Consider the following 127242-nt stretch of genomic DNA (forward strand, 5'->3'; position numbering starts at 1 on the left):
GTAATCAGAGGGAACACTTTCTTAAATAATTTGGTTGGGATTGGGTCTAACATGCAAGTCAAGTTGAAGGTTTAGATGAAGCTAATATTTCTGATAACTCAGGAAGCTCCACAGGATCAAAACAGTCCAAACACAAATCAGGTTCTACAGTTATTTTAAATGTTGTCTCACTTGCTGAGGATGAAGTACCGTAAATTTTGGACTATAAGCCGCTACTTTTTTCCCACACTTTGAACACTAGGGTCTATACAATGGTACGGCTAATGCATGTTTTTTTTTCATGCCGCCAAAAACATTTTGCCTGGTAACAGTGGACCAATCAAATTGATGAGTAGTTCAAAGAGGTCCAATGAACTTGTGCGATAAATCAAGAGCACTTTCACAATTCACTTACCAGTTTGTAAATCAGATATTTCTATTCACCCTTATCAACATAGAAAATCGCCGACGGGTTTCGATGCCTGGACTGCTGCGTGATTAAGGGGACCAGATGCGCTCAAGTGAGAGCGACAACGAAGAGGCTGAAGTGAGTGACGAGATCCTGAGGCTGTTCAATTCAGACACTGAAGAACAGGACTTTGATGGTTTCAGTGCGCAGGAAGAAGATAAAGAAGGCGACTTTTGACCTGGTAGGCTGCAGTGTATATCAGTTAGGAGATATTGGAATGTTTGTGCACTGTTCCAAAAAAAGTATTTGCAATATGCATTTGTTTATATTACCATACGGATTAAGTTAAAAATGCTCACGTGTAAATATCTCATATTACAAAGTGGGACACCCGCAGCTTTTAATCAGGTGCGTTCTGTAGTCCGGAATTTACGGTAATCATCTTCGGGAGTATGTCAAAGATCTTCTTTTTAATAGAATCAATTTTATTTAAGAAGAATCCCATAAAGTCATGGCTGCTAAGAGCTAAGGGAATGGATGGCTCAACAGAGCTATGACTCTGTGTAAGTTTAGCAACTGTACTAAAGAGAAACCTAGGATTATTCTTGTTCTCTTCTATTAATGATGAGAAATAAACTGTTCTAACTTGGCGAAGTGTCTTTTTATACAACAGTAGGCTTTTTTTCCAGATTAAGTAGGAATCCTCTAGGTGTGTAGAGCGCCATTTTCTCTCCAATTTTCTAACATTGTGCTTTAAAGTAATTAGATCTAAATCAAACCAAGGAGCTAGTCTCCTATGAATAATTACCTTCTTTTTCAAGGGAGCTGCATTGTCTAATGCATCATGCAATGATGAAGTAACACTATGAACAAGAGAATTAATTTGTGAAGGGGCAGAAACAGAATTATTGCCCTCCACTTTGCTTTTCAGTGATAATGAAGAGATTAAAGATGGAACAGATTATTTAAAGGTTGTTACAGCATTGTCTGATAATGATCTACTCTAATGACATTTTCTTTCAGGTGTGGAGTACTCGGTTAAATTAAACTCAAAGGTTATTAAGAAATGGTCAGACAGGACAGGGTTATGAGGAAATATTGTTATGTCTTTACACTCAATGCCATATGTCAGCACAAGGTTCAGAGAATGAAGACAAAGGTGGGTAGGTTTGTTTTGAGCAAAGCCAATTGAGTCTAAGATAGCATTAAACGCTATATTTAGCCTATCACTTTCAGTGTCAACATGAATGTTAAAATCCCCCACTATAATAACTTTATCTGTATTTAACACTAAATCAGATAAAAGGTCTGAAAACTGATCTAAAAATTGAGAGTAAGAGCCTGGTGGACGGTACAAAACAACAAACAAAAGTGGTTTTAGTGCTTTGATATTTGAATGAGGAAAACTAAGGATTAAATATTCAAAAGAGTTGTAGCTATTGATTGGTCTGGGACTAATCAATAAATTGGACTGAAAGATGGTTGCTACTCCTCCTCCTCGCCCAGTATTTCGAGGAATGTGAAAATTTAAATAATTAGTAGGAGTTGACTCATTTATAGTAACATAATCCTCTTGCTGCAGCCAGGTTTCTGTGAGGCAAAATAAATCAGAAATCAGGTCACTAACTAGCAATGTCTTTGAAGAGAGATCTTATGTTCAGTAAGCCACATTTAATTGTTTTATTTTTATTTTTAGTCTGAGTTATGTTTATTTTTATGAGATTTTCCTGATTTCCTCCTTTTAGATTATTTTTTAATCTATTCAATTTTGGCCGTGGGCGAGACACTGTCTTAATAGGGTAATGGCTGGGTAGCAGTATAGAAGCTGCAGAGAGGAGTGTTAAACTACGACCCTGATTTTAATTTGAAATTAAACGCGTTGGTTTGAAAATTTATTTCACTAAACAAAAACTGAATATAATGGTTTAAAACTGAATGTATTTGCTTTGGAAATTGCTTTGCTTTGTATTAAAAATTCAGTTTGATTACTTTCAATTTCAGGTCTGAAATTCAATTTCAGTTCCAAAATTCAGTTTTTTTGTGTCACACATCCGGGTCCTTGAAGCCAGAAATTAATCAAACCCAGATTTACTGATTCACGGATGTCCTTCACTATTGCTGTGTCCAAATTCAGGTCTGCATTCTTTGAAGGATGCATTTGTAGGCTGATAACGTCCTGGATGAGGCGACAAATGCTGTCCAATCTCCAAGGTTCCAACAAATGCGTCCTTCTTATCCCCAGATTTGAAGGATGGGTCCGGTGTATCCTCCGCGTCCCACCCTATCCCATGATTCATTGTGTCAGAAAGTAGATTGTTCAAATGGAAGTAGTGAATAAAATTGGATATACAGGTCCTTCTAAAAATATTAGCATATTGTGATAAAGTTCATTATTTTCCATAATGTCATGATGAAAATTTAACATTCATATATTTTAGATTCATTGCACACTAACTGAAATATTTCAGGTCTTTTATTGTCTTAATACGGATGATTTTGGCATACAGCTCATGAAAACCCAAAATTCCTATTTCACAAAATGAACCTAATCATCTGAATCAACGAGTTAACTCTAAACACCTGCAAAAGATTCCTGAGGCCTTTAAAACTCCCAGCCTGGTTCATCACTCAAAACCCCAATCATGGGTAAGACTGCCGACCTGACTGCTGTCCAGAAGGCCACTATTGACACCCTCAAGCAAGAGGGTAAGACATAGAAAGACATTTCTGAACGAATAGGCTGTTCCCAGAGTGCTGTATCAAGGCACCTCAGTGGGAAGTCTGTGGGAAGAAAAAGGTGTGACTGAAAACGCTGCACAACGAGAAGAGGTGACCGGACCCTGAGGAAGATTGTGGAGAAGGGCCGATTCCAGACCTTGGGGGACCTGCGGAAGCAGTGGACTGAGTCTGGAGTAGAAACATCCAGAGCCACCGTGCACAGGCGTGTGCAGGAAATGGGCTACAGGTGCCGCATTCCCCAGGTCAAGCCACTTTTGAACCAGAAACAGCGGCAGAAGCGCCTGACCTGGGCTACAGAGAAGCAGCACTGGACTGTTGCTCAGTGGTCCAAAGTACTTTTTTCGGATGAAAGCAAATTCTGCATGTCATTTGGAAATCAAGGTGCCAGAGTCTGGAGGAAGACTGGGGAGAAGGAAATGCCAAAATGCCAGAAGTCCGGTGTCAAGTACCCACAGTCAGTGATGGTCTGGGGTGCCGTGTCAGCTGCTGGTGTTGGTCCACTGTGTTTTATCAAGGGCAGGGTCAATGCAGCTAGCTATCAGGAGATTTTGGAGCACTTCATGCTTCCATCTGCTGAAAAGCTTTATGGAGATGAAGATTTCATTTTTCAGCACGACCTGGCACCTGCTCACAGTGCCAAAACCACTGGTAAATGGTTTACTGACCATGGTATCACTGTGCTCAATTGGCCTGCCAACTCTCCTGACCTGAACCCCATAGAGAATCTGTGGGATATTGTGAAGAGAACGTTGAGAGACTCAAGACCCAACACTCTGGATGAGCTAAAGGCCGCTATCGAAGCATCCTGGGCCTCCATAAGACCTCAGCAATGCCACAGGCTGATTGCCTCCATGCCACGCCACATTGAAGCAGTCATTTCTGCAAAAGAATTCCCGACCAAGTATTGAGTGCATAACTGTACATGATTATTTGAAGGTTGATGTTTTTTGTATTAAAAACACTTTTCTTTTATTGGTCGGATGAAATATGCTAATCTTGTGAGATAGGAATTTTGGGTTTTCATGAGCTGTATGCCAAAATCATCCGTATTAAGACAATAAAAGACCTGAAATATTTCAGTTAGTGTGCAATGAATCTAAAATATATGAATGTAAAATTTTTATCGTGACATTATGGAAAATAATGAACTTTATCACAATATGCTAATATTTTGAGAAGGACCTGTATTGCGCATTCTGTGAAACAACTGAACTTTTACAAGGTTTTTAGACGAGAATGTTGTTAGGGTTTTTAAAACTTTTATATTGTTTATCACTCATGTCTGCTCTAAGTACTTTTCCTTCCTTTCATGTCACAGGAAGGGAGACGGGGACAAGAGTGAGTTATGCTTTTATGTTTTTATACTTTTATGCTTTTATTAGCAGCATCTGGGGGCTATTTGTACCAGGTCCCCACTTCCCACTTCCTCTGTTTGTTTATAATCAAGACAAATGAACCCTAACCTTTCTGACCCCACATACACACACACACACGCACCCACACACACACCCACCTTGAATGTTGTTTGAACTGTGTGTGACCCAGCATGTATAAATAAAGAGAGAGGGGGCTAATACTTCGTAGTCTGTACTGCAGAGCTACCCTTGCAAGTAAATTGACTGTATCGTTCTTGCCTGTGAGTTGACTAAATAATACCTAACAATGTAGTTGTGTAAACTTAAAATATCTGATCAGTTTATCAAGATATTGCTTAATTACACAAATGCACCGATGTGTTCCTCCGCTGCCCCAGCAGCCGCTCGCCTCGCCAGCTGTCAGCTGACCGGGTGGTTGAGGTGCGCTAAACCCCCAGAGAACAGTTGACTCCCGGCACATTGTTTTCATAATCCCGCTGGGTTTCCCCAATGGGTGGAAGTTAAACAGATATAATTCAGTCAGATGAAATCTAATATTAATATTTTTGGTTTATTTATTATAATAATTCTTATTATGCTCTGCAAATAAACTGATTTAAACTTTGTTCCTTAAGTTAATATGTTAGTGTTTAAGTTGTTGAAAGCTTTACAAATAAATTAAAGAAATGGTATTTGTCATCAATGTGTTTTATCTAGTGTTAGATTTTTATATCTATGAATACAAATAATATTTTCAACATTTTAAATGACTGAATAATGAACAAGGTCATAAAACAATAACATTTTAAAACAAAACAGCATTATAAGCCATCAGCAATATGTAAAAGGTTAAATAAAAACCATGTAGTCATTTACAGTAGAGACAGCGGTATTAAATATTTGTTCGGTTTCACAGCTCTGCACTTCATGCTAACATGGTTGCTAGGCAACATAAGTTACGCTGAGGTAAGGGCAAGAGAAATGCAGACCGACGTAACACCGGCAGCACACTATGCTAATCTGCTGTCTGTCCAACTCATCTTGTCCTTTGTTGTTCTCTCAGTCCAACAGGTGGAGGTGGATTTAGGGGTGGAGTCTGTCCTGCTGCCCTGCAGAACCACGGTTCACCTGCCTGAAGATGCTACAGTGGAGTGGAGGGAGCATGGCACTGATGGTGTAGGGGTGAAGCACGCCACCATATGCAGAGGCTATAGTCCTCGAAGCGGCTGTCCTGGGTTCGATTCCTGGACCCAGTGGAATTTACTCTACCCCTTTCCTGTCTACCTACTGTCAAAAAATACAAAATTAAAGGCCACTAGTGCAGAAAAACATATCTTTAGAGTGGAGTGGAGGGATGGATACAACATGAAGGTCCATGTGTATGAGAACGGTTCTGATCATCCTGAAGAACAGGACGAGTTCTACAGATGCAGAACCAAGATGAATAAACACCTGCTGAGAACTGAAGACCTCAGTCTGACTCTGAAACATCCCACAGATAAAGACAGTAACATCTACACCTGCATCGTCTCCGGCAGGGAGGGAAACATCCTGATGAAGAAACAAGTTGATCTCTGGGTCAAAGGTCAGTGGTTTAAAACTGATGTTGTATTTTTCCAATCAGCTGATTAGTTGTGATCAATAGTGATCAGAGGCTCATTAGAAGGTGGTAGAGTCAAAGTAAATGTGATGTAAAGAGAAGCGCACAAAAAATGTACATTATAAATGCAAAAGTACAGGGGTTGGACAATGAAACTGAAACACCTGGTTTTAGACCACAATAATTTATTAGTATGGTGTAGGGCCTCCTTTTGCGGCCAATACAGCGTCGAGATGTAGAGATGATCTGAGTAGATCCTGCTGCTGCTGCAGGAACAAGGAGGCTGTGATGTGATGAAGGTGTGTGTGTCATGAAGCAGCTGCACACTGCCCTGAAGCTGCTGCACACTGCCGTGCAGCAGCACATGGATTAAACATCTCAACAGCATCCGGACTCTGATTATCTGCAGCACCTTTCTGTAACCTTCTGCTCTCATCTTCTTCTGGCCTTCAGCTTTCTACACAATCAGTCAATAAAGTGATGAAGAGCTGCTGCTGCTGTCTCTACAGCTCATCTTCCTCTTTTGTTGTTCTCTCAGTCTGTCAGGTGGAGGTGGAGGAGGGGGCGGAGTCTGTCCTGCTGCCGTTCACAACAACACCTGAGCTGCCAGGAGATCCTAGAGTGGTGTGGAGGGACATCAGAGACAGGAAGGTCCATGTGTATAAGAACGGTTCTGACAAGCCTGAAAAACAGGACCAGTTCTACAGAAACAGAACAAAGATGAATGAAGACCTGCTGAGAACTGGAGACCTCAGTCTGACTCTGAAACGTCCCACAGAGAGAGACAGTGGAGTGTACAGATGTGTAGTCTCCAGCGAGAACATCTGGAGACGGAAAACAGTTCAGCTGAAAATCAAAGGTTTGTCTCTTGGTCCACCTGTCTTTTGTCCATCTATCTTCTGTCCATCTATCTTCTGTCCATCTGTTTCCGGTCCATCTGTCTTCTGTCCATCTATCTTCTGTCCATCTGTCTTCTGTCCATCTGTCTTCTGTCCATCTATCTTCTGTCCATCTGTTTCCGGTCCATCTGTCTTCTGTCCATCTATCTTCTGTCCATCTGTCTTCTGTCCATCTGTCTTCTGTCCATCTATCTTCTGTCCATCTGTCTTCTGTCCATCTATCTTCTGACCATCTGTCTTCTGTCCATCTATCTTCTGTCCATCTGTCTTCTGACTGACTGTCTTCTGTCTCCTCAGCAGCAATAGTTCAGGTCCAGAACCAACCAGAGGACATCAGGACCAGAACCAGCTCCACTGATCTCACTCCTCTGATGGCTGAACAATCAGTCTGATCGGTTTGTTGATCCATCTTTGATTACTGATCCAATCTGACTTCGGATCAGAGAGAAGATCTCAGTGAAGGTTCTGATGGATCATCAGAGGAACCTTGATCCAGTCTGCAGACTCTGTATTGATCAGTATTGATTGTATATGTATATGTCCTGTGAATGTTCTGATCCATATTTGATCTTCTACGGAGCTCTGTTACTGTGTGAGAAGCAGATTGTATCTCCAGGATTTCTGTGGAGTCAACCTGGATGTTTCAGTATTTTTCTAAGTTCCTCTTCACTCTGCTGCTCTTCCTCCTCTCTTCTATATATCCAATCATTGTAAAGTTGTCACATGTATCTATTGCACTGACATGTTTGCTCTGTATGAAACGAGACCTTCTCTCCAGGAGGTCTGGTGCTCTTCATCAGGAGCAGCAGGCTGAATGGAGAGGAGGTCTCCTGCAACCAAAGCTTCATTAAATCTTCATCATGGAGACGTAGTTTGTGTCTTTCTGAGTTTTAAACTCGACACTGAATCTGCAGAATGAACTTTGAACCATTTTAATTATTCAACCATTCCCACTTTCATGCAGTTGATAAACTGGTTTTTACAGCAGATTAAAGCAGATTTCCTTCAAACCATAAAAATAACTCAGATTTAATAGCTGCTGATGTTTGTTGATTGTTTCTGGCAGGTCTTCTGAACACTGTTCCTAATAAAGTGTCCAATTTAGATGCTGAACATGAACATTGTGACGATGAAACAACGTCTAGTGATGATCTAACAACATGGATGACGAAGAAATCAGAGTATTTGCTTCCAACGTTGTGAACAGAGAACATTACTTCTGTCCTGCAGCTCAGACATAGTGTCTTCTAGGAGGTCCAGAAAACATCCGTCTGCTTTGTGGTTCAATCATCTCCAACTAACGAGACTCAAATCGTCTCTTCTCAGTCGGGTTCTTGAAGAACTTTTCCTTCATTTTCTTTACTTTTTATCACATATTTCAAACTAGAGCAAATATATCATCTGGAAAGTTCCTCCTTCTATGAAACCCGACTTTATTAGTTCTGGTGATTTTAGGAGGAGCTTTGCTTCCAGATGGACTTCAGAACAACACCAACTGGAGCCAGATGATGCAGCTCCTCCTCTTAGGTCAGAATTTATCCAACAAACTGGTTTTACTCTGATCAGAACCAGATCATCTCCAGGATTTCCATCAAGTTCTCCTTCATGATTGTTAGAGTCATCTGGGACGAGGACTGTTTGATGGAGGTCCAGAACCATCCAGAACCAAAGCCTGGTTCATCAGTTCAGTGTTTGATCTGAGACCCTGAAGAACCTCCTCAGAGGAGCTCATGTTGGTTTGAAGTGAAGGTCAGTCTAGAGTAGGACCACATGTCTTCAGGGTCTGAGGTGTTCTCCACCATGGACCTCAGGAGAACCTCAGCAGATCTTCATCACAGCTCTTTACTTCATCTTCCTCAGCATCTCAGCAGGGATGAAGGTCCAACAGCTGCTGTTAGTCCTGGAATAGTATGGAGGTCATCAGCAGTGCTGAGATGTTCTTACTTTGGTTTCATTGATGACCTTCAAGTAAATCATTGTTGCTCCAGATTTCTGGTTAAAATTTCCTTTTTCTGCCCTGAAGCCTGAATAATTATTACAGTTGGATCATTTCTCCTCATGAATCTCTGATCTTCACTTATTCTCGCCCACGCCCACACGTTTCATGTATCAAAAAGCTTTTGATACCGTTTGATCCCCAATGCCTTAAGAGTATACTGAGTGATTTTCAAGTCTTTAAGTCAAAAGCTGTAGGAGGAGTTCGCTCAGATATGCGGGCTAGAAACGCCCAAAACCGTGTCAAAATAGCAACTTCAATCCAAAATGGCCGACTTCCTGTTGGGTTTGGACCAATGCTCCAAGAGACTTTTTTGTAGGTCCTGAGAAGATACACTCAAAAAAGCCAGATTGGGTGTTTGCTAAATTAATCTAAGTGTAACATGTTGCTTCAACCATATGTAATCATGTTTTGTGGTTGAACATCATTAAGTAATGTTATTTTAGCATGATGTGGAATAATTTACTAAATTCAGTTATGCTGACAGAACCTAATGCTTTTTGGGTAAGGTATCAAATGGCGTGTAGAACTCCAGAACACAAGGTGGCAGTAGTGTGCGAGCAGGGAGTGCATTTACAAACTTTACTTCCGAAAGGTGCAGAAGAAGGAAGAGCAACACACAAAGACGCGGGAAGACGGACAAGTTGGGGATGGCGGTAAGGTAAGTCATTTAATTTACCGTCCATCGACTTAAAAAATAAGTAACTGCACAGAAATTTCCCATAACTTTTTATTGTCCGCTCTATGATTTTGAACGATTAATTTCGTCACCGAGTCTTTTTGTTGTGCAATATATTCCACGTGTGCTTAGCGTCATATTAGCATTAGCTAGTCCGGTTAAACACACACACACACACACACACACCTATCAGTTTTGTCGGTAACAGGGTTAACAAAATGATGTAGATGTTTGTTTTCATTTAAATATCTAAAAAAAAAACAGAGCGTAAGCATGCCAATGAATGAATTTAGCACAATCTATGAGTAGATACTATTGAAACATAGAATTTCAAGCGAAACAACCCTGTGATTTTTTTCCTCTTCATTATCTGAAATGTTTTATAGAATCACTCGAATCTTCTTGTTTCCACAAATCTCTGAAACAACCTCACTCTGTATTTTAAAGTCAGGAATATGGTTTAATTTGTTGACATCTATTTTTTGTTTTCAATGTGATATTATTTGGTTTATTTAAATACATTTTGACTGGTGGTCACAACTTCATCCACCGTGTTGCTTAATCTATAATTTAACTTTAAACTTTAATTTAATAGTAGGAATTAAAAAGAGCATGTGTCCACGCTCAAATTAATGGAGTATTGTTGATTTGGAAAAATTCCACTGTAAGGTATGTTTGGAGCAGATAAAGATGTGCGATTAATTTGTGATTAATTATGACCCCGAGATACTTGAACTCCTCCACTTGAGGCAGGAACTCCCCTCCAACCTGAAGAGGACAAGACACCCTTTTCCGGTCGAGAACCATGGACTCTGACTTGGAGGAGCTGATCTTCATCGCAGCCGCTTCACACTCGGCTGCGAACCGGCCCAGCGCATGCTGTAGGTCTTGGCTAGAGGGGGCCTGCAGGACCTCGTCATCTGCAAAAAGAAGAGACAAAATCCTCTGGTCCCCAAACCAGACCCCCTCCGGCCCTTGGCTGCGTCTAGAAATCCTGTCCATGAAAGTTATGAACAGGACCGGTGACAAAGGGCAGCCCTGCCGGAGTCCAAAATGCACCGGGAACAGGTCCGACTTAGTGCCGGCAATGCGAACCAAACTCCTGCTCCGCTCGTACAGGGACCGGATGGCCCCTAATAAAGGGCCTCCGATTCCATACTCCTGGAGCACCCCCCACAGGGCACCACGAGGGACACAGTTGAATGCTTTCTCCAGGTCCACAAAACACATGTGGACCGGTTGGGCAAACTCCCATGAACCCTCGAGTACCCTGTAGAGGGTATAGAGCTGGTCCAGTGTTCTACGGCCGTGACGAAAACCACACTGCTCCTCCTGAAGCCAAGGTTCGAGTATTGGCCGGACTCTCCTCTCCAATACCATGGCGTAGGCCTTACCAGGGAGGTAATCGCCTGGGTAAAATTTTGTTTCCTTGTCAATATTTTCATATTTCTACTGTACATTGTCTTAGACTATATCTGACATATAGCTTAAGTTCACTGGATAAGTAATAATGGGGACAGTAATGCCCAGTTTGATCACAATTCACTGTGTAAGGAAGCCTTTAAAAAATAAAAAATACACTACTCAAAAAAATAAAGGGAACACTCAAATAACACATCCTAGATCTGAATGAATGAAATATTCTCATTGAATACTTTGTTCTGTACAAAGTTGAATGTGCTGACAACAAAATCACACAAAAATCATCAATGGAAATCAAATTTATTAACCAATGGAGGCCTGGATTTAGAGTCACACACAAAATTTAAGTGGAAAAACACACTACAGACTGATCCAACTTTGAGGTACTTGTAGTCGTCATCTTCCGCTTTATCCAGGACCGGGTCGCGGGGGCAGCAGACACAGCAGAGACGCCCAGACATCCCTCTCCCCAGACACCTCCTCCAGCTCCTCCTGGGGGAGCCCAAGGCGTTCCTAGGCCAGCCGAGAGACATAGTCCCTCCAGCGTGTCCTGGGCCGTCCCCTGGGCCTCCTCCCGGTGGGATGTGCCTGGAACACCTCCCGAGGAAGGCGTCCAGGAGGCATCCGGTATAGATGCCCGAGCCACCTCAACTGGCTCCTCTTGATGTCGAGGAGCAGCGGCTCTACTCCGAGCCCATCCCGAATGACCAAGCTCCTCACCCTATCTCTAAGGGAGTACCCGGCCACCCTACGGAAGAAGCTCATTTCAGCCGCTTGTATCCGGGATCTCGTTCTTTCGGTCATGACCCAAAGTTCATGGCCAAAGGTGAGGGTAGGAACGTAGACCGACTGGTAAATCAAGAGCTTCGCTTTTTGGCTCAGCTCTCTCTTCACCACAACGGACCAGCACAGTGTCACTATTACTGCAGTAAATTCAGGGTAAAAGCAATTCAGGTACACAATTTCAATGCATTAATATTCACTGGTAACAATTCTACTTCATTTTTAATTCAAAATCAGATGAAACAGATTTACGCCATAAATAGAGGGCTCTGTAGTATACAGATTCATTTTGAGAATTTTATTATTTATTTTTTTATTTCAAATTCATTGATGCACAAGAATGCACTTTTATTTTTATTGTATTTAAATTTTTTGTAGAGTCAGATGTTTTTCTATGTTTGCCTCTTCATGGGCAATAAAGTTCAATCTCAAGAAATCCTGTTTGCTTTAAGGTGTTTTTTTCCTAACTTGATATCAACTGTCATAAACTAGGATGACAAATTTTTACATTGTTTAAAACAAATATTGATGTCAGAATTGACTTATTGAATTATTACTATTGATTTTCATATGAATGAAACGACTCACAACTAAAGTATTTGTGATTTTCAAACACACATAAGTCTTGTCTGATCAGCACAATTAATTAGTTGTTTTGTATCATTTTAAAATATAGTTGCAGCTACCCCATTAAATTGGGTCATCCACACTTAAATCAAACATGGGTGAATATGTTGAACTAACCTTTAAAACTGATGTTGGATTTAGATCTTGTAATTAAGTAACAGTGACGCCGACACATTATGTTGATTCAGCATGTTTACATTAATTTCACTCAACAAAACTGTCACTTGCTAAATAAGCGTATTATAATTGGGTGGAAATACTTTCCATAAATTTTGTATGTTCACCCAACAAAAGATTATTATGTTGGACTTACCCCTTGTGATTGAGTAATAATAACACCAACACCTTATGTTGAACCAGCATACTTACATTTATGTCACTTAATAAAACAATTTCTTGCTAAATTAGCGTATTATTATTAGGTGGAAATACATTACATAATTTTTTTATGTTCACGAATTAGGCCGCGCCCACCAAATATGTCATCAGATCTTTGTTGGGGACTGGACTAGAATCAATCACATTGAATTTGGTGCAGATCAGATGATGTATGTGGAAATTAAATCCAAACGTATGGTCATGGCGTAACGTCCAACTTCGCCGCGCCACCAGGGCCATGCCTTTTATAGAAAAGTCACTGTGCTTCAAACGAAGTTAGACCCACTAGTTATCAGTCACCTGGCACAGTTTCAAGCTGATTGAGTGTAGACAGCCAGGTAGCGACCTTTCCCAGTAAAAAAAAGTGACTTCCTGTTCTCAGGGGGCGTGGCTTTGATGATGTCAGCATATGACCCCATAGGATTGTTGGGAACCTGAAGGTCATCCTTCATGCCATCTTTGGTGTGATTTGCCGTTTCTTCGGAAAAGTTATTGCAATTTTTCACTTTCGGCGCGAACGCCAACTTCGTGCCCTGGCTACGCTCCCTAAACATGGCCGATAACTCTCAATTTTGATAACTTTTAATCCCCCATGCCTTAACTGCATATTGACCAAATATGAAGCAGATAGCTCAAAATCCCTAGGAGGAGTTTGTTAAAGTTAGAGTAAAAGTGATAAACGGCAAAAAATTGGCCTTTGACCCAAAATGGCCGTCTTCCTGTGCGTTTTAGGGCATACCCCCAAGATACTTTTTTTCTTGGTTTGAGGAGCTCTAACAGTGTGCCAAATTTCAGATCTCTACGCATTACAATTCAGCCTATCTCACGTTTGGGGGCTGGGCTAAGTGGTTTGGCCACGCCCACTGACGACATTATGGAACAAGAATTTCACACGGGGGACAATTTTGGGTAAAATCTTACGCGTTTTGGTGCATGGCAAAGTTTCCAAATTGCCCCGCAAAGACGCAACAGAAAAAACAAAGAATTAGAATTCTTGCGATTACAATAGGCCCTTGCAGTTTTCCTGCTCGGGCCTAAAAATGCAAAATTGGAGAGTAGTGTGAGAATGTAGCGAAGAGTGTGAAAGTGGTCATTATGTCCTCCAGCAGCCTAATCCTATAGCAGTATAACTACACAGATAGTTTCAGTTCAGATTATTGAGTTAAACGGTGCTTATTTTCAACAATGTCGTCTCAAGGCACCCCACAAAGGGTCCCATTGATGGTCATTGTTATACTAAAAACCACAAGGATTGGGATACCTCTCTCTGTCAGACTGATTATAACCACTGGAAAAGAGAAGGGGTCATACAGGTAGCAGAAATGGAGGGTGTGTTTGCACCTCAATCATAACTGAGCCGGTTTAGGCTAAACCTGACTCCAGGTTTACACCAACCAACAGGGAGGGAGGAAGGCTCCCTCCGTGATAAACTAAGCCACTCTAACTATAAGCTTTATCAAAAAGGAAAGTTTTAAGCCTAGCCTTAAAAGTAGACAGGGTGTCTGCCTCACGGACTAAAGCTGGGAGCTGGTTCCACAGGAGAGGAGCCTGATAACTAAAGGATCTGCCTCCCATTCTACTTCTGGAGACTCTAGGAACCACCAGTAAACCTGCAGTCTGACAATGAAGTGCTCTGTTAGGAACATATGGAACAATCAGATCTCTGATGTATGATGGAGCTAGATCATTAAGGGCTTTATATGTGAGGAGGAGAATTTTATATTCTATTCTGGATTTAACAGGGAGTCAATGAAGGGAAGCTAAAATAGGAGAAATATGATCTCTCTTTTTAATTTTCATCAGAACTCTTGCTGCATCATTTTGAATCAGCTGAAGGCTTTTAACTGCATTTTGTGGACATCCTGATATCACAGGAAAAAACATTGATGAAAATAAAAATTATAGCTTTTATAGAAGCTGTAAATGTAAAATAAAGCTGTAATTTAAAAAGAGTTCTTTCACATTTTTTGTTTACATCGCTCTTTATGTGTTCCTTCAAAGTTTTGTTGCCTTTAGTGAGAATCTACAATGTAAATCGTCATGAAAATAAAGAGACCCATTAAGTGAGAAAGTGTGTCTAAAACTTTTGACCGGTAGTGTATGTATTTCTCAATATATAAACTTTATTGAATATATCAAAACAACATCCAGCCGTTTGTATTGTAACATCTCAGATGTTTCAAACATTTCTTCAACATGAAAACCCTTAACTACGCAGTTTTAGTTTCCTTAATAAGGCACAAATTTAATGCACAAATTGCATCCATTAGCAGGCGTGTTAACGGTGCTGAATGCAGGAGTTGTAGCCGCTGACCGTAATCTGTTTGAGCCTTAAAACCTTAGCCATTTTCCTCTCTAGTGTGGATTCTCATGTCTGTTTAAACCTCCTTTTTCAGTAAATCTTTGTCCACATAGATCACAACAGAAAGGGTCCTGTTCAGTGTGAATTCTCATGTGTGCTTAAACTTGATTTATGGCTAAATCTTTGTCCACATAGATCACAACAGAAAGGTTTCTGTCCAGTGTGAATTCTCATGTGTGTGTTTAAATGTCCTTTTTGGCTAAATCTTTGTCCACATAGATCACAACAAAAAGGTTTCTGTCCAGTGTGGATTCTCATGTGTGTGTTTAAATGTCCTTTTTGGCTAAATCTTTGTCCACATAGATCACAACAGAAAGGTTTCTGACCAGTGTGGATGCTCATGTGTCTGTTTAAATTTTCTTTTCGGCTAAATCTGTGTCCACATAGATCACAACAGAAAGGTTTCTGTCCAGTGTGGATGCTCATGTGTGTGTTTAAATGTCCTTTTTGGCTAAATCTTTGTCCACATAGATCACAACAGAAAGGGTTCTGTTCAGTGTGGATGCTCATGTGTGTGTTTAAACTTGATTTACGGCTAAATCTTTGTCCACATAGATCACAACAGAAAGGTTTCTGTCCAGTGTGGATGCTCATGTGTGTGTTTAAATGTCCTTTTTGGCTAAATCTTTGTCCACATAGATCACAACAGAAAGGTTTCTGACCAGTGTGGATGCTCATGTGTGTGTTTAAATTTCCTTTTTGGCAAAATCTTTGTCCACATAGATCACAACAGAAAGGTTTCTGACCAGTGTGGATGCTCATGTGTTTGTTTAAACTTCCTTTTCTGCTAAATCTTTGTCTACATAGATCACAACAGAAAGGTTTCTGTCCAGTGTGGATGCTCATGTGTGTGTTTAAACTTCCTTTTCGGCTAAATCTTTGTCCACATAGATCACAACAGAAAGGTTTCTGTCCAGTGTGAATTCTCATGTGTGTGTTTAAACTTGATTTATGGCTAAATCTTTGTCCACATAGATCACAACAGAAAGGTTTCTGTCCAGTGTGGATGCTCATGTGTCTGTTTAAATTTTCTTTTTGGCAAAATCTTTGTCCACATTGATCACAACAGAAAGGTTTCTGTCCAGTGTGGATGCTCATGTGTGTGTTTAAACTTCCTTTTCGGCTAAATCTTTGTCCACATAGATCACAACAGAAAAGTTTCTGTCCAGTGTGAATTCTCATGTGTGTGTTTAAACTTCCTTTTCGGCTAAATCTTTGTCCACATAGATCACAACAGAAAGGTTTCTGACCAGTGTGGATGCTCATGTGTCTGTTTAAAGTGCATTTTCCAATAAAGGTTTTACCACAGTCTTCACAGCTAAACTTCACTCCTGTCTGGACTTTCTTTGGCGATTCCAAATTTTTCTTCTCTGTGAAACAGTTCTTCCTATCCAGCGAGCTTAAAGATCCTATTTCTGAATTTATCATGTCTTTCTGAAGAAAGCCATGGTGAACAAATTGTTCAGCAAACTCAGGGAAGCTAAAAGGTTTGTTAATGTTTCCATCATCGGCCTTTTCATCCTTCTCAGTGTCTTCAGTTTCTGAGGAAATGGAACCATCTCCATGATCTTGTATCCTGATGGATTCTTCTCCTCCATCGATGTCTTCTGGAAGCACTCTGCCTTTAATTTGGTCTTGATAAAGCTGTGAGAGCAGAGGGGACTGTTCATCATCCTCACTGTTTATGGGAGTAGCAGTGACTGGAAACCTGATGGCATCAATCTCCTCCTTCCCATTGAGCTGCTCTCCCCCCAGACTGGTGTAGACCTCCTCCTGTTCCTTCTTTATGTGGTGGGGCTTTGGGTCATGTAGGCCAGCACAAGGTCTGTGCTTTACAGGAGCTGCTTCTTTAACCATCAGCATCTGCTTAACATCTGCAGGAAAAACACAAAAACACATCATGCATTTTAGAAAGTTTTTTGACTTCAGCCTGGACTGAGTGACTTTTTAATAAAGATATATTTAGGTACTTTGGTTACATTAAATTCTTTGATTTAATTACCATTTCTTATCCTTTTATTTTGCATTGTTGCTTCTTATGTCTATTGATTTATGTCATGATCTGTTCAATTATTCTCAACAACCATATACTGAAACCATTTTAGTCTTTTTTTGTCTCCATCTCGCTTGTCTACGATTGTTTACAGTGTGCCGCATAATTCATCTTTTTAACTAGTTTCTATGTGGAATTTTCAGGTTTTAAAGCAGGTATAATAAGCAATGAACATGTCAACTTTTTCTCAGTTTAAATATACATTTTAAAAACAATGACATATAATTCACACCAGATATTGGTCGTGGCAGATGCCCGCTCACACTGGTTCTGCTGGAGGTTTCTTCCTGTTAAAAGGGAGTTTGTCCTCTCCACTGTCGCTACATGCATGCTCAGTATGAGGGATTGCTGCAAAGTCAACGCCAGTGACTGTCTACTGTCTCTACATGCTCATCCAGGAGGAGTGAATGCTACAAGTCACTGACTGGATGCAATCTGTTAGGTTTCCTTAGATAGATTTTTTTTAACCAATTTAAATAAATAACTGAATTGACTGCACTGTTTGAAAGTCAGGATTAATTGAAATATATGTACCTGACATGAAATCTGTATGATTTGATTGAATTGACTTTGTAAAGTGCCTTAAGATAACATGTGTTGTGAATTGGCGCTATATAAATAAAACTGAATTCTGACAAAGGAGTCAAAAGAATAATCAAACAAGTTGTCCAAGAGCCAAGGAGCACTCACAGAAAGCCTAAGAAAGACCTGGAAAAAGCAGGTACAGTTTGTCCCCAATTTGTAATGTTTTCAACTGCAACGGTCTTCAGAATAGGTTCATACACAGAGGAGGCAGAGAATAAGTCTACTAGAAGACATGAGGCAAGATGAGGAGGTACGAACAGGCAGGCAAAAGAGCATACATGGCAGGCTTGGTCCAACAAGTGTTTAGCAAGAATCATAGATGTAGCATCGGAAAGTGGGTCATACACAATAAGTTGATCATGAACACTGCAGCAAGGCAAAGAAATGTTCTGGCATCGGAGGAGAAACGGGTAGAAATACTGGCGAAACAGGTGAGTGAAATGATCAGACAGTTGTGCTAAGCTGAACAACATGGCCCATCACAAATCATGACACTAAGTCCTACTACGGTTTTCTGAAAACATATCGTTGATTGTTTTAATTTGATAATGAAACCTTCGGATGTCAGATGTTTGATTTTAACCAAACATAAATAGCAACAACCTCTGTGAAACGATGCATTTCATTATCTGAGAAACTTTATGTTTAGGAAAAAAATAAAAGCCAATATTGCCTTTATGGTCTGGCTGCTGGCTCCCATGGTTGCCATGGCAGAAATCTGTGCTATGTTCCTGTCTCCCAGCCTTGTTGTTCCTTCCCTTGAATGTTACTCACTGCTTCATAATGCTGGTAGAAAAACCTGTTTCCAATGGAACGTTGTGAAAAGAGCATACTCCTAGAATATGAATACCACATTCATCCTGGTTCATAACAAAGTCATTAAAATCTATGCGCCTGGAAAGGGTTACAGACATTTCAAAAGGTTTGGGAATCCAGATAACCACCGTGAGAGCCATCCTCCATAAAACGAGACAATGTGGAACAACAAGGAACCTTTCCAGGAGTAACCTGCCTACCACAAATAGTCAAGTTTTTTTACTTTTCACTTTTCAGCAACCAGGCACTCAAAGCGTGGACATGAGGAAAAGCATTACAATGATACAGAAAATAAAACACAGAAAAACAAATCAAATGACTAATAATCCTTGGGAGTTTACTGGTAAGAGCTGGTTCTAATCCAATCTATTTAATATAGGTAATTAGCTCTTTAAGTCCTCTGAGGTAAGGAATTTATCCGGTGCTAGAAGAAAAATGATAAGTACTCCAAGAAAACTAATCTAATAGGTCACAACAAAACCCAGGACAACATCTAAACCACTGAAGGCATGACATTCCTCATTTTTACTTTTTTTTCCTTATATTTACTTTTCAGCAACAAGTCCCTGGAAGCTATTGAAGAAAAATGCTAATTTGGAACTAAAAATAATCCTAAAAAATGTAAAAATGCTTAAAATGGAATAGAAAAGGGTGTGCCTCATCTATCCAGTCTAGTAAAACAATTTCAGATGGATTTTGTGTCAGTAGGTCACATGACCTGGAAGCTATTGAAGAAAAATGCTAATTTTTGACCCAAAAAATTCCTAAAAAATTATAAAAATTCTTGAAATGGAATAAAAAAAGAGTGTGTCTCATCTATCCAGTCTAGTAAAACAATTTCAGATGGATTTTGTGTCAGTAGGTCACATGACCTGGAAGCTATTGAAGAAAAATGCTAATTTTTGACCCAAAAAATTCCTAAAAAATTATAAAAATTCTTGAAATGGAATAAAAAAAGAGTGTGTCTCATCTATCCAGTCTAGTAAAACAATTTCAGATGGATTTTGTGTCAGTGGGTCACATGACCTGGAAGCTATTGAAGAAAAATGCTAATTTTGAACTAAAAATAATCCTAAAAATTATTAAAATGCTTAAAATGGAATAAAAAAGGATGTGCCTCATCTATCCAGACTAGTAGAACAATTTCAGACAGATTTTGTGTGAATTGGTCTCATGACCTGGAAGCTATTGAAGAAAAATGCTAATTTTGAACTAAACATAATCCTAAAAATTATTAAAATGCTTAAAATGGAATAAAAAAGGGTGTGCCTCATCTGTCCAGACTAGTAGAACAATTTCAGACAGATTTTGTGTGAATTGGTCTCATGACCTAGAAGCTATTGAAGAAAAATGCTAATTTTGAACTAAAAATAATCCTAAAAATTATTAAAATGCTTAAAATGGAATAAAAAAGGATGTGCCTCATCTATCCAGACTAGTAGAACAATTTCAGACAGATTTTGTGTGAATTGGTCACATGACCTGGAAGCTATTGAAGAAAAATGCTAATTTTGAACTAAAAATAATCCTAAAAAATGTAAAAAGACTTAATGGAAAAGCAAATGGTGTGCCTCATCTATCCAGTCTAGTAAAACAATTTCAGATGGATTTTGTGTCAGTGGGTCACATGACCTGGAAGCTATTGAAGAAAAATGCTAATTTTGAACTAAAAATAATCCTAAAAAATGCTTAAAATGGAATAAAAAAGGATGTGCCTCATCTATCCAGACTAGTAGAACAATTTCAGACAGATTTTGTGTCAGTGGGTCACATGACCTGGAAGCTATTGAAGAAAAATGCTAATTTTGAACTAAAAATAATCCTAAAAAATGCTTAAAATGGAATAAAAAAGGATGTGCCTCATCTATCCAGACTAGTAAAACAATTCCAGACAGATTTTGTGTGAATTGGTCACGTGACCTGGAAGTTATTGAAGAAAAATGCTAATTTTTGACCCAAAAATTCCTAAAAAATTATAAAAATGCTTGAAATGGACTAAAAAAAGGGTGTGTCTCATCTATCCAGTCTAGTAAAACAATTTCAGACAGATTTTGTGTCAGTGGGTCACATGACCTGGAAGCTATTGAAGAAAAATGCTAATTTTGAACTAAACATAATCCTAAAAAATTTAAAAAGACTTAAAATGGAAAAACAAATGGTGTGCCTCATCTATCCAGTCTAGTAGAACAATTTCAGACAGATTTTGTGTCAGTGGGTCACATGACCTGGAAGCTATTGAAGAAAAATGCTAATTTTTGACCCAAAAAATTCCTAAAAAATTATAAAAATGCTTGAAATGGACTAAAAAAAGGGTGTGTCTCATCTATCCAGTCTAGTAAAACAATTTCAGACAGATTTTGTGTCAGTGGGTCACATGACCTGGAAGCTATTGAAGAAAAATGCTAATTTTGAACTAAAGATAATCCTAAAAAATGTAAAAATGCTTAAAATTGAATAAAAAAGGGTGTGCCTCATCTATCCAGACTAGTAGAACAATTTCAGACAGATTTTGTGTCAGTGGGTCACATGACCTGGAAGCTATTGAAGAAAAATGCTAATTTTGAACTAAACATAATCCTAAAAATTTTTTAAAATGCTTAAAATGGAATAAAAAAGGGTGTGCCTCATCTATCCAGACTAGTAGAACAATTTCAGACAGATTTTGTGTTAATTGGTCCCATGACCTGGAAGTTATTGAAGAAAAATGCTAATTTTGAACTAAAAATAATCCTAAAAAATGTAAAAAAAAAAAAAAAAAAACTTAAAATGGAACAAAACTGAGTGTGCCTCATTGATGTAATCTAGTAGCATGATTTACTGTTGTTTTTGTTTCAATTGGTCACAAGACAAGGCATTTATTTATTTTTATTTTCCACGATTGTTTGGTTCGGAAACTTATTGACGGTCCCTAAGTGAACCACCGCGGGTCAGAAGAGGGAGCAACAGAGAGTAGCTAGCCGAAATCTGAGTGCCTGAATCGGATCAACCGTGAGCTAGATGCCGCTAACTCCGCGGAGCTTGAATATCTAATGTCCAACTTCAAACTAACTTCACCGCGGTATATCGTGCAGCCCTATTAATTAGTTTCTAAGCAAACTTGTATCGGTGTTGAAGGACAACAAACCACTCAAAATGGCGGACGTGGGTCGTTCCCACCGAGTGACGAAGCGTTTACGTTTTAAGTCTATGGTGAACATTTGGGCTTTAAGAAGCTAATCAATTAGTCACCTAAAATGTTCCTAAACTGTAACTGACATGAAAACATACAAACCTAATCTGTGCAGCAGAACTTTAGGGTTGAAATCAGCCTCCAGGATGTTGAGACGCTGCTGATCTTCTTTGTCCTCTTTAACTGTTTGGGAAATCTCTCCCACTGCTGCACTCTGCCACCGTTTGAGCTGCTGTCTCCACATCTTTGTTGTTAGCTTCTCTTCAAAAGATCCTTTAACAGTTACTGAGTCGTTATAACTCGGCTTCGATCCAAACTCTAGAGATGGAACATTTGAAGCAAAGCTTCGAGGAGTTTACAGAGTAAAAAGGTTCAATGCTTGTAAATGCGGTAAACCACGTGACCGGTGACAAACGATGCCTCTTCTTCTTCTTATAATGGCGGTTGGCAAACAACTGAAGGAGGCATTACCGCCACCAACTGGTAAGGAGTGTGGACCACATGACATCTATACACCACTCCCAGTGCATGGACAGCCACATTAAACAGGCTTGCAATATTCTGCATAAGCAACATAATCATTTATAAAGATTTAAAGTGGTTAAAACTGTCTTTGCCAGCAAATCTGAACATTTGTTGACATCAGTTTTAAAAAGATGAAATAAATGTTGACAAATAAGTGAAACATGTACTTAAAAATTACAATCACACACATTCCTCTCCTATCAACTGCTGATGTGGACAAAAGGAGCACAGCTCTGAATGATGGACGGACGCTTCAACCCTTGATTTGTGAAGGGACAACGTCTGGGCCCCTCTTTTTCCAAAGTAAGGTTAAGTCACAATCAGATTTACCAAGAAACTGGTTAATGCATTGAAGACTTATGCAGTAAAGCTGGACAAAAAAGCAGATGTTATCTGCTAAAATGAATGTTTTACATTTGACTGGAATTTGTAAGCTTTGAGTGACCTTGCAACTGATCACAGTATGTATTATAATCCTATGTTTAATCAAAATGATCAATTGTGATTACAAACATTTTTTTTTAAAAAGAAGTGTGTCTCATCTATTCTGTCTAGTACAGAAGTCTCATTCTCGCAGCCCGCACGACGATATCTTGTGACCCCCACCGTGATATGAAAGTATAATATTAGTGCAGCCCGCAGGGGGAGTGGACCTCTGAAGGAAGTCCCGCCCGCCGTTCCTCATCGTGGCTGACATTCGGTGCTAGGCTAAGCTACACCGACTTCATGCACATTCCGCTTGTAACAGCAGTGTGGCGGATGACGAACAGTCCGGTAGCTATCACCTTTTTTTGTGGTCGCCATTCGGGTACTTTCTACCATCGACAAATGCCACGATCAAACGCGGAGAAAGGCAACTGCTACCGGGCTGCTCGTCATCCGGCGCGCTGTTGTGACAAGTAGAAGCGGAAATGACGTCACGCGTCAACTTTGACTTCTAAGAAACGTGGAACAAGAGCGATGCCAAGTGGAATAAACAAAATTTTGTCACACCCTCATCATGTCTTTGTCAAAGCCAAAGCCTGCAGTGAAGAGAAAGATGGGTGACGAGCACAGACAATTTCAGCAAAGGTGGAAGACGCAGTATTTCTTTGTTGAGCACAAGAGTATCCCGACATGCCTTATTTGCACTGAAAAAGTTGCAGTGCACAAGGAATACAACCTGAAACGTCATTATTCAACTAAACATGCTGAGGAATGTGCAAAATACCAGGGGGATGAGTGAGCCAACCGGGTTGCCAGCCTTAAAACATGTCTAGTGAGGCAACAAGATTTCTTCAAGAAGGCAACCAAAGAGAATGCTGCAGCAGTCGAAGCTAGCTATATGGTTAGTGAGATTATTGCTAAGGTGGGGAAACAATTAAAAAAGGGAGAGTTTGTAAAAAAAAAATGCATATTACAGTTTGCAAGTATAGTTTGTCTGGAAAAGAAAAGTCAGTTCAGCAACATCAGCCTTTCTGCCAACACAGTGGCAGAGCGCATTTCTGACTCGTCAAGTGACATTTATCATCAACTGTGTGAGAAAGCCAGATGTTTTGATGCATATTCAGTTGCTCTTGATGAGAGCGCCGACATAACTGACACTGCTCAGCTCTCAATTTATGTCACTTTTATGTGGACTGGTGGCACTTGTTCAGAGAAAACCTGAGGAGGAGGGTGTAGAAGAGGCCATTGCTCTGCACTGCATTATCCATCAGCAGGCCCTTTGCAGCAAATGCCTGAAGTGTGACAACGTGATGTCTGTTGTTGTGAAATGCATCAACAACATCAGATCCAGGGGCTTAAAGCATAGGAGGTTCCGTGCTTTTTAGAGGAAAATGAGTTAGAATATGAAGCTGTGCTCTACTTCACTGAGGTATGTTGGCGCAGCAGGGGAAATGTCTTGAAAATATTTTTTTGAACTCAGAGAAGACAACTGGCTATGACAACATAAGATCATTCTCCACAAAACTTGTGTTATGGAAAGCCCAGCTCTCTCAGACAAACCTTTGCCATTTCCCAGCATGCAAGGCACTTGAGGATGCAGGCACACCATTCAGTGGTGAGAAGTATGTTGATGCTATTTTGAAGCTGCAGAAGGAATTTGATCACAAATTTGCAGATTTCAAGATGCACAGAGTTACTTTTCAAATTTTTGCAGACCCCTTCACCTCTGCAAGATACTCCTCCTGTGCTTCAAATGGAGCTTATTGACCTGCAATGCAACTCTGACCTCAAGGCCACATTTAGGGAGGTGAATGGAAAAGCAGACAAGCATGGGCAATTTTTGAGGGAATTGTCCCCCAGCTTCCCTGAGCTTTCCCAAATGTTCAAGCAGACCATGTGCCTTTTTGGGAGCACATATTTGTGCGAAAGCTCTTCTCCACCCTGAACTTTAACAAGTCCAAGTACAGGTCCAGACTTACTGATGAGCACCTTCAAGCCCTACTGAGGGTCTCCACTGCTTCTTCTCTCAAGCCAAATGTGGCTCAGATATGTGAGAGGAAGCGTTGTCACGTCTCTGGCAGCAAGGAGTAAGCTGGAGAAGACATGTTCTGAGGAACTGTTCATGATCTTCATTCAATGTTCAATTCATGTGTTCAGGACAGTTCATGTATTGTAGAAATCATTAACTGTTGATGACATTTGAGGATATTTTTTAACAAAATATTTTGTGGAATCCCTTACCCAGCCTCACCCAGACTGTGCCTCCAGCGGCCCCCAGGTAAATTGAGTTTGAGACCCCTGGTCTAGTAGAATGAGTTCACATTAGTTTTGTATCATTGGGTCATGTGACCTAAAAGCTATTAAAAAAATTATGATTTGTGTATAAAAATTTATAAAAAATAGAAAATGCATTAAAATCAGATTAAAAAAAGAGTGTGCCTCATCTATCTAGTCTAGTAATTCAATTCAGTTTAATTTTATTTATATAGCTCCAATTCACAACACGTTGTCTCAAGGCACTTCACAAAGTCAGGTACATACATTCCAATTAATCCTAACCACTGAACAGTGCAGTCAGATTCATTTATTTAGTTATAGTAGAACAATTTCAGACATATTTTGTGTCAGTGGGCCACATGACCTGGAAGCTAGTGAAGAAAAACTGAATTTTAAGGTAAAAAATTCATAAACAATAGGAAATGCATCTAAATGAGAAAATAATGGGTGTGCCTCCTTCTCCCAGTCTAGTAGGATGATTTAAGAGTGATTTTGTGTGAATTGGTCACATAATCTCAAAGCTATTGAAGAAAAATGGCGAATTGTAATATTAAAAATTCATAAAAAATAGAAAATGCACTTAAATTCAAAATAAATTAGTGTACCACATCTTTCTCGTCTAATATGATTATATGACATTAATTTTATTTCACTGGGTTAGAAGACATGAAAGTTGTTAATTTTTGTTTCTCCCGAGTGTTTGGTTCGGACATTTATTGACGGTCCCTAAATGTATGAGGGACCAAAAATGACAAAATGAAAAATAAATAAATACACATATAAATGTATAAATAAATAAATATAAGAAGAAATAAATACACATATAAATATATAAATGCATAAATGAATAAATATAAAAATAAATGAATACACATAAATGTATTTATTTATCTATTTATTCATTTATTTTCTCCTTTTTGCATATTTATACATTTATTTATTTATTCATTCATTATGTATAATTGTTTTCATTTATACATTTATTTATTCATACATTTATTTATTTATACTTTTATTTATTTCTTCCTACATTTATTTCTGTATTTCTACATTTTCACATTTATTTATTTCTGCTTTTCTGTCTCCGTATGTTATTGAAGTGGGTGGTTCTAACATTTGTCTTCAGCACCATTGGTTAGAATTGATGCCGATCCTGCTGCTACTGCCTAGACTCCGGTACCGAAGTTCTTTTGGTAGGCACAATGGAGGGTTCTCTTACAGCCATTGCCAGGTCACTGGCAAATGATACTGACCAAAATGACTACCTCCATTTTCATTTTGCACGGGTCATGGAGGATTTCAATCAACTCCAAGCTGAGATGGATGTGGAGGTTGACTCCACTATATTGGACAGTCTGGAGGAAGTTGGCCCCCAACTTGCTATACGCCTAGAATCAGAGGAAAGGAGGACTGGACGACCATCCATTATTTTACCTCCAGAGGTCATTGAGACGCACCTCCATTTCGGCCACACCGCTGCAGACATCACAAATTTGTTCGGGGTGTCTGAGTGGACAATTCGACGGAGGATGGCACAGTACGGAATAAGGTAATTTTTTGATAAACATTTAATCCTGTTAGCCTGACGCGCGCTAAAACCAGAAAATGCGTTTATAAATGCAGTAAATGCCGTACCAGCAGCTGAGCATTAGGGTTTAATACCTGGTATTATTTCATATAGTTGGCTAATATGATGGAATAGGATGGAACACCCTCCATTTCTGCTACCTGTATGACCCCTTCTCTTTTCCAATGGTTATAATCAGTCTGACAGAGAGAGGTATCCCAATCTTTGTGGCTTTTAGTATAACAATGACCATCAGTGGGACCCTTTGTGGGGTTCCTTGAGACGACATTGTTGTAAATAAGCGCCGTTTAACTAAATAATCTGAACTGAAACTATCTGTGTAGTTATGCTGCTATAGGCTTAGGCTGCTGGAGGACATAATGACCACTTTCACCCTCTTCGGTACATTCTCACACTACTCTCCAATTTTGCATTATTTGCTGTTATTTCAGTTTTTAACTTTGTTCTCTTTTCTCTTCCTAGAAGCTACACCTGGCCTGACTCTGTGTCTACCTTTGACACCTTTGTGGAGAGGGGAATCGTCCGAGCTTCTGCTGGCAACAACTTAATGTTCACCCTCTACAGATGATCCACATAGCCCTGTCTTTCAGTGTTTAACCCTTTCTTTCTCCTACTGTGACAACTCTATGTGCTCTCTTTCAAACTCTAACCTTGAAAACTGGCTCAAAGTTTATCTGTTCTTTCTTTCTAGATGAAACGACTAAAGGAGCTACATCCATTAACATTTACTTTTCCTTCCCATAGAAAGGACTCCTGGATCAGTGCTTCTTTGTTCTCTTTGTGTCTCTGCTCTGTTCTCTTTAACCCCCAGTCGGTCGTGGCAGATGGCCGCTCACACTGATTCTGGTTCTGGTTCTGCTGGAGGTTTCTTCCTGTTAAAAGGGAGTTTTTCCTCTCCACTGTCGCTACATGCATGCTCAGTATGAGGGATTGCTGCAAAGTTAACGCCAGTGACTGTCCACTGTCTCTACATACTCATCCAGGAGGAGTGAATGCTGCAAGTAACTGACTGGATGTAATCTGCTGGGTTTCCTTAGATAAAAAAACTTTTTATCCAATTTGAATAAATAACTGAATCTGACTGCACTGTTCAATGGTTAGGATTAATTGGAATGTATGTACCTGACTGTTGTGAAGTGCCTTGAGACATGTGTTGTGAATTGGCGCTATATAAATAAAACTGAATTGAATTGAAATTAGTCTCTCGTTTTAGGCGTTTACACCTATGTCGGATATCATAAAGCTAAAGTAAAGTAAAGTAAAGTAAAGACGGTTAGCATATTGGCACCTTACGCTAGCAGAGGCTAACGTGTATCTGCCTGACAAAATGTTATGATTGTCATTTTTACCTATGTTCTACTTTATTAATGTTAGTGGTTCGGTTTAAACTATATTGATTATAAATAATGAGCTGTGTTTATATAGCGGAAACTAAACAGTTTTCCGCGGTCAAACACTGTTGTCATGGTAACCACCCTCTAACCCATGAGAAGTAGCCAGTTGACGGTTACAGTTGTGAAATCCATTGTGAACCGGAACTATAATCGTTTTGTTTTGTCTTGGACTGTGTAACATTTTATTGCTGCACAGATCGTCAAGGCCAGTGGAGTATTTTTATTCTCAAGCAAAGATTTTTCTTTTCAAGTAAAGTCAATTTTTTTGTTGATGGGGTAAAACAAAGGACAGAGCTAATTACAAAGGTCATTGTTTTGTTTCTGCTATGATCATATTTATTTTGTGTGTGTTTTTGTTGACCAGACTCCACGATCTGTTAACACCATTGAATGACGAAGATCTTGATGAGAAAGCGACACAAATTCAGCAACACCAGCCAAACTGTGGATATAAAATGATGCTTGGTCACCTGAACGCACAGGGCATCCACATACAGAGTAAGTGACCACTACCCATTCAATGGGAATTGAGAATTCCTTGTTAGTGGCGAAGGTTCAACTTGTTTCTTTCAGTACGTCATTTTTTGCCATATTTGCCTGTTGTAGGACAACGGGTACAGGCTTCCATGCGGCGTGTGGATCCTCGTGGAGTTTTGATGCAGACCCTTCAGCTGAACCCACGGAGACGGAGGAGGTACTCTGTGCCAGCACCAAACAGTTTGTGGCACATAGACGGCAATCACAAACTGATAAGGTATCTGAAGAGCATTAATGATTTCAACTACTTTTACAAAATCATAGCAACCTTTGTATGAGGGAATAATCCTCACCTTAAAAATTGCATGCTTTTTACTCAGTTTTCATTTGAGATTTGTAGGTGGATATATTAAAACACAATTTTAAATCAGAATACAGGCCATAAATCGAATTAATAAATTTTTTCAGTTGTGAGGGCTTTAATTAACACTGCAACATATATTAAATATGTGAACTGGGATTGTGTTGACCTGAAACGTGATTCATCAAGATTTTATGTGTGAAATTAAAATGGGATTACTGAGGCAACATGTTCTGTCAATGCCCTTAAAGATAATAGAGATACAGTACCTAAAGCTTTATTTTATCAGAGCTCTGTGTCACACAACACAAAGCTTGGACACACAGACAGAGCAGGTTGTGCCATTGCTCTTAAACCATTTCTATAAATCTATATTGTTGTTTGAAATAAACTATTCATTCATTCATATTTCAGATGGCGTATTGTTGTGCATGGTGGTACTGATGGCTTTAGTCGCCTCATCGTATACCTGAGTGCCTCCACCAACAACCGCGCAGCAACAGTCCAGCTTTCTCATAGCTGTTAACGTCTATGGTGTACCATCCCATGTGAGATCGGACAAAAGAGGGGAAATGTTGCTCGCTTCATGGTGGCTAACAGAGGACATAACAGGAATTCACATATTGCTGGCAGAAGTGTCCATAATCAAAGGTAATAGTCTTTTCGTCTAACATTTATCTAAATGATAATCACACTGAGGAGTGTGTGTGTATCAAAAGATTTTTGATACGTTTTTCCATTAGATTCAGTGAAAAGTATCCAAACTTTTGACTGGTTCTGTAAATATGCTAGTTTTTGGTATGATCCGATTAATTGCCAAAATAATCGGCGATTGTTTGATTATCAAAATAATCATTTGTAGCAGCCCCGATGTATTTATATGCCACATACTTACAGACAGAAAAATGTTCACCAAACTACTCAACAATATGCATTTTTCCTCTTTTTCCCAATCAGAATAGAGAGGCTCTGGAGAAATGTGTATGTGGGAGCACTTGATCTCTTTTACACCATTTTTAACAACCTTGAGACAGAAGGCCTTCTAAACCCAGACAATGAAGTTAATCTCTATGCTCTACACCAGTGCTGTGTCCCTCACATCCAGAAGCACCTTGAGGTTTTCCAGCATGGCTGGAACTACCATCGACTGAGCTCTGAGGGAAATCAGTCACCATTTCAACTGTGGACTTACCAGCAGTGTGATGCACAGCAGGAGCCTTTAGAGGTTTGTATTTTTTCTGTTTGGTTTTAGACTGGAGCAGTTTTTACAGTTGATCAATTGAGTTATTTTAAAGAGTAACCTCCATTTAAGTCCCAGAAAAATTAAATAAGATGGCTTTCAAGTCTTACATGGATTTTGTCTGAGCAGACCCTCTAACCTCATTACCATTAATTATAGGTTGATGTGGAGTATGGTGTTGATTGGACTGGACCATCTGGTTATCGCCAGCAGGATGTTGTGGTCCCTGAGGTTCAGCTGCAGCGCCCACTGACCGAACAGGAAGTGGAAAGCCTCCCAAAACCTGATGGCCCTCTGTCTGACATCTTGGATTCTTACATGGAGACAGTAAATCTTTTATCTGAGATGCTCCAGTGAATCACAGTTTCAAGTGCAGAAATAATTAATAAATCATACACAATATATGAAATTGTCTGTTTACTTGTTAACCTAGCAAAGTATTTGAGAATGAAAAAGGCAGAACTCTTCTTTTAACATTTATAACTCACATGGTTTTGGAATACAGCTTTGTACAAAATCTGTCCTATTGTTTTAAGAGTTGTTTTGGCACATTATGCTCATATCAATAGAAACAGACATTTTGTGAATCAAAAAACAATTTAGATTATTTGATACAGATTGACAACTGTATCAAAACACAATTTGATACAGAACCCTTTATAAGTAAAAAGAAAAGGAAAACGTTACACACCATAATTGGTCTCCCTTTTAACATTGAACTCTTGTCATTTTAGACATTTTGACCACACAGTCAACGCAGGAAAATAAAAATGTTTGACTAAATGAACACCAACTGAACAGTGGGACTGAGCCTAAAAGAGAAACATGCTTCACATAAACTGCAAGTGAGCCTCATCCTTAGTGGTTGTTTTTTTTTTTTTAAACTGAGGCTCAGATCATTCCAAATCCAGTGTCAACGGTTGAAATGGCAGCTGTTTGGAAGATGCTGTATTCAGTGTAATGTCTTGGGAGTTTAAGCAGGTGGAAGACTTGGGGAAGCTGTTCTCCACCACTTCAACATCCAAAGATCTGGGGACTACGTTCCAGCCCACCCAGAACTGCTCAAGTTTCTCGAGCTGCTTAGAAAAGGCTACAAAAGGAGAGAAAAATACTCTATTTTGTTTTATTTTTTTAAATTTCACCACAATAATATGTGTTTTGGGCTGTTAGTGAATCTGAGAACTTTCAAAGTTTTACTTTTTTTTTTTATAGAGGAAAAACACACTTGTGTTTCATACAGTAAATTGCTCAGTCTGCATCACAGAGCTCCAATTAACCTGAGAGATACTATTACACGTTTGGGCAGGTACACACTACATGAAAATTAGGACTTTTATTGTCCCGATCTCCCCCTTATGATCAAAGCCAGCAGATGTTTGCAAGCGACATATTGTCTGATCTTCCTGAGGTGTGAGGTGATTTTGTTTGTTTGGTTTGAGAAATCCTGTAGTGTGTACTTAGCTTTACTTATCATTCTCAATAAATGTTCGGAGAAATCCTGAGACCCTACAAGTATCCTCCAAGGAGACCTCGATGTCTTCCTCATCATCATGTGTGGGCCAGTTTATCTGGTCCGAGATGATCTGAGAAAATATTTTATCAGTTAACACCTGCTTTTCTAAACAACCCAGACAAAAATAAGTAAACAAACACAACAGCACTAACAGCAATGGTTGGAATAATAATAAATAATGTAACACATTGATGTGTATATCTTTATAAAGTAAGACTATTAATTCCTTGAGGTAAAATTCATACAGTAAACATAAAAGTTGTAATCAGATTTGGGTATGGTCATGTTTTAAAGAGTTTAAAGAAACATACCAGTAGTTCTACTTGTGTAAAATGACTACATTTCTTCTGATCTTTTCCAAATCGTCCATAAAATTTAAAACTAATTTCCCTGACGGATGATTTCAGGCAGCTGGGCTGTTCTATTTATGTTTATCAAAATAAACACAGAATGACGCTGCATGGGTTTATTGGGACAGCTCCACAGGGGACTGTATGACAGCAGTATCTGTGCTGTGAACTGTATATCAGATGTTCTTGGAAATAGAAGAGGAGCTGTGTCTGTTCTCTCTTTCAGCAAAGGCCAGATCTGTGTGTCCTTTAAACCTGTCGTAACTGCTGGACTTGTCTGGTGGTTCTTCTAAGAACCTGAAAAATATTTGGATGATAGAACGGCAAAAAAAGGGAAAAACATGACAGTTTTTTTATCAAACTTTTTTTTTTTTTTTATGTCAACTTTGATCAGTCAATGGGAAGTATATGAGCTGTCAAGCAGAGAATACTCACAGCATGGAAGAGCAGTTTGTCAAACGGCCATCGCCTGTTCTCAGAGGTGACCCGAGGAAAATCCCACGACATTGATGGTGTCTTTTTCTTCAGATGATAATTCTGCTGCAACATCCACCTAATAATTAAAATGGGAATTTATCATTATTCAAGAAGATGACAGTTATTTCCACAATCTAACACATTTTTAGTTTATAATGTTTCTGGACAACATGTGTTGTGAATTGGCGCTATATAAATAAACTGAATTGAATTGAAGATCATTTACCCAGAAAGGTTGCTAGTTTCCAATCTAGGAAGTAATATTTCTTTAAATTTTATTTTACTAAATGTGATAACTAATTAAACACCATTAAGATCCATTTATCCATCCATTCCAACGTACCATCAAGGACAATGGCCTCTGTGACAGTGCTTCATGGTCTTACTTTACACACACTCACATGCTCATATAAACATACGGACCCCTGACATACAGTCTTCACTGTTTCCCTGCAATGTTGTCTCGTATATGTGTTGCTTATTTGTGCTGAGGTTTTTTTTTTGATATCTCAAACTGTATCCTGCTAAGGACAAACTGTGAAATATGATTTCTTTCCCCCCTCCTCTTACCTAATATGGTCTTTCTTCTTATCCTCTTTTTACCTAAATGTGGCTTCATAGATTTTTACATTGCTTAGAAAGATTACAACTATTTCATACCAGTGAAAGCCAAACATTATTAGTATTTGAAAGTTTGCACTAAAACAGTTTTATACCAGTGACCCAGCTTCTCTACTTAGACTTCAGTGAGTGCCCATGACTGTTATTATTTGAATGATGGAACCACAACTGTCTCATACCAGCGACCTCAAGGATTAATGTTATCATTTTTCTTCTAGCATTGGATGAATTCCTTACCACAGAGGACTTAATGAGCTAATTACCTTTATTAGAAAGATTGGATTAGAACCAGCTCTTACCAGTAAACCCCCAAGGATTATTAATGTCATTTGATTTGTTTTTCTGTTGTTTGATTTTCTGTATCATTGTCATGTTTTTCCTCATGTAAAGCACCTTGTTGCTGAAAAGCTATAAATAAACTTGACTTCACTACAACCCCAAGAACACCATCCCTACTGTGAAGCATAGAGGTGGAAACATCATTATTTGGGGATGCTTTTCTGCAAAGGGGACAGGACGACTGCACTGTATTGAGGGGAGGATAGAGGGGGCCATGTATCGGGAGATCTTAGCCAACAACCTCCTAAGGACATTGATGATGGGTCATGGCTGGGTCTTCCAGCATGACAATGACCCGAAGCACACGGCAAGGGATCAACTAAGGAGTGGCTCCATAAGCATCTCAAGATCCTGGATTGACCTAGTCACTCATAATCATAATTCAGAAAAATAATGTCTTAACCAACATCATTGCTCATGAATAGAAGTCAGAGATGTCCTTTAGTGTTGTGATTATGGGCTCAAAGCACTTAATAAGTACATTAATTATCATTAATAACTGATAATTATTATGCTACTTTTTATTTACTTCAGGAGGTAAAGAATCACCAGAAACTGTTTGGTTCAATTTAGTCGTTTACTAATGGTTATGGTCACAATATATGGTGACAGCTGTCATATCCTGTGACCGTGATAATTTCAATAATAATCAGGATATTTGTGGTCAAATGCTACATTTTATTTATTTCAGGGGGTAAAGAGTCATCAAAAACAGTTAGGCTGAATTATTTAGTGTTTTACTATAAGTTACAGTAGCTACCTTTACAAGTTGTGATATCAGCTGTCATATTATCTGACCGTCTATATTTAATGTTACCCATTGTCAGTGTAAACAAAAGCAACCAAACGTGTCAACACAAAACTATTCTAATACGTTTTAATAATAACAATAATAATACTAATGTGCATTTGCACTGGTCCTGTTGCTCTCTTATTGTGTGAGAGCTGAGTTTAGAATTTTCTACGCAAGGCATACTTAGATTAATTATATTAGAGGTGCAGCCTTGTCAGGTGACAGCATCGATGTAAAACTGTGCAATATAAAACAAAAAACTAATAAAACAATCTCCTTTATTTGGTGAAGGAGCAGTGAATGTAGCTGCCATGTATGTAGCCAATTAAGCCTGGAAACCCAGAAATGTATGAATAGATAATGCTTGAAGTCTCAAAATGTGATGCAGATTAAATGTTTCCTTTACTGACACCTACAGTTCTGTGACTTTCTTCTTTTATTACTTGCCCAGTTTTTTAGATTGCAAAGCTACTTATACATGTCCAAGGGCTCCTGTCTAAAATAAAATGTAACTAAACCTAAGCTAATTGTGTCTGATCAGAATCAGAATCAGAATCAGAAAAGCTTTATTGCCAAGTACGTTTTTGGACATACAAGGAATTTGTTTTGGCGTAGTCGGTGCAATACAATACAAATTAAACAGTATAAACATATCTACAATATAATATAAATATATGTGCACAGTTTTAAGTGAGTGAGAGTAAATATAGAGCAGTATAAGATGCAAGAGCAATACAACAGTGCAGGTGATCATTGTGCAAGTAAAGCAGGAGTCCAAGCTGAGCGTTAATGTAACACATAGAGTTGCAGCTTACAGGTGTCCTGTCAGCAAAAAAGGGGGGGGGGGTGTGGGGGAAAGGGAGAGTGTCAGGGTGGTTTCCGGGCTTTGTTAACAAGGCTGGTGGCAGATGGGAAAAAACTGTTCTTGTGGCGTGAGGTTTTGGTCCGGATGGACCGCAGCCTCCTGCCAGAGGGGAGAGTTTCAAAGAGTCTGTGACCGGGGTGGGAGGGATCAGCCAGAATCTTCCCTGCCCGCTTTAGGGTCCTGGAGGTGTACAGTTCCTGGAGCGACAGTAGACTGCAGCCAATCACCTTCTCAGCAGACCGAATGACACGCTGCAGCCTGCCCTTATCCTTGGCTGTAGCAGCGCCGTACCAGATGGTGATGGAGGAGGTGAGGATGGACTCAATGATGGCTGTGTAGAAGTGCACCATCATAGTCTTTGGCAGGTTGAATTTCTTCAGCTGCCGCAGGAAGAACATCCTCTGCTGGGCTTTCTTGATGAGGGAGCTGATGTTTGGCTCCCACTTGAGATCCTGGGAGATGATGGTTCCCAGGAAGCGGAAAGATTCCACAGTGTCAATTGTGGAGTCACAGAGGGTGATGGGGGCAGGTGGGGCTGGGTTCTGCCTGAAGTCCACAACCATCTCCACTGTCTTTAGAGCGTTGAGCTCAAGGTTGTTCTGGCTGCACCAGTCCAACAGATGGTCCACCTCCCATCTGTACGCGGACTCGTTACCATCAGAGATGAGTCCGATCAGGGTGGTGTCGTCCGCAAACTTCAGAAGCTTGACAGACTGGTGACTGGAGGTGCAGCTGTTGGTGTACAGGGAGAAGAGCAGAGGAGAGAGAACACAGCCTTGGGGGAAACCGGTGCTGATGGTCAGGGAGTCAGAGACGTGCTTCCCCAGCCTCACGCGCTGCTTCCTGTCAGACAGGAAGTCAGTGATCCACCTGCAGGTGGAGTCGGGCACACTCAGCTGGGAGAGCTTCTCCTGTAGCAGAGCTGGGACGATGGTGTTGAAGGCAGAGCTGAAATCCACAAACAGGATCCTGGCATAGGTTCCTGTGGAGTCCAGGTGCCGGAGTATAAAGTGAAGGGCTAGGTTGACTGCATCATCTACAGACCTGTTGGCTCTGTAGGCAAACTGCAGGGGGTCAAGGAGGGGGTCGGTGATGTCTTTTAGGTGTGAGAGCACAAGGCGCTCAAAGGACTTCATCACCACAGAGGTCAGGGCGACGGGTCTGAAGTCATTAAGCCCTGTGGTCCTTGGCTTCTTGGGAACAGGGACGATGGTGGAGGACTTGAAGCAGGCTGGCACATGACATGTCTCCAGTGAGGTGTTAAAAATGTCTGTGAAGACTGGAGACAGCTGATCAGCGCAGTGCTTCAGGCTGGCTGGTGAGACAGAATCCGGACCAGCAGCTTTCCGGGGGTTCTGTCTCCTGAAGAGTTTGTTGACGTCCCTCTCCTGGATGGAAAGAGCCGTCCTCGGCGTGGGTAGGGGGCTGGTGGGGGGGGACTTCAGGGTGGGGATTGGAGGTGCCAAGGCCCCTCTTGAGGTTGGGGAGGTGGGGGTGGTGGATTGTGGCTGCAGCTGTTGGGGGGCGTCATGGGGGATGGTTGCAGGACTGTCCCTTTGTCTTTCAAAGCGGCAGTAGAACTCGTTCAGGTCGTTGGCGAGGCGTCGGTCGTTGATGGAGTGGGGGGCTTTCGGCTTGTAGTTGGTGATTTGCTTGAGCCCTTTCCAGACAGACGCAGAGTCGTTGGCTGAGAACTGGTTTTGGAGCTTCTCAGAGTACAGTCGTTTGGCCTCTTTCACTGCCTTGCCAAACTTGTACTTGGCCTCTCTGTATATGTCTTTGTCCCCACTCCTGAAGGCCTTTTCCTTATCCAGTCTTAACCTTCTGAGTTTAGCTGTGAACCAGGGTTTGTCGTTGTTGTAACTCACCCTGGTGCATGATGGTACACAGCTGTCCTCACAGAAGCTGATGTAGGAAGTCACAGCCTCTGTGTACTCGTCCAGACTGTTGGTAGTAGTCCTGAACACATCCCAGTCTGTACAGCCTAAACACGCCTGGAGATTCTCCACAGCCTCACTGCTCCACTTCCTTGTCGTCCTCACAACAGGTTTGCAGAGCTTTAGTTTCTGCCTGTATGCAGGAATCAGGTGGACCATGATGTGGTCGGATTGGCCCAGTGCAGCACGTGGGACGGCGTGATAAGCGTCTCTGATGGTGGTGTAACAGTGATCCAGAATGTTGTCCTCTCTGGTCGGACATTTTATAAACTGTCTGTATTTGGGGAGTTCGTGGGTCAGATTACCTTTGTTAAAGTCGCCAACGACGATTACTAAGGAGTCCGGGTTGGTCCGCTCCACACTCAGTATCTGGTCGGCGAGCATGCGCTGTGCGACCTGCACGTTAGCTTGCGGCGGGATGTAAACACCGACCAGGATGAACGAAGCGAACTCACGGGGGGAATAGATGATAATAAAATAAAACACAACTACAGCATAACCTCTGTTGTCTCAAGGACAACAGAGGTTATGCTGTAGCAAACCAGTCTGCTAAGGAGGACAATCTGACTTCAGTAAATGTTTGTGATTCATATCATGGGAACCCTGTCATACAGTAACAGTGTAAGTGCAACGATAACATTCCTGACAGCATGATGTACAAATGCCTTTAAAGGATTTTCTGCATCACCTATGTCATCCAAACAAAATAAAAACTGAGAATATTATTGGGATAAATTACTGACTGTCGCAAAAAATGGTAATGCTCGAAAATATATTAATCCAGAAAATGATAAGACATCTAATTGTGGTCTGATCACCCTCTCCTGATGGAGATTTCTGCTGAGTAGTTGCACTCCAACGTCTCCATGCTTCTCCAGGAAATATCACGCTTTTTCGGAAACTTTTCTTGTGCCAAATCTCAGTTAAAACATAGACCAAAGCCAGGGTTAGTTCAATAAGCCCTGCTACTGAGCAGGGTTGGTTCATGGAGTAAGTTGCAGAAGTAACTTAACTCAGGGTAACAGCTACCTGGCTTTCTGAAACCGAAAACTCAAGGTATGCACATACTTATCCCAGAACTCACTCAGAGTTCTCACTAACCCTGCTTTTTGAAACGGAGCCCAGATAGTTTCCATTTCTTTGTTGTTTTGGCCTAAAGTTCACCCTGAAGTGATTCTGCTCCTTCTTCGGTGTTAAAACAAAGTATTCACATCATTGTTAATAAAATCACTGTAAAACTGCACCAACTGTGTTGTGGCTGCTTGAGGTCTGACGAGAATGGATCATTTTTTCATGTTATGGTTTGGCCACCCCTACACAGATCAAAACACTAGAAGATGGAAATATGAGGATCCTTCACCAAACAGGCATACTTTGGAATCATAAAAGACATCTATGATATGGAGAAGGTTAATTTATACATTTAAAGATTTACAAATTACTGGACCAAATGGCATAATAGATTTTATACACAGGACTCTACATAATTTTGTTTTTTGCTAGTCTGTGCCATGTGCTAGTATTTGTTGGTTTATTTATGTTTAATGTTGAAAATTTTACAAAAAAATAAATAAACAAAATTTACAGGCATCTGCTTTAAGAAAAATATTTATTCACTAATTAGAACTTGACAACAAAAAAGGTATGCGGCACTCTAATTTCAGACAGAGAAATATACCGAATACGTTGAGTTGATAAAGACTGTAGCTGCTTCTTATGTAGTATCGCAGAGCAGAGCAACCCCACGCATGATCCAGTGATCTGGTGACAAGGCGGTTGGTAATACCACTGCTGTGATATAGTTTTGGTCTGTGCGTTTGGATTTCCTGTAGATTGGGCAAACGTAAAGCTTAGGATCAATGGGGGCAGTGGATCTGACTGCAAACATGTGGATAACAGGCATGCAGGTGAACAACACTTTGGGTCTGGCCTCTATAAGATGGATGTTCTTTATGTTCCAGCCAGCACCGTCCAGGTGCAAGCCGTAGACATAAACTCCCTCCTGTTAAGGAAAATAACAAAACAAAATGGGTTTAATGTTTAAAGTTTTTTCTTTGAATACACACCTGTTCTTATTGCTCCTGCGAGCTATGGTTCTCAGACAAAAAGAGGCGAGCAACTTACTGTTGGTGGGGCTTTAATTTTTTCGTTTGATTCTGTCAAAACTTTGTTGTTAATTGTGACCGTGTCCAGGGCCCATCCTTTGTTAGCCCTGGTCACTTCTTGCCTCATAGCCGTAAGAAAACCTGCAGGCATTAGAGAATGTTTGTTATAATGAGGGGTTTTTGAAGGACCAATATGCAGAGAAGGACTCCAGAAGCTCGAGGTTTGCAGGTTAGACGAGTCTTTAATGCTCATGGCACGAACAGACAGGGTAGTAAACATGCACACAAACACACATAAGGAAACACAAGGAACCAGCGGGGAACAAAGGAAACAAACGGGCTTAAATACATAAGTGAACAGCGGGGGAACCAATGACACACATGACCAGACAATCAGGGAAAACACAGAACAGGTGTGGGCTTGGGGAGCAGTGAAGCAGAAAACAAAGGACTAGACCAGGTAATTTAACAAAAACACAAGCAGGTAGGACAGTGTTTTCATAGGTCAACTCTGACAAGATGAACAGATTTATTTCTAGGGAATTTTCCTCTGTTCTTTCTTTTCCAAAGGTTTTTAGCACAACTTCACTGATTCCCAAGATGCATATAGAAGGTCAAAGATCTGGTGAGGTGAAGACTCCAACACTTAAAGTACTAGGAAGCAACCTTATTAACAGACTACGCCTTTCGGCTTGTGGCCTTCATGGGTGGTCCTGATGAAGGCCACAAGCAGAAACGCATTGGTCTCTTGATAAAAGTTGTTTCCTTGTACTTTATTGCTAGAGTCACCTCATCTTTTCTTGCTTTTGCCTGGCCTGCCCATAATCTGCAAGAATTAACTTATTTTTAATGACGACACTAACCACTTTACAGGAACTCTGGTGTAGAACTCCTTGGAAGCTCTCATAGGTATGGAAGCAAATGTGTCCCAATATTCAAATTAAAATGTATTAATAAAATGCTTTTTTATTTTCAAAATGAAGCTGCATTTTTTGACTCATAAATAAAATTAAAAATAAATCATTCAAACTGCATTTTCATTTTCTTCTCCAAGACTGCACAATTTGTAAATAAATTAAACTGATAAATAACGTTTAACATTTCATCTTCAAAAGATGTCTCAGCAAAAAGTGACCAAAATTCATTTTGAAATGTCAAATTTGAAAATTAAAATGTATAAACAGAAATGCTTTTTTATTTAAAGTCATAGCTGCATTTTTTGACTCATAAATGACATTGCTAATAGATCTTTCAAATTGTGTTTTCTTTTTTTTCTTCAAAACTGCTCATTGTGTGACACAACTAAAGAAATAACTAAGAGGGAAATGCTTTTTCGTCTTCATGCCCACGCCTGCAAAAAAGTGTTCCATAAATCAATTTGACTTTACTCCAATCGGCGCAGGAGAGTGATGTCAGTAGCAACTCTTCTTCTCCTGCCCCAGACCGCACCATTGCGTATCTTAGGGAGCGGTGTGCATTGCTCCCGAGACGAAAAAATGATTGTGTTCAGAGACAGTGGGAATCACCATGACCAAATCTGTACCAGAGCTGCTAAGGGAAGCCACAGCTGTCCTGGAAGGGTAGCAAAATCTAATAGTGGCCTTGTCCCAATACTCGCACTTCCCCCATTGTGCCCTCAATCCGCACGATTGGCGAAGTCCGCTTAGATGCGGAAGTATATTACCCACAATTCACTGCTGCAGATGACGTTCTGAGCAAAAACCAATGACAACCGTCAACGTAATCAGCCATCAAATCAGAATAATAACATCTGCGTAAACTTTAGATAGCAAGCCGACAAATATTATTTTTTTTACTGGTTTTCCAGGCTCAACATTGTAAGAAACCACTGGGTTCAGAGTGAGTCTGGGCAGTCAGTAGGTCAGAACACTGAAGTTACCTTTCAAACAAACACTGGCGCGGCGAGAATCTGGTGTATAAGCCTCTTTCGCTTCCTGCACTTTCTTCTCCTCAAAACAATACTTGTTGCAGTTTTAAAATATGTTGAACAGCACCGGTTCCCGCCCTTTTTGATGCTGCAATTACGGTGCAGAAGTGCAAGTCGATGACGCAACCCCTACTGTCCCAGTTCTCAAACATTGCACGCTTGTAACCTTCAACTTCATAGAGAAGCGTAAGGTGTAGTGTTGCTATTGGGACAGTGGAAACCGCAGTTTCAGTCATGCACGTCCAGACATGCAGTTCTAGACTGCTTGTTTTCCCTACTGAAATAATAATTTGACATTTTCCTTTTTTTTTAACAAATAAATATAAAGAATTTCCCTTTGGGAGTCGATAGGCTACTTCTGATTTCAATTTAGCTATTAAAGCTAATTAAAGCATTTATTGTAATAGTTTTGAGATTTTGTGCACCCCGATACCAAACAGTTTGAAAGTTTATTACACTAAACTACTAAATAGTCATAAATGCTTTATGCTTACACAGATATATGTATTATGTAATAATGTATACATAAAAACATGCACGTGCTTCAGCTGATAGCAGGAAAGTCAAGTCCTGAAAAATGTGAGAAATTCAGCAAACGATTTTAATAATACATGTATATACATCTATTACATGTAGCCACATCCACAGCTAATACAAGTCCTGATGAACTTTGTATTATAATAACATCATGACTTCATGAAATTCAAACATGACTTCCAACGTGTGTCCCTTGTTGGACTTCTTGTTTGCTGAATATTGGACCATTTGCACGTTGCTGGACGCCACTACGCCATTCCAACGTCATGGGTCATTTTGTACCGCAGGATAGTCTGTCCTACAAAACCCAGCGGCCACTGCAGCTGATATGACGAGGCCGTCCCAGGTCTGACGTCACAGGAGGCAATATAGGAAGGCGAACATTTGAAAGAAGCTGCTTTTCAGCTGGAGACCGGACCAGCAACTAAAGCGCATCACTTCTGGAGAAGAGTCCCAAGTGGATTTCATTTATTCTCCTTCGTTGGCCAACGAAATATTCATGAAAGAGGTTTCTGGAATGAGAAGGCCAGAAATTTCACTTTGCCGATTGAAGACGTGAGTTTAACACGTAACCAAAACCACGGAGTTTCAAGGAGACGCAAATTTCCCTCCTTGCTTGGTTCTAGTCGACTGCTGACGGTCAGATCATATTTTTCCTTTTTGCCAAGGAGGCCAAAGGACGAAGATTGACCGCTCTTCCCAAAGTTAACTGTGGACGCACATTAACTTCCAACTTTCCCCCTCCTCCTCTCTCCCTCTGCTCAGAAGGAAGACTTCAACAAAGTAAAACCCATCCTTTAATTTTATTTCTCTCTTAGAAATAGTCTGGGCAGGGTAGAGGAAATTTTAGTGCGATTAGAGTTGCCATTTAGAGTCTAATGTGTTCTGAATTGTATGTGCATGCCATTGTTTTGAAACTTGCTGGTACTTTCGGAGGCCGCCGTGTCTCGCAAGAGGGTCTTTACTGTGCAAACACCTGCCCGCAGGTGCGCTGTGAAACTGGACCGCTATAATAACCCTATTGTGAAAATCAACCATTTTCTTTGTCTTAAACTTCATGTTTTACTGGTTTGCTGCCAGAAGGGTTTATGATCCTTTGTGTGGGCTGAGTTTTGAAGCCCTTGTTTTGGAGTTTCTTGTGTGGCATTTGACAAATATGTGTTTGGTCAGAAATCTGTATTTCCTACATGGATATATGCTGTAGTGGTCTATGAGGACTTTTGAGGAGTTCTGCACTTTTGAAGCATACCATTTCCTGGCTAGAAAAAACTTTGCTATTTTTCTTTCTGGCTTGAGTAAAAGAAAACAAATCTCTGTGTTTGGAGTATGTATAGGCATTTAGTCTTGGGGGACTTATTCTATTAGGTATAATGCTCAAAACTTTAATGTAAAACAACATCGTTGTAATAAAACTCACCCTGTGGATTAAAAAAACCTGCAATCCAGAAGGTGTTTGGTCTTCCTTTATACACCCATTTTGTGAACTGCTCATTTCTGTCAACAAGATTAGCCATCCACAAGCCGGAAGTGGAAGAGTCCCAGGATATGTTCTTCCACAGACTTGGAACACGGGAAAAGAAAATATTGTCCAAGATATCACCGAGGTCCTGGGAAAAAAAGTACAGCTCCGCAGTTTCATAAAACCTTAACATATCATTAAAATCATATTTTGCAAATTAGTTTAAATGTAAAATATTTGCAATTGTACTTAAAAAAACATGTACTCTAATTAAATAATATTTTTGGATATTTGCCAGACAAGCAGTAACCTTACATCGTTCATGATTATGGTGCCATCTATAGCCAACTTCAGGTCAGTAAGACTAGTGCGCACAACAGAGATTATTCTCTGCATTCGATCCACTTCCTGGCGTAGGAAGATGTTCATCGGGTTTAGAGCTCCCATTTCCTGCAGCCTAGCTTTGACCTTCATGTACGAAAATAAACATTTTAAGTTTCATGGCTAAAAGAACTGGTGCATAAAAACATATATATTAAACCACAGGTGTGGAACAGGCTGCAGGGAGACTGAGGGGAATGTGTCTAATTAAACTAATGAACAGAGGGAAAGCAGGGACATGAGGAAGTGAGTAGAAAACAAGAGAACTAGACTAAATAACAAAACCAAGGGAAAAACAGAACTATAGAAAAATATAAACAAACACATGAAACACAAGAATCTAGAGAGTAACAGCTAACAGAGATAATCTAATGACCTGGATGAACAGAAAACAGCTGGCTGAGAAAAGTAAAAACACAAGCTCAAAACCCTAACACTGGCAGATCATGACAGACCTCATGGGGCACATAATCTGGGGGCAGTTTTTCCAACATGTGTTCTGCACTCTTGTAAACACTGGACTCCCGGGTCTCCCCTGATCCTTCTCCGCTTTCCTTTGGCTGAATATTTGTGATCGTGTCCAACACTTCAGCAGATGTGTTTTTCTGGTATCTATGACATATTTAAAATACAACAGAAATGTAACATCAGCTATAATGTCAGACTTCGGATTTATGTTCTTACCAGTTTTACTGCTTCATATAAATACAGCATCTTCTTACGTGATATCAGCATTAGAGTGCAGGCCCAATGCTTGGGGTGAATCAACTGTGGGCAAGCTCTGGATGTAATTCATGTAGTCATCAACTGTCTCGCAAACAGGAATTTTGTAGCCCGTATAGAAGCCAAACGATGGGTCTAACATCTTCTTACTGAACCACACCTGTAGTTTAAAGCATATAGTTATATATTGTGAAAATGTTACTATAATAGATTAAAAAACAAGATGTAAACTTAAAACAAGACTGGGATTAGTACACGAGCAAAACACTTTAACAGCCGTTTATCATAGTCATCTGTGACCCTTCCTCCATACTGCACTTCAGCAAGCATGTATCGCACGGTTACCCATGAAACATCCTGTGGAGGGGAAAAGCACAAACTTATGAATTAGGCAGAGAACTTTAGATATTTGCACCATCTTTGAAAAATACTTACCTGCTTGGGACCACAATCATCCAAGTGTTTTTCGACAAACTCAACACTTGCAGAAAAATCTGCTGAGTTGAACTCATAAGGTATGTTCCAACCCAAAGGTCCAAATTTGCGTCGTTCCTGACACAAGAATTGATTAACAACAAAAAACTGTAAATTACACCAATGCCTATGATGTCAGAAAATCACAGACTTAATTTAGTTTTCCAAAAGTCTTGGAAATTACAGATTTGTTTTTGGCCAATTTTTTTTAAATAAACCAATTGCAGTCAAAGTTGTACTGGAAAACTCTTGGGCTATCACATAAATGCTCTAAATGCAATGACAATGACAACTTAAAGTTTAACTAACAGACAAATAAAATACTTCAAAAATTTACTCCAAAGTATAAATTTTTTATTACTCTTTGGCGTCTTTAATAAGAACATGTTCAGAAAGTTCAGCTGACTTTATTAGATTGTTTCATATATAAAAACAGTTATTTATTTTATTCAGGTTATTTAAAAGCTACCAAAGGAGAGTTGGGTTTTGTCAGAGCCTCTTTTCTTGTTGTCTCTGGTCTGCATCTATTATCTACATCTGAATAAAAATATTTACTTTAACTATGTTATTAGAAAGATAATTACCTGTACAACAGTGTGCAGAAAGGCCACACTGTACAGTAAGGGCTTCCACATGGGCATGTTGCTCGCGTCCAGCTGGTTCTGTGAAATTCCTGCAAATGTTCGTTTCAAGCCAGCACGTATTCCCTGTGGCGGATCATTGGTAAACTTGATAGAAGCCTAGGGAGGAGAAAAGGAGAAAGATATTTGTGTTCCACAGTATTTGTAAAAGTTAGATCAGAATATAATACAATGTTTTACTCCGTGTTACCTGCAGAAGTGTAATAGAGAATCGAGTGTGTGGTTCTGTGGTGATCCACACTCTGAAAGTATCATGCATGCTCTCAGCTGTTGAAATTGTTTCAAGCAGTTCATCCATAAACTCTAAGCCCAGGTGACAATTCTGCAGAAGGACCCAGCCTCCCTGTACAACAAACACAGAGGCCACAGATGAGATTAAATGATCAGTAATCAAGTTAAAATTGTATTAAAATAGGTGTGTATTTTCCCATTTTTAATTATATTTCCATGTATTAATTTGAACTAAACTGTGACTCTTAAATCTCGTCTTTCCTTTTGTCAATCAGAGCAAAATAAGTAAATTTACCACTCAGACTAACGACAGACAAGAAATGTTTTTATTCCCAAGAAACACACCATCATAGTGTTTAATTGACTACAGACCTGTCACCGTGAGCGACTGGTGTTGAAGCACCTAAAGGACATCACAGGGCCCCTGCTGGACCCCATGCAGTTTGCTTACCGGGCAAACAGGTCGGGAGATGAGGTGCTTAACCTGGGACTACACTTCATCCAGCACCACATCAACCACCCAGAGATGTACGCCAGGTTCCTGTTTGTTGACTTCAGCTCGGACTTCAACACCATCAACCCAGACATCCTCCAACATAACCTCACGCAGCTTAAAGTGCTGCCTCCACCTGTCAGTGGATCACCTGCTTCCTGACTGACCACCACCACCAGCAGCAGCAGTAGGTGAGGCTGGGGAGCATCTTCTGCACCAGAATGAGAGACAGGGAGGAGGTGGATCGATCAGAACCACCTAGAAATTAACCCACTCAAGACAGTGGAGATGATTGTGGATTTCCACACTGCCTTCCCTCACCCTCCTCAATGACATTGTGTCAACACTGGACTACTTCAGGTTCCTAGGAACCACCTTTTCGCAGATAGTCCTTACACATAGACACTGTTCCAAAAAAGGCCCAGCAGAGACTGTACTTCCTGCGGCAAACGATAAAATCAAATTCCATACTTTCTCAAACTTGTCAAGACTGTAGGAACCCTGAGAACAAAACCTTCATGACTCACATTAACTAGAAGCAGGTGGACATCAATTTCTATTAGCCGATCATTAAATGACATACATAAATATACCATATAAAAACTCCAACTGCTGCCTGTTTTCATGCTCTCAATGAATTATGCCAGACAAAAAAACACTGTGAAAAATAGTAGACGAATAGTTATATTATTTTAGTTTTAACTTTACACTCATAACAAAACACAAATAAATTTCCTCCTGTTTAAATAGTGAAAGCTACTGTACACTGGCTCAGTTTAATTCTATGTTGCTCTCAAAAATCATAATAATCCTGCCTTCGGTCTCAGACTAGTTTGTAATTCTAGACATGAAGTGGTGCTTTACAACAACACTCACTGGCAATTATATACAGGTCCTTCTCAAAATATAAGCATATTGTGATAAAGTTCATTATTTTCTATAATGTCATGATGAAAATTTAACATTCATATATTTTAGATTCATTGCACACTAACTGAAATATTTCAGGTCTTTTATTGTCTTAATACGGATGATTGTGGCATACAGCTCATGAAAACCCAAAATTCCTATCTCACAAAATTAGCATATTTCATCCGACCAATAAAAGAAAAGTGTTTTTAATACAAAAAACGTCAACCTTCAAATAATCATGTACAGTTATGCACTCAATACTTGGTCGGGAATCCTTTTGCAGAAATGACTGCTTCAATGCGGCGTGGCATGGAGGCAATCAGCCTGTGGCACTGCTGAGGTCTTATGGAGGCCCAGGATGCTTCGATAGCGGCCTTTAGCTCATCCAGAGTGTTGGGTCTTGAGTCTCTCAACGTTCTCTTCACAATATCCCACAGATTCTCTATGGGGTTCAGGTCAGGAGAGTTGGCAGGCCAATTGAGCACAGTGATACCATGGTCAGTAAACCATTTACCAGTGGTTTTGGCACTGTGAGCAGGTGCCAGGTCGTGCTGAAAAATGAAATCTTCATCTCCATAAAGCTTTTCAGCAGATGGAAGCATGAAGTGCTCCAAAATCTCCTGATAGCTAGCTGCATTGACCCTGCCCTTGATAAACACAGTGGACCAACACCAGCAGCTGACACGGCACCCCTGACCATCACTGACTGTGGGTACTTGACACTGGACTTCTGGCATTTTGGCATTTCCTTCTCCCCAGTCTTCCTCCAGACTCTGGCACCTTGATTTCAGAATGACATGCAGAATTTGCTTTCATCCGAAAAAAGTACTTTGGACCACTGAGCAACAGTCCAGTGCTGCTTCTCTGTAGCCCAGGTCAGGCGCTTCTGCCGCTGTTTCTGGTTCAAAAGAGGCTTGACCTGGGGAATGCGGCACCTGTAGCCCATTTCCTGCACACGCCTGTGCATCGTGGCTCTGAATGTTTCTACTCCAGACTCAGTCCACTGCTTCCGCAGGTCCCCCAAGGTCTGGAATCGGCCCTTCTCCACAATCTTCCTCAGGGTCCGGTCACCTCTTCTCGTTGTGCAGCGTTTTCTGCCACACTTTTTCCTTCCCACAGACTTCCCACTGAGGTGCCTTGATACAGCACTCTGGGAACAGCCTATTCGTTCAGAAATTTCTTTCTGTGTCTTACCCTCTTGCTTGAGGGTGTCAATAGTGGCCTTCTGGACAGCAGTCAGGTCGGCAGTCTTACCCATGATTGAGGTTTTGAGTGATGAACCAGGCTGGGAGTTTTAAAGGCCTCAGGAATCTTTTGCAGGTGTTTAGAGTTAACTCGTTGATTCAGATGATTAGGTTCATAGCTCGTTTAGAGACCCTTTTAATGATATGCTAATTTTGTGAGATAGGAATTTTGGGTTTTCATGAGCTGTATGCCAAAATCATCCGTATTAAGACAATAAAAGACCTGAAATATTTCAGTTAGTGTGCAATGAATCTAAAATATATGAATGTTAAATTTTCATCATGACATTATGGAAAATAATGAACTTTATCACAATATGCTAATATTTTGAGAAGGACCTGTATTGTCTGTATACCAACTCTGTAACCGCCTGGGTCAGTAAGAGGGACTGAAGACACATCTTAGATTCTGTAAATACCTCTGCCATTGATGTCTTAAGAAGTTTCCTTGCATGAACCTCTTGTCCTTGTCCCATTGATATTGCTCTGCACTCTATAAAACCCAAAATGTAGATGGATTAAATCAATCAGACATTATTTACATAGCATTTTTCTTTACAGTGCGTAATTTCTTATATCACATACAAAGAGATACATTTGTACATTGAGAAACTTTCTTAAACTGTTGGACTATTTGCTTACACAGTTGATCACAAAGTGGTGAACCTTGCCCCATCCTTGCTTGAGAACCACTGAGCCTTTCAGGGATATTTCTTTAGACCCAATCATGACACTCAATGTTTCCAATTAACTTGTTCAATTGTGGAATGTCCTAAACAGGTGTGTTTTGAGCATTCCTAAACTATACCCAGTCTTTTGTTGTTCTTGTCCCAGCTTTTTTGGAACGTGTTGCAAGCATCAAATTCAAAATAAGTGAATATTTGCAAAAAAACATTAAAGTTTATCAGTTTGAACATTAAATGTCTTTGTCGTGTATTCAGTTGCATATAGGTTGAACAGGATTGCAAATCATTGCATTGTGTTTTCATTTATGTTTTACACATTGTCCCAACTTCATTCGAAATTGGGTTTTAAGCAGGACTGCCAGCATTGCATGTTTCTGTGCAGATAAGGAATCTAGGAAGCATCTGCTAGACTGGATAGTAATGTAGTAGTATATACAAAAATAGCATCGGTATTGCCATTGTTAAAACCTGCAGATGTCAGAAGTCTGCAGATATGACTAAATGTGTTAGGATGTGTGTTTATGCATCAAGAAAGCACTTCCTGTGAACACTCATAGGAGCTATGCTCTGTGTTACATATAGGCACTGCAATGAAAGTAATGACCAGTCATTCTGCAACATTGAAGGTGAAGCCTCTTGCTGCCTTACAAATGCATGATTAGGCCATTTTCCATTGCAGGGACTTTCAGTCATTACCTGGGCTTTTAAAAGCCCTCTGTGTGTTTCAACACAATTTTACCTGTGTAATACTATCTATTTTCGGGGTCCACACTTTGCCAGATAAGGTCCTGGTCTGGGGGTGAGACTATCAGACTATGCTAGGATTGTTGAGGGGCGGGCTTATGGGCTGAGCAACGATGATTGATAGAACCTTTCTTCCAGTGTTTTGACTACCGCTCACCCGCCATATTTGAGACCTGCGTGTTGTTGTTTTCTACTTTATAAGATTCATATTTAATCAGAATCAGAAAAGCTTTATTGCCAAGTACGTTTTTGGACATACAAGGAATTTGTTTTGGTGTGTACTTTTTGTGATTGGGAATGGACCAAAATAAGATAACATAGGGTCAGGCTCTTTTGAGCGTTTTTGCTGATGAAGACGTTCATGGAATGATGTGCATGCCAAAACTGGCACAAATTCTTTTAAATTACGGCCACCTACTGGACTAAAGATGTAGTGCAGTTTTATTCACAACTTCCCCGTTTGTCATAAGGCTGATTTAAATACATTTTCCACTGCCTTTCAAAACAATAGAAACAAACATAAAAAAATCCCAGGTATTTAAATCTCCAGAGTTTCGGTGGAAAGGGGGCTATTATTAAAATTAGACATTAACCTGCCAATTGCCATTATACAAAAAGTTTCAAGTCAGAGCCCGAATAAATGTCAGTATTAGACAGTCGCTTAACAAAAAAAAACTAATAAAAAACTAATGTGGAAGTCACAAAAAAAGAAAGAAAAACTAGTTGTGATTCGATACTGGGGAAAACCTGTGATCCATGATAATACAATAGCAACATCTGGTCCCTAGAGTACTGATTTGCAGCCTACTTAAAGGTAACAGGATTTTTGCCTGAAGCTGGGAAAACTGCAGGATGTTAGGCAGCCTTATCAAGAACAAAGAAAAGTGTCAGCAGTTCTTTAGTGTAAACATAGTCAAAATAATCATATTTAAAGATAATGCTAGAAGCTAAAAATATTCAAATCTAGATATCTATATCTAGAGGAGGACCCACCAAGTTGGAGCTTCTTGGCAAGAGCTTCGATTTGATCAGTGGGATCAGAACCCATGGAAAGGAAGCAAATTAGGGGGGTGCGAGAGTCGCTTTCATTCCATGTGCCATAAAGATTCAAGATCACAGGTTCTGCAAATCTGGAGCCCATGGAGTCTTCTACATACTTCATGGCTTGAGACAAGGTACGCTCAGGGCACCAACACCTGCAAAATGAAACGTGATTAATGTTCTATGTTTTCTTTCATGTTTGAATGCATCTAAAAGAGGTCAGCCACAAAATCCAACCTTATCAGCAGTAGTTTATGAAAGACATCAATAGAGTTGTATCCATCAGGAATGACACCTTCCTCTGGGGCATCAAGATTAAGCCATGCCTTCCAGTTTTTCTTATTTTGGGACACCTACAAAATGCTTCATCATCAGCACTGATACAGTACGACTGACAAAAGATTTAGATCTACAGTCTATGGAACTTACCTGGTTTAGGATATTGGCAAACTGTGGCAGGTTGCTGAGTTCCACCACGTTTAGCCACACCACATCATCCAACCAGTCACATGACTTTTCAGGACTGGTATTCAAGTCCAGAGCTGCACCACCTATATGTGTATCCAAAGATATTATTTTATTACAGCATACCAAAACAAACAAAACAACTTTTTACAGGTAATGACTCATCATACCTTTAGTCAGTATCTGAAATTTGTTGTTTTCAATTTTGTTATTCTGTAAGTCAATCTTAAGGGCCAGCAGGAGCGTGAACACAAACTTGTGGTTTTCATACAGGCCTCTGACTGTGTATCTGAACACCTCGAATGTCAAATATTCAATGATATTTGCAATTCGATTCTTGGTTTTAGAGGACTTTTCAGATCTGCAAAGACATATTCCGAGAAAGTTTGACATTCGGATGTATGATTTCTAAGAGCATGTATCATATGCATAAGGTTAACTGTGCAAATGCATGGCAGTTAAAATAAGCATTATCCAGAAAAAACAGTCTTGGTGAAAGCATACCTTTCGAGGGAAAGATCAAACACTTTCAGGAACTGACCCAGAGAGGTCTGGTACATGACATTGACCATGCTCATTTCTGTGATGAGGAAGTAAAGAATGCTGCCTCGAGAGGCAACGGGGCGATAATCTGATTGAGCTAAATTTATTTTTGCCTCAGCTTCTGCTGCCACACTGAGCTTTTCACGAACTTTAGCAGCAGTTTGCTTAGTTGTGTGCAGAATGCCAATCATGGACTCGTCATCAACTAGGGAACCTTTAATCATAAAGGCAGAAACAATTAATAAGGAATGACTCAAAACTCTTTAGAGGAGTTTACACCAATAATTGTTAGACCTTTAGTGGAGCTGAGTTTGTAGAGCAGGTTGTCTTCTAGGTCCTGCATCTTTCTCTTATTGGCAGTTACATCCTCCATTAACTTCAACCTTTCTGCTTCTAGTTCCTGTTGAAAAACAGAAAATACAACCAAAGGCCAGTGAGTGTTATAACAATTTCCTAATAAAAGTGTAAAAAGTAATGTTTCTTGAATAGGACATATTTTAAGACTCAATAAAATTCAAATAAGCTGAACATCCGCTGACTTGTTTCTCCTTGAGGATGACACGACCAAGCAGCTGGTTCTCCAGAGCCTTTATGTTAACTGTGAAATCGATGATGGACGTCCTGGCACTGACCTCCGGGGTGTATGCTGGATTAGGCAATTTGGTAGTTATATAAAGCTGGAAGCCATTCATTACATTTATCTCTCTGTCTCCAACTTTAACCTTAAACAACACAGATCACAGAAGTTAAGAGTGTAAACGTTTTAAGGTTTTACAAGTTAATTCACTAAGTCATAATAGCTGAGTACCTTATAACTGGTCCCAGATTTAATGAAGTTTTTCTCAAGCACATTATCCAAGGCGGGGTCAAGCTCTTCAAATATATCTGCAATAAGCAGTGGTCGCCCCAAAGAAAGACAATCTTCCAAATGAGTACGGAAGAACTTGTGGTTGAGTGATGTGACCTGGGCAACAGATCAGAGTTTCCCTTATCTGGGTGACCAAAACAACTCATCATGGAAAAAAAATCTAAATTTAATTTGATTTGGCTGTATACTTGTAGTTGGTTAGCTGCTTCTTTTTTTTTAATCCATGCCCTTCCTTGTGTCTGTGGATCGATGAGGAGGGGATATCTTGTTGCTTTGGTGACAACGATGCCATTCTGAACGGACAAGTCATCTCCTGGGAGTCCCTGAAGGTTCCACTCACTTATCTTAAACATGAACAGGAAGGTTTAAGTGGATTTTATCTGTATCTTGTAGATCTGCGTTGAAGTAAAATTAAACAGACGCATGCTATCCTTACAGTGGGAGGGTCCACCAGGGCAGAGATAATGCTGAGGTTGTCTGTGAAAGGGATTTTGTGGGTCAGAAGCTCTCCCTGCCATTCCTTCAGCAACTTGTCTCGATAAGTTTGATTGAATGGCCCACAGTATGAAAGGAAGCCAGTAAGCTGGAGCACATCACCCACAAGCCTAAGAAAGGAAAAGGTTTATTTCTTACTTATTCAATCAATATTTTTTAAAGAAGAAACCTGTTTAGCTGAAATTGCAGTGTATACTGCCAAATTACCCTTGAGATAATAGACTTCACATTGAAAAGCACATTTTTTTTATTTGTAACCCACCTGTTTATTTGAGATTTAAACTCTTTGCTCTGCTCTGTCCAGCGAATCTTCTCTCCACTAAGTCCATCTATTAATGTAGATGCAGCCTGCATTTTATTTCTACACATTTCTGCATCATCCAACAAGTCCTGAGCATAAAACAGTAATTGTCAACATTTTCTACATTACAATAAATAGACAGTATTGAGACCTTTTTTTCTGAAGGACAAGTTATACCTGTTTCTCTTTCATGGCAGCATCACATTTAGCCTTGACCTGGTCAAACTCTGCTTGCTTTTCAGCCAGCTGGGCCTCAGCCTGTCCTAGCTCATTATTAGCCAAGTTCAGACGGCTTTCTTGAATGGCCAGGTTGGCCTAGACAGAAATAACAACAGAACTTAAAAATAAAAGCAGACTTAGGCCATACCTGAATGATTTTGTCAATATTTATATTTGTCTGCAAATAAGTCTATTTTTAATACACAACATAGCACAAACACACTATGTATGCCGTCTGAACTGTTAAACACTTTTTCATATTACAGCCTCAAACTTCAATGTGAAACTACTACCAAAAACAAGAGAAGTCTAGTGGCCTTCTGGTTAAGCACTTAGGATTTAATGTATTTTATTGGAATTTTATGTGATAGTCCTTCACTTAGTAGTTGTCAGTTGAGAGAAAAATGACATAAAACATGAAAGCCCTGTATCATTTACCTTACACTTCACAATTATGTACTACTTTGAGTTGGTCTTTCACATAAGATCTTAAAACAAATTCATGTTTGTGGTTCCAATGTAAACAAAATGTGAAAAACTTCAAAGGGTATAAAACTCCTACATCCCCACCCTAATACCCATGTAAAAAAAGAACAAAAAGCATAAAAAATATGTATATAAAAACATACCTTGAGTGGTAAAACTTCCTTGTTAATGGAAAAGAATGAGGCCATAGCACATGTCCATGCTAGGAGACCAGCGACATTACCGCACGCTTTCATGGCATTTTCCATTGTATAATCCTCCATTTCAAAGTATGGCTGGAGCAGCTCGACTGTTTCATTATTAATTTGGTCCTTGGGAAAATTCTGAAGGGATGTTAAGAACCCAGGACTGCTCAGGAGCTAAAGAGCAGATAAAAAAAATAAAATCACATTTGGAGAGATAAACAATTCACAATGCAATTTTTCCTTTATTTTTTTATATAGCCTTTTTAAACACCCAACCAGACAATCAAAGCGCTTTAAAGTAAAGTAATAAAAATCATTCAAAAACAGATAAAACAAATAAAACACAGTAAATAATAAATAAAAATTAGATATCTAGTACAAAATGTCACAGTACTACCGAGTATTAAAAACCTTTCTAAATAAAAAGGCCTTAAGTTTGGATTTAAATAGGGCCAGGTCAGTGATTGAGTGTAGATCCAGAGGGAGTTGGTTCCAGAGTCTGGATGTCACAACTGAAAAGGCCAGATCACCCCAATGTTTATATTTAGTTCTTGGAACATTCAAGAAGACGATCTGGGACGATCTACCACGCACACAGAACCCTCCACTCAAGTAAGAAATGTAGGATCAGGCCCAACCATTAAGAGCTTTAAAAACCATCAAAAAACAATAAAGGTTTAAAATATATTCTAAAACGGACAGGCCAGTGGACAAAGGATAAAACGAGGGTGATGCTTGACTTGACTGCTAAATCTGCTACTTTGTGGAATTTAAAATGCTTGTCAAAAAACACACACACCGAATAAAATGTGTTTGGGTTCATTTAAAACTGAACATTTGTTGGATTTTTTAATGCAGTGTTGGGGCCATCCATTTTGGTCGCACATTGCGACACATGCAGCTCAACTGATGTCGCAGCTCTGACGTCACTGGGAGTATAAACCGGCTGAGATGGAGAGTTTCGTGGCCATTTCCCGCCTGTCACCCAGGACAGCGCAACGGAGGCACATATCTGGAGAGACAAAAGCTCACAGGCGAACTTTTGCTCCACAAGGCCATTCCCAGAAGAGCTTGAAAGCTGGAAATCTGTTTGATGCGAGAAGATCAGAGGATTTATTCACCGATCGAAGACCACGCTGACACCATGCGCAGGTGGAAACCCACAGAGGTTCTATTTCCAAGGAGATGAGTTTTCCTCCTTGTGTAATGCAGTCGACTAATGGTTCATCTTTTCCCCTCCTGGACAGATGAGAAATTACAGTTTTTTTTTCTTTAATTTGATCACGGACGCGTGATCCCCCCCCCTCCTTTTTCTTCAGACCTGATCCCTCTTCAACCGGTGGAGAGCAGAAATCAACTTCAAAGTAATTTTGTTCTTTTCATATGAAACCAGATAGGTGCATTTAGAGGTCTGGGCAGGATGAGGCAGTTAAGGTGATGTAGGATCACCAGTAGTTAATCTCAGGTATTAACTTGTTGCATGCAATACTGATTGAATTATGTTATGCTGAGCTGTGTTTTGATTTGCTGCGCAAGCGCTGCTGAATCGCCCCAAATCTTGACAAAGGGTCATAAACTCTGAGGCGGGAACTCAGTGGAAAATCTCCAGCAATAAAACTGGAGCAAAGAGTGGTCGGGCGAGGCCCAGACCGCAGTTGCTTTGAATGAAAACTTTTAAAAATCCAACTTCTAACTCCTGGCTGATTTGAGATCAGCTGGACAAACATTAACCAGCATGATTCAGCAGCGCTTGCACAGCAAATCAAAACACATCTCAGCATAACATAATTCAATTTATGACCCTTTGTCAAGATTTGGGGCGGTCAGCTGGTAGTGGCTAAAGGGGCGTGGTCCCACCGTTTTATCAGTTGATCGAGACATCAATACCAGGAGGATTTCTCTTTCCATTTAATCCAAATTACACATTTTGTCCATAAAACTACTGGTTTGACCTTCATAGACACTAAATGCGCATACATTTTTCTTTTACTATTATTGTTAGGTAGTCATTTTTATTCCCTTTGTGTAGAATAGTGCTTGTTAGCTAGATGAAGGTTTTTGGACCAGAATAATGGTATATCAGGATTATTTGGCTTCAATAAATCTTCATATATATAATTAAGAGAAGCGTTTGTGTTTATTTCGTGCAAGACTAATTTATCTGTCAAAACAAGGTCAATAATTTGTAATTATTAAAGAGCTTTGAGCCCATATTCACAACACCAGAGGAAATCTCTGATTTCTATTAGTAAGTAATGATTATTGGTTAAGAAATAATTTTTTTTTCAAATTATGATTTTAAATTATAATTCTTGATGAATATTAATTAATCAATAATCATAATCCTTACAGCAGAGATACCATTAGGGAGGGAGTGCTGATATGAATATGTACCTTCAATGCTTCTGTCCAGGAGGGCTTTATGCAGCGCCGTTCAGGATCAACAGAGACAGTCTCTAACTTTTTGTTGAATAAAATCAGAACACAGTCCATAATCCTCATGATCAAATGAGGAGGCTTGGCAAGTTTTCTCACAGTAGCAATGTCAGCTGGTTTGATGGTCTGTAAAACGTGTAAGAGTAACACAATGTTTAAGTTGTAGATATGCAAATAAGTTCAAGTAAACCTGGGCCCACAATTCCCAGTCAGGGAAAGTCTGCGTCAGTCTGCACTAGTTGTGCTCAGTCGGCAGGGAGAATCAGTCCAAGAGTGAGAGAGGATGTGACCCGACTTCAGTTACAGTCAAACAGATATGTTTAAGTTTTTTAAGTCAACATCCAAATCATATTAACTTGTGGATTGCATCTCTTTCAATTTATGTGGAAGTGGCACAGAAATATAGCCTGTCCAATTTGTGACAATATCTTCTATTACGGCCACTTATGTCTGTTCCAGTTTCAAAATGTTCCCCTTGAGTTTCAATGAGATTGATGCATTTAGTTGGCTTAAGTTGTCTGAAAAATCCTGTGCACTTGGAAATTGTGTGATCCAATCTTTCAGTAGTAAAACAAAAACCAGTCTGTTAGTGTGAACACCTAGTATCAAAATCTGTCAAGACTGGGAAAGTCGTGTCGTGAGTCCCCAGCTGAAGTCGCAGAGATCTTACATTCAGTGCAGCTGTAGCTTCTTCCAAAGCTGGCCTGGCTGCCTCCAGTTTTGTCTCAGCTATGGCTTTCTCCTTCTCAATTCCGTCCACAAGTGTCTGGGCTTTGTCCCTCACAACCTGGACCTCATTCTTCACTTTAGTAGCCGCGTCAGCACTAACTGTTACCTCTGCCAAAACCTATTTCAAATCAAAAAACATGTTATGTGCCCCAAAATGTGTCCATTCCAACCCTGGAATATTTTTTATATTAAGTTTTTCATAAACATATATATATATACAGTACAGAGCAAATGTTTGGACACACCTTCTCATTCAAAGAGTTGTCTTTGTTTTCATGACTATGAATATTGTAGCTTCACACTGAAGGCATCTAAACTATGAATTAACACATGTGGAATTATATACTGAACAAAAAAGTGTGAAACAACTGAAAATATGTCTTATATTCTAGGTTCTTCAAAGTAGCCACCTTTTTCTTTGATTACTGCTCCGCACACTCTTGGCATTCTGTTGATGAGCTTCAAGAGGTAGTCACCTGAAATGGTTTTCCAACAGTCTTGAAGGAGTTCCCAGAGATGCTTAGCACTTGTTGACCCTTTTGCATTCACTCTGCGGTCCAGCTCACCCCAAACCATCTCGATTCGGTTCAGGTCCGGTGACTGTGGAGGCCAGGTCACATGGCGCAGCACCCCATCACTCTCCTTCTTGGTCAAATAGCCCTTACACAGCCTGGAGGTGTGTTTGGGGTCATTTTTGTTTCTTTCTGCTCTCGGTGGAGGAGGACTCTTTTTCTCTGTCTCCCGCACCCCTCCCATATCTGCCCTGCTTCAGCTCTGTGTCTTGTCATCTTTTTGGAGCCTCTTTTTGCATATCTTCCAAATTCAATTCTGAGTTATGGATTTGGTCAGCTGGTCTCTCAATGCAATTGATCAAATTTTCTCGACAAGAAGACAGGGTGAAGGAGAGCCCACTTGTCCGGACTGGACGTTTTTCTCTGGATACACAATGGACTCCTGTCAGAAGTGGAAGATTGTGTGTTTGTCGATAATGTCAGTCGAGGATGTGGAAAATATGTATATAATTGGATGTTTGATATTAGGATTTCTGCTTTTTGGAGTCAGCGGTTACCTGGGATATCGAGAAATTCGGAGAATGTCAGCAGCTGTTCTGGCAATTGTGAGGCTGCCTCGCATGTGTGATGAGATCTTCAGAGTGATCAGCACTCAGACTGAGATGTTATGTGAGCTGAATCGCAAACTGGATGTGATCCTTACACAGGATCGCAGGCAAGTTGCGGTTCCTGGACTCAGGGTGAAATGGGATAAATCTTGAAGGAAGTTGTTCGCTCGGATGTGGCAGAAAGACCAGGAATTTGGCTGTTTGGATTTGCCTTTGAGAAGCACCAGCGAGACTCTCAAGGCTAACGGAAAATTAAGAGTCAACCTGACCCAAATAATTATTGTTTTTCTGAATCTGGCTCCACTGCACGGCCTTGATGGCTGGCTATCTTCAACTTCTCCTGGAAGTTATGTAAACATGACGCTCTGCTCCCTCTGCCCCCTCCCTTCCCTGAGGACATCTGTGGACCTGCTCAGAACTTTGTGGCCGGTTGATGAACATTCCAACGAACCATCAAGGACAATGGCCTCTGGGACAGTGCTTCATGGACTTACTTGCACACACTCACTTGCACACACACACATGCTCAAGATAAACATATGCACCCCTCACACCACCTTCACCGTTCCCGGCATGATGTTGTTTTGTAAACTTGTTGCTTCTTTGTGCTGAGGTTATTTTTTGCAATCTCAAACTGTATCCTGCTAAGGATAAAGTGTGAAATATGATATTTTCCCTCTACTTACCTAATGTGGCCTCTTTTATCATCTAGCAAGGGCAGCGCCTGTGAGTGGGCAGCAAAGCCTCGGTGACCCGTCCCCCCCTTGTCTTGTGTTATGATGTATGTTTGGATGGGTTGTACTGGAATTCTAATTTCCCCTCAGGGATCAATAAAGTATCTTTGAATTGAATTGAATTATCCTGTTGAAAAATAAATGATGGTTCAACTAAATGCAAACCGGATGGAATAGCATGCCGCTGCAAGATGTTGTGGTAGCCATGCTGGTTCAGTATACCTTCAATTTTGAATAAATCCCCAACAGTGTCACCAGCAAAGCACCCCCACACCATCACAGCTCCTCCTCCATTCTTCACGGTGGGAACCAGGCATGTAGAGTCCATCCGTTCACCTCTTCTGCGCCGCACAAAGACACAGTGGTTGGAACCAAAGATCTCAAACTTGGACTCATCAGACCAAAGCACAGATTTCCACTGGTCTAATGTCCATTCCTTGTGTTCTTTAACCCAAACAAGTCTCTTCTGCTTGTTGCCTGTCCTCAGCAGTGGTTTCCTAGCAGCTATTTTACCATGAAGGCCTGATTCACACAGTCTCCTCTTAACAGTTGTTCTAGAGATATGTCTGCTGCTAGACCTCTGTGTGGCATTGACCTGTTCTCTAATCTGAGCTGCTGTTAACCTGCGATTTCTGAGTCTGGTGACTCGGATGAACTTATCGTCTGCAGCAGAGACTCTTGGTCTTCCTTTCCTGGGGCGGTCCTCATGTGAGCCAGTTTCTTTGTAGCGCTTGATGGTTTTTGTGACTGCACTTGGGGACACTTTCAAAGTTTTCCCAATTGTTCGGACTGACTGACCTTCATTTCTTAAAGTAATGATGGCCACTCGTTTTTCTTTACTTAGCTGCTTTTTTTTGGCCATAATACAAATTCTAACAGTCTATTCAGTAGGACTATCAGCTGTGTACTGTATCCACCTCCTGCACAACACAACTGATGGTCCCAACCCCATTTATAAGGCTTGAAATCCCACTTATTAAACCTGACAGGGCACACCTGTGAAGTGAAAACCATTTCAGGTGACTACCTCTTGAAGCTCATCAACAGAATGCCAAGAGTGTGCGGAGCAGTAATCAAAGCAAAAGGTGGCTACTTTGAAAAACCTAGAATATAAGACATATTTTCAGTTGTTTCACACTTTTTTGTTCAGTATATAATTCCACATGTGTTAATTCATAGATTTGATGCCTTCAGTGTGAAGCTACAATATTCATAGTCATGAAAATAAAGAAAACTCTTTGAATGAGAAGGTGTGTCCAAACTTTTGCTCTGTACTGTATATATATATATAGGGGCTGTACAATGAAACTGAAACACCTGTCATTTTAGTGTGGGAGGTTTCATGGCTAAATTGGACCAGGCTGGTAGCCAGTCTTCATTGATCACACATTGCACCAGTAAGAGCAGAGTGTGAAGGTTCAATTAGCAGGGTAAGAGCACAGTTTTGCTCAAAATATTGAAATGCACACAACATTATGGGTGACATACCAGAGTTCATAAGAGGACAAATTGTTGGTGCACGTCTTGCTGGCGCATCTGTGACCAAGACAGCAAGTCTTTGTGATGTATCAAGAGCCACGGTATCCAGGGTAATGTCAGCATACCCCCAAGAAGGACGAACCACATCCAACAGGATTAACTGTGGACGCAAGAGGAAGCTGTCTGAAAGGGATGTTCGGGTGCTAACCCGGATTGTATCCAAAAAACATAAAACCACGGCTGCCCAAATCACGGCAGAATTAAATGTGCACCTCAACTCTCCTGTTTCCACCAGAACTGTCCGTCGGGAGCTCCACAGGGTCAATATACACGGCCGGGCTGCTATAGCCAAACCTTTGGTCACTCATGCCAATGCCAAACGTTGGATTCAATGGTGCAAGGAGCGCAAATCTTGGGCTGTGGACAATGTGAAACATGTATTGTTCTCTGATGAGTCCACCTTTACTGTTTTCCCCACATCCGGGAGAGTTACGGTGTGGAGAAACCCCAAAGAAGCGTACCACCCAGACTGTTGCATGCCCAGAGTGAAGCACGGGGGTGGATCAGTGATGGTTTGGGCTGCCATATCATGGCATTCCCTTGGCCCAATACTTGCGCTAGATGGGCGCATCACTGCCAAGGACTACCGAACCATTCTTGAGGACCATGTGCATCCAATGGTTCAAACATTGTATCCTGAAGGCGGTGCCGTGTATCAGGATGACTCTGCACCAATACACACAGCAAGACTGGTGAAAGATTGGTTTGATGAACATGAAAGTGAAGTTGAACATCTCCCATGGCCTGCACAGTCACCAGATCTAAATATTATTGAGCCACTTTGGGGTGTTTTGGAGGAGCGAGTCAGGAAACGTTTTCCTCCACCAGTATCACGTAGTGACCTGACCACTATCCTGCAAGAAGAATGGCTTAAAATCCCTCTGACCACTGTGCAGGACTTGTATATGTCATTCCCAAGACGAATTGACGCTGTATTGGCTGCAAAAGGAGGCCCTACACCATACTAATAAATTATTGTGGTCTAAAAGCAGGTTTCAGTTTCATTGTCCAACCCCTGTATATATATATATATATATATATGTATATATATATATATATATATAAAGAATTCGATATCCATACTTTTACAGTAAAAAGATAAATACAAGTCAAAAACATTTAAGACAGTTGCCTGTCTTCCCAGAAGTGATGTCCCAGGTGATAGAGGGATAATTTTGCCTGTTTAGCCATAGAATCTGGGCACCTTGCAGTAACTTAGTAATGGCTAATAAAGGAAAAAAATCGAGATGATGCAAGGTCAATATCCCAACACCTACCAGGTGGAAATGCTGTACTGGGATCTTTAGACAACAATGCAAAAACAAATATCTGAAACATCTCAATTAACTGTACTAATGTTGCGAAGCAGAGGGTCAAAATCCCTCTGTAGCAATGGGAGAGACAGATTAAATCATACAGAAAAAGACAAATTCAAGTTACTGCTGCTATCAGTGGTTCACCAAACTTTAAGTCAAAGGGTGTACTTAGCCTTTACGATGACTGCATTGACAGGGAAACAGACTAATATGTGCACATTCTTCATGTTTCTGAGCAACAGACTGGCCTGTTCACCATTTACCTCATCTGCTTTGACAGATGCTACAGCCAGCTCTTTTTCCTTTACTTCGAGATATTTTGACAGTTGAGCCACGGACTCACTGGCCTCTCTTAGTTTGCCCAAACCTGGATATAAAAAGAAATTCTTTCTGAGTCTTTTTTTATAAACATTTTGCAGTACATGCAAATCTGATTAAATTAGAATGCCATCAAAACATTCAAAAGGTGAAACAGGTAAAGACTCATTGAAGAAGCATTTTATCTGTGAATTAGTAATAATTACCAGCCTACCCTAGCTTTTGAAATGTCTTACCAACATTCATGCGCTCTGCCAATGTGTTGATGTCGTTGTGCTTTTCACTATATAATGTTTTGTAACCATGTATAAAAGAGAGGTAAGACTTAGGGGTCACGTGAGTTCTTCTGCGGATGCTGAAAAATAAACAACACTTTGAGATCATGCAAGTTTTTGAACAAATATTTCAGAAACATATAAAGTGAATTTGATTTGTATGAATGTAACACCTTTCAAAGTAACTTTCACAAGCATTAGAAACTCTGTCATGGTAAACTCCCATTGTGGTCATCAGTGAAGCCTTGACAGTAGCAGAGCAAACCACTGGGAACTCTGATAAGAAATGGCTGGATACAGCAACCAGGGCCTCACAGGGCCAAGGGCTGTACCAGTCCATTGTACAGCCAGAAATCAAGCCTGGAAACTTCTGACATCTGCACCGAAACTTCTGTCCCACCTACAAAAAAGAAAAAAAACAAATTGCAATAAAATGAAAATAATTTATGTGGTGGTATGATTTAAAGCAATAGGGAAAGCAACAAAAAACAAACCAAAATTGTAAAGATTCTGAAAAGTATGTTGCTTTTAATTAACAAAATATACATTTAACTTACTGGTGAGAAGCAAAGAACAACATGCAGATTCTTTTTTGCTCGTGCTATAAAGTACTCATAAAGGTTGTCAAAAGTTGGTGGAAGGCGAGGAAACTCTTTCTTCATAACCGGAACAAGGTTTTGGGTGATCTCTTGAATCTCATCTTTTGCAAAAAGATTGGAGACCTGCAGACCAGTTCATTTAGAACAAAGTCAACATCACCAGAGCCAAAAAAGCTTACATTTTAGAATCTAAAGTTCTCTTATGAATGCTTTTTCACCTCTCCTGAAGAAAGCACGTTGTTCAGGTGTTCAAGGAAGGATTCATCTTTGATTTCATTGTCAGTAAAAATGAAGGTGATGCCCTGGCCGTCAGCCCCAGCTGTTTTGAACAATAGTTTGAGGTCATCCATGAAATTATTCATGTTGTATGATCTAAATGAAAAGCAAACATCACATATTCAAGAATGAGAGTCCTGCATTTGAGAAGGAAGAAACGAAGGCAGAAAGAAAGGACACAAGGGAGGAAGGATAGACAAAAAAATATGGAAAAAAGGAATACACAAAAGATAAACAAAAACTCCAAAAAGACAGAGAGGGACAAAGCACACAAGCAAGGAAGGACATGATGAAGGAAATAAAGAAAAAGAGGAAGAAGCACTCAACATTTAAATGGATGGGATAAGCAATAGTTCTGGAAATACCCATTTGTTGTCAGGGTGTGACATTTTGGGACTTTGTTTGTGGCTTTGTGTTTGTTTACCTTCTGCTTAGATGTTTCTGTTTTGGGTTTGGTAACCTTGATTATTTAGTTCTTTTGCTCCCTCTACCACCTCCTCGTGTTTTGTTTTCTCTCCTCTTGTTCTTAGTTTTCTTATTTTATACGGTTCTATTATTGTTATTATTATTGTTATTATTATGGTTCTTTGTTCTTGGATTCTTTAGTTTCTCATTTAATATCTCTGTGTTTCTTTATGATAGGTATTTGTTCTCTTTCTTAGTCTAGTTTCTCAGTTCTGTTTCTATAGTTCCAGTCTCCCTTTTTAGGTTGGCTTTAGTTATTGTTTTCTTTTGGTGTGCGCAATTCCTATTTCTCACGTTTTCTGTTTTCCTTTCCTCTTATTTCAGTCAGTGTTGGTTTAGGTTTTGTTTATGGGTTCTTTGTTAATATTTAGGTTGTGGTGTTTCTTCTATTCCCTCTAGTTTTTCAGTTAATGACTTTTCTAGGTTCTTATGTTGCTTTTGATTATTTATTTTCGTACATAGTTTTGCTTAGATCTGTTTCCCTGAGTTTTGTTATTCAGTCCCTTTCTTATAGTCTGTTTTTGTCAGGTTCCCTTTGGCTATGTTATTGTCTAAGCTCCTCTCGTGTTCCCCTTTTCTAGTTTGGTCATCATAGCAACTATTCACATTCCCTCAGTTCTCTACAACCTGGTCCACACCTGATTTCTATCTCCCCTGAATTCCTACCTCTCATTCTCATTGGTCAATCCTCCACTTCCCTCTGTTTATAAGCTCTGTGGTTTTGTTTGTCCTTCGCTGGTTCCTTCTACCCCGTTCCCTACTATGTCTATGCTTTGTTATGGAAACCTATGCTACGTTTTGCTATGAGTTATGCCATGTTTTTGCCAAGATCTATGCTACGTTTTTGTTACGGATTTTTGAAGTAACCGGAAAATAAAGGTAATGCCTTCCTGCAACCTGCTGCTGCCCGGCTCTTGTCTGCACTTTGGTCCGTCTCAACCACAAACCCTGACAATTGTATGGTTCATTATTTGGTTTTTCCGTTTCAAAAATAATGAGTAAAAATGAATAATGAGGCTTTTTTTTAAATGTTTTTTTGTTTTAAAATTAAATTAGAAAAACAACAATTTCAAAAATAAAAAAGGTTGTGTTTTTCTAACTCTAATGGTTAAAAGAAAGACATGCTTTTTTAGTTCACCATTTAGGACCTTTTGTCAGAGCCAGATACTGGCAATGGCTGCACTCGAACACTGCATTGATTACAGAATTTGTGGGAAATTCTGTCCCCCTGATCATACAGCAGCGGTGTTACAAGTACATGTATTTCACCATATAGTGTTTCCACAGAGTTCTTTAGGTTTAGGTATGAGTCCTGTGAGGTTAGGGTTAGTGGATAGCAGACTTGTGAGGAGAATCGGCTTGTGTCAGGCAAGCACACATCCCATGTGAAGCAACAGTGCCTCATGGAGTCTCAATGTACAGATAGAAGGGGAACACATTATTTCATGGGAACAGAATTTTGCATAAGTTCTGTGATCAATGCAGGGATCAAGTGCAGCCATTGCCCCCTACTTTGCGCATGCACACACCGATGATACATCACAAATTTCGTACCACAAAGCCCGTTTATAGAGATGTCCTACTTGTGGAAGTTTCATTTCGCCAAAGTTTCCAATAAGTCTTAATTTATTTTACGTCTTATTTTCCTTAGGTTTTTGTATTACTTCTTGTTTTAAGTTTACATGACAGTGGGCCTGTAAGCATTTTTGTAAATGACTTTAGTTTGATGTCTGTAATATGGTTACTATACTGTAAACCACAAATCACTCTTATTGTTTAGCGTCAACCACATGAATCACAACAAACAGTCTATTTTGCGCTAATAATTATACTACATTTCTATATTTTTGAATATTGATTATTCTGTATCTGTCACTTTATCATTTCAGGTGCAGTGTGACCTATGTCGGTGGATACAGTTTGACTGTGCCAGATATAATAAAGACTGTCACACAAGTTATTTATGGAGAAAGTTTTTGCAGAAATAACCTGTATTTGTAGAAGTCTATTTTAATTTATTTGCAATAAAAGCTTGTCTGATACTGTCTCCTTCTTTCATTCTTCTTCAAGTTAAATATTCTGATGAAGGAATGTCTTGCATCCACAAACATATATTTAACAGGTAGGATATTCTGGTGGTTTTAGAAGCGTTTTAGTCATTCAGATAAATTGTTCCAATGCTACGCATAACTGCTACACTGCCACTTCAATCTCATCACTTGAAGAAGGTTTTCCGATGATTATATTCAACATCAACATTAACCTTTATGGTTTTCGACATGTAACCATGACAGAAGAAATGTTATGTCCTTACTTGGATTTTCTTTTTCCATTTTTATCCAGACCAGGAAAAAAATGAAATCAAATTCCATACTTTTTTCATAGTTTTTCAGGCTATGTAAGAACCCTGAGGCAGTTTTAGTCATTTGCACAAAAGTGTCAGAAGTCCTTAAAGACTGAGTTTGGCAACCTGTCAAGGGTATATCCCACCTCTTGCCTAATGACCGCAGGAGATAGTAACCAGCAAACCAATGCTGCACGGACAAGCTGGTATAGACAATAGATGGATGTCCTAAAGCCAGTGCTTGCAGAATTGGAAATGAAAGCCCCACAAACCATTTTTATGGCACCCCCCCCCCCCCCTCAGTTGAACAAAAGAGGTTAACTTTTTACTGCTTTCACCTGGTTAGTGTGATCTGGAAGACGCTGTATCCAGCTATATATGAGGCCAGGCGAGCAAGACTTTGTTTCCCAGATCCTCCCACACCCACAAGCAGGGCATTTCCATTGTCGGTGCGAATAATTCGTGAAACCTAAAGAAAGGCAACTCTTGATTAGCATGCTTGACATGTATCTCTGATGCTGATTTTAAATCTGACCTTGACTAGGTGAGTCATCGCATCTTTGAAGAAAACCAGATCCAGACTGGAGCCTTTAACAACTTCATTGTGCTGACTCTGATACATCTTCACCTTCTCTGCCAGGAACTTAAAATCTGGCACCTGAGAAATTGTTAGTTCACGACGTTGTTTTTTTCCTTACTATACCACAAGACCAATAGTAAAAACAACTTCATACCATTTCATAAACTTTAGGGGCATCCAAACAGGCTTCATCGTCTTCTTCTCCTGTTGGCTCGGGTACATCTCGGAGGAAATCCACAAAAAATGGCTCTGGATGAAGTCCTTTGACAAGATTTGAATCAATATCTTGGATCACATGACCTATTTTCTCCTCAAACCACTCTTTATCATTCGAGCAAATAAACCTGCAATGAAACCATATCTTAAGACTTTTCTCTACTTTTGGCTTTCAAAAGGGAATCTAGTGAAAGCAAACACACTACCTGTCTGCTATAACCCTTGTACATTCACTCTTAAAAAGAGCCAGTAGAGTGGGAATGTTATGACACTCCTCTGCTTTTATGTTCAACATTCCTTGCCAAATTCTGGACAAATCTCTCAGATTGAAGATGTAGTGAAACTTTGATGGTGTGGGGAGCATTTTTGCCTTTATATGAAAATATTTAGAGTAACATCAGTATTAATGAAATATCTTCCCATATTAAAGGTCAGATCATATTTGAACTACTGACCTTTGTCCACTGCCATAGAATCCTTCCAGCAGGCACTAGACATTTAATCATTTCTGATATAATTTGTTTAAAATTCCTGCATTTGTGAAAATATCCACAGGCAATTGTGCCTAAACAATAAAAAATGGCAAAATGTTAAGTGTCCAAAATAAAATCAGAATAAGGTAAAAATCTAATGAAATCTTTGCCAAAAGCTACCAAAGATCTTGTCAATGGAAGTGTTGGATGGCAGAGTGCAGTTAAAGATTGTAAACTGCCTCTTCAGTCTTTGTGGGATGTCGTTTCTCCCACCACCGGGGTGAATCATGGCAGCCAGAATCTGCACATCCTCAACAGTGGTGAAATCTCCAGGTTTGTCAAGGTTGTACATGCCGCCCATTTCCATCATTTGGCGGACTATCTCGTTGGTGATCTGGTTGGACAATCACATAAAAAAATGCCATTATTCTGAACTGACTTGGCATAAAACAGTAGAAAAGAGGGAAATATTTGTAAGACCTGATCTCCCCATTTGTTGACAATAGGCATATTTATGTCATCAATAAAAACCGTCAGCCGGCGTCCTCCCGGGGGTCCATAGGTGCTGCCAATTCGTTTTTCAATGTAGCTTTCCACTGTTCGCTGAAAGCAGAAATAGAGCAAATGCAGACAAAAAATGAAAAATCCTAACATGTAAAATTCAACCACACTAAACATTTTACATTAGACTTAACCTGAAACATTATGGGTTCTGTTGCAGATGAGAAATTTAAGGACTTGAAGAGGTCTGTCTCAGGATCACATTTTTTTGCGTAGGCCTTGATCATCACTGTCTTTGCTGTGCCTTGTTCACCAATGAGCAGTACGGCCTAAATGCGTAAAATAATGATTACAGCTAGAGCAAGAAAGAATCATTTCATACGGGGAAAAGGGCCTTTAAAAACAACAGGCTTACCTTGCGTTGTTTTGCAATAGTTTCTAGCAAGAAACAGGTTCTTGTGTTATCCACATTTGGCACGAGAATGGAAGTGTAATCGGGAACGTCATCAGTTGGATAGAAATACTCCCCAACGTGATTGTTCCAGTGGCACCATTCACCTGAAACAAAAGTTGCCATCCACATTTAAACTTCACCTGATCATACATTAAAAGGTACCTTAAAGGTGAAACAATTTTTCAGACACAATTAGTATCTACTGTTTCTAGATTACTGGGAAGTTTGTTCTTTTAAACATGCAAAAATCTATGGAAAAGGTTGATAAAGTAGCCTTTAAGGTTGCAGGAAGCTGAAACTAATCCCAGTTGGTACAGGTAAGAGGCGGTAATACTGGTCAAAAAACAGAAAGATACACCCATGCACCCATACCCATTTTACCATGCAAATCACCCAGGGAATAATTAGGCAAAGATGTAGGCAGATCTATGTGGGTGTAAGGGGAATGGTGGTAACCCCCACACCATTATACCACACAACTGAAAACTTATTTTAAATACTCCAGCTTACCATTTGTGTCAACCATGTACTCAAACATAGTCTCTCCTGGCCTTATCTGAGGCAAATCAATACTGATTTCACGACCTCTGATGTACTCTTCTAGTTTGTCCCTATCATCTAATTCCAAAATGGCTCCAATGCTCCACATCAAGCAGAAGACAAAGAGGCGCTCAAGGTGCTTGCTTCCAGCAAAACCCACTATCTCCTTGGTTGGCAGGAAACCCTCCAGTAGATTAACTGACTGAAAGATTAAAAAGAAGTTTACCAAAGTGAGTATAAAGCATTCTTTTAAATTATGTTTTAAATGTTTCTTCTAAATACATGCCTGTGTGATATAGTTGCACTCTAAGAGCTCCATTTTAGGTTTAAGGTTTTGCTTCATATATAAGTAAACATCAGCAAACATCTTGTTATATAGACTCAAAAGGGATTCTGCTTCCTTCGCGTTGCGCTTCTTAGCCCAACCCTATAAAATAAAGAGCTGTTTCAACCAAGCAATCCAAATTTTATATACCATTGTTCCTCTTTTATTTCGTATTATGAAAATACAATTTAAATGATTTGAATAGAGTGACCTGTACCTGGAGTATGGGTTGCCAGCTGAGAGCAGAGGAGCTCATAAAAACCATTCCCACCCGTGAGACGGTAGCAGGAGAGGCATTATCCATGTTGTGCACCTCAAAAACCAACTTGCATGTTGGTGACATAGTGATGCGATCTCCATTAGCGAGGGTCAGTGTTTTGTTATCGTCCAGCACTGAGTTCAGGTTCTCAATCCATATGGCATCAACAGGGCCATCTAAGACAATCCATATGGCTTCCCCTATAAAATGAGTAAGCCAAAATCGATAAAGTCTTTTTATGTCCCCTCAATTACATTCTTCACCAGTGTCATATTCCCATGTAAGTCAGGATACTGTTTGTTCTCACATTTATTTACAATATCAAGTATTTCTTTTTCAGTTGCAGCACTGAGGAAAATGGAGCTGGGATTCATATTTATTATTCTGTTTAAGTTTTGTACAGCATTGAGTGGTTTGGGGATCTCTTTGCATAAATCTGGTCTGACATTTACAAAACAAATTATTCAAAATGTTAGCCATTTCATTCATGTTGTACTTTTCAATATCTTTATCAGTGAAATAATTCGAATGTTCATGTTCAAAGAGTAAAACAATACTGAGCTTCAGGAGATCTGGTATTGTTTTTTCAGAGAATAATTTGTAACATTTTAGATTAGGTTTGAAGTATTTGTGTTACAAACCCTTCTTGGCTTTGAGCGATCTCCTCCATAGTGTTGAAAAGATTCCATCTGTCCAATCATTGGTGGCTGCATCCAAGCGGCCAAACATCTGGGGAGCAGTTATTGCCTTGGGGTTCATGCGCATTTCTCTGTGTGGGGTTCCACATTCAGTCATTGACTTCATGAGAATGTTGATAGATGCGGTCTTCCCAGCTCCACTTGGGCCCAAAGCCATTAGTCCATGGCGCACCTGTGCTGTCTCATACAACTAATATGAACATTTAAAGCAACATTTTAGGATGAAACGTAAAAAAATGCTCATTTTATATAACAAAGGATAAACAATCTGAGGTACCTGTACAAGCTTCAGATTCCAAGGTGGGTGGTTGACAAGACCTGCTAGCTCAACTTGATTGGCAACAGCGGCTTGGAGTTCCACATATGTACTTCCATCCAGCTGGATACCAGGGAACAGGTCATTGATAAGACTAAGGAAGAGGGGTTCATCCTCATCCACCTGAAAAATAAGGACATATTAATATGCGCAGGACTGAATCTGTGCATGAAATATATGCACAATACAACACAAATCAAAGAAACATCCCTTATAGTCCCAACAAACCCTTGGAGTCATACCAGTTTGGAGAGATTCATGTCACGCAGTACCCTCATAACAATGCTGGACTCTGTGTCATCAGGTCGAACTCTTTTGCAAGCCCCAAGTGTTCTTAACACAGACAAGATATTCCTTAGTCCAAAGTCATAGTGGACCTGACAAGGAGGAGAGTGTGTGTCTAAAACAGGCCAATTATCATATAAAAAAGTGTAATTATGGACAAGTTACAAGGTGCCCACCTGTTTTGTAAGCTGCTCCTCACACAGCTTGTAAAGAACAAAGAATTTCTGGGCTAAAATAACATTGTCATTGAATCCACAGCTGGCTAGTTTTACTCTCATGATGATCTGTGAAACAAAACAGTAAAGAGGAGGTTTTTTTTTATCAAACAGGAGGAGAACTAGTTCTGTCAGAACACTCCTAACCCACCTGCCTGTCTGGTACCATCATTGACACTGTCCTGAACTGCACTTTTAAGTTTTCAGGAAGCTCCTGACGACCAGCATATCCCGGGTTCTAAACAGAGAGATCCCTTTTTTTTTGCAAATACTGTATGGTAAAGACTTTTCATCTAATCTTAAGCTCATTCTTACCATAGTGATAAACAGCCCAAACTCTGGATTCAGATCCACAAGGTCTCCATCAGTAAAAATGAAAGTGCTTTTATGTTTCTTACGTGCCGACAATACAATAGAGATCTGTTGAGCAGCAACAGAAAGGACTGGCAAATCTATTCTGTTGAACTCATCAAAGCAGCCCCAGGAACCTGACTGTGCAAGGCCTGAAAACAGGATAATTGACATGAATTAAATTTCAACAGTATTGCTTGATTAATTCTTTAAATTTTCTAAGGTACCTTTATATATTCTGCCAAGTCCTCTGAAGTCCATCTGGTCTGAGCAGTTAAAAACCACAACGTACTTGCCCAGGCAGCGACCCATATCTTTAGTAGTTTCAGTTTTACCGGTGCCGGCTGGACCAGCAGGAGCTCCTCCCATGCTCATGCCTAGAGCCTGGGCCAATGTGATATAACACCTAGGCAGGCGATAGGCAGCTTTTAGATGAAACAAAGAAAGAAAAATGTATTTTTTGAAAGTAGCTTAACACAATCAATCTTCTTTTCTTGCCTGTCAGTCAAAGGGGTGATGACCAGACGATCGGTACAGCCCAGAAACTCATTCTGATAAAGGAAGTCAACATTGGTAATTGACACAATGACTTTGTCAATACTCTCCTTGAAGTAAAACCTGCTCTGCTTAAGCCATTCGAAATCGTTGATACATTTTACACGCTTCTTCACCTGGACACAATGTAGGAAATACAGCTGGATGTGACACAAAACAAGAAAAAACTGTTGATATTAAGAATTGTTCAAAGAACTTACTAAGTCATTAAAAATATCACTTTGGTGTACATGAATTGTGACAAGCGTCTCATACTTGACCCGATCAAATTTGCTGAGGTCACAGGTGGTTTGTTTAATTAGCACACTGAGCAGTTTGAGAAATTTCATCTTCATAAAGACCATAATCTCTTTGTCCATTTCAGCATTTTGTAGGGCTTCTTCTGCATCTCTTGTCCAAAGCATCTGGATTCCAAGCAGGCCAACCTTAGAGCAAGATTAAAGGAGTGCACAAAAAAAATATATTTTAATAAGTGCACACATTACTATAAAAACACAAAGTCTCCAAGCATATTTTCATGACCAAAACACGGATGAAGTAAACAATGGAAGTACATTATTGATGCTAGATTAAATACGTTTTGTTGAGGACCATTTAAAACAAGCCTAACGCAACTTCAGCATTAGGCTTGGACTATTTTGTGTTTTGTTTCAAAAAGGTATGGCTGCTTTACTGTACAGTGTGGCTATTGAGATCAGCATTGAAGTTATTTGCTGTTTAAGCATCTACAAGTACATGCAATGGAAGCAACGGAAAAACTCCATTAAAATGCAATTAAATGCAAGATAAAATCACACAATATCGTAATATATAATATAATAATAATATAACATAACATAATGCAAACATAATCTTGACCTGATATCTAATGACTCATCAAAAGCCTACAGTGGTAAGTTCTTAAATAAATTGTGGCTTGAGCAAGTCCCTCTTTCAGCTGGTCTTGGCAGAAAGCCACATCGTCCGTACCAAAAACCCACCACTGGTAGCCTGATATTTCGAATAAACCTGTTAAATCATTCAATACTTTTCAGAAGCAGCCTCTTCATCGTCTTCTGACCTGTGCTTGGTAGTTATCAAGAAAAGTAAGTAGATCAAAATCTTCATCGTTTATCTCCCAGTCTGAAGATCTGATGACAGAGTGCAACGAGGCCTGCTGTTGCTGCAACAGCTCGCCAAGCCAGAGTTCCACTGGTCCCTGAGCCATGACAGGGCTGTCCAGCTAAAATCATCAAAAATGTTTATGCAATTGTACGTATACTATGTGATCACAGATAAAAAGCTTTAAGTCAGATACAAATACATTTTTACATAAGCCACAATGTGATTAAATCATGGTACTTTTTACAATACATTTCTTTAGGTTCCAAAGTAGTCAACAAAATGGACACTAATGTGGATTCAAGTCATCTTTGCATTTGCAAAAATGATAAAAATAAATCTCTGAAACTTCATGAATAAAGCTGGCATTAATTACCGGTAATCTCTCTCCCTCCTGTGAGATAACAGTCAAAATCTTGTCATACTCTGCTCTGTCAAATTCAGCTTCATTGACATTGTCAAAAACTCCCAGAAGATGTGACTGAAAAAAATGTTTAGAAAAAATATTTTTGCAATAAAAAATCATGAGAGAATAACTAGTAACCTACAAACCTTTATTAAGATATTAAGAAACCTGTCCTAATAACCTGCATGTTAATTGTGATTGTGAAGTAAATTCCTAAATTGTCATTTTATAGTGTACAGCAGCACAAAGTAATGATTTTATTCTGAACGTCAACAGATATGAAACACTTTTGTAGCATTTAGAAAACCATTTTTATTATTATGGGATGCCTGTTCAAACATGCTCTTACCTGAATTGTGTGAGAATCACTGGCTTGTCCAAGAATTTCCAAAAGAGCCGGATCAGACACAAAGAAGAACCGCGGGAACAGGAGCCTCTTTTTTTCCAGGTAGCTGTTTAATTAGGAATGGAATATCGTCAGCACTGAATGTGTTGATATAATTAAAAAACCTTTCCCTCAAATCAATGTTTTCATTTTTTGGGGGGTGATGTTGGGTGAGGTTATTGTAAAATACCTACCCAGTAAGAGATTTTTGACAGAGCTCTAGCTGTTTCTGAAGATCTGACAGGACTTGGCCTAAAGTAGGATCGTCCACGCAGCACTCCACCACGTTTGGGACCTTCTTGGCTCGCTTCATGACCCTAATCCAGGAAATGTCAATATCTTGGAATCGTTTTGCTTCCTGTAATCAAAGACAAATTTACATTTTACAAAAGGAAGGATTCCAATTGTATTTTTCTGAATATAAGGGTAGAAAGCATGAGCAGCACCTGGGGTAGGTCTTTGGCAATGTCACCTCCAACAAACACAGCTTCCAAATAGATCCACAGGTTTTGCACAATAATCCATAGTTCAATAGTTTCTGAAGCTGTTGAAAGCTTCGAGACCCATTCCTGGATCTCGGCTTTGTAGAAGGCACAGTACCTGTGAAAGGCAGAGAAGGACTGAGACGTCACAGATCTTGCTTCAATACCGACTCAAAACATTTAAATCACATAATGGCAATTAGTTTTCCCAAAGGGTCATGGGAAACTCTGATTGTTACTGGTAGTCGGATCATTGGCTTGACAAAATCTTTCCAAAACTATATCTTATAATAAACTTTTTAGCAGCCGTTGGTAACAGCAGTCATTCTAACAAAAAATGAGACATGCCATGCTGATAACTGAAAATTTGGATTATCTTACTGTAAACATTTCATTTTTAGAAAAAGGAAATGTATCAAAAAACCAAATTTATACCAGCAGTTTGATCTCCAAAAACAGAGCCAAGACTTTTCAGACTAAATCTGCACCAATTTAAGAATTTGGATTCTGATAACAGTCTCTGTGTTCTTTAGCATTTTGGGCTCATCTTTAAGGTGTGGCCATCTGCTCTATTGAGACTCTGCCTAACAGGATTAACATCTTAATGGCATGTGAATGATGTCTTCATTTAAGTTGTGAATAACAAACAACAAATATTGCATTCCAAAATGTATTCCTAAATTTATGTGCACATTGATATTGAGATATGTATTGTGTAGCCCTTACTTAGATATCCATGTTGTGTTTGAAATTAGTCTCCTTTTTATCATGAGCCAACACTGGTACACACACTAGCTGCTATTTTAGCCACCAACATGGAGAACATGTGGTGAACTTGCAGGTGAAAATATCAATTTATGGGCATAGCTAAATGGCCAAATGTGACCCTAAAATGTCGAGATCTGCATAAACTCTATACTAGAAAAAGTATTTGTGCTCTTATCACTAACAATAAGTTGTTTGTAGTTTCACAAAGTTGAAGGCTAAATGCTCCTTGAATACTGAATCTACATTTTCAGGTGGTGTTTAATGTCTTACCTGTTGCTCAACAGTGAACCCAGCACCATCAAACTGTCCTCCAGGATGGTAAGAATCTCTGTTGTCTCTGCACCTTTCAGTATTAGCTCTCCTCTATTCTTGAAGGTCATCAAGCGTAGAGTCTGACCAGACCATAGCTCTTTTACTTGTGACAGCTTGGCCTCAATATCCTTTTCCTTTACAGCTGATATACAGATATCCTGGAAATACCGCCAAGCGTATGAGGTAAGAAACAGATGAACAGATACAACCTTATAGCTAAGAATGAAGGAAAAGTAGGTTTATCCAAACTGCCAGCAAACCTCAATATCATCCTTGTAGGTCAAAAGAGGGGCCTCCATGATGTTACACAGTGTAAAAGTAACAGAGTCTACTTCAAAATGGTGTCCAGTCAAGGATGCGATCCGATCCCAGTGTCTGCGATTCATAGATTTGTTGGCCATCATTTCAAGCAGAGGGCATGACTCACTGAAATTATCAATGGTCGTCTTTAGGTTTGAGAAGGCTTGCCATTCCTTTAGCGCTTTGGGGAGCTTCCGACACCTACATATATAGATACACTGTCTGAATACACTGAGAATGTGAGGGAACATAACAGCTTTGGCACATTGGCAACTGTAGTAGTAAATACTCCACCTATTTTGTAAGTCCTGAAGCTCTGTATTGATCTTCTCAATATCCAAACATGTCCACAGAATTTTGTAGTACCCATCAATCTTGCTCATCACTGCATTATACAGACCATAAAGTTTTTGGAGGAGATCAAACTCTTTCCTACATGAAACATTTAAATATGTCAGTCATTTCATAGCTTTGAAAGGCTGAATGCATTTTAAATTATGCATTGTAATACTGTAACTAAAGCATTCTTGGAAATGTATTTATGTTAATAGTAAGAAAGCTTGACCAACTTTTTCACATGCAGGCTGTTATAGTCTGTAACTGGCAAGCCAAGGAGCTGCTCTGCAGAAGTATAGGTGGTGAATTTTTTCCATAGTTCTTCAAATCTTGCCTGAACGAAAAACATTTTTACATAGTAAATTTAAAAAAAAGCTAAAATCAGATTTAACACAGCTGAATACTGCTAAGTAACAAGGAATACAAATTATATTCATATAATTAAACAATATTTCTTGTTATCCACCTTATTCCCAATGGTGCAGATAGAAGATATATTATGTTATTATTAACTATATCAAAGCAGAACCTACAGCAAAGGGGTTTGTTTTGGTTTCTAAACAACTGTATTTTTGATATTTTCTTCATTTTGTCTGATACAATAGACACACACCAACCGACATATCCCTTCAAATGTGTCGTTATGCTGTTTGTGGCTCCCTCTTAAATCAGACAAAGCTTAACCTGCAGCTTCAGCTGGTGTGTGTTAAAGACTGTTTCTTCGATCAGTGGATTATTATCCATCGGTTACCGACAGACAAGGAACCAAGGCGAATGTGGCTAAGGAATGTAATTTAAAATCAACCATCAAAAGCCCCCAAAGCTTTACCGTTTTTACTCGTAAACTAAAGCCCAGGGAGGATGAAAATGCTTACCCCACTGTTTGGATTACGACCAACCATTTATAAAGAAACTGCACTGCTGAGACCATTTCTAGTTTTATTTTAGGGTAACACAAACAAGGAACACAGTTATGTTCTTTTATGAAGTGTAATAATTCATTAGTGCAAGATGTTGTGCTCTTTCTCTCCCTGACAGCAATCTCAATGATAGTACACCGTTTAAGATGTAAAACTTAATGTTACCATTTGTTTTTTACCTGTATTTTCATTACAAGAGGCTACATGTCTACATGTAAAAAACTGAACTGGGAGTCTAGAGAATTGAAGCAATATATCATGATATAAGAATAAGGTGGATACTAACATATAGTAGTTTTCTTTTTTGCAACAGGAAAAGAAATGTTCTAATCTCTAAATAAGATAACTTCCTACATCTTTTCTTCATATTCCAAATAAAAGCATTAAACAAACCCAAAGGCAACATTAGTCCTAATTTAGGTGAATGTGTCACCTGAAATACTTGCAGTCGTTGGCTAGCCAATTGTGGAGATATTCCTTGAACCAAAGGACCATCCTAAAATGAGAGACCAAGAAATATCATAGTGTAAGAATTTTTTTTATTTTTATTGAAAGGTATTTTAAAAACCTAAAGTTTAAATATATACAGATTACTTACAGAATCAAATTGTTTCATATAGGTGTCAACATCCTTTTTGAAAACAGTAACACTCTCCAGAAGGTCTTGTTTGAATTCGGGCTGCATCCGGACAAGCTCAGCCTGGACTGATCTCTGAGAAAATAAAGATTTTAAGTCCAGGAGAAATTGCATTATAACATTTTAGCAAAAAATAAGCATTGTTGTCCTAATAATACTAACGGCTTTAGACTGAAGGTTTGTGTAGAAACTGCTCAGATTGTGCACTTCCTCAACTTCTCTTTGGGTCACGTCTGCTTCACATGTGGTCAAAATGTCATAGGCTTCCTGTAAAATATTTTCATAACAATGACTAAAACCGTCATAAATTAGGCATTTTTTGCTTCATCATATCTCAGAGCCTAAAATATGCGTAATATTCTGCATGTGTGCATTTTTAATGTTCTCCCTTTTGTTCTTTATCTAATTTGCTTCTTGTCAATAAATTCTATACCATTGAGAATCTGGTTTATTTCCCTTTATTTGGCTCCACATTTGTAGGCAAACAATTTGTTGGTTGAGCAGCATAGTTGAACATGCGGATTCCACTCATGAACATTGATAAATTCTCTCTGCCAATGCCAAAAAACTTATTCAGCTATTAACTCTTGTTTGGTGTTGTTTATTGGCTTTGATGGAGGAATTCTAAGAAACCAGACATGCTAGAAACTATTTATTCATTTTTAACAATAAGGGGCATCATCGTAGTGAGTGGGAGAAACCTATACAGCCACAACAACCTTGCATAATCTCCTCATGTTGGCCACCAGCTTGGTCACACAGTGCTGTGGGATGGCATCCCATTCTTTAAACAGCATTATTTACAAATTAGCCATTGTGATTTGTAATGGTCACTCTGGAATAAACAACACATCCAAGCTGATCCCTCAAGACTAGAGTGGAGATGCAACTGTGAAGCCATCTACAAGAAGGGACAGAGCAGACTGTACTTCTTGAGGAAGCTTAGGTCCTTTGGTGTTTGCAGCAAGATGCTGCATATCTTCTATAAGTCTGTTGTGGAAAGTGTGATCTCTTCTACCATCATCTCCCGAGGAAGCAGCATCAGAACCAGGGACTTAAAAAAGCTCAACAAGCTGATAAAAAAGGCTGGCTCTGTTCTGGGGACTCCTCTGGAACCTCTGGAGATCATTGTGGAAAGACGGATTCTTCATAAAATGAAGAACATTATGGAGAACTCTGAGCATCCTCTTCATGAGACTGTCCTACAACAACAGTGTCTTCAGTCAGAGGCTTCTTCAGATCTGCTGTAAGACGGAGCGCTACAGGAGATCCTTCCTGTCCACAGCCATCAGCATCTACAACGGCTCTTTGAAGAAACCTACATAATATGAGCTACAACAACATTTAATTTCTCTTTGGGATTAATAAAGTATTTTTGAATTGAATTGAATTGAAGTGTTCAGTTGGTTTGAGGTCAGGACTGCAGGCAGGTCATTCTTCTCAACCTGCATATTCTGCTGGTTTTCTCTGATAAACCCCGCTCTGTAGGGAGAGCATTGTCATCTTGGAGGATAGAGGTTGGTCCATTTAAATGGCACCGATTGTAGAATCTCAACTTGATGTCTCAATGCATTGAGATATCCTTGTTTTTCCATTAAGCTAGATGCTCCCCAACACCATCACACTGCCTCCACCAAACATTGTTTGACATTGGCAGAGAGGATTTGGCAAGTTTGGCACCATTTAAGGGGAAATAAAGAGACTTTTCAACAATATAAGATTTATTCCCAAAGACATTGTTACAATGACAAAAAAACAAATCCACTAAATACGTTTCCCTACTTTTTGTGCTAAGTGCATATTACTATAAAAAAGCTAATGTTGCTGGTCATACCTTAATGGAAATAAGTGTCATATCAATTTGTATTTCTGCATCCCGAAGCCTTGATAGGGTACCCATTGCCTGGCGCGCACCTTCCAGATCTGCCACCGGATTTGACAGCTGTGCACAGTATTTGTGGGTCTGTATGGCGATGTCAATCTTTTTCATTTTGTACTTCTCTTTCAGGTATTTGCAAATCTGATTTTTCCAGGCTTTGGTCTCGGCTGTCAAGGCCTTCTTCAAAGTGCCTAAATTCACAATAGGACATTTCTCTAGAACATGAATTCTTTCCCCTAAAACAAAAATCTATGTTGATTTAAGCAGAAAGTAAATATTAAACTAACGGCTCTGGACTGGACCCAAATGTGAGAGATTTTAACATTTGTTTAGGTGTTTTTTCATTTATTTCTAAGACCTAAAAAACTGAAGTGACACACTGTTGCACTTCTTTAAGATTACAAGAGAACTTTTAAATTAACTACTGTTTACAGGCATGAATGCATACAAATTTGCATAACAGAATTTAGCAAATTTCAAAAACACAGCTGCTGTATCAAAAATAAAATGCTCAGTGTTAAAAGTCTGGGTGTTTTTCCTTTACAAAAAGATGATGTTTTATGAACTTTCACAGAGCTGATGGGAGATATTATGTTTTAGTATTGGTTAGAGGCATAATAGACTGTCATGTGTCACTGGTTAAAAGTGTCATCCTATTATCTGGTTGCCTTCAAATTACTAGATTAAAGTGCTTTGGAAAATTCTCATAAAAAAATTACTCATGGCTTAAAATGAGTTTTATATGTGGATTTCTCAATATAATCTTGTACATCTTATAATAAAAATATACACTGCTCAAAAAAATAAAGGGAACACTTAAACAAAACAATATAACTCCAAGTAAATCAAACTTTTGTGAAATCAAACTGTCCACTTAGGAAGCAACACTGATTGACAATCAATTTGACATGCTGTTGTGCAAATGGAAAAGACAACAGGAGGAAATCGATTAGCAAGACACACTCAATAAATCAGAATCAGCTATATTGCCAAGTTTGTAGATACAAACAAGGAATTTGACTCTGGTACACTTTGCTCTTTTGTTCTGTTTTTGCATTACAGAATATACAAATTTACAATGTACAATATACACATATATAATAAAAAGGTGCATTTGCAACATCTGTATACTGTTGTTCTGTACTCTATTGAATGTTCATCAGAGAAACAGCCTGGGGGAAGAAACTGTCTCTGTGGCAGCTGGTTTTAGCGAACAGTGCTCTGTAGCAGCGGCCTGAAGGTAAAGCTCTGAACAATTTATGTGCAGGGTGTGTGGGGTCTGCAGAGATTTTAGCAGCTCTTTTCTTGACCCTAGACCTGTATAAGTCCTGGATGAAGGGAAGGTCAGCCCTGATTATTCTTTCTGCATTCCTGATTATTCGTTGCAGTCTGCACCTGTCCTGTTTTGTGGATGAGCCAAACCACACTGAGATGGATGAAGACAGGACAGACTGAATGATGGCAGTGTAGAAGATGACCAGAAGCTCCTGTGGAAGGTTGTACTTCTTGAGTTGCCTCAGGAAGTACAGTCTCTGCTGGGTCTTTCGAACAGTGTCTATGTGTGAAGACCATCTCAAGTCCTCAGAGATGGTGGTTCCTAAGAACCTGAAGTGGTCCACGGCCGATACAGTGTTGTTGAGGATGGTGAGGGGGGTGTATGGGGGTGGTGTTCTCCGAAAGTCCACCACCATTTCCACAGTCTTGAGTGGGTTCAGTTCAAGGTAGTTCTGACCGCACCAGTGTACCAGCCGATCCACCTGCTGTCTGTATGCAGACTCATCACCGTCCTGGATCAGTCCAATGACAGTGGAGTCATCTGCAAACTTAAGGAGTTTCACGGACGAGTCCGATGAGGTGCAGTCATTTGTGTACAGGGAGAAGAAGAGTGGGGATAGAACACACCCCTGGGGGCTTATTGATCTGGATCGGGAGAAGATGCTCCCCAGTCTCACCTGCTGCTGTCGGTCCGTCAGGAAGCTGTTGATCCACTGACAGGTGGAGGCTGGGACGTTGAGCTGGGTGAGCTTCTGGTGGAGGATGTCTGATATGATGGTGTTGAAGGCCGAGCTGAAGTCTACAAACAGGATCCTGGCGTACGTCCCTGGGTGGTCGAGGTGTTGCAGGATGTAGTGTAGACCTAAGTTAACAGCATCATCTGCCGACCTGTTTGCTCGGTAAGCAAACTGCAGGGGGTCCAGCAGGGGGCCTGTGATGTCTTTCAGGTGCTTCAACACCAGCCGCTCAAAGGATTTCATGACCACAGACATCAGGGCTACAGGCATGTAGTCATTTAATTCTACGATGGTGGGTTTCTTGGGAACTGGGATGATGGTGGATCGTTTGAGGCAAGAGGGGACCTCACATTTCTCCAGTGACTTGTTGAAGATCTTTGTGAAGATCGGAGCGAGTTGATTTGCACAGGCTTTCAGGCATGATGGGGAGACGTTATCAGGTCCTCCAGCTTTCTTTGTTTTCATGCGCTGAAAGAGCCGGTTTACATCTTCCTCAGAGATCTTTAGTGCAGGCAGAGGATCTGAAGGTAGGGGGTTGGTTGTTTTACAGGTCAAATTTGTTCCTGAATTGGGATGTGGAGGGGATGATTTGAGTTGTGAATGGCTTCTTGTCATGTCTGCAGTAGAAGCCATTCAGACGGTTGGCCAGGAGACGACTCTGTTCAGGATGGGATAGGGGGCTCAGGTTTCTCAGACCGGTCCATACAGCCGAAGCATCACCAGTAGAAAGGCTGTTCTTAAGCTTCTCACTGTACCTTCTCTTGGCTGCTTTGATCTCCTTTCTTAGTGTGTTCCTGGCCTGCCTTTACCGCGCCCAATCTCCACTGCTGTGGGCTTCTTCCTTTTCCCTGCACAGATTCCTGGAGTGGTTCTGCAGGTGGGGACCACAGATCACTTCTCAGTACCTATGCTTTCTGGCTGATGTCTTGGTCACTTTTGAATGTTGGTGGTGCTTTCACACTCGTGGTAGCATGAGACGGACTCAGCAGGACCGCTACCTCCCTCTTTGTGCAAGGAGGAACAGGAGGAGCACTGCCAGAGCCCTGCAAAATGACCTCCAGCAGGCCACAAATGTGCACGTGTCTGCACAAACAGTTACAAACAGACTTCATGAGGATGGTATGAGGGCCTGACGTCCACAAATGGGGGTTGTGCTCACAGCCCAACACCGTGCAGGACGCAAGAGAACACCAGGATTGGCAAATTTGCCACTAGCGCCCTGTGCTCTTCACAGATGAAAGCAGGTTCACACTTAGCACATGTGACAGACGTGACAGAGTGTGGAGACACCGTGGAGAGCGATCTGATGCCTGCAACATCCTTCAGCACCGGTTTGGCAGTGGGTCAGTAATGGTGTGGGGTGGCATTTCTTTGGAGGGCCGCATGGCTCTCCATGTGCTTGCCAGAGGTAGCCTGAGATGAGATCCTCATACCCCTTGTGAGACCATATGCTGGTGCGGTTGGCCAAGGGTTCCTCCTAATGCAGGACAATGCTAGACCCCATGTGGCTGGAGTGTGTCAGCAGTTCCTGCAAGATGAAGACATTGAAGCTATGGACTGGCCCGCCCGTTCCCCAGACCTGAATCCGATTGAGCGCATCTGGGTCATCATGTCTCGCTCCATCCACCAACGTCACATTGCACCACAGACTGTCCAGGAGTTGGTGGTTGCTTTAGTCCAGGTCTGGGAGGAGATCCTTCAGGAGACCATCCCCCGTCTCATCAGGAGCATGCCCAGGCGTTGTATGGAGGTCATACGGGCACGTGGAGGCCAAACACAATACTGAGCCTCATTTTGACTTGTTTTAAGGATATTACATCAAAGCCTCCCTGGTAAGGCCTACGCCAGGGTATTGGAGAGGAGAGTCCGGCCAATACTCGAACCTTGGCTTCAGAAGGAGCAGCGTGGTTTTCGTCACGGCCGTAGAACACTGGACCAGCTCTATACCCTCTACAGGGTACTCGAGGGTTCATGGGAGTTTGCCCAACCGGTCCACATGTGTTTTGTGGACCTGGAGAAAGCATTTGACTGTGTCCCTCGTGATGCCCTGTGGGCGGTGCTCCAGGAGTATGGAATCGGGGTCCCTTTACTAGGGGCCATCCGGTTTCTGAACAAGCGGAGCAGGAATTTGGTTCGCATTGCCGACACTAAGTCGGACCTGTTCCCGGTGCATGTTGGACTCTGGCAGTGCCGCCCTCTGTCACCGGTCCTGTTCATAGCTTTCATGGACAGGATTTCTAGGCGCAGCCAAGGGCCGGAGGGGGTCTGGTTTGGGGACCAGTGGATTTTGTCTCTTCTTTTTGCAGATGACGTGGTCTTGCTGGCCCCCTGTAGCCAAGACCTACAGCATGCGTTGGGGTTGTTCGCAGCGGAGTGTGAAGCGGCTGGGATGAGGATCAGCTTCTCCAAGTCCGAGGCCATGGTACTCGACCGGAAAAGGGTGGCCTGTCCTCTTCAGGTTGGAGGGGAGTTCCTGCCTCAAGTGGAGGAGTTTAAGTATCTCGGGGTCTTGTTCACGAGTGAGGGGAGAATGGAGCAGGAGATCAGCTGCTGCAGTAATAGTGACACTGTGCTTGTCCGTTGTGGTGAAGAGAGAGCTGAGCCAAAAAGCGAAGCTCTTGATTTACCGGTCGGTCTACGTTCCTACCCTCACCTTTGGCCATGAACTTTGGGTCATGACCGAAAGAACGAGATCCCGGATACAAGCGGATGAAATGAGCTTCTTCCGTAGGGTGGCCGGGTACTCCCTTAGAGATAGGGTGAGGAGCTTGGTACTCCGGGATGGGCTCGGAGTAGAGCCGCTGCTCCTCCACATCAAGAGGAGCCAGTTGAGGTGGCCCGGGCATCTATACCGGATGCCTCCTGGACGCCTTCCTCGGGAGGTGTTCCAGGCACATCCCACCGGAAGGAGGCCCAGGGGACGGCCCAGGACACGCTGGATGGACTATGTCTCTCGGCTGGCCTGGGAACGCCTTGGGCTCCCCCAGGAGGAGCTGGAGGTGGTGTCTGGGGAGAGGGACGTCTGGGCGTCTCTGCTGTGTCTGCTGCCCCCGCGACCCGGTCCTGGATAAAGCGGAAGATGACGACTACAAGTACATCAAAGTTGGATCAGATTAAAGTGTTTTTCCACTTTAATTTTGTGTGTGACTCTAAATCCAGGCTTCCATTGGTTAATAAATTTGATTTCCATTGATGATTTTTGTGTGATTTTGTTGTCAGCACATTCAACTTTGTACAGAACAAAGTATTCAATGAGAATATTTCATTCATTCAGATCTAGGATGTGTTATTTGAGTGTTCCCTTTATTTTTTTGAGTAGTGTATTTTTTATTTTTTAAAGGCTTCCTTACACAGTGAATTGTGATCAAACTGGGCATTACTGTCCCCATTATTACTTATCCAGTGAACTTAAGCTATATGTCAGATATAGTCTAAGACAATGTACAGTAGAAATATGAAAATATTGACAAGGAAACAAAATTTTACCCAGGCGATTACCTAGTTCTAAAACACATCATAACTAGTTTACCTGTTGACAGTTCAATAGACCCAATATGAATGACAGGTCTAATATCATCAATTTCCAGCTCCACAGAGTCGTAGTGCTGGATTTCAGACCTTATTTGCATCAAGGATGGGTTGTTGTCCCCAAATTCCTTTAAAAAAAACATTTAGTTATTCTATTGAAAAAAAAAACTATTCTGATTAAAGTTCTGGAAAGTTTTATACAGGTTCACCTGAAAAAGGGTAATATGGCTAATATGCTTATGTTCAGTGCACTGAACAGTCAGCTTCTTTAGCAAGTCAGCAGTCTTAGCTTTCATTGTGTGTGCCAAACTATTTCTCTATTAACGTTACAGTTTTTATCGCTCTTAAAGTGCTTGTGGGACGGTTTTCTCACAAATTAGGAAATAAAAGAAAACATCTTAATATTGAAGGAAATGGGCAGTAATTGACATGATATTAGGATTAAAGACGTGATAAAAGACAATTATGACACAAAATAAGCATATTTCGATGTTACATTTGCAAGTCCAAAATGGCCCGGAAATGATGCGATAGGGGAAGTCTCCGGTCATTCATTGTGTGAGTGTCAATGATAAACTGTTCAGGTAGAAGCCAAGTTGCATTAAAAATAGCATTAATATAGTGAAAAGGTGCATTTCTGGTGGTGGAAGCAGTACTACAACAGAAACTGTTGGTCTGCACTATTTTCCTGCAGCGAAAAGGATGAGTGCTGCCTGGATCAGAGTTGGAGATGGGCTGATCCCACCAAGCACAGCCAGTTGTAATTGGAGTACTTCTCGGCAAACAGCTTCGGACAAGAAACCTCTGAATTGGCAAGAAAAATTATGTCAGAGGATGGGATATCGAAGGAGAATGTTGCAGAGTCTATAGCCACGCTGTTCAGAGTATCTGATGTGAAAAGATCGCCAAAGAAAAGGTTGTTGTTTGCTGTTGCTAAACGGATCAAGGCTCAGCAGGTAAGAACACTTGTCACAAAAGTACATTTAGACATCGGCAGTTATGGTTAATATTTAAAAATCTGTTTTGAATTTTCATTATTAATAAAAGATAATCCAAAATTATTCATTATTATTTATAGAGCTCTCAAGTTTAATGAAAAGTTCAAAGTGAGATTATGTCTGCTGGTGTTGGAGGAACTACAAATTATAGACGTTTTGGCCGCAGTTGTCCCTCTACCTCACTCTGTTCTCCCAACTGTTTTATTGAGAAAAAAGTCTAATTCCTTGCTACAAATAACAAATATAAATAATGATAACTGGTTAATCTAATAAAAGGACAGATTTAGCCAAATACATAAATAAACTTATGCATTTGACCCAAAATGCATAAGTTTTTGACATTATTGTGGCTTTAGTCTAACAGAAATGTTTAAAGAAATCTACTTATGTTTATTTAGCTGAAGAATGTAAAGCATCACTGATTCTGATAGCTGTTACATGAATGTGTGACCTAAGTCGAACTTAATTGAGAGGGTTACCAACAGAAATCCAGTGTGTTAATCCTGAAATTGTGTGTTTATGATACTTTTAAGTTTGCTTTGAGGTTTAAACCCTTTTCTTTTCAGTGTCAGGATGGTCACATGTTGATAACAGCCATCACAAAATGTAACCTTTTGCATTTCAGGGGACATTCATTTGTTAGTGTTCAAATTATAGTTTGAATAGTCTGAAGTGTCAGAAAGTTAGTTCTGATCACTAAGAATTAATATCCAGTATGATCCCATTTTAATAAAACAAAGGACAAAGATTTTAGGCAAATAAACATGTCTTAATAACTAACTACATGAAGTTAAAAGGAATGCAACAGTATAAAATACTGGGCCTCCTCCCGGTGGGACATGCCTGGAACATCTCCCGAGGGAGGCATCCGGTACAGATGCCTGAGCAACCTCAATTGGCTCCTCTCAATGTGGAGAAGCAGCAGCTCAGGTTTGATGCAGATTACGAGTATGAGTACTGTAATCTACATCATAGAGCCTAAATAGGAATGGTATTTTTACTTCAACCGTTAACACAAAGGGTTATTATATTCAGACATGTTCATATTTCAGGTGTGATGTATATATTTTTATAAAAGTGTATATTTTGAGTTCCAAAAAACAATAAATTTTTTTAACTGGCTGAATATATAATAGTTGACAATAGTTTGCTAAAATTGTATTTCTGATCACCAGTAACACTGTTGAAAACACGTCTTTATACAGGAGATTACCTGAATTTTCCTGATTTTTGCCTGAAAAGCCTGTGCCATAGACCTCTGTCTGTGTCGGGGGTCTGGTTTGGGGATCTCCCCCCCCCCTCCTCCTTCCTCAACTTTTTTTGCAGCTCGGAGTTCTCTCAAGTGTGAACTACTTTTATATGTTTCTGTGAACTGATTCCCACAGTAGCTAATGGCTTTTCTACACACATCATTTGGTGATGCCCTTATCAGCTACAGCTAATAACGTCCACAAAGCGCTTCTCTTTCTCTCCGCCATCAAGGGCTGCTGTCAGTGCCGGCACAGCAGGGAGGGGAGGGGAAATGAGCCGAGAGAGGTGCGCAGGTTGCACAGAGAGAGAAGATGCGCTCCACTGAACTCCAAAGTAAATCGAGAAATTAGGTGGAAGCATAGAAGAGAATCTGAAACTAAAGTGTCGATCTCACCATGCTAGTATCAATCCGATTTTGATCCCGATTTGGTGTTATTTTTCAGCGTCAGGAATGTCATGTGTGGTGTGTGAAGAAAATGTGTGCCTCACGCTCATTGCTTAAATTGCTTAATCCAGATATTTTTGTGTTTTTTTCTACAATGATTGTTCAATGAGTGCAGCGAAGTAATATTTGTTGCTTAATTGGTGCATTTAATGTTTAATTGCTCGACTTATAATACCTTAGTTAACCCAGTAACTGATCTAATTGATCTAATGTTAACAACTGCTTATATATAGATGTGTATATATAAATATATGTGTGTATTTGTTAATATAGCAAGATCTAGTCCATCGTGAATTAATTTTTCCGGATGTTGTGCTCGTTCTGTTTCTTGTTGGTGTGGTATCATTCATGCATGGTGACTCCAGGCGTGCACCGGCCTCTGGCAAAAACAGACTCAAATTAGAATCAGATGGCCATCCGCACGCCGCAGCACTTTCTTCTCCTGACTCTGTTGCGTTTCTGATAGTGACTGAAATGTATCTAAAGAAATATCAGATTCTTCGCTGCTGTCTGTGTTGATGGCCATTGTAGCAGCAGTCAGTTTACATGCTGGGTTCCATAAAAGAGCGCAACAAAATCGCAAAGGAGTAGTCTGGGAATGCCTTTTTAGTGACATTTTTGACAATATATCAACAACTGTTCTTTCGGTGGCATGAATTCACTTTTTAAAATATTTTATCAATGTTTCCTTTTCATAAATGTAATTGGATTTATCATGAAAATTTGATGTCAAAAGCACTTTAAGCATTTCTCTAATTTTCTAAGACACTAGGTTATAGGTTTTTACTAGCTGTAAGCCATAAGGATCAAAATTAACAGAAACAAACACTTAAAATATTGCACTTTGTGAAATTAATCTGTATGAGTTTTACTTTGTGAATAGAACTACTGAAATAAATGAACCTTTGAATGATATTCTGATTTATTAAGATCTGCTTGAATATGATGGAAAACAAACCTTGACTTTCAGGTTCTTGTCCACTTCCCATATCATCTTGAAATGAGTGAACTGCTCCAGAACAGCAGATGCTAATGTCCTTTGAGAACTGATGGCAGTTTTTAGAGCAGCAACAGCATTTTTAATGTCCTTGTGCTCAAGAACAGAATGAAAGAAGTAGTCTTTTTTGCAGCATGTACAAAAGGATAAAAAACAGAAAAAGCACACTATTAACCAAATGTTACATTGACAAATGCAAAATAATAAAATCATATAAAATAAAAAAAACAAAAATAAAAAACTATAATAATAATAATAATTTGCAAAAATATTTGCATATGTTGTTGTGAACATATACAACGGATCAACAAAACATAATGCATGTGTGGTGCATTTATTTAAAATTTGTGGGTGTACAAAAACTGTTAAATGTACACAAATCACGTTTTTTCAAAGAAATGTGAAAGAATGGGTAAATTTACTGCAAATACTAAACACTGAAAGTGTTTCATTGTGAACAAAAACTATAAGTATATATTTAAGAGATAATAACTGTTTATTTGCAGGTAACGTATGTTCTTGGGTTTGACACATGCATTCTGCCAGTGTGAGGTTTGTGCGGAAAATCTGTCTGTTTTGCCTATTTTGTATTTCAAGCAGGTTGTGAAATCTTGTGAAAGAATTTGTTTACATGGAATTCTGAACTAGGTAAGCTTGTTTCATACAATGGGGAAATGCTGAAAATGTAACTTGATGCAATCAACCATCCACTGTTGCCACATGCTTGCTCTGGAGGAGGGATTGCTGCAGCAAATGGTTGGGTTTTTCTTGAATGGAAAACTTTTTATCAGTGTGTGTAATAAACAGAACTAAGCCTTATTGTATTATAACTAGAACCGAACTGATATGTATTTAATCAAATCTGTATCTGTCTATATAATTGGACTGAATTAACTATATAATTTAGTAAATAATTTGGATGTTTAAAACGAACACACGTTCGTTATTGCTTGGGATATATGTTGTTTCTGCCAATTTATGCTGTTAATAGCAAACACTTTGATCATTAGTTACCTTCCTGAGTATAATCACAGTTGAACTCTTGATGCCATGCAATACACCTGTTGACTTCCAGCACAGAGTGAGTGAGTTGATTTATGCCCTGTTGGATCTCATCTATACCGGGAATCATTACCTAATAAACACATTTTAAATACGGAAAGATTATTTTACCAGTAATGTCTTGAAACTATAATATGTATGTATTGCATCTATAGCTTAACTGCAATGGTAAATCAAACTGGTAAGAAAAAGGAAACTTACCACTTTTGGTTTATCAAGTTGGACTTCAGATTTGATCAATGGCACCATCTTTGGACCAGGTTTCCGCTTCTTGAAAGTACTAAAGTTACCATTTATTAGTGTTATTCTATAAGTAATTGATCATTTTTTTCTGTGCTACTAGTCTGTTTTTTAAACACAGACATACTTACCTAGTGACACAGATTCTCCTTTTAAGGATATCCAGGGATAACTTAGTGGTTCTGACAAGGGCTTCGAACACTTTCATACTGAAGAGTTCGTAAAGCTTCTTAAACTCCTTTAAAAAAAAGGTAATTCATCACAATATGACGTGCTCTAATATACTGAATACAGAATAAAATAAGTTTATTTCCAGAGGGTAAGCAAGCATACTCTTTGGAAGTTAACCGATGTATGTTGTCCTTTCTGTTCATCAGTGCCACTTAACACAATCCCTAGCTCTTTGATTGCACTTTTAATGTGACTACATCTGATATTCAATGTGTTTGCCCACTCTCGACAAAGATTCTGAAAAAGGTAAAAAAAAATCAAACAATAAAAAAACAAGTAGTAAACTGCAAAACCAAAGTAAGTGTTACAAAATGAGCATAACTAAAAATAAAGGACAACCATCCAGTTTCTATAAGGAGTTACAGTTCATGCCTTATTAAGGACAAGATCCTGCAGACACAACGCTTCATCTTCCGGGAGCTCAATCAGCGCTGTCTCTGAGATGTCCTTCAGGACATCATCAATTTGTTTCTTGCAAATATCTTGTACCTAGAAAATTGTAGTGGAATCATAAGGGACGCTAGAAAAGATCATAATTATAGTTGTGTGAAGTGCAAGAAAGTTAATCATTTCTATATGCAATATAGAAATTAAGATTTCTGTTGTCAAAAGATAACTAGTGTAGTTTTAATTCAAATGCTTAAAAATATTTTTGTATCATTTAAAATTCTGTATCTGAAAATGCCAGGCTGCTAGCTCTTATCTTCAGAAATGTACCTTATTTACAAGGTGTTTGAGCTCAGCCAAAGCAGTGTCAACATTCTGGAAGAACTTGTCCAGGATGAAGGATGACCACGTCACCCACAGTGACCCAAAGCAAAGGGCAGCATGAACCTAATAATTTAGCACCAGTGTAAAAGCATTAAAGAACATTAAAACATTCAGGCAATGAAAAATAAAACAAACATTCACACTAACTGTAGCAAACCTTATATTTGCTGGTCTACACATTTTCCACCTGCTTACAGGGTTCCTACATATTTTTCTATGTAAAAATTCTATATTATTCCTGATTAAATATTCACAGCTTTTAGCTCTTCATAGTGAAGGAATGAACAAATACAAAAAAGGAAGGAATTAATAACAGATGGAAGGAAAAGGTAGGACACAAAGAAGGAAGGAAGGAGGGGGGAGGAAAGAAGGAAGAAAGAAGGACGGACAGACAGACAGAACTTGGGAAATATCAAAATTATGTGACAGTGTAAGGCCACTGAATTTACATAATGCTTACCTTTTTCTTTTTTGAAGCTAGCAAGCTGCTGAAGTCTTCACATATGCTGTTACAGATGGATTCATATTCTTCCAAAATTGTCTAAAAAAGGCATTCAAGTCACTTAATATTGTGTTCTTATAATAATTGCTTCACTAGATACTGCAGTGAAATAGTTAAAAAATGTACAGTACCTTAAGTCTCAGGTGATTGTCATGTAACTTCCTTTCCAAATTGAGAAGAGCTAGAGCCTGCTTTGGAACTTCTAGACCCATACTTGACAAACACTTTGCCTCCCGAATGACCTCATTTATTTTTGGATCAAAGTTAACAAAAAACCTGTTGGTGTTAGGTTGATGTTCCAGCAGAGTATGGTTTAGGACTGTTACGAAGAACAGAGAAAGTAATTATCAAGTGCCTAACAAATATTCCAGTATTTGCTAGAAACAAATAACCTACTGTTTTCCAGCTTGGTAACATCCTCTATCCATGTCTGATATTGAAGACATTCAAACTCTACCAGTATGGTTGCAGTTTTATTGTACATTTTGACCACTTTTTTCCCTTCGGGACTTGAAAGAGCATTTGAGTTTTCCTGTAAAGAAAGAAAGACCAATCAAAAAAATGGAAATGCACAATTTCTATTAATTATATCAATTTTGACTCACTTTTATGTAAAATATGGGTTCCTCTATCTTTCTAAAAAGGTGCCTGACCCAACCAATTCTGCCAGCCACTGGAGGCATGTTTCTAGCTATTGGAGGATCCTGTTTCTCTTCGTCAAAGAGCTACAAGCAAAGACGACAAAGTTGTTTTCATTCCATCTAGGTCTCTTTTGTCAGAGACTTTAAATTCAATTAATCTAGAAACCTTTTTGATGCTTTCCATTTCTGATACATAGCGCTGAAGAACGGAATGCAAAGTGTTGGAAATTTGTGTGTCAAGACAAGGAAGCTTCAGCTTCTGAAAGCTATGCACAAAAGAAATGTTTTAGAATTATATGACATTTTTAATTATTACAATAGAATCTTTACAATAAAACACAATGAACTTTACTAACCGCGGTAGAAGCGCTAAAGCTTTCTGAGATGAGAAGATGTTTGAGAAGCATGAATTCATAAATTGCTCGACTTTGGTCTGTAGACATGGACAAGAAGAGTTTTAAATGTTCATATAGTTTCAGCTTCAAGCTGTGAAACTACACTCATCTGCTCAGAGAAATATACAATATCAATCATCCTTCGTTGTTTTGATACTTCATATTGTTAAAAATGTGGCTGTGTAAAGTAGTTAACCTTAGTCATGTGTATAAATCTGTTAATAAGTCCCTATTATAAAAGGAGATCTTAACTTGATTACTGGCGATTCTCAAAAATTTGGCACAACCAACTACTGATTTGTGTCGGTGCTTGGCTGGGTCACTTCAAAACTTCCAGTCGGAAGAAACTTGATGGTAAAATTAAAAGATGACTAGTATGAATAATTTACGGCTCTACTGCATGTAAGACCATATCCATAATGTATATGTAAGTATAAGTTAAAAGAGAAAAACTGTGGAACAGACAAACCTCAATGAGACTGATTTCAGCCATAAACTTAATAAAATCAGTTTCAAATTCAGTCTTCTTCGGATCCAACATGTCATACTGCTTCCTTGTCAAACTCAAAGATACATTCTGGAATTGTCTGGCAAAACTCTCAATGCCTTCAATCTTTGACTTCCGAAGAGATTCAAATGTCTTGAAGACTGTGATTATTTGTTCGATCTACAAAATATAATGAATGTGTTGTTAGTCTTTTTAGGTCAATATGGTGAAAGTGATTTCTCTTTAGAGCACTTTTTCCACTATCCTCTTTGGCTATCTCCATAATATCAGCTTAAAAGGTAGAAGTTACCTTTTCAAGTCTTTTGCAGAAGTTCTCAAACATGCCAAAAATCTGCCTCTCCGAAACCTCAAAGGAATTTTTCCCGGGGTTTCCCGTCACCTGTCTCCGTGTTTTCTGGAAGCAGGACTGATACTCCTGAAACAAAGTTATGCAGTCCTACCCAAGATAAAGGAAGAACAGAACAGGCAACAGATAAGGCCTGCTGAAGTCAAACCTAAGCAATTTAAAGCACACACATTTAGAAAATATCGGCATCACAATCACCTGCATTTTCCTGATGAGGCATTCAGCATCTTGGTCCCATATGAAACTCTTGCCCTGGTCAGTAATATGTGCTCTGCATGCTGTAACCAGTTGATTTGTGACCTGGAGAAGTGTACATTGCCAATTCACAAAGTGAATTGGGTGGGTTTTTTATTTATAATAGCTTTATTTAAAAAACAACAAAAATCTTTAATAACAAGTGATGCACTTACTTTAATAAACAGTGCTGGAATCTTTTCATTTGTATCGCGGAACAGTGGAACACGGTGAACTAGTTCAATGACACTGATAAGACTATGCACACTTTTTATCAGGGAATCCTGGAATCATAAACAACTTATAATACGGGAGTATTAAGTACACATAAAAGAGTTATGACAGGAATGTACATTTGTATGTGAAAGAATGTCTAATATAGAAAGATTTATGTTTTTGTTTTTTATTTAAGACAAATGTGGATTTTCTCTTAGAGATCAACAAAATACAATTTCAAACTATTTCTTGAGGTTATTTGTACATCCAATGAAACATTTAAATTTCAAAACATTTGTGGTCTGGCCAGTAGAAAACAATTTATTGAAGATATTTTCATTCAGTGCTTCAAAAAACAAGCTTTACCTCTTCATAATTTTTTTAATACATACCGGGTCACTGTTATACAGTGCATGCAGGACTTTCTCCAGTGTGGACAGGAATTTTAAATAGTCTTTGGCTTCATTTACACGATCTGTTATCCTGTTATCCAGCTCATGCCACACCTGCATGACAGTATGGTTTGTGTTTAAAGGGTATGCCAATTTATTTATGAAAGTTCTTTTAGGGTCAAGCTAAAATGTTCAGTTCTGTTAACAGAAATACAGTTCTCTTATAGAAATACACTAATGCAGAGATACCCTTCTCAAGTAACTGACACCCAGTTGATTTTGTTTGCTCACTTAAAAAATACCCATCTAATTTCCTCGTAGCCTCAATTTAATGATGGAAGACAGAGAGCGATCCAAAAATACAGAACAAAACACTTTATTTTTACAGTAACTTTCTGACCCTTTAATTTTTCTCTCTTGCCTACTTCAAGATTCAATTGACTCAGTGGACCTTCTGTACGACTGAGGTCTGGAAGCTCCATCCCTGAATGTGCTTCATCAGCTACTACTTTACTGCCCTGGTAGTATATGTGTTGCCAGGTTGGTAGACCCATTCATGACCCATCTTCAATCTTCTGAAGTAAAAAGTTTACATTCGAGATCTTATGGTACATGGCCCTGTCTATAGACCCAAACTAATTGACCAATATCTAATTTTTTTTTTTTTTTCAAAAAACATAACTTTGAAACACAGACAACTTTACACAGTACAAAACATTTTACCCTAGACTTAACCTTACTATGAGTACCTTTATCATTTTGGAGCGCTGGATATGGAGCACCATTACAACAGCCTTGCACTCTTTACTTTTGGTGTGATTGACGATGGAGGTGAATTGTAAATACTTCTTTTTCCAGTATTCTAGCTCACTCAAAGGTCCTTCGTAATCTATTTTCCTCAACTGATCATCCATTGTCAGGACCTGATCATAATGAAAGTAAAAGACATACAATAAGTCGGGGTTGGGTCAAAGTTTTATGGGGCCTTAAGAAGAATTTATTTTGGGGCCCCTTTTCCTGTTAAGAACATTACAGTCACTAACAGCGTTTCAGTACAGATTCGGTAGAACCTGGGTGAGTGGGTCAACTTTAATTGGCTGAACTTAAAAACAATGGCAGATAATTGGTTATTATTTGCGAAAATGTATTTGTGACTGAGCTCAAAGACAAAGACAAGATTAAACCCGTAGCAACAGACTGTAACTATGTTAACAGAATCAAACAATGAGGGCTTATTCATAAACCTTTACCCAGTGAACTTAACAATTCCATCCACCCATCCATCCATCCGTTTTCTATATCTCCACTTCTTCCGTACAGGGTCACGGGGAGAGCTGGTGCCAAGAGGCGGGGTACATCCTGGACACGTTGCCAGTCTTTTGCACGGGAACACAGAGACACACAGGGCAAACTACTATGTACACACCCATTCACACCTAAGGGCAATTTAGTGAGACCAATTAACTTAACAATCATGCTTTTGGACTGTGGGAGAAAGCCGGAGTACCCAGAGAGAACCCAGAGAACATGCAAACTCCTGCAGAACAACCCCTGGCCGGCAGTCGTACTCAAGATCTTTTTGCTGCAAGGCAACAGTGCTACCAACTACGGCACTGTGCAGCCCCCTTCAAATCTGAAATGTAAATTTTGTATGTAAACAATGGAAAAAATGTTAAACTTTAATTTATCAAGCTGAAACAGTATTCTCATTAATTACATTTTAAAAACGTTTAGATCTTGTCAGAGTCTGAGGTTGTTTTGGACCAAAATGCAAACAGGGACTAGGGCTCAGCATGTTGTAAAGTAAGATCAGTTTCATAAAGGCTCGTAGTCAGCACTTACAAGATCGCTGGAGAATCCGACGAATACCCTGCTAGCACAATGCAGGGAAACACAAGGAGCTCGAGGAGAGACGTAACATGACAAGGCTTGCATGATGTGAGGAACCAGTAGAGAACAATTAACATAGACCAGGTTAAATGCAGGGAGTGGAGGAGAGTGGACCAATGAGAAAAAAGCCAAGGTGATCTGATGATTAGTGAAAACAGGTGCAAGAACTGGCTGTGGAGACTGACGGAATGGTGGTTACTATGGTGATTAATGCTGAGGAAGGCAGGGACACGAGGAACTAAACTACACTGAAAACGTAAACAAACTAGAAACCAGGAAGTGGGAGACTGGGTAAGAAAGAGACAATAAATACAGAACTAGCAGGGGGAAGCAGAGAAAGCAAAGACCTAAGATAACAGCTAACATAAAAAATAAATGGAAACTAAACCTAAGAGGAACACATAATCAAATACAGTTAACGGCCAGGGAGGAACTACAACATAAGAGACTAACACAGAAAACTATACTAGAATTAATAAACCGGGAAGGACAAATAAATATAAAGAATTAAACGGGAGGGAACTCTACTACAAACAAGGCTGGGGAGAACAACTAATATTAAGGAAAACCAACAACTAAGTAAACAATAACAAAAGGGGATCTAAGGACAAGGGAGGACGAACCACTAGAACTAAAGGTGCAGAAGTACAGACATAACTAAACCAAACACCAGGATAACAAAAGGAATAACTAAACATAGGAAAACTACTCAACATAAGGAACAACAACTAAACAGCAAAACAAAAACAAAGTCAAACTGGCAGATCCTGACAGATCTATGGTCTGTGTTCAGTAAAATTATATAAATTCTGACTCACTTTCATGTAAATGTTCTTTATTCTATTTTTATTTTATTATATTGTAGTTTTCATAAGGCAACAAGGCTGTGTAAGACCCTTTTTTGTTTTTGATCAGTAATTTTCATATCCCTTTTCCATAAAAATCATAATACTTTGTTTGTTTCATCAAAATAAAAGGTTTGGTTAATTAATAAACAGGTTAATAACTTCATAGTGACATTATTTTTGCATTTTATGATTAGTAAAATGAGTTTTCAAGGCCTGTGAGTAGTTTCAACCTGTCAGTTTTGGCCCATTTGGTAAGCAGTTTGGACACCACTGGTCTACTCTAATATTATCTTTCTGTAACCTATAACATCTTTCATTGAGTTCAGCCACTACAGTTACTAATCAATTAACATTTAAAACACAGATTCATGTTGTAAAATCCAAGATAAATTTTTAAAAATACAAACCTCTTCAATTTCCTTGCACCACTGACCCAGAATTTCTTCCAGTCGTTGCAACATCGCAGTGTTAGCAGCTGCAGCTTTCATCTCATCAACACAAGTCAGTTTGGAAAAGTCGACATCTGACGCTGTGCTCAGATGAACAACACCGTCGTTTCTCACCTGGAGATCTAGTAAAACAGACCAAGTAAAAGAATACACAAATTACTCAAAAATAACAACTTTTAATTTGTGTTTGAGTTTTAAAATTCTTCAACAAACAGTACATACATTTTCCCCTAAATATTGACACTTAGTCAACTTAAAAACATTATGCAGTGAAAAATGAGGAAAAAAAGGTCCTACCATCAAGAGAACTCAGAAAATGTTTGTAGTTATCCAGGAAGTTCTTTTTAATTTTTTCTCCATGTCTCGACTGGTCCAAGGCACCCCAGCTTTCCTGTGTCTCAAGAACTGGTAGCAGAAATGCGTAGGCATCCCTTATTCCTTTCAGGAGGCCATCTGTGGCATCGATCATTGAGAAACAGACTTCCTAAAAGATATTCAGAAAAAAAACCTGTCAGAAACAGACTTTTATTTTGGGAAATTAAATTCAAAATGCACTTTTAGAAAAAGGAAGGGAGTGGTAAAAAGCACGGCAAGTTTATTTGCATAGCACATTTCAGCAACAAGAAATTCATCGTTATTTACATGGTGAAAACATAAGATAAGAAAACAAAAAAGGGACATTGCCGTGGCATAATAAAGGAAAGTAATGAATGTCTCAGTTAACAGTTTTGTTCCGGAATAGTGGCGCATAAAAATGCTGCTTCTCCATGTTTGTTTTAATAAACACATTGGTTCTACTATTATTTAGTTTGGTACTACAAAATAGTGAATGATTGCAATAATAATGTTCTAAACCATGTGATACATTCAAATACACCTCAAGCTCTCTAACCTTTATTGAAAATAGCTGAGAAAAATTCTTCACTTAATGTATTTCATTACTTGATTGTCAGATTTACACAATATAGAGAAATACACATCACACAAAAAAATAAAACAGTTACAGGAAAAACCCATCTTACATCTTACCTCATGTATTTTTTCTGGAGTTACAGGAACATCCACTCTTGTCCGCATGAAATAGCAGCAGACGCCAGTCAGACAAGTCTTGGCTAAATCAGCTAAAAATAGCCTCTGTACTTTCTCTCTTGTGGCTTGTCCAGGATACGTCCGGCCACACTCTGAAATTACATGCAAAATGCGTGACTGAAAACTAGGATCATTTAAATATATAGCTTAAGATTTGCAAAGCTCTGTAAAACAAACTTTTTTGCTCTAGTCGGATTTAAGCCTGACAGTCTAGAATTCCAGTCTTCCTGCATGTAATCCTACCTGTTCCAGGGACTTCACACTCCTGGTATACAAAGGAGATCGTTTTACAACCTCCAGCACCGAAAAAGTGATCAAAAGCAGCCAGCTATACCATAAAAAACAAGCAAAGAGTGGTAAGAACATTTCCATAACACACAACATACAGTGATGCCATTATTAAATATCTAACTCAAACCAAGAAAATGAAAGAAAAGTGGAAGGTAAAATTTTGTTCTTGTAAAATTACTTTCATGAAAGGTCTTATTCCATCTAACCCTAACTTTAAAGTGTAATGGTAATAACATGCACACAAAACAACATTAAATCACAAATGTAATGTCATAATAATTCTTGGTTTCACACTGCTTGAGAAAGCTGTCTTTGGATAATTTAGCATCTGCTTGTGTTCAATAGGCAAGCAGCTCATTATCGCTGCCAGCCCTCTCACATTTGAAAGACTGCTTAATAATTGAAGCATTAAATCCCTCCCATAACACAACAGACCCACGTTTATGAAGAGAATGTAGTGTAGATAAAAACCTATGCACTACATCACAAAATGCATGAGGGAACGAGGGGTGGAGACACTGCAAAATGAGTACAGCTGGGTATTTAAAGTTCCACTTTCTGCTTAACTTGTACTCAACTATACACATTAATCTTAAACATAAAACCATCGCAAAGACCAACAATAAAAATACTCTCCAAGTCAAAGGACAGCTGCAGTGATTGAACTACTGTCAGCGCTGGCCCAAGGCATAAGCGAACAAAGCCACTACTTAGGGCCCCCAAACCATCAGAGCCCTTCCATAAATGCTTGAATTTTAACCAGACTAGATTTAAAATTTTTGTTTATTGAGAATTAGAATACTATTAAATTTGATTTGATGGCATCCGCACAGATAAATTAAAAGACTTTTAAATTGTCTAAAAATGCATGAAAACCCATTTGCGTCCACAAAGATGATCTACAACCCGGGTGCTAATCGGATTGCATGTGTAAAATCAGTGGAACAGTGGGCGAAAACGTTTTAGCGTGCTTTCCTTCCTGAATGAGAAAAACATACGATTATAACCTAAATGCGCAATTTTATGGGAAGGGGATATGCAAATGTAGTACCTTTCCCTCTGCAATGTAATTCATCAAACCTGAAACAGATTGTGTGCAGTTTTTGTGTCTATATTTATCATGTTTGAAATGCAGGTGCTAACTGTCATGCAAAAATGTCTGCTGTCACTGTGGCGAGAAGGAGGCATAAAGTAGTGTGCAAAGGTTTTATGCAGGTGTGAAAAAATGCTGTGAACAAAGAATGCTTTCAGAAATATAAATGATGATTGTTTATTTTTATCAATTTACAAAATGCTAAGGGAGCGAACCTAAACATACAGCCAAAGTCATTAAAAACTATCTTCAGCGTAAAGAAGAACAACAATTACTGGAAGTGATGGTATGGCCCCCACAGAGCCCTGATCTTATCGTCGAGTGTGTCTGGGATTAAATGAAGAAAGCCTATATCTACAGAAGATTAGTGGTTAGTTCTCCAAGATGTTTGAAACAAACCTACCAGCTGACTTCCTTCACAAACTGTGTGCAAGTGTACCTAGAAGAATTGATGCTGTTTTGAGAGCAAAGGGGGTCAAATATCAATTTGATTTAAATTTCCGTTTTGTTCATTCACTGCATTTTGTTGATTGATGAAAATAAATTATTAACACTTCCATTTTTGAAAGCATTCTGTTTACATTTTTTCACACCTAAAACTTTTGCTCAGTACTGTAGATATAATGACGGAGAGACAGAATCATCTGTGTATGTGTCAACAAATTTGGGTTGTCAAAAATAAAAAAAATAAAAAAAGATGAGAATAAGGGTGGAAAAGGGTGGCTTGTCCTCTTCAGGTTGGAGGGGAGTTCCTGCCTCAAGTGGAGGAGATCAAGTATCTTGGGGTCTTGTTCACAAGTGAGGGGAGAATGGAGCAGGAGATAAGCTGCTGCAGTAATAGTGACACTGTGCCGGTCCATTGTGGTGAAGAGAGAGCTGAGCCAAAAAGCGAAGCTCTTGATTTACCGGTCGGTCTACGTTCCTACCCTCACCTTTGGCCATGAACTTTGGGTCATGACCGAAAGAACGAGATCCCGGATACAAGTGGCTGAAATGAGCTTCCTCCGTAGGGTGGCCGGGCACTCCCTTAGAGACAGGGTGAGGAGCTCGGCCATCCGGGAGGGGCTCGGAGTAGAGCTGCTGCTCCTCCACATCGAGAGGAGCCAGTTGAGGTGGCTCGGGCATCTATACCGGATGCCTCCTGGACGCCTTCCTCGGGAGGTGTTCCAGGCACCTCCCACCGGGAGGAGGCCCAGGGGACGGCCCAGGACACGCTGGAGGGACTATGTCTCTCGGCTGGCCTGGGAGCGCCTTGGGCTCCCACTGGAGGAGCTGGAGGAGGTGTCTGGGGAGAGGGACGTTTGGGTGTCTCTACTGAGTCTGCTGACCCCGCAACCCAGTCCCAGATGAAGTGGACGACGACAAGTAGATGAGAATAGAGGATTCTATGTAGGATTATCTATGGTCTGATTTGGAGCCAATCACAAACAGAAGCCATGACATACAGGGGTTGGACAATGAAACTGAAACACCTGTCATTATAGTGTGGGAGGTTTCATGGCTAAACTGGACCAGCCAGGTAGCCAGTCTTCATTGATTGCACATTGCACCAGTAAGAGCAGAGTGTGAAGGTTCAATTAGCAGGGTAAGAGCACAGTTTTGCTCAAAATATTGAAATGCACACAACATTATAGGTGACATACCAGAGTTCAAAAGAGGACAAATTGTTGGTGCACGTCTTGCTGGCGCATCTGTGACCAAGACAGCAAGTCTTTGTGATGTATCAAGAGCCACGGTATCCAGGGTAATGTCAGCATACCCCCAAGAAGGACGAACCACATCCAACAGGATTAACTGTGGACGCAAGAGGAAGCTGTCTGAAAGGGATGTTTGGGTGCTAACCCGGATTGTATCCAAAAAACATAAAACCACGGCGGCCCAAATCACGGCAGAATTAAATGTGCACCTCAACTCTCCTGTTTCCACCAGAACTGTCCGTCAGGAGCTCCACAGGGTCAATATACACGGCTGGGCTGCTATAGCCAAACCTTTGGTCACTTTTGCCAATGCCAATGTCGGTTTTAATGGTGCAAGGAGCGCAAATCTTGGGTTGTGGACAATGTGAAACATGTATTGTTCTCTGATGAGTCCACCTTTACTGTTTTCCCCACATCCGGGAGAGTTATGGTGTGGAGAAGCCCCAAAGAAGCGTACCACCCAGACTGTTGCATGCCCAGAGTGAAGCATGGGGGTGGATCAGTGATGGTTTGGGCTGCCATATCATGGCATTCCCTTGGCCCAATACTTGTGCTAGATGGGCGCGTCACTGCCAAGGACTACCGAACCATTCTTGAGGACCATGTGCATCCAATGGTTCAAACATTGTATCCTGAAGGCGGTGCCGTGTATCAGGATGACAATGCACCAATACACACAGCAAGACTGGTGAAAGATTGGTTTGATGAACATGAAAGTGAAGTTGAACATCTCCCATGGCCTGCACAGTCACCAGATCTAAATATTATTGAGCCACTTTGGGGTGTTTTGGAGGAGCGATTCAGGAAACGTTTTTCTCCACCAGTATCACGTAGTGACCTGGACACTATCCTGCAAGAAGAATGGCTTAAAATCCCTCTGACCACTGTGCAGGACTTGTATATGTCATTCCCAAAATGAGCTGATGCTGTATTGGCCGCAAAAGGAGGCACTACACCATACTAATAAATTATTGTGGTCTAAAACCAGGTGTTTCAGTTTAATTGTCCAACCCCTGTATCTCCTATGAGAAAACTCCTTACAACACTTTTTTTTTCTTGCATCTGGATCATTCCAGCTGTTAGTGAGATCATCTGCTGCTGAAGCACAAACCTGATCATTGCGAAGTGCGCACATAACTGATCATCCACCAGTGAGGTGCTCACTACCTGTAACATGCAAAGGACCCACTGCGCTGTGATGCTGGTAATATGATTAATAGGAAAGAAATAAAATCATTATAAGGCCGATTCAATCCATTTGCTGGATGCTAAAATCCCTTTTTAGCAGGTGAAAATTCCCCATTTTAAGGCAGCCTTTTCCATGTAGTGAGAAAGACTGTTTCCTTTAACCTTGTCACTAAATCATTGCAGAGCGATTGGACCTGGATCAGTTTGATTACGTTTTTTGAATGTGAACATATGCCAGGGGAGGATTTATACTGTGAAAAATTATTTTGTATCACCAAACAATAATTGAAACAATCCAACATGTTGTATATTATTAAAATATAACAAACTATTTTCATGTTGCAAAGCTTATGTTCAGGCTTAAATATTGCGGCTATGTTAGAGTTTTCTTAAAGTTACCTACAGTGGGGAGAAGAAGCATTTGATACACTGCCGATTTTGCAGGCGTTTCCACTTGCAAAGAATGCAGAAGTCTTTAATTTGTATCATAGTTACTCTTCAACTAAGAGTGACAGAATCTAAAACAAAAATCCATAAAATCAAATTGTGTGATTTTTAAGTAATTAATTAGCATTTTATTGCATGACATAAGTATTTGATCACCTAACAACCAGTAAAAATCCAGGCTCTCATAGTCCTGTTAGTTCTTCTTTAAGAAGCCCTCCTGTTCTCCACTCATTACCTGTATTAACTGCACCTGTTTGAACTCGTTATCTGTATAAAAGACACCTGTCCACACACTCAGTCAAACAAACTCCAACCTCTCCAAAATGGCCAAAACCATAGAGCTGTGTGAGGACATCAGGGATAAAACAGTAGACCTGCACAGGCTGGGATTGGCTACAGGAAAATAGCCAAGCAGCTTGGTGAGAAGGCAACAACTGTTGCCACAATTATGGATGAAGTTCAAGATGACGGTCAATCTCTCTCGGTCTGGGGCTCCATGCAAGATCTCACCTTGTGGGGCATCAAAGATCATGAGGAAGGTGAGAGATCAGCCCAAAACCACACGACAGGACCTAGTCAATGACCTGAAGAGAGCTGGATGATCCAGAGGAGGAATGGGAGAATGTCCAGTGGTCTGATGAGACAAAAATAGAGCTTTTTGGTCTAAACTCCACTCGCCTTGTTTGGAAGAAGAAGAAGGATGAGTACAACCCCAAGAACACCATCCCTACCATAAAACATGGAGGTGGAAACATTCAGTCTTTGCCTTTTTGCAAAGGGGATAGGACGACTGCACCGTATTAAAGGGAGGAGGGATGGGGCCATGTATCGGGAGATCTTAGCCAACAACCTCCTTCCCTCAGTAAGGGCATTAAAGATGGGGTCATGGCTAGGTCTTCCAGCATGACGATGACCAGAAGCACACAGCCAGGGATCAACTAAGGAGTGGCTCCGTAAGAAGCATCTTAAGGTCCTGGAGTGGCCTAGCCAGTCTCCAGATCTGAACCCAATCAAAAATCTTCAGAAGGAGCTGAAAGTCCGTATTGGCCAGTGACATCCCCGAAACCTGAAGGATCTGGAAAGATCTGTATGGAGGAGTGGTCCAAAATCCCTGGTGCAGTGTGCAATCCTCGTCAAGAACTACAGGAAACATCTGATATCTGCAATTGCAAACAAAGGTTTCTGTACTAAATATTAGGTTTTGTTTTTCTGATTTATCAAATACTTATGCAGTAAAATGCTAATTAATTACTTAAAAATCACACAATGTGACTTTTTTTTTGATTGGATTTTTGTTTTAGATTCCGTCACTCACATTTGAAGAGTACCTATTATAAAAATTAAAGACTTCTACATGCTTTGCAAGTGGGAAAACCTGCAAAATTAGCAGTGTATCAAATACTTGTTCTCCCCACTGTATGTCTCCTTATAAGAACATAGGAAGGAAATATGTATCTTGCCTATTAAATATTAGACGTTTTTACTGCTGCATGCACACAGAATTAGGGTTCATCACACCTGCTGCCCACACTGTTCAAATCGGTTTCGCCGCTTCAGTCTACACAAATCTTACTGATAACATTATAGGTGTGTGCTCCACTCTTTGTAACGGGTGGAGCCAAGAATATAGACACAGAGGTTTATCCTTTTTCGGGGTTCTACCTTCTTCATCAACAAGAAGAGTAGGCTTGGGCCCCGGTACCGGGGTTGTACCATTTTTCTGCTTTTCTACATAAAATATCTCAAATTTAATCACAGAGTTGTAGTGTGTCTTTTATAGTTTATAGGGCAGATGGAATCTCTTTGCCAGGGTAAAAGAACTTGAGTAACGGAATGGTTACAGCTGTTTATGTTAAACTCCGAAATCGTCAAAAAAAACTTTGTCAAAAAAAAAAAGTCCACAGTGAGTCTCAGAAAAGAATTAAAAGTTCAAGGAAGGCAAACCTCTAACTAATTAACTGACAGACATGCTAGTCTCTTTTATTGTTAATATTGATTGTCAAATTTCTAATATAATATTAGTAATATTATAAACTAAAGCTACTCTCATTGACACTCTTGTCTTCTGTTGTAGTTCACAGCCACAGGAGCTAAGCATTTTTTCTTTGGTGAAGGGCGGATTGAGGGGCGAGACAATAGCATAAGTGATGATGATTGGGCAAGATAGAGTAAGCTTTCATTGTAAGCCAATCAGAGGCAGTGTTCAGTTAACACACAAACCACAAATGCACACGGCAGCCCTGCTCAGGCAAACAAGCAGATGTGAGCTGCAAGAATGGCATGTCTGGAGGAAAATATTGCATTTGCAAAGTGGAAGGACAGACACTACTTTATTCTCCTTGAATTAAAAGCTAGAATGTACATGTAAGGTAAATATTAAAAGTTCGGTGTACGTAGGCTACTTGTCTATGTAATTCCACTTTATGCAACTGGCTTGTGAAATCTATAAAAAAAACTAAATTTGTAGACATATTTAAACTTAAAAAAAGAAACGCAATAGTTACTTTCCCTGTTAACTAGTTGCTTTTATGGTGGAGTAACTCAGTTAATAACTGTTACTTTTTGCAGAAACTAGTAACTATAACTAATTACTTTTTTTAAGTGACATGCCCAACATTGGTAATAACTGCTATTCACCTGCTGCTGTGAATAATGACAACAAAAGTTAACAAACTGCAACAGTCTAAAAAAACAGGAGCAGAATGAACAGAAGGAAAAAATCAGCAATTGTATCATTCATAATGATGGAACAACAACCCCTGCATGTTTCAAGCGCCACAGCTTTTGTGCGCTTTTCCTCTTGTTCCACTGGGGGCAGTAGCAGCCAGCCAGTAGCACACAAAACTTCCTCATTTAAATAGGGCGGTCTGCCCTGTTATCTATTACATGTGCAATCTTTGATGATTGCGCGCAAAATACCCACTTATTGCACGTGCAATTTTTTTTTTGAGCAAGCAAATTAGCACCCCTTATTTGGGATCTTTAAAGATCAGGCCCTTTGTTTTACTTTAGTGATATAGATGGATATGTCAACATCGATTGGGCTTCTATGTTTTCAATAAAACAAAAAATGCTCAGACTTAATGCTGAAAATTAAGGTTAACGCCCCAGGTTTTCATTAAATTAGAAACTCATACCAGTCCATGCCTACTAGGGATTATTATAACACAGAGCCAAACACTCCATGCAAAGATTCATTTCTTTCAGTGTCCTGATAGTTTGGTTGGAAGCATTGCAATAAAGAAAGACTTACAGATGGGGAATCTAAAACAAATTCCTCTACTTGTGATGGTGTCAAAGACAGCCTTTCAGCCAAGATATCAAAGATGTATTTGTGTGAAGGGGTGAGCAGCTCTCTCCGCTCCTCTCTCGCCTTCTTATAGATGGCCTGAAGAAGACAAGAAGTGTAAATAGTGATATTTCTGTCATGTTTGCTTTGTGAATGGACTCAAATGCAGAAACAGAACTGACAAAAACTTGTGTTCTTTATCATAAAATAGAAAAAAACATTGTAAGTAGGCTTTGCATAGCAACACTCATGTCATAAAGCTTGGGTAAAGAAACAAGTATAGAACAGACAGGGTAACACACAAACAAACAGGAGAATCCAGCAGTGAACAATGAAAACCAGTAAGTTTAAACACAGAGGCATAGGTGGAGAAATGACAAGCAACCCAAGAAGCGCAATCAGAGGAATCATGTGGAGCTGTGGTAGAAGGAGAGATGAGGAAGAGAGACTAATAAACACTGATAGGGCTGAGCAGGGACACAAAGAAACAACAATCAAGCGGAAAGACAAACAAAGATGTAACAGAAGTAACACTAAATGTATAAAGAATGGAACATAATAAAACCAAGAAACTGAACACAAAAGCTGGCAACTAATGAATATTTTGCTAATTGATTAATCTGTTGATTATCTTTTGATAAATCGATTAATAATCAGATAGCAAAAGGTGCTTAATAGGAGATTTTGTACATAATTCTAACAAGGTTACATGAAAGCTATGCGACTTGAGTTCTTGATAGGCCACATTTACAGACAAAGAAGGCTTTTCCTCTTAAATGCAAAATGTGTATCTTTTTTGTACAATTTAGGCCTAATTGCTGCTCTGAGTGGGTTGTTCTTTGATCAAATGGAATATTTTAGAGGCAGTATACTCCAGTTAATGATTATTAAATTATTAAATCAAATGATGATTATTTCAATAATCGATTAATGCGAATAATTGTTTCAGTATTACACAAAAGAATGATCTAATAAGGAAAACACCTAATAATACCAAGCATAGGGAAATGAACTTAAGAGAGCAAGACCTTAAGAACATAAAAAACAGCAAAGAAATTGTCAAAATATACACAACAGAAAATGTAAAACCAAACACCTCAGGATCATGACAATTTCTACTGTTGAAAGCAACACAAATAGTTAAATGTGTTGTATGAGATTAAAAAGCCAAGGAGAAAAATAGACTTACTTCATTTCCGAGCTTGTTTGCTTTTGGATTTTGTGTGTCCATCATCTCAGATCTCCTGCTTATCCTACATAGATAAAACCAGGAAACACAACAGCTATGTCTGATTTACTTTTTTCTATTACTTTAGTAAAATGACTATACCAACATCAAAATATAAACTATTTTAAAATGTTGAGGGTAGCAGGGAAGAAGGCCTTTGGCAAATCTGAAATGTTCTTTTAACTTAGAAATGCTAAATTGTGGAAATCTGACCTGTGCAGGTTGCCCGCCAATTTTCAATTTACTCACTTAGTTAGTCTCTCTATAAATTATTATTATATATATTATTAACAATTACAAAATAAAGTTACCATTGATATATTGCCTTAATAAAAATATACTGTTTCCCAGTTTACCTATGCATTCCTATCATTATACATTATACACCTACACCTTCTTACATATTACACAAGCGGTATACATGCATACATACAACCTATATATATAATTATCTGTAATGAGCAAAAATAAGCTGATACACTCTTAATTCCTTTAGCTTCTTTGAGTTAAATTCAGTTATTTTTCTTTAAGACTTTGTGGTCTTTTTTTGCAATGTAGTTTTTCCGTGGTTTAGTTGTATTTTTTATGTTAATTTAACACATTATATTGTTTATGGTATCTTACAGGTAGCTTATGTCAGCTCAACCGTTAACCTTAGCATAGCACTTAGTTTAACAAGATACAGCTACTTTTTATATTAATGAAGTCAGCATGACTTTCCCCCTTTTTTGACTGAAACGAGACCTTTGCTTGACATTGAAGCTTCTGTAGGTAACATTTTTCTTTCTTTCACTTATTCTGATTTTCTCTGTAAAATGAGTTGTTCACCCTGGAGAAGTTTTCCACCACATCCAGCCGTTACTGTACGAACTGTTACTGGCTGGTTTCTAACGTTTCATAAATCTTCGGATTGTCACGACCTTGACCGACATATTTTATTAGTATTATTATCTTCATTACAGGGGCACACATACGTGTATATTTACAAATGCGTACATGCATACATACAGACGTGCAATCATATACACATAAACATGTACAAGTACGATGAAGGGTTAGAAAGTAAGGGTAACACCTTAGAAAGTATCGGAGTAATACTAATGATAACACTAATGTATTCATACATACATTTACATATGTCTGTAAAGAGCAAGATATAATCTGATGCACTCTTTATTCCCTCAGGTTATTTTCAGTTATCTTGCTTTAAGTCTAGCACAGTTTAAGTAGTCTTTTTCGCAATTTAGTTCTTCCTCGATTTAGTCGTAATTTCTTTGTTTATGTGTGGTTAGCACCCTCTACTGGACGGTTAGCACTGTGGCCACTAGACGTTAAAAATGTCAACCGTTCTGTGTCCAGGATGTTAAATTTATCAAACAAACTATAATTTCATAATTTTCCTACAAAATATCCGCTTAACCCTGTGCAGGATCGCTTATAAACTGGTCCCGATTAGATAGTAAGATTTTTTTTCTAACAGGTAGCTTATGTCAGGTCAACCGTTAGCCTTAGCGTAGCACTTAGGTTAACAAGATACAGCTATAAAAAAAAACAGAATGACTTTACCCCTTTTCTTACCTAAAACGTGACATTCGCTTGAAATTGAAGCTTCTGTAGGAAACATTCTTCTTTCTTTTTCTTATTCTGATTTTCCCTGTAAAAAAAAAAAAAGTAGTTCACCCTGAAGAAGTTCTCCACCACCTCCAGCCGTTACTGTACGGACTGTTACTGGCTGGTTTCTAACGGTTCATAAGGCTTCGGACTGTCATTAGCTTGACCGTTGCTGCCGAATCATAATTCAGTTAAATACAATTTATACAGTATCTAGCAGATTAAAACTGTGATCCTACGGGGTTTGAAAGGTTACACAGTCAAAAATTGTCAGCGATATTCTGGTTTATTTACCTGGGAAACAAAATGGGGCTTCATTTTTTATATTTTCACCATGTCATTCATATATTTATAAATGGCACAGTTCCAAACTAAACATTTAATTATCAAGTTAAATATTTAGTTTGCAAACTTAATATTTAGCTTCGAACTAAATGTTTAAGTCTGAGCTAAATGTATAGATTGCAAACTAATATTTAGCTCCAAATTTAATATTTAGTGTACAAATTAAATATGTAGCTTGTAAATTAAATATTTAGTTTAATATTAAATATTGAGCTTGAAAATTCAATATTTAGCTCCAAATTAATATTTAGTTTACAAACTAAATATTTATTTAGCAAGCTATTTAAATATTAAGCAAGCTAAATAGCTTGCTTAATATTTAAATAGCTTGCTAAATAAATATTTAGTTTGAAACTTTGAAATTTATAAATGTATGAATGACAGGGTGAAAATATGACTTAGCTCAGACTTAACCCCCATTTGTTTTCTTTTATGAAAGGCTAAATAACCCGAAATATCTGTCAAGTTTAACAGTGTAACTTTACAAATGCCACCACATATACAGGGGTTGGACAATGAAACTGAAACACCTGGTTTTAGACCACAACAATTTATTAGTATGGTGTAGGGCCTCCTTTTGCGGCCAATACAGCGTCAATTTGTCTTGGGAATGACATATACAAGTCCTGCACAGTGGTCAGAGGGATTTTAAGCCATTCTTCTTGCAGGATAGTGGCCAGGTCACTACGTGATACTGGTGGAGGAAAACGTTTCCTGACTCGCTCCTCCAAAACACCCCAAAGTGGCTCAATAATATTTAGATCTGGTGACTGTGCAGGCCATGGGAGATGTTCAACTTCACTTTCATGTTCATCACACCAATCTTTCACCAGTCTTGCTGTGTGTATTGGTGCATTGTCATCCTGATACACGGCACCGCCTTCAGGATACAATGTTTGAACCATTGGATGCACATGGTCCTCAAGAATGGTTTGGTAGTCCTTGGCAGTGACGCGCCCATCTAGCAAAAGTATTGGGCCAAGGGAATGCCATGATATGGCAGCCCAAACCATCACTGATCCACTCCCATACTTCACTCTGGGCATGCAACAGTCCGGGTGGTACGCTTCTTTGGGGCTTCTCCACACCGTAATTATCCCGGATGTGGGGAAAACAGTAAAGGTGGACTCATCAGAGAACAATACATGTTTCACATTGTCCACAGCCCAAGATTTGCGCTCCTTGCACCATTGAAACTGACGCTTGGCATTGGCATGAGTGACCAAAGGTTTGGCTATAGCAGCCCAGCCGTGTATATTGACCCTGTGGAGCTCCTGACGGACAGTTCTGGTGGAAACAGGAGAGTTGAGGTGCACATTTAATTCTGCCGTGATTTGGGCCGCCGTGGTTTTATGTTTTTTGGATACAATCCGGGTTAGCACCCAAACATCCCTTTCAGACAGCTTCCTCTTGCGTCCACAGTTAATCCTGTTGGATGTGGTTCATCCTTCTTGGTGGTATGCTGACATTACCCTGGATACCGTGGCTCTTGATACATCACAAAGACTTGCTGTCTTGGTCACAGATGCGCCAGCAAGACGTGCACCAACAATTTGTCCTCTTTTGAACTCTGGTATGTCACCCATAATGTTGTGTGCATTTCAATATTTTGAGCAAAACTGTGCTCTTACCCTGCTAATTTAACTGTCACACTCTGCTCTTACTGGTGCAATGTACAATTAATGAAGACTGGCTACCAGGCTGGTCCAATTTAGCCATGAAACCTCCCACACTAAAATGACAGGTGTTTCATTTTCATTGTCCAACCCCTGTATGTCCATACAGCTCAAGCTAAAACTGCAACACTTTAATTTTGAATTCATGTTAAAGTAAAACTGTCAAAGAAAAAATAAATTGGTCCAAGGGACCAATCAGTTATGGTTTCTCTGCCAGCGCTTATCCTTATAAGATATGGATTTAGTATTATGTCTTCAGTTCAGGGGCCAGGACCAGACAGGGTCTTACCCAGCTTTCTTGGAGTGTCTGGATGGGGTCCTGGAAGCGATGTTGCGCTCCTGATGGACAAATGGGCAATGAGAGAGATACACTGAAAGGTGTGTATGTAAAGTACAGCCTACTGGATTTAAATCTGATGGCCATTTTGTTTGTATTCGGATTTGAATGCTAAGTATGGGTTTATCTATAACAAAAACCACAACTGTTACCATGTGAATTTGGGCCAAACTTCTATGATAGATTTTTAATGTGGTATTGACTGACTTGCAGCACTTTGAGGTCCACCCAAAAAAAGCTGCAAAAAAAGAGACCAACAGGAATGCACAAAAAAGCAAACTTCCTCATGTTGATGGTTTTAGGAAATATTCTCAATTCTTACCTGAGAAAATATGTCAGAGGAGGCAAGACAATTACCATAGCCATCATCATCTTAAACTGGTTTCTTGAACATGACAATGAGCTCACTGTACTTCAGTGGCCTCCACATTCACCAGATCACAGCACCAATAGAAGCACCTCTGTAACATGGTGGACTGGGAATTTTGCGTCATGAATGTGCAGCTGAGAAACCTCCAGCAACTGTGTGATGCCATCATGTCATCGGAGAAATGTTTTCAACACTTTGTTGAATATTTGCTAAAAAGAACTATGCAGGTCCTACAGGTTAAAAGGGGGTTCAACCTGGTACTATCAAGGTGTACCTAACAAAGTGGCTGGTGAGTGTTTTCAGTTGCTCACTTCTTCAACGGAAAGCATTTTTGATGTTTTCCTCTTAAAAAGAAGTTACCGTAAAGCAAATGTAATGTTTTATTATTTAGCAATAAACTATAATATTTATCAATCTGAGTAGGAGGTTTTAGTCCCATAATTCCCTCCTGATAATTGGCTCTAAAGGTACGTGTTGCTCTTATTCAAGTACAGTAGAGATAGATTTCTAAACTGAGTTTTTAGAGATTACCTATTTTAATTAAATGTTTTTTTGGACATAAGTATCCATCTCCTGTTATGATTTTTGTTGTATGCAAATAATCAAAATACAACCTCAGCACAAAATATACCCATCTAATGTTATTTTAAGTGACTCATCTCTTTTAAGATTAAGTGAAAGAAGGATTTACATCTTATCTCATGGTTAAGTTTAAGCCTTCTTTACAATTGTGTTGTAGCAGCAACTTAGATGGAGCAGTGTGATGCAAATATAAGAGATCAGACTTGCTTTTACCAAGACAAGTCAGTATAAGCATATCTGGGGAGAACATAAGTCCAACTGATTCTTCTCGTGTTGTGCTGTGTTCTGTAAAGGCTCTGGATATGTTCTCAGCAACTGCTCCAATTCATGGATCATTCAACAAACAGCATGTAAAGTCTATAAATTCAAGAAATGTTGCCTTCTTTAAACACTCACAAGGGAATTCAAATAAAATCTGAGCCAAACATTTTCAACCAAGTGATCTGAAATTAAAATTAGCAGGAGTAGAAATCGATCTTATGTCTAATTCTACACTATTGGTAAAAATATTCGAACTGCATTTTTCCGATATAAATAGAAGATCTTTACGCATTGTTTCAAAGGGACTTATATGATATGCTTTAGAAACAATACAAACATCAACAACAAAACAAATCATGTTTTGTGAACTTATTTGTAAAAAAGGCTCTAGATTGTTTCTTCAACTGTGAAAGTATTTACAGAGAGTTAGTTTAAATCAGTTTCACCCTCTGATCAAAACTACCATGAGGGGTCAAAAGAGCCTTCTCTATTTTATGCTGTGATGCTTTTGTCTTTAAAATATTAACAAGAACAAAAGGTATGGGACGTTGTGGGGAAATATGGGGGCAGTAAAGTTATGGGCAACATTTCATGACTCAAAACAAGTGAGGTTTAACAAAACTCAAACTGAAAATTACCACATAGTAAAAAAATGGCATTGCATGTGGAAATTACCCAGCAAATAAATGCGTGTAACAAAACATAACATGCACGGACAAATACTTATGTGAAAATCCAGGATCTTTATAGCCTTTAGTTCCTTAACTTTAAACCATAGAGAGAGCTGCTTGCAAAGACTGTATAAATTGTAACCAAGTGTTTTACAGATACATCATGTTGTCACAGATGGGTGGAGGCTAAAGTTATGCCTTAACTGTCAGTAAACATCATAATCATCACCTCTCACAATTTTATCATCAGGGACTGAATCCAGTGGAACACCCTGGAAACATTCGAAATCTGCCTTTTCTTCTCACCCTGCTGGGTGTGCATGTTTAGCTTCTAGATACACTTCAGTAAGTTAAATTAATAATAGAGTACATCTGCTCTTTTCACATTCAATGCTGACTTTATGAGAAATGAAAACATGGATATAGGGCGCTAATAGTGAACAAAATGTTAGCTCAAATTCAAGACAAAGTCAAACTATTCTGCTTAAGACCAAAAATAAATAATCAAGATCAATATGATTTATTTTCTAATTCAAACAGACATACAATTTATTTTATTGTAAACTTTGTTTGTTTTTGTTCAGGATTTATTTGGTCAAAATAAAAGCAGCAACTCGTAACAGGCACTTTTAAGATAATCTTGTTCTTGTTGTTTTTGGTCGCTTTGTTTTTATTTAGGCATTTGAAAGGAACAGGAATCTGCCCCTAATCCAACTCCAGAACTATCATTCCTACAGAACTGTAGAGGTTCAAAGCCAGCATCCAGCTGGAGGAGAAACAGTAAGACCAACAAGATATTTCTCATCTTTATTTACATTTTGATATGTTTTTAGACACACTCAAGACTTTTTATTTAGAATCAAGAGAATTTGTGCAAACATTGTAGATACATTTTTGCTTTCTGTAAAATCTAATGCTGTAGTCTTTGGCAAAAACTAATGAAACAATAAATGGGTACAAGTTTTACCTTCTGTTATGTTGAGGAACATTTACATATCAAATTACAGGCCATGGGTTTTATTATAAAACATTTGTTATGTTATATCAACATAAAACATTGGCAGAATTGGCTTTTCTTTTCTTTTTTTTTTTTTTTAAATGCATCTTTTTCCAACTAGGATCAGATTATTTTTTGGAGCTTTTTTCTAATTTTACAATTTCTGCTAAAGTTATAAAGTTATTTACTTTTCTAGAAATTATTCACTTGAAGTGTAAGTTTGAAATTTTCAGTAAAAACCTTTTATGTGTGTACGTATGGTATCAATTCAATGCTTAAAACAGTTTCATCCTAATTTCCCAGCATTTCTATTTATAATGGGTCCAGGTTATTTGGTTGTGCTTACTAACCCATATTTAAAAAATAAATGATCAATTGACAACAGTAATGTGCATGAAATAAAATTAACTCCAGCACTATTAAATTGACTCGAGAAGCATTGTTGCCAAGCTATAAATGTTTTGTGTGTTTACATATACACCTCTCAATTATTTTTTATCCACAAATAAATCATTTTAAAATTAAGAAATATAAATAATTTATAAAGGGCTGCACAGTGGTGCTGTTGGTACCACTGTTGCCTTGCAGCAAGAAGGTCCTGGGTTCAATTCCCGACCAGGGGTCTTTCTGCATGGAGTTTGCATGTTCTCCCTGTGCATGCGTGGGTTCTCACCGGGTACTCTGGCTTCCTCCCAAAGTCCAAAGACATGCCTGTTAGGTTAATTGGTCACTCTAAATTGCCCTTAGGTGTATGAGTGTGTGCATGGTTGTTTGTGTGCTGCCCTGCGATGGACTGGCGACCTGTCCAGGGTGTACCCTGCCTCTTGCCCATAGACTGCCGGAGTTAGGCACCAGCTACCCCGCGACCCACTATGGAATAAGCGGTAGAAAATGACTGACTGAATAATTTATATACAGTAGTTATTTTATTTTAAATTGGCAGTTTCTAAAAACAAAGCAGCGAATTTTAATTGTTCATTCTTGATAAGCTTGAATACAAGAAACAAACAACATAACACAAATTGTGAAATCTAAACTGTGGGAAAATTCTGAACCTTGAAAGAAGCTTCTGAACGACGGTTCAAAGCCTGTGCTTTCTGTTGTAGAGTTATTGTAATCTTGCGTTTTGAACTCAAAGTGGCAGTGTTTCATAGAAAGTTGACAGCTGCCACGTCAACAAATAAGAGCCCACATTGATAGAATTTGTCTGTGAACTTTGAACCTAATCTCACAACCAGTCATGTTTTGTTGTAACAGCTATAATTTTAAGGGAACTGTCCCTTATGAAATTTTATAGGAAGTTGGAAGTTTTAATCTTAAATAAAAACAAAAAAACAAAACGTAAGCTACATTTGTTATTAATGTTACACTTTATGTTTCAGTTAAATTTGCTTCAATTTTTAAGGAACACTTGGATGTCACAGGAACAGTTCAGTTGTTTGAGCTGAATTTGAACATCCAATGGGGGAGAAACCCAGGACAGACTGGGACAGTGGTCTCTGCGACAGCTTGGAGGATGCAAGTACATGTAAGACTTAGCTCTGACAAACGTATGTAGTTCAGATTTAATTCTTTGCATTTAAAAAAAAGTTCAGCTCTGTATTCGTCTTTTAGGTTGCTATGGTTGCTGGTGCAGCCCTTGCCTTGCCTGTAGTGTTTCAGACCAGTTTGGAGAGAATTTCTGCCTCCCTTTATGTGACATTTTCAGCCCTGCAGTAGCAGTAATCTGTGATATTCCTCTGTTTGCACCCCCTGTGGCCTTGTCTCTACGGTCTGCTATGAGACACAAATACAGTATCAAGGTATGATAAAATGAGACATTAATCCACTGTACAACAAAGTAAACAAACAGTAAAACATATTTGTTCACAGGGTTCCCTTTGTAAGGACATTGCTGTGTCCTGTTTCTGTGTCTGGTGCTCCTGGTGTCAGATGCATTGAGAGTTAAAACAAACTCCAGTCATCATCAACTTGCAGTCTCAGGCCGTTATCAATGTGCAGCCTCCTCCTGTAGTGATGATACCTGGACACCCTGCTCCAAGTGGTTTTGTGAGCCAACCAGGAATTATCAAGGTTTCAAACTGACGTTGGAGATGACACAGTTGGGTCTGATTTAAGTCATGTTGTGATAGGTTTTTCAGTTATGAAATGGTTCCAGTGAACATAACACGAAAATAAAACAGGAAAGCAATATCTTTTTGAAATAGTCACTCTATGATGTCATTTGAGGTAATAACAAATACTCTGGTTTGAATACATGCTGAGCTTCTTAATGAAATCAGTATCATGTAAAAAAAAAAAAAAAAGTACAGTTCAGGGACTTTGTTATTATGGTTGTTTAAAATGCAGTAGAAATTTGACTTGCATTATAATCAGCTATGACATGACCAAAAAAAAGAAGAAAGAAAGAGTGCAAACACATCACATAAATCAGATAGTGAAACAAAGGCCAGGTGAAAATTAAAAAAGATCACAGAAATTAAAATGACATTCTGTCATAAACCTGCAGTGAAGATGATCATTGTTGTATAGAATAAAAAGTAGGGCAGACCCAACAAACCCCATAGTTAGATAATAGAAGAGTGTGCCATACAGGAGGGTTTGACAAGGAAACAAAAAACAGGTGAGGACTCTGAGTTCATTAGGAGATGAGTGACAAGTTGGAGGGGAGCAAGATGAGATAACTGAGATATGCAGACTGGAGGCAATGGCTGAACAAAACTAATAACACAGTGAAGCAGACAGGTCTACAAAAAACTACACAATACCTAAACATTAAATAAAATAATGTGTTCAAAATCAGGTCAAATATCTTTATTACTTAATAAATATAAACAACTGCTGCCCAATGTTTTTTTCTGACACACAAAATGAAGTTGTACTACCTATTGACCCTGACTATTGCAGATTAAAAAAGAAACACTGCTAATAAAATTAGCGCGTGAGCAAACTTAAGTGACCTAAAACATAAAACATTATGCAATATTTAGGCTGCACGGTGGCACAGTTGGTAGTGGTGTTACCTTTCAGCCAGAAGATCCTGGATTTGACTCCCAGCAAGGGGGCTTTCAACATGAAGTTTGTATGTTCTCCCTGTACATGTGTGGGTTCTCTCCAGGTACTCTAGCTAACTTGACTGTTAGGTGAATTGGTCTCTTTAAATGTTCCCTTAGGTGTGTGTGCATGGTTGTTTGTCCTGTGTGTTGCCCTGCGAAGGACTGGCGACCTATCCAGGGTGTACTCTGCCTCTCGCCTGTGACCTGCTGGAGTTAGGCACCAGCTCTACCGTAACCCTGTATGGAACAAGCAGGTATAGAAAATGGATAGATTATACCAAATTTACCGCTTTATGACTTTTAATCCTTTGCAACAATTACAGTACAGCAGAGATTATTATTAACATTCATGTTCCATTTTGTTCCTAGGGATTAAAAAGTATATTTTATCCTGTTATTTCCAAATTGTATCTTTATATTTTTCATTGAGCAAAGAGCAAATACACGATGCTTTCCTGTGTAAACAGTGAAATGTTTCATTAGGAATGAACTGGTTAATAAGCAGCACATAATTCATAATATACACTTTTGACTCTATCTTTAAGTTGCCACACTTTCAGGTTTTACAGCATTGTTGGTGTTTAACTATGTTTAAACTATTTAACTAGGTGTACTGTATATGGCTAACGTTACATAAAACGGAGGTGCCCTTGGAGCCGTTGCATTTGTTTTAAATCACCGTGCATATGTAAAGACTTTAGTAGACAGGTTTTTTTTAACCATTTATTACTGTCGTTTCTATGTATTGAATTGGACTGCATAGAATTTAAGTTTAACTGGATTGATTTTGACAGCGGTGATTTGCAATTAATTCGAGCCAAATTAAGTAAATGTAATTAGATTTAAACATGGCCTGCTTATTTTTTCCTTTTCAATTCTGTTTGGGCTTGTAACTAATAATAGTTGCATACATTTCCATGTTTGAGGTCAAGAAATGTAATAAAATAAAATAAAATAAAAGTCAGCATATGGCAGCTGAGCATGCAGCTGAAAGTTGCCAAAGAGCACCAGTGCATAACAAAATGGCCTTCAAAGATTAAAAACAACTAAGCCTCCAGCTCAAATGTGAGTTAATAATGTGAAGATTTAGATAGTCATTTGTCCAGTTAGGAGGCTTTAACACGGGTCCTGGACACGAGGCGTGTACAAGACCCAGGGCTGTGTGCTCAGTCCACTACTTTTCACTTTGTTCACTTATGACTGCTCTGCAGTTCGGTTTTCCTTGAAGCAATTCTGGCAAACTGTCCGGCGCCTCAGGAAGAGGAAGCAGTGCTTCGCCAACACCATTTACAGTGGGGGTGGGAGGCTGCTGACCTCGACTGGGGACATTATCAGGCGGTGGAAGGAGTACTTCGAGGATGTCCTCGACCCTGCCATCACGCATTCCCCGGTGGAAGCAGAGGCTGGGGATTCAGGGTTAGACTCTTTCATCACTCAGGCTGAAGTCACCGAGGTTTTTAAAAGTTTCGCAGTGGCAGGGTTTCGGGAGTGGATGAGATCAATTGGTCGACAGTCGAACCTTGGCTTCAGGAGGAGCAGTGTGGAACAATGGACCAGCTCTATATCCTCTACAGGGTACTCGAGGGTTCATGGGAGTTTGCCCAACTGGTCTACATGTGTTTTGTGGACCTGGATTAGAATTTCGACTGTGTCCCTCATAGTGCCCTGTGGGGCGTGCTCCAGGAGTATGGAATCGGGGGCCTTTAATTAGGGGCATCCGGTCTCTGTACAAGCGGAGCAGGAGTTTGGTCCACATTGCCGGCACTAAGTCGGACCTGTTCCCGGTGCAAGTTGGACACTGGCAGGGCTGCCCTTTGTCACAGGTCCTGTTCATAACTTTTATGGACAGGATTTCTAGGTGCAGCCAAGGGCCGGAGGGTGTCTGGTTTGGGGGCCAGTGGATTTTGTCTCTTCTTTTTGTTGATAACGTGGTCCTGCTTGCCCCCTCTGGCCAAGACCATCACCATGCACAGGGGCAGTTTGCAGCTGAGTGGGAAGCGCCTTGGATGAAGATCAGCTCCTCCAAATCCGAGGCCATGGTTCTCGACTGGAAAAAGGTGGCTTGTCCAGGTTGGGGGGGAGTTCCTGCCTCAAGTGGAGGAGTTCAAGTATCTCGGGGTCTGGTTCACGAGTGAGGGAAGAATGGAGCGGCAGATCAACAAACGTATCAGTGCGGCTGCCGCAGTAATGGGGGTGCTGTGCCGGTCCGTTGTTGTGAAGAGAGAGCTGAGCCGCTGCTCCTCCACATCGAGAGGAGCCAGTTGAAGTGGCTCGGGCATCTACACCGGATGCCTCCTGGACGCCTTCCTCGGGAGGTGTTCCAGGCACGTCACACCGGGAGGAGGCACAGGGGACGGCCCAGGACACGCTGGAGGGACTATGTCTCTCGGATGGCCTGGGAATGCCTTGGGCTCCCCCCGGAGGAGCTGGAGGAGGTGTCTGGGGAGAGGGACATCTGGGTGTCTCTGCTGAGTCTGCTGCCCCCGCGACCTGGTCCCGGATAAAGCGGAAGACGACGAATACGATTATAATGTTGTACATATGATCCCAGTGTATAAAACCAAACTCAACAAATGTAAACCAGAAAAGAAAGTAATAAGATCCTCAGAAACATCCCAGGACTCAAGTGGTTTCTGTACCGCTTCCCAGGACTCCAGCGGTTTCTGTACCGTTTCTGTACCGCTTCCATCTGTCTGCATTTCTGCTCCTTTAGTTCTAGTGGTTCGTCCTTCCCTTGTCCTGACTTTCTCTTTTGTTATGGTTTACTTAGTTGTTCTTCCCCAGCCTTGGTTTATAGTATAGTTCCCTCTTGGTTACTTTTTATAGTTTTGTTCTCTTCGTTTATCCCTCATGTTTTAGTTCCTGTCAGTCAGTTATATTCTATAATTCAGTAATTCTGTTCATTTGCGTAGTTCCTTCCACGTCCTTAGATTTAGTTCGTTCTTGAGTTTCATGTTAGCTTATGTTTAGGTTTTCTTATCCCTGCTCCTCCCAGTTAGTTTCCTTTAGAATTGCCTCTAGTAGTTTCTACTCTTGTGCCTGTGTTTCCCAGCTCCATTTCCATGGTAACCTAATTTCCCTCAGTTCCCTCCACCTGGCCATCACACCTGTCTTCACTCACTCTGAATAACCACCTGTCTCCTTCCCATTGTTTCACCATTCACCTTCCCTGTATATAGGCTCACCGGTTTAATTTGTTCTCCGTCGCCTTGTTCTGTCAGATACCTGCTATCACCTGTCATGCTCCTGCATTGTTCCAAGGATGCCCGTTAATCTAGTTCCTGTTCTGCTCCTGTAAGTTCTGTACGTCTTGTTTACTACTTTCTGAACTACTGGCCAAGAATCCTGCCCTGTTCAAGCCTCCTTATAAATATGGATTAAAACCTTACCTTATGGCTCCCGAGTGTCTCCCTGCAACCTGGTCTGACCCAAACCCACTCCACAACAGAAACCAAGGACCAACTTAAAGCCTTGATTTGGAGTAGGTTATATTTCAAAACAGCTCATTGGATGAGGCTACAACTGAACCGGTTTAGGCTAAACCTGACTACCCCTTACTCCATCCAACAGGGAAGGAGGAAGGCAGAGGTAAAAATAATTGGTGAGCTGTTGCATTGTGTGAAAGGTGGGTAACTTTAAAATGGGCTAAGTCAATTCAATCTAATCAGACAGATTTCAAGTCAGGTACATAGATTCCAATTAATCATAACTATCGAACCGTGCAGTCATATTCAGTTATTTATTCAAATTGGTTAAAAAGTTTTTCTATCTAAGGAAACCCAGCAGATTGCATCGAGTCAGTGACTTGTAGCATTCACTCCTCCTGGAGGAGCATGTAGCGACGGCAGATAGTCACCAGCGTTGACTTTGCAGCCACATGCATGCTCATACTAAGCATGCATGTAGCGGCAGTGGAGAGGAAAAACTCCCCTTTAACAGGAAGAAACCTACTTCAGAACCAGGCTCTGTGTGAGCGGCCATCTGCCACGACCAACTGGGGGTTTGAGAGAACAGAGCAGAGAAGGAAAAAGAACACAGAAGCACTGATCCAGGAGTACTTTCTATGGGAAGGAAAAGTAAATGTTAATGGATGTAGCTCATTTAATGGTTTCATCTAGGAAGGAAAAACAGATAAACTCTGAGCCAGTTTTCAAATTTAGAGTATGAGAGAGAGTACATACTGTTAGTCACAGTAAAAACTCAGTCAGTAGCTATGTCTATGAGAAAAATAGGGTTAAACACTGAAAGACAAGGCCAAGTGTATCATCGGTAGAAGCTAAGCATTAAGTTGTTGGCAGCAGAAGCTTGGAAGATGCCCCACCCCAGGAAGGTGTCACAGGTAGATACATAGTCAGGCCAGGTATACAGTAGCTTGTAGGAAGAAAAATGAGAGAGAACATAAAGTTAAAAGCTGAAATAACAGCAAATAATGCAAAATTGGAGAGTAGTATGAGAAAATAACAGAGAGAGTGAAAGTGGTAATTATGTCCTCCAGCAGCCTAAGCCTATATCAGCATAACTACAGAGATAGCTCAGGATAACCTAAGCCACTCTAACTATAAGCTTTATCAAAAAGGAAACTTTTAAGCCTAGCCTTAAAAGTAGACAGGGTGTCTGCCTCACAGACTAAAACTGGGAGCTGGTTCTGCAGGAAAGGAGCTCAATAGCTAAAGGATCTGCCTCCCATTCTACTTCAAGACACTCTAGGAACCACCAGTAAACCTGCAGTCTGAGAACGAAGTGCTCTGTTAGGAAAATATGGAACAATCAAATCTCTGATGTATGATGGAGCTAGATCATTAAAGGCTTTATATGTGAGGAGAAGAATTTTAAATTCTATTCTGGATTTAACAGGGAGCCAATGAAGGGAAGCTAAATTAGGAGAAATATGATCTCTCTCTTTCATTTTCATCAGAACTCTTGCTGCAGCATTTTGAATCAGCTGAAGGCTTTTAACTGCATCCTGATAGTAACGAATTACAATAGTCCAGCCTTGAAGTAAGAAATGCATGGACTAGTTTTAAATTCTATCCCAGTTAAAGCGGAAGACGACGAGACGAGATGAGACGAGACTTTAAGAAGAGCTGTTTCAGTGCTATGATGAGCTTTGAAACCTGAATGAAATTCTCCAAACAGATCATAGCTGTGTAAAGGCTCACACATTTGAGTACCAACTATTTTCTCAAGAATTTTAGATAAGAACGGAAGATTGGATATAGGTCTGTAATTAATTAAATCATCTTGATCAAATGAAAGTTTCTTAAGTAAAGGTTTATTTACAGCTACCTTAAAAGCTTGTGGTACATATCCATTTACTAAGGATAGATGAATCATATCTAAAATGGGGCTGATAATTAGAGGGAACACTTCCTTAAATAATTTGGTTGGGGTATGATCTAACATACTAGACCCAATCCAGGGAGTAATCCAGGAAGAGCTTTGAGAAGCCCATATCGAGGCTTGTTTGGATGACATATGTGGTAACGTTAGAAGCCTTGTGAGCCGTCCGTACCATGTCCCTGATGTCGGAACTGAGTTGCCAGTTTGTGCGTGATTTGAAATATAAGGGGCAGCAAAACGATACTGATCCCCCAATCACACTTTGCTGTATATTTCTTTGCACTTTCCCTTTCGATCTAGCCGTTGTATCATAAAGGCAGATTAAGATCGTATTCAGACTATTATCAGAATTTATGTACTGGCATCTCAAACATTATTTATATATTCATTGTTCACTACGCCTACTCCTTCACTACGCAATTGGATGGAAAACTTCATCTCGCTATCAGTAATGAAACATAAAGAAAAAACATAAAGAAACATAAAGAAAAAAAACTATTGATAAATACAAGGAAAGTCGCTTTAAAAAAAAGAGAAAAAGAAACTGAGACAAGCATAATTAATTTCCAAAAAAAAAAGATTGTATTTAGAACCAGTAACTCAAAACAGGTGTGAGAGTTTTCAACTACAACCTATAATGGTGGAAAATGACTTGATTTTTTTCTTTTCTTCAAACCATCCCCACTGACAGGTTTGCCGAGGCCTACAGGTCCTTCTCAAAATATTAGCATATTGTGATAAAGTTCATTATTTTCCATAATGTCATGATGAAAATTTAACATTCATATATTTTAGATTCATTGCGCACTAACTGAAATATTTCAGGTCTTTTATTGTCTTAATACGGATGATTTTGGCATACAGCTCATGAAAACCCAAAATTCCTATCTCACAAAATTAGCATATCATTAAAAGGGTCTCTAAACGAGCTATGAACCTAATCATCTGAATCAACGAGTTAACTCTAAACACCTGCAAAAGATTCCTGAGGCCTTTAAAACTCCCAGCCTGGTTCATCACTCAAAACCCCAATCATGGGTAAGACTGCCGACCTGACTGTTGTCCAGAAGGCCACTATTGACACCCTCAAGCAAGAGGGTAAGACACAGAAAGAAATTTCTGAACAAATAGGCTGTTCCCAGAGTGCTGTATCAAGGCACCTCAGTGGGAAGTCTGTGGGAAGGAAAAAGTGTGGCAGAAAACGCTGCACAACGAGAAGAGGTGACCGGACCCTGAGGAAGATTGTGGAGAAGGGCCGATTCCAGACCTTGGGGGACCTGCGGAAGCAGTGGACTGAGTCTGGAGTAGAAACATCCAGAGCCACCGTGCACAGGCGTGTGTAGGAAATGGGCTACAGGTGCCGCATTCCCCAGGTCAAGCCACTTTTGAACCAGAAACAGCGGCAGAAGCGCCTGACCTGGGCTACAGAGAAGCAGCACTGGACTGTTGCTGAAGTGGTCCAAAGTATTTTTTTTGGATGAAAGCAAATTCTGCATGTCATTCGGAAATCAAGGTGCCAGAGTCTGGAGGAAGACTGGGGAGAAGGAAATGCCAAAATGCCAGAAGTCCAGTGTCAAGTACCCACAGTCAGTGATGGTCTGGGGTGCCGTGTCAGCTGCTGGTGTTGGTCCACTGTGTTTTATCAAGGGCAGGGTCAATGCAGCTAGCTATCAGGAGATTTTGGAGCACTTCATGCTTCCATCTGCTGAAAAGCTTTATGGAGATGAAGATTTCATTTTTCAGCACAACCTGACACCTGCTCACAGTGCCAAAACCACTGGTAAATGGTTTACTGACCATGGTATCACTGTGCTCAATTGGCCTGCCAACTCTCCTGACCTGAACCCCATAGAGAATCTGTGGGATATTGTGAAGAGAACGTTGAGAGACTCAAGACCCAACACTCTGGATGAGCTAAAGGCCGCTAGCGAAGCATCCTGGGCCTCCATAAGACCTCAGCAGTGCCACAGGCTGATTGCCTCCATGCCACACCGCATTGAAGCAGTCATTTCTGCAAAAAGGATTCCCGACCAAGTATTGAGTGCATAACTGTACATGATTATTTGAAGGTTGACGTTTTTTGTATTAAAAACACTTTTCTTTTATTGGTCGGATGGTCGGACCTATTTATGTCTGTAAACGATGGTGCTGTAATGCAGGACAAATTTCAGACTTTTTCTGACAATAAATGAATACCTCATTGTATTTTATCTAGGACCAAATCAACAAAGACATGATTCACCTGACACAAATGGAGTTTAAACAAAAATTCAACATGGAAGATTCACCACCCCGTCTCGTCCAATCAACGGCAGATCCACACTCCTCCTCGGCCAATCATCTCCCAGGGCATCACTTTTAAAGACCTTCTGCATGGAAGACACCGCCCTTTTGCTGATCTTCGACCCTCTTCTATCCCTTCTCCACCATAGGCTCCCAACTCCTTCCATACCAAGGCCTAAACCACCACCAGGATCGGATCCCGGTGGGGAAGACGTACCTAATCATAATCATAAGATGTTTATTCAAACTCATTTTCATCCTCAGCGTTCACGTCTCCCTCAGGGGTCCGAGCACCAAAGAAATGATCTTTCAATAATAAACTCTTTAACCGTCTTCTTGTTGTTTTTCCATTAGTTGAGTCTTTCCAGGTTGAAAACCAACCTACTTACAGGGGCATTATTACTACAATGTTGTAGTAATAATCAGGTCCATTTTATAATACTTAAATTTAGAAAGTATTTAGCTTTTACAAAATATTACTAAATAACTCCATTCCCTACAAATTATACTACTGACATACATAGAGCTCTTTTATTTATTCTATTATTTGTACCACACAGAAAGAGCAGAATTTAGGACAAAAGAACAGAAAAGTAAAGAAAGACATTTAGTAATAACAATCTTTAAAATGGCACTAGATCAGATATGTAGACATACAGGTTGGACAGTTTTCAGTGCTCTGGTTTATGCAGTCACTTAATGTAAAGATGGTTTAAACCTGCATGAGTTACGACGTTGTGTTGCAGTTCATTGTGTTTTGCTTTCAAGTTCAAACACTAACTATATGTACATTCTTCTTTCTAACTTCACAGCCAAATATTTAGTATATTTACAATTAAAGAACATACTGGTCTTCACTGAAGCTCACCATATGTTCAGACTCTGCCCTGTTAGTAGATAAGGCCTTCATGTTATTGAGTCCCATCACTATTCTATCTCAACTGAAAAACTGGTTTGTTCTTTAGGCAGCACCACGTTTCAGTGAAAATGTTGAAAGGTACAACATGTACAGACACTTTCAATGAACATATTGCTTTACTACCAACAAATAGCTTCTTTTGTATTACTGAATGTTGCTGTGCTGCTTAAATTATTCCTGGTGTGCTTTAATCTTAATTTGAACGGTTTCAATGTGATTGTGTGGAGCATAGAAGAGGTAAAACGGTAAAGAATTTACATCTTGACTTGAGACAGATTATTTTGGTTGTTTTCCTTTTGTTTTCTGACAATAAACAAAGAAGTAAATGAAATAAAGATTTGCTCTGAGTATTTAGTGGAATAAGGGCAACCGCTACAGTCTATATCTTTACTGATACTTACAACAAGGTTTAAAAGCCAGTGTACCTTCCAAGTGATTTCTGAACTGATCCAATTACTTAATAATTGTTCCACCAGAAAAAATAAATGGAAAGATAAAGCAGCTTCTTGGTTTTTGGCTAAGTCTTCTGTTAAAAACCTTGGGACTCAGGCTTTACGATTGAAAGTTAAGTCAAATCTCTGGTTCCATCCTGTTTCTACCAATTGCAAAATATTGCCAAACTTAGCAGTATTGTTTCTCGTACTGAGATGGAAATCTTAATTCATGCTTTCGTTTTGTCTCGTGTGGATTATTGCAATTCGCTCTACACATGTCTTACAAAGACATCCATAGACTGGTTGCAGTCTGTACAGAATGCTGCTGCTAAGCTCCTGATTAGATTCTCTAAATTGTGTCATGAACGAGTGCCCTTCAAGATACTAGTATTGACTTGGAGAGCGCTGCATGGACAAGCACC

At 39.6% G+C, this 127242-nt stretch overlaps 3 protein-coding genes and 1 long non-coding RNA gene across 9 annotated transcripts; 3 read left to right on the forward strand and 1 right to left on the reverse strand.

Annotated features, from left to right (window-relative positions):
- Positions 1-5847: 5847 nt before the first annotated feature.
- On the forward strand, positions 5848-7452 carry LOC124873891 (junctional adhesion molecule-like). Its single transcript, XM_047374919.1, has 3 exons — positions 5848-6067; positions 6621-6941; positions 7279-7452. The coding sequence occupies exons 1-3, from the start codon at positions 5848-5850 to the stop codon at positions 7371-7373; spliced, it is 636 nt and encodes a 211-aa protein (XP_047230875.1). The 3' UTR covers positions 7374-7452.
- Positions 7453-22103: 14651 nt separating this feature from the next.
- LOC124874117 lies at positions 22104-30532 on the forward strand. 4 transcript variants are annotated; one of them, XM_047375335.1, is made up of 7 exons: positions 22104-25080; positions 26180-26628; positions 28426-28559; positions 28668-28815; positions 29314-29550; positions 29984-30124; positions 30299-30532. In XM_047375335.1, the coding sequence occupies exons 2-5, from the start codon at positions 26282-26284 to the stop codon at positions 29423-29425; spliced, it is 741 nt and encodes a 246-aa protein (XP_047231291.1). In that variant the 5' UTR covers positions 22104-25080; positions 26180-26281; the 3' UTR covers positions 29426-29550; positions 29984-30124; positions 30299-30532. The 4 variants fall into 4 exon arrangements, 1 of the variants encoding a protein (XP_047231291.1); XR_007039704.1 differs by lacking the exons at positions 22104-25080; positions 26180-26628 and adding an exon at positions 29857-29880 and having other exon boundaries at positions 27796-28559; XR_007039703.1 differs by lacking the exons at positions 22104-25080; positions 26180-26628 and adding an exon at positions 27796-28337 and having other exon boundaries at positions 29857-30124.
- Positions 30533-38626: 8094 nt separating this feature from the next.
- Positions 38627-109647, reverse strand: LOC124874372 (dynein axonemal heavy chain 8-like). Of its 3 annotated transcripts, XM_047375712.1 has the most exons (92): positions 109517-109647; positions 107900-107963; positions 106675-106809; positions 98949-99033; positions 98646-98797; positions 97914-98100; positions 97575-97738; positions 95179-95352; positions 94430-94543; positions 93998-94105; positions 93786-93887; positions 93531-93677; positions 93203-93400; positions 92695-92771; positions 92505-92604; positions 92303-92422; positions 92094-92229; positions 91829-92016; positions 91656-91736; positions 91142-91258; positions 90797-90913; positions 90527-90661; positions 90325-90431; positions 90155-90233; positions 89906-90026; positions 88853-89013; positions 85202-85328; positions 79616-79851; positions 77944-78048; positions 77743-77856; positions 77578-77640; positions 76458-76558; positions 76183-76320; positions 75849-76089; positions 75547-75746; positions 74473-74626; positions 74221-74384; positions 73991-74093; positions 73612-73716; positions 73195-73356; positions 72335-72559; positions 72078-72250; positions 71807-71985; positions 71544-71731; positions 71380-71466; positions 71190-71297; positions 70971-71105; positions 70690-70851; positions 70356-70602; positions 69673-69914; positions 69417-69557; positions 69101-69332; positions 68552-68694; positions 68331-68465; positions 68116-68238; positions 67816-68029; positions 67618-67727; positions 67369-67532; positions 67101-67290; positions 66902-67024; positions 66705-66835; positions 63500-63653; positions 63240-63404; positions 62856-63082; positions 62644-62762; positions 62353-62456; positions 57322-57498; positions 56610-56777; positions 54174-54389; positions 53503-53640; positions 53287-53414; positions 52966-53134; positions 52718-52873; positions 52470-52625; positions 52201-52383; positions 51956-52061; positions 51623-51875; positions 51289-51479; positions 51083-51204; positions 50891-51006; positions 50606-50808; positions 48602-48675; positions 45493-45645; positions 45246-45401; positions 44623-44739; positions 44443-44544; positions 44187-44347; positions 43920-44076; positions 43399-43551; positions 43042-43231; positions 39159-39280; positions 38627-39036 (listed from the first exon to the last, which is right to left on the reverse strand). In XM_047375712.1, the coding sequence occupies exons 1-92, from the start codon at positions 109528-109530 to the stop codon at positions 38749-38751; spliced, it is 13572 nt and encodes a 4523-aa protein (XP_047231668.1). In that variant the 5' UTR covers positions 109531-109647; the 3' UTR covers positions 38627-38748. The 3 variants fall into 3 exon arrangements, 2 of the variants coding, with proteins under 2 accessions (XP_047231668.1, XP_047231669.1); XM_047375713.1 differs by lacking the exon at positions 95179-95352; XR_007039784.1 differs by lacking the exons at positions 38627-39036; positions 39159-39280; positions 43042-43231; ... (6 more) ...; positions 45493-45645; positions 48602-48675 and having other exon boundaries at positions 50667-50808; positions 50891-51016.
- LOC124874373 lies at positions 108547-116225 on the forward strand. Its single transcript, XR_007039785.1, has 3 exons — positions 108547-108705; positions 114470-114571; positions 116194-116225. It is a non-coding gene; the product is annotated as an uncharacterized LOC124874373 (long non-coding RNA).
- The last annotated feature ends 11017 nt before the right edge of the window (positions 116226-127242 follow it).

This window comes from Girardinichthys multiradiatus, chromosome 9 (genome assembly GCF_021462225.1).
Source record: "Girardinichthys multiradiatus isolate DD_20200921_A chromosome 9, DD_fGirMul_XY1, whole genome shotgun sequence".
In the NCBI taxonomy this organism is placed as follows: Eukaryota; Metazoa; Chordata; class Actinopteri; order Cyprinodontiformes; family Goodeidae; genus Girardinichthys; species Girardinichthys multiradiatus.

What these genes read in the sequence shown, in the direction of transcription:
- LOC124873891 (XM_047374919.1), top strand. Translation starts at nt 5,848, where the DNA reads ATGAAGGTCCATGTGTATGAGAACGGTTCTGATCATCCTGAAGAACAG. An exon ending in AGTTGATCTCTGGGTCAAAG is followed by an intron (nt 6,068 to 6,620) that starts GTCAGTGGTTTA and finishes TTGTTCTCTCAG; the next exon opens with TCTGTCAGGTGGAGGTGGAG. An exon ending in AGTTCAGCTGAAAATCAAAG is followed by an intron (nt 6,942 to 7,278) that starts GTTTGTCTCTTG and finishes CTGTCTCCTCAG; the next exon opens with CAGCAATAGTTCAGGTCCAG.
- LOC124874117 (XM_047375335.1), top strand. Translation starts at nt 26,282, where the DNA reads ATGGAGGGTTCTCTTACAGCCATTGCCAGGTCACTGGCAAATGATACT. An exon ending in ATGGCACAGTACGGAATAAG is followed by an intron (nt 26,629 to 28,425) that starts GTAATTTTTTGA and finishes TTTGTTGACCAG; the next exon opens with ACTCCACGATCTGTTAACAC. An exon ending in GGCAATCACAAACTGATAAG is followed by an intron (nt 28,816 to 29,313) that starts GTATCTGAAGAG and finishes TTCATATTTCAG; the next exon opens with ATGGCGTATTGTTGTGCATG.
- LOC124874372 (XM_047375712.1), bottom strand. An exon ending in AAGCAGCTAACCAACTACAA is followed by an intron (nt 52,626 to 52,717) that starts GTATACAGCCAA and finishes TCTGTTGCCCAG; the next exon opens with GTCACATCACTCAACCACAA. An exon ending in TGCCAAGAAGCTCCAACTTG is followed by an intron (nt 48,676 to 50,605) that starts GTGGGTCCTCCT and finishes TGGGTTTTATAG; the next exon opens with AGTGCAGAGCAATATCAATG.